Source organism: Meleagris gallopavo, chromosome 8, assembly GCF_905368555.1.
Source record: "Meleagris gallopavo chromosome 8, MGAL_WU_HG_1.1, whole genome shotgun sequence".
Taxonomy (NCBI): domain Eukaryota; kingdom Metazoa; phylum Chordata; class Aves; order Galliformes; family Phasianidae; genus Meleagris; species Meleagris gallopavo.
In genome coordinates, this window is record NC_139411.1 from 12565456 (window position 1) to 12687597 (window position 122142).

Consider the following 122142-nt stretch of genomic DNA (forward strand, 5'->3'; position numbering starts at 1 on the left):
CCTTTCTGCTGTGTAACTCAGTTTACAGGGGTCTTTTGAACAAGAACTTAGACTGTACTTCAGAATTCTGCTGACTATGATCATCTTTGAATACAGCGTTGTCCAAACCACTTTTTGTTCTGATTATGGGGTATAGCTATATACATAAATTACTCTGAAAGTAATGCTAACAACAGTTACAACATGTACAATAACACTGTTCGGAAGAGCAAATTCTCAGCTACAAAAGTTATTTTTCAACTTTGTCACCACGAATTTGTGAACATGAGCTGGTTGAAATGCTATTCATGTCATGTGACGTGACAACTGTGCGTGGCCATCTGGAACACAAGCTTGTCTTTCATGTTGTTGTCACTACTGCACTACCCACCACCTTGCTGTGCTCACATCCGCTGTTTGGTCTCTATGAGCATTCAGCAAGTGTTGATATATGTCCATGGGTGCCATTTTTTCTGCATGGAGGAATTGCATTCTACACCTTTGCTTTATCTACATGTCTGTATCAGGTACTATTGTATCAGACTGCCCCACTGCTGCTATCTGTCACACTGCAGGAAAATGTAATGGGAGATTGTTGGAAACGTTCAACCTCTATTGCCATACCACCAATATCCACCTGTGACATTGTGGGCCTGTGTAATTAGGAGATACTGCTTTTGGAACAGCCCAATATCAAGCATCTGTATTCATCAAATGCTTGAAGATGCTTCTTAATCCAAAGAGTCTGTTTTGTGAGTCTTGTAAGCCTGCAAGATTGGAGTGTTTGCTGTTTCTTTTGGAAGAAATGATGGTATGTGTGATTGACAATAGCATGGGAATAGAGTTGTTTCTCTAGTTGTTGAGGATAGAAGGAAGAAAAGTGGAAGACAAAATGCAAAAAGTAACAAAGGAGTATGGAAATAGAGTGGAAGTTCATGTCTGTTTGTGGAGACACTTGCCAACTAGGTGAAGTGGCACATAGATGTTAGTAATCTCTAGAAGCTGTCCTAGTGAAGCAATGGAAATAACAGAAAAAGAACATGTATTTCTCAGAATTCAGATTTCATCATTTTTACTGGAGATCAGGCTGTGACAACTGATAGTTAAATCATCATTTACTCATTAGGTGATTACTAATAATGAGTAATAACTGAATTATTTTCCTTCAGTTATCAGTACAATCTGGTTATAGTAGTCATTCAATCAACTGTACAAAATTATAGCAGTTGAATTACAGTGACATGCAGTTAAGCGTAAAAACTGCACATTGAATTCTAGTACAGTCCATGCGTGATATACGAATATATAAAAGTGGGGCAGTTAGGAATCTGGTTTTGATAACTCTGGTTAGATCACAAAGTATTCCTGGAAAATTCTTATTTGAGAACATTTAAATAGTATGAAACTCCTGCTGCTAGGCCAAGATATGGAAATGAAATTAGTTAATTTGCTAGTGGTGTAGCCTCTCCCACTAGAAGACAAGCTATGATGTCTGTGAAGATCTTTAGCAGAGCCTGTTGTGATTGGACAAGGGAAATGGTTTCAAACTAAGAGAGATTTAGATTGGATAAAAGGAAGAAGTTTTTATAATAATGGTGGCGAGGCAATAGAACAATTGTCCAGAGAGTCAGTGGATGCCCTAACCTTGGAAACATTTGAAGTCAGGTTGGACAGGGCTCTGAGCAACTTCACTGAGTTGTAGGTGTCCCTGTTCACTGTGGGGGAGTTGGACCAGATGGCCCCTAAGGGTCTCTTCTAACCCAATATGTTCTGTAATTGTATGATTCTATATTTGCAGTGAATGCTTACCACCGCTGAGAAGTGTTGGCGAGTCCTAGTGTACAAGTAAAAGACTGAAGGGTGTACAGCCTCTGTGAGTGGCTTCATTTTTCTGCTGAAAGCTGGCATACACTGCTGGGCCAGGTTCATTTCATCTCCACGTTGCCTGTGTTTTGTCAACTGGAGATACTAGCAACCAGAAATGAAGCTGTTGTGAAAGGAGCAGGTAGCTGAGTTGTTTACTGCAGATTTTTTTTTTTTCCTTCCTGGGAAAGTGGGTATTGTCAGCTAATATTCCCACGCATATGGTATTTTTATCTGCTTACACCCTTTTTTAACTGTTACATTGTGCAAGTTTTAAAAGTAAAATAAAGCAAGTTAATTGCCGAGAAATACAGAATAATGAGACTGCACTGAGGTAAACTTTAATGGTCCCAGAAGGTGCTAGGCATATGTGAAACTTCAAAATTCTTTGATTTGTTATTTGGTGTTGTGCTCACATCTCAGAAAGTACTGCTGGAAACTCTTGCTGGTCTTTGCTGTGGTGGGAATGGCCTTGATCATAGCTCTGCAGTGAGATGGTGAAGGGTACAGAGAGCAGAGAACCTTTTTCATGCTGCTTGCTACTTGACCCCTGCAATTTGCTAGTGCAATGATGTCAAAGTGTTTGCAGTATATACATAAAGGTACCTTGAAAAATCCACAAGTCTTTTTACCATAAGCAAATCTTCCAGGTTTTTAGCTCATACAAATATTTTCCAGTTCCATCAGTGACTTACTTTATACTTCAGTTTAAAGAAGATACTTAATTCTTCTGACTTATGCCACTGCAGTGCATTTTCTAGTTTCCTTTTACATTTATTCGTTTTCTTCCTGTCCTTGTTTCTCCCTTCTGGGCCCTGGTGACTGTCACTGCTGGTGACACAGCTTCCCTGCAGCAGTGCTATGTCAACCATAGTGTGCCACTGGCTGGCTTCAACTCAGCCATGCGAGGTTGCTGTGAACCCTTGCCTGGAGGATAATTAAACCACTCGAGGAAAAAACACTTCCTCAGCACATCTGGATGTGGAAATGTACTGCCATCAAAATTACCATTATGGTCAAATAACTTCTGAGCTGATGACCTTGTTATGTAAGAAAGTGTATTTGTGCTCTGAACAGAAATACAGGGCATCCCTGCTAGATGGGGTTTTCTGTCATCACTGAAAACTCTTCATCTGCTTGATTTTCCACTTTTCTCTCTGGTCTGCGTTCGTTCCTTCCTTTGTACCCAGTGCAGATGTTTCACTTGCTGTGTTTGCATGTGTTCTGTTGAGAATAAGAAGAGATGCTCAGTGCAGGAGCGTAGTGACAGGTAAGTGTAGGATCAGCTGCTCCTGCTGTACGCTTGTGTGATCTTGGGAAATCCATAGGCTCTCTGTACGTAGGTTGCTCTGAAAGGAATGCCTACTATTTATTTCTACGGAAACTACAACAGACAGAAAGAGTACAATGATGCTATATGATAAAGCCAATTCTCAGCTACAAAACACCATTTTTCAACACAGCCACCACCATTAGTGATGCATATTCACCAGCGATGAGCAAAAGCCTGCATGTCACACTTGTAAAAGTCTGCAGTGGTGTTGGTGAGCTACTGTTGCTGTTGCCACTGCTGAAAACCACTACCCACCACCTGTGTGCTCCCATCCACTGTTTGGTCTCCAGAAACGTTCAGCAAGCGTTGATGAATGTCTGTGGGTGCCTTTTTTCCACATGGAGGAATTCAGTTCCACACCTTTGCTTCATCTGCATTTACGTGTCAGACACCATTGTGTCAGACTGCCCCTCTGCTGCAACAAAATGTAACAACGTTGGCAGGAAGATTCAACCTCTATGGCCTGGGAGGTGAGCAAAGGGAAGAAGTTCTGTTAGTACAAATAGCCCATGGTTAAAAGGATAATATTTGGCTTGCCTTGCTGGTGAGGTGTATTTATCCTTTGCAGAATATCCCTAGCAGAGTTGGAGGCTTTTCAATTCAGTTATTCTTTTGTATGGTATTTTCATTACCAAGTTGGAGCTTAATCCGAGTCCCCTGGAAACCAATTAAAGAACTCTCTAGCTCAACAGAACTGGATGAGCTTTGATATATGCTTTATAAATGTATATCCGTCGATCCTCCTCTGGTTAATGCACCTCTCTACATTTCAAACAGTCACACAACATTTTTCTAAACAGTGTTGCTGTGGACGTGATCTGGGAAGGAGCATTTTAATCCAAATCCTTCTTAAAGCTACACGTGCAGCTCAGGACTGTCTCAGATGCTTCAGCTTATTTTAGGACACTGTCTGTATGTTCTTTTCCATTTAGTATTCAGATGTGTGATTTTTTCTTATTTATTTTTTTAATGGAATGATGTAAAAAAGGATATTTTGCTTTTGTTGTTGCATTTTACCAGCTCCCCAGTGACAAATCTGCAATGGCAGATGCTCTGCCTTCCAGTTCAACACTGGACAGTTGATTCCCCTCTGAAAATAGAGGATTGGATATAAATATTGTTCAAGTTAGACACAACTTGGTATTTATAATAATTTAAGTTCTAAACTACTATTATGGCACTTTTCTTTGAAAAATATTCGTGAACCTGAAAAGTTCTATTTTTAATTTTTAAATTTGTCTTGGGTGGAGGAATATAGCTGTGCTGGATATAGGTACCTCACTTTACATTGAATAACCAAACTGCATGAAGCTGGTAGTGGAGCTGCCACTATGCCAAGCAGAGACATGATTCCATTCTGGAAATGGCTGATAGCTTTCCTGTCCCTGCCAAAGTATGGAGGCTGGCTCAGGCTTTATTCCTTTTCCCCTCAAAATGGGAGTGTAACACAGAAGTTACTTTGTTTCATGAGTTACTGTTTTCAGAACTGACTTCTCAGAAGTCCAGCACTTTTGTATTCTGGAACGGTCCTTAGATTTAGCTGTGACCACAGCCTGCTTTGTCTGAGCAAGGATGACTGTAGGAAGTTGTACAATCTCAACTTAATTCTCAACCCCACAAAGAATACCCTGCAATGTTAAAAGTAAAGATTTATTTTCAAATTGCAAGCCTGTAGAATTTCTACAGTGTTTACCTAGATAAATCCTGTGATAATTCAGCTGTTGCACAGAATCTAGAGAATCCTGGAGAACCAAAGTTGGAGACTTTGGAGCTGTCTCCATTTCCACAGGTACCTCTTTAGGCTTGGGCTAGAGACATCTGGAACATCCCTGTGTTTTCAGGAATTACTGGCTTCTAATCATCAGCAAGAACTTTTTCCTTCAAGCCTAGCTTTGACCCCAGCCAACCCACAACTGAAGCACTGCCCCACATTCCCCAGCATCATCCTGCTTCTCAGGCAATGCTTCCGATGTGGCTCTGCAAGCATTCTGCCTATAAGTCCTTCTAAATCTCTGCTTTGTCAATTCTGCCTGCTAGGCACAATGCTTTTTCTTTCTATACCCATCAGACTAATGTCTGACAGGAATTATATCCTATCACAATAACTTCTATTTCTCTCTTGCAGCTCTTTTTTTAATATATTACATTTTCCACTGATAGAATGAAATGTGTATATTTTAGTGGATAATGAGCTGGATAACTGAACCAAAGTCCTTCAAAATCAATAGGAGGATCCCTTTTAGTTCCAGAACCACTTTGAAAATATTCATTGCTCTAATAGCCAAGAAGATTTGACAGAAGAACAACAAATATCTTGAAACAGAGCAGACTTATTGATAGTCCTTGCCATTACAGCTGTCTACATTCAGCTGAATTTTTCTTATGAATTCTCAGATTGTGCGTGACTTGTTTATAGATATTTCCCAGGGATGCTGAGGGCATGCATTTGCTTTTAACTCCCCATTATTGTGAAAAGAAATAAAAATAAATGGCATAAATAGCCAGTATTGATTTCAGCTGAAAGTTGACTTAGTAATGGAACTATCAGCAAATTACGAGCAATGGCCTTCAAAATTGACTGTTTAAGATCTGCTGGCTTCCAGATGAAGTTAATTTAAGCATGTGAAAGTTAGCCCGGACTCCTATAGGAAATCCTGCTGTCTTCAGCTTTGTTCTGGACAGACTGGTATCTGAGAAGTGCATTTTTGTGCATCCTTCCCAAAGCAAGATGAAATTTTTGCCCTGGAGGATTGTCATGTGGATCTGCAGTGTTTCAGGTTTTAAATGGGAAATTTTAGTTGCTGAAGTAAAACACAATTTTGATTTTCTTCTGCTTTTTCACTAGCCTTCAACAGACAGAGTGGTTTGTTTCTATGGAATCTGACTGAGAAAGCTGTCTGATCTTCATTTTAATCTGAGTTACCAGTTCAATCCCTGCCCAGAATGGGAATAGGCCAAAGCAAGCTGCCCCAGGCAGCACAGGATGAAAAGGCTGATAGATTATTAAGGCTACAAAAAAAGCTACGCCATACTTCGGTCTGCTTTCCCTCGTGCTATACTCTGCAGCAGCTCTCTGAGGAAGGGCCAAACCGTTTCCTGTAGCCTGTGGTCACGCATGTTTAGGAAGACAGATAAGCCCCTGTAGGCTGTGAGCCCCGAGCCACTCCCTGGGGCTGGAGCACAGCATCTGTAGGTAGCACAGTGCCCTCAGTGCTGCTGACATGCCCTGCGCTGCTCATGCTACATGTGCACCTCTACATCTTCGCCTTTTTTATGGATCAGTGAGACATTCTGATCCACTGGGCCAGTAGACCTGCACCTTCCTATTCTGAGATCACTAATCTATTGTCTCTAAATTACATCAGTCCAAAACAATACAATTCCATTGAGATCTGCTCAGCTGCTATTGTTCTATATTGTTCCATTCCATAGTACCTAAGACAAAATCTTCATTTACTTTGCTCTGTCTGCTCTAATCTCACCTTGATAACAGCTTGTATTTCTCCTGCTGTGGAATATCTAATCATCTTCCTTCCTAGGTTCCACACAATGTTGTCAGCTTCCATTAACAGACTGTAACTCTCAATATTTTTCTCTAAGCCCTGGGTGCTTGAGTCACATGGCTACGTGAGAAGCTTAGCTTTCATTGCAAAACTATGCCCCTAGCTTACGTGGCTGCCAATGAAGCTTGAAGACCTGAATCCTAAGGGCTCTGAAAAAAAAAGAAAAGAAATAAAACGTTTCCTGAGTAAATAAAAAATAATACAAAAAAAAAAAAAATTCTAGTCCGAAGGAATATCCTCTCCTTTGAGGTATTAGACTTTCTGATAGTTCACACTGAAGCTACTGAGGAGGTGATTCGCCAGTGAAATTATAGCAGCAGGGCTGCTGCTGGGATGCAGGCACCAGTAGCTGGTAGCTTCAGAGAAGGATAAAGTACCTGAGACTGAGTGACAGGTACTTTTTACACTGAAGACTATCATAAAGCCTATTAAAATGAATATAAGAAATCTGTTTGAAAGCCCAGGTGTTTCTAGCGGGTGTCTTATCAAAAAATCCCAAACTAAAATAGCACAATAGTGTCGCTCAGTATGTGGATCACTGACATAGAATATAAATCTCATTGCCTAATGGCTTTGGAAAGCAGAGAAATGGAAGATAGAATGTTCACTGGTACAGTCTCTGCCACTGCAGGTGCAATGCTTTATATGATTGCACTGAAATCCATCTTGAAAACAGGTAGGATTTTCTTTTCCACTGTTTTATCTCTCTTGTCTGTTTCTGTTCTCCTCTATCCCTTTTTCATATAGCTGTCACGATGCTCAGAACCACCTCACTTTCAGTCTACAGTTGTCTGATCTGTGTGGAGGATACACTTTTACACTGAAGGCTGTGCTATGCTGCAGGAGCTTCAATCTCTTTGCAGATTCTAATTCAAATGTATGACACAACATTTCATTTCAGGAAATGTGCTGAGTTTGCATACACAGGCATGATAATGATTGCAGAATAACAAAGGAGTACAGGTAATTACAGGAACAAACTCTTCTTGTCCTAAAGGTTGAATCCTCCTCCTGCTGTTCTTTATTCTGTGTTTAATGTTTCTGAAGGCTTTCTTTATATGCGTGTGTATGTATACATACATACATACATATACAATATACTTCCATTAATTTTGTGAAATTTAATGGGATTCCATATACTGCACAGAGTTTAATGGAATAATAAGAAAAAATGTCCTCAGATGCATGACTGTGAATTGCTGAAACCTAGTGCTTGTGTTGAGGATGATGCTGTCCTCCTGACAGAAAATTCTGCAAGAGAAGGACTTAAAAGTGCTTTGCTATCTTCAGTGTAAATCTACACAGGGAGGCTTCAGAGGGGCAGATTCACCAAGTAGACACCCATTTTAGTTTTTCAAATTCTATGTTTGAGTACTTTGCTTCTTCAGGGCAACTCTAGTGTTCTATTTCTTTCTCAAAAAAGGATAAATAAATAAATTACAATATTAACCCAAATTCTGCTTTTTTATGATATCCTATCCTCTAAATGTTTCTCACACTGCATAGGTAACACAAGAATAAACAAATGCGGGAAGTGTTGCACATGTGGCTGGTATGACTAATTATTGGATCGCCTATTACAAGACAGTGTTTCCACACCTTATATTTTAGCTTAACTTAATGATTTCAAAATAATCATCCTTCTAGTTCTGACTAAAAGTGCTGCTACCCTAACAACATCTCTGAAGGTCACAGCTTTTTTTTCTGATGGCCAAAGCACACATCCCCAGTAGTCTGGCTTTCAAAGGTACAGCTTAGAAAATTTATTGATCTTTTCCTGTGTCAAGTTGTTTGGAATCCTATTTTATATAAACACACAAGATGTCTTCTGGCAGAGCTTTTTATTACAGAGTATATTTTAATTAATATATTTTTTTAAACTTTCATTTTTCTTTTTTTAAACAAGAAAACAAACAACAAAAACAAAAACAAAAAACTGTGCTTGTGTTACCAAATCTTAGAAAATTCTTGAATATTCTCTGCAAATAATAGACTTTGAGTTTCAGTCAAAGATCTTTGGTTAACTTAAATCTAAGTTTGAAAATCTCCTCCACAGTTTATCCCAGAAAACTTGGCAGGGAAACCAGAGAGAGTTTTCCCCTCCTTGTCTTACTTTTCTTCTTGAGGACTTCGGAGGAGGCTTCCTTGAAAATTGATTTTGCTTCTTTATTATCTTGGCAGTAGAGTTGTACACTCCGGGGTATTGTAACAATCCAAATCTTGTTCAATTCACATTGACACAATAATTTTTCATGTTTCATAGTTTGAGCCTTCAAATATGACACATATGACACCTCCCCTGTCAGGACAGGCTGAGAGAGCTGGGTCTATTTAGACTGGAGAAGGCTTCAAGGAGACCTGATAGCGTCCTTTCAGTATCTGAAGGGAGGCTGTAAGAAAGAACAAAGACTCTTTAGCTGCATCTTTTGTGATAGCACAAAGGGAAATGCTTTTAATCTAAAAAAGGGGAGATTTAGAATGGAACTATGGAACAATTTTTTTACAGTAATAAGAATCATAGAATGCCTAGGGCTAGAAGGGACCTCAAAGATAATCTCGTTCCAAGACCCATGTGCTGCATGCAGGGTTGCTGACTGCTAGAAGAATACAAGACCTGTGCCTGTACTGGCCTCACCCATGCGCTGCATTAACCTCCCTGGTGGATTTTTTGCAGAGCTGAAAACAAGCCATGTACACCAACATTAACTAGTATTTCTGGAATGTACTATTGCTTTCCTGACTAAAGTTTACCCAGTTTGTTGGAGAGAAATAGGCATATTTTCAGATAAAATCAAATGGCCTCAGAATAATGCAGTTTGCAGGTATTACAACACCAGCTGTTAGCCAGTGATGCAAAGCTCTGCATATGTTGCCTATAAAAGTCTCACTAAGAAAACCATTGATGCAGATTTAGAAGAAAGGAATCCACAAAAGCATAAGCAACAAGGGATAAAACATGAAAAAAAACTTGCTTCAAACCCATAGCGTACTAGCAAATATTGAGAGATATTCCTTTGAATAATGACCTTCCAGACAGGAAAAAATCCCCAAGTGCTTTCACATTGTATTCCCACTAAGAATTGTGCTGGATTTGGTATCATGGTTATGCACAGAAACTGAGGCTGTTTACACATAAGTGAGACATCACTGAACTGCATAATACAACTTGATACACAGCGTGGAACTTCAATGCTCCTAGTCAGTGAGCTCAGAGCAAACAGAATGAGCTCCCTGACTGCGGACCTATGAACATTATAACAGCACACAGGCATTGGCCCAGGACACCTTCAGGTCACCCCACTGCTACTGGATGTGATGAAGATGATACAATCACTGGTTGCACTCCTGCTGTGCCGTGAGTGCCGATGTTATCTTTGTGTGCTTATCCAGTGAGGGTTTTTCAGATAAAATGTGAATTTCAGATTTAAGTAGCCACAGTCGCTCTGCAGCCTGTACCCTGGTTGTTTGGGATTCAGTTGCTCTTCAGGACAGGAACGCGGGCAGGCTGCTTGCCTTCAGCCACATGTTGTTACTCTTTTTATTTGCCAAACGATTACATTCTGCAGCTGCTGAGAACAAGGCCGTTTGTGTTCCATTGGTAAGTTAACAGTTGTTTGTTGAGCAGCCAAAATCCCATTTAGGAGAAGATGAGACAGCACCCGTTTCTAATATGTACATCTTTTATTTGAATAACTCCTAGTTCATTTCTATAACTCCTAGTGGACAAAAATCCCAGCAGTCTGTCCGTATTGTGGCGTTTCCGTCGGATCAGACGAATTTCGGTGTATCTGTTAGCACACCGTTCCCTCGGGACGATGCCAGCCCGGAGCCCGACAGCCCTGCCCGATGCGAGCCGCGCCGCCTCCAGGCCCCGCTCCCAGAGCCGCGCCTCCGGGAGATGGCGGTGCGCGCCCCGCCGCCGAGGAGCACCGCCCCGCGGGGCCTTTGTCTCGCCACCGCCGCCGCTTAGGGGCCCGGGTTTGGTGCGGGACAAGCGGAGCTGGCGGGATGCTGGCCCCTTAAGTGATCTGATCTCTCCCTCGCCTTGAACACTGTCGACGGCCGGCCAGCCGGCCGCCCCCACCGTAGCTCTCCCGCCGCCGAGGCTCGGGTCTTTCTCGGGGCCGCCCCGCCCGCGCCCCGCCTCCTTGCAGCCCCCCCCGGCGGCCGGCGGGAGCCGCTGAGTGACGGGCGGAGCGCGGCCGGGGCAGAGGCCGTCGTGTTTCGCCGCCGGCGGCGGGAGGCGCGGAGCGGGCGGGTCGGGCCATGCGCCTCCGCGGCACCGTCTGGGCGCAGGCAGCCGCCGTGTGCGACCAATATGGCTGCGCGCTGCCGCGAATGAAAGGAGGCGCCTGGAGCTGAGGCCGTCTCCCCCCACCCCTCCTCGCCCCGCGGCCTGCAGTGAGCGCAGAAGAGAAGTTGGCTGAGCCGCCCCGCGGGGTGGGGGGCGCCGGCTGCCGGCGGAGGAGGCGGCGGTAGGGAGGTGGAGAAGGAGGAGGAGGAGGAGAAGTTGTTTGGCCGCCGGGAAGACGGAAAGGAGAGCGCGGCGCCGGCTGAGGAGGACGAGGAGCAGCCCCGCAGTGGGCTCTCCCTCCCCGAGCGCCCGAGGGGAGAGCGGCGGTCGGCAGCCCGCGGTGGGAGGAGGAGGCGAGGAGGCGCAGGGCGGCCCGGCCCCGGCTCGGAGTCGTGCGGCGGCCGGCGGCGGCGCTTCCCCCCCGACCCGCGCGTCCCCGGGGGCGGCGGCCGACCGGTGGGGCCGGGGGCCGAAGTTTGGCCGTCGGCAACTATGGAGCCGAAGCACAAGGAGCTGCTCGCGCAGTGCCGGCAGAGCCTGGCGCAGGCCATGACCGAGGTGGACAAGGTGGTGGAGCTGCTGGAGGCCGCCGGCGCACTCGGTCCCCGCGACCTGCGCGACCTGGAGGCGGCGGGCGGCGGCAAGGCCGAGCTGCTGATCGCCCTGCTGCTGGCCAAGGAGCGGGACCATTTCCAAGACCTGCGGGTGGCCCTGGAGAAGACGCAGCCCCACCTGCTGTCCATCCTCTACCTGAACGGCGTGGCGGGGGCGCCGGCGGCGGCGGAGGAGACGGCCGGTGAGCGGGGAGGGGGGCGCGGAGCGGCGGCGGCGGAGGGAGGGCGGAGGGGAGCGGCTGCACCCGCCCAACCCCGCCGGGCAGGGAGCGGCCGCGCGGCGCGGGCCCCCCGGGCTGCCTTCCTCGGGGCGGAGCGGGACGAGCGCGGGGGTCCTGGCTCTGCCGCAGCCCGCCGGCTTTTCCGGGGGAAACGGGGCTGCCGCGCTCGCGTTCGGGCTCTCGGTGTTTGTTTTCTGCTTCCTTTCTCTTCTGGGCAGCGCGCTGCCGCTTGTTCCCCGAAGTACGGCGGATGCTATGCTTCCAGCCGCTTTATCCGAGCAGCTTCTCGGTCCCCGCCGGACCCCGGTAGGCTCCGCCGCTGGGACGGGCCGGAGCCGAGCCTTGGCATCCGCCCGGGCCGCCGCTTTGCCGGCCCCGCTACCGCGCTCCTGGGAGAGAGCTCGGGTAGGCGCGTGCTCAGCCCTCGGATAAGTGTTGTAACTCCTTTTCTTCCCATGAATGTGGGCTTGTTTGGGGCCGTGCTGCTGTAGCACTCGGCTGCGGTTAGAACAGAAAAGCAATTGATAGAGCTGCAAATCACAGTGAGAATTACAGTGCAGACCTTCTGAAGTTTGTCTTTGACCCAGAGGTGTTCCTTTCTCCCTCCTCTCCGAGTCAGAATTTACTTCAAAAAGAAAAAAAAGGATTTAGTGGTAATCCTCGAGGCCTTGTAAGTGGAGCTGTGTTTTTAGATAAGAAATACTTCAGTTGGAATAAATGTAGGTGAAGAACATGCAGTTGTGCGATTGGTATGTAAGCATTCTCTTCTTGCCTACATCAAGATGATTGATAAAGAATGTGTTGTTTTTGTTGTTGTGGGGTTTGGGAATTGCTTGGTAAGTATCCATTTACATAGTTTCCTAACTCCTACGGACTATACCTCTTTTTCAGGAAAATCATAGAGCAGCTTAGTTTAGAAGGGACCTTAAAGATCATCTAGCTCCAACTCCCTTGTTGTGAGCAAGGCTGCCAACCGCTAGATCAGGGCTGCCCAGGATCCTATCCAACCCGGCCTTGAATGCCTCCAGAGGTAGAGCACTCAGGACTCTCTGGGCAACTTGTTACAGTGTCTCACCACTCTGAGTAAAAAATTTCTTCCTAACATCTAACCTAATGCTTTTAGTTTAAAGCCTTTGTACTATCGCTACCAGAGCCTTCGAGTACTGGTAGGCCCCAATGAGGTCTCCCCAGAGCATTCTCTTCTCCAGGCTAAACAAACCAAACTCCCTCAAACTTTCTTCATAGGAGAGGTCCTTTGATCATCCTTGTGGACCTACTCTGGACCTACTTCAACACCTCTGCATCCTGCTTGTGCTGGGGACCCCAGGATTGGACATAGCACTCTGGATGGGGACTTACAAGGGCAGAATAGAGGGAGACAGTTCCCTTCCTCTCTCTGCTTGCACCCATCTTTTGTTATAACCCAAGGATACTGTTGGCCTTCTGGGTTGCAAGAGCACGCTGTTGACTTATGTCCAGCTTTTCATCCATCAGGACCCCACATCCTTCTCTGCTGGGCTACTCTTAATGAGTTCTTCTCCCAGTCTGTACTTGTATCTGGGATTGTCTCAACCCAAGTGCAGTATCTTGCACTTGGCCTTGTTAAATCTCAATAGCTTCTCATGTGACCATTTTTTGAGCATGTCCAGGTCCCTCTGGATGACATTCCTTCCTTCCTTTTATATGAACTACACTCAGCTTAGCGTCATCAGCAAGCTTGCTGAGGGTACACTCGATCCCACTGTCTATGTTATTGATAAAGGTGTTGAAGAGCGATGGTCTCAAGATGGACCACAGAGGGGAGACCATGTGTGACCTGCCTTCACTTGCACATAGAGCCATAGACAGCAACCTTCTGGCTAGGACCATCCAACCAATTCTTTATCCACTTAATAGGCCAGCCTTCAAATCTTTCTCTCTTATTCGGAGATAAGGATATGGTGTGGGATCAAGTCAAAGGCCTTGCAGAAGTCCAGGTAGATTATATCAGTTTCCCTTCCTCTCTCCACTGATGCCATAAGTCCACCATAGAAGGCCACTGGAATGTTCTGACGTGATCTGCCCTTGATGAGGGCATGCAGGCTGTCTCTGATCACCACCTTGTCTCACCTGTGCCTTAACATAGCTTTGAGGATCTGCTCCATGATTTTCCCAAACGCAGACCTGAGGCTCATGAGCCTGCAGATCCCTGGATTATCCTTTCTCCCTTTCTTGAATATGGAAATATTTTCCTTTTTCCTGTCTCTGGGGATGACTTCTGACTGCCACAGTTCTTATGGAATAAAAGATTTTCATAGAATTAAGCTCTGAAGAGCTGCTTCTGCCTGGAAAGCAGTGCTTGCATGTGTACTGTTTGCTTTGCCTTTGCTGGAGTGGTACTGCTGATGTTAATACTTTGTGAAACACTAAAATATGTCTGTGAGGTTCTTACATTTTGTTGCATATCCCTGTGTTACGGTGTACAGCTGTTTCTAATGAGTATATGCCAGGACCTCACAGGACAGGGGAAAATGGATGGAACAATAGATTTCAGCACTTCCAGCGTATGTGATCTGACATCAGTGGGTGGTGGGCAGAGTGCTGGCTTTTGGAAATGGGATCTGTGATGTTTCTGTATGATTAGATTAATGTTTGGCCCTATCTTATTGGGAACATATATTAATGGCACTGGGCTACCAGTATTCCTCAGCTTTAAAAGCAAAGTCATAAAACATAAATGGCATGAAAAATGCAACGCATGTTGTGTATAATAATACTTAGTTCTAAAATGAAAGAATTATGGAATATGTCACAACACTGAGTACACAAGAAAAGTGTAGCCTGTTTGGCAAAATGAACTGTATCCTCCTTGTCTGAACCCAATCCTGAGGATCATCTGTGTTCCATTAAAATCGGTGTGGGGAAGGATGTTCCCCTGACGCAGTGGTTTTCGTTGCTACTGGTAAATGAAAGCAAAAAGAGCCAACTTGAAGTGTTAAGTTTTTGTTTGCCTTGTGATGGACATGTCTACAAATGAGTGTGTGGGAGGCTGCTAGTAGTGAGCTGCCCTCACATGTGGAGGTGGGGGACCTGAGCCCTCTGAGGCTATTCTGTATGCTCCAGCTGGATTGCTCTGAGGTCGCATTGTAAGAGGTCACAGAACTACTCGTACCTACTGAATGCCTCCAAAAAATCTCAGCCTTTGCCGACTTTGTTCTGAGCGTGTTATGCAAAAGGTTAATGTGTGAGGGTAGCTGTGATGGAAAGGTTCGTGTTGGAACCTGCGTGCAGGTGTAACCGGACCTATCCTCCGTTCTTCCATAGGAAGTCTGACTGCCTGGCTGCCTTTTGCTGACTGCGTGGGGTTTTCACTCCCTATCACTGTGGGTGTTGAAGGCAGATGAGCCCAGCTGCTTTTTGCTCTTTGGGTATTGCAGCAAGCTGTCTGCATGGAAACAGGGATTCTGTATCTAAAATACTTGCGGGAATCAATCTTCAGCATTGCATATTACCTACAAGGAGGAAAAAAAAGAAACCACCAAAGAAGACCCCCAAGTATCTCCTTTAATCTATCCAACTTTTAAAATTACCGTTAGTATCTGAAAAATGCCAAGTTACAGGGGCAACCAAGGGTCATACTCTTGTATGAACGACATCTCCTGAGTGCTTGTTGTAGGTAAAAATTAGAAGTGATCAATAACTTGTTGCACAATTAATTGGTGATTCCTTCTTCCTGTCTGATGTTGTGAGGGAAGTGGGAAGGCAGTCAGCAGGGTCCTTTTGTTTGAGATTGTAGAGTTCACACACTATGCTGAAAGGGTGGTTCTCCCTCCATTTCAGTGTATGCAACCTCACAAAAATACAGTTTTCCCTGTATTTTTCATTTGCAGAGTAACTTTGTATTCTGTCTCATTTTAAATATAACCTTTTGAATTTCAGTGATAATATGTAAACTGTGCTGGAAATGCAGGCTGTTGTTTACACCAGCAGTTCTTGTGGCTGACTGGACAATGTAGTACTGACACTTTTATAGGTATTTATCTGCACAACAGAAAGGAAGTCAACAGCTGTTCAGATTGCTACAGGGACTGAACTGGAGTCCTAGTACTTGCTGTGAGCCTTCTAGCATGGGTAACTGTGCTTATGCTTCAAGGAGCTTTCTTGATAGAATTTTCCCTAGTTCGATCTCCATTTAGATACGTTTGTTCTTCAGAATAGCTCCTATGTACTTCTGTTAAATGTATCTTTCCAAGCGTGCTTTGTTTCTAATTCAAGAATACTCTACTTACCAGTGTTTGTAAACAAAATGGATGAGAAAGCTGCCTTCTGTCAAAGCAAAAAGAACTGAAGGCACCATTTGCTCTTTTCTCCTTAGTCATGTCTGGAGGTGGCATTCAGTCCTTCCTTGAGTGATACCTTTGGTTATAACCATGCATTCCTGCGTAAATGTTTCTGTGAGAATCCGTCTCTGTCCATGTGTAAGTGAATTGTTCTCCTGATTTAAAATATCCCAGTGCTTTGCACAGGGAATAGTTCTTTCTTTTATGTAGTGTGCCACTTGCTTTTTCTTGTTTATTTTGGTTTAGATGTGGATTATTATTAATTTACATCTATCCCATATGAGAAGTCCTATATTCTGACAGTCAAATATATCCTTCCTGACGTGGAGTTTAATGACTTCCATAAGTTTCTTACATCTTAGATCTCATACTAGACCAGTCTTCTTTGACACTGATGCGAAGAACGTTTTTTAACTTAGAACATGTCCAAGAATATAGTGGCAGATATTTCTTTATGATGAGCCCTATTAAAGGGTCAAAGCAGAAATTTGTTTAGGCTACATGGACTTCAGACTACTAAAAACAATTGTCAGGGCTTTGCACTTTAATTTTTTTTTTTTGTGATATTAAAAAAATTGGAAAAACAGACTGTTTCAATTGCCAAGGTTACAATTTCATCTTGAGATGAGCTTGAGGAGTGGCTGCAAAGTTGCTCACAGCTCCGTCCTTAGCTGGGCACATTGTTGAACCGAAAAAGCTTTGCTGCATGTTTCAAAACTTGTAAATTGATCATCTCTTCTGTATTGACAGTTGATCTCCCACATTTCTGTAATCATCCAGTTGCAGTCATTGTGTGTATCCGTAAGCTTTATAGAAACAGCACATTCATTTTACTCGAAGCATTCAGCACTATTTTAGATACTATGTCAGTCTTTTGAGCTGTTTTATATATCTATTTCAATATAAGAATTTAAGTTTTAAAATTTTAAAATTTAAAATTCCTAGTGGATTGCTTTTTTTATTTTTATTTTTAAGAAAGGTCTTGACAGAGACATGAAGGAAAGAAGGAAGCTGGTTGAAAATTGAATAGTTTCCTTCTATTGTTTTATGAGGCTTATTTTTTTCCTAACTCTGGTCAGGGATTGAATGTTAATTTCTAGTCCAGAAAATAAATGTGTAGGCATTTCACTAGAATAGGAAAAAGTAGGAGTAGGAAAAAGGCCAGGAATTGCTTCTTCAGGTGTTCATTTTTTTTTTTTTTTTAAGTGTGTTACTTCAGACAGAATTAATTTGAAGTCACAGATGACTTTTAAATATTGCAGTATGGCAGCAGTCTTTGAGTGCATGTAAAAAGAAAGGACCAGCTGCCTCTTGTGTCAGCAGTTAGGAGATGGAAGGCTGAGACCCAGCTCTCATACTGGCAGCTCAGAGGCAAGAAGTGCACAAGAAATGGGACTGTGCCCAAGATGCTGGGAGTAGAACAGCTGGTGTTTGGTTCTGGGCTCTCTGCGTTTTGCCCCTTCCTTGATCCCCTAGAATGTTGCCCTGTAACGAGAAGCCAGTGAGTGGCCAAGAGGCTGTGTGGAGGAAGGCTGTGAAGTATGGAGACAGACGGTGTTGTCCTATAGAAGTGAGAAGAGAGAGGCTTGGGAGGGTAGGGGCCAGGGTAGAGGAGCATGATTGTAGAAGTGTTTGAAGAAGACGAAAAGTAATGCTGGAATTGTACATTCTCTGGGGAAAAGGGAAATGAGAATGAAGAGAAATTGTAAAAGTGTAATTTTCTGATTCAAGGACTGAACAGGCAATTTTGCAATTAAGCTCAATTTATATTCTCTTCCAGTACTGCAAATTGAAGAGTGGGACAAGTAGAGCATACAATATGCCTGGTTATGTCAGGCCTGTTATTAGTTCTTATGGTCTCCTCTCAAGCCCTGATACAGGACTTTTTTTAAAAATGGTGCAGATAAAAAGTGAGTGGTGTTCAGCAGTCACTTACATTAGGAGAAGTACAGGTCTCTGACAGTGATAAGCAATAATTAAACTTGCAAAAATACCCAGTGCTTGTTTCACAGTACATGTGTCTTCTGATGACCTCAATTACACAGTATCCCTTCCAAGTGTCAGACTAACAAATGGAAAAAGCTTCCAGCAAATGTTCAGGGGGGTAATTCCCAACGAAAAACAGTGGGTGGAAGTGATCTTTCACTCCCAAAGAAGGAAATGTGTATTTAGTAGTTCACAACTCCCAAGAGTGATGGTTCTCAATTATATTTTTGCTCAGAGGAGAAGAAAGCTAGTCACAGTAAACTCATGTGGCCACTGTTTTCAGCTATGTAAAATGAATAACAATTTTGGGGGTATCGGTGCCTACAGTTATTGAGCTGTTTTGGACATAAAACAAGACTTACTGTCTTACTGTTGCTGTGAGGTTGTTTTTGTTTTTTTTTTTTTCCCCACGTTTTGGATATCTCAGTGTGAGGCAGTCTGTTTTTGTTGTTTTTTTTAATACATGAGCAATCTTGAAATGCTGTATTTATAGTAAAATTGATCTAGGTAGCAAAACATGTCGACACAAATAACTCTGTATGAATAGAGCTGTAATAATAAAGTTGAGGCTTTATTACATTTATATCTAGGCTTCAATGACTTTCTGCATTATAGTGTGTAATCGATTAGTGCTGAAACATTATTTATGACCCTCAAGATGCAGGTCGTTAGATGTCTTTTAGTAAAAAGTATTGATTTAGAACTGAATCATCGTGGAAACATTTCGCTGAGCTTCAACTTGAGGTTATCCAATACTTCTCTTGTAGAAGCTTAATAGAATGGCACTGTCCCATGAAGAGCCTAAAGTTTTTACTACATCCTCAACTTCAGAGCCCTACCATACCACAAGGAACATGTTTGGAGATTCTCAGTGTAATTCTGACATACTACTAATTCTTGTCAGTGGCGGAGCTGGTAGTATGTTGAAGGAGGCCCACAGCACTACAGCACAGAAACCAGTTCAAAATACCTGCTGTCCAGTGTTTGCTGTGAGATGGGTGTGTTTGTATACTTACTGTGGGTTGTGTTGCATCAGCAGTTGTCCTGATGGTAACAGGTGGTACAGCAGTTTCTACTGTTGTAACTAACAAGTAAGATGAAGTTTCAGATCTCCTTCTGTAAGCTGCTGTGCAAATGGAACTCAGTCTGTACAGGACAACGTTTGCAGACTTGAGAAACATGCTGATAGACTGGGTTCCTGGGATCTCTGGGTCTTGCAGAATCTGGCAGAAGCACTCGGCTACTTGGGCCAAATACATAAGGATATTTTTCTTGACGATGAGTGGCTGTTGGGCATTAAAGAAAAACTCACTACAACTCAAAAGCCCTTCTTACCCAGCTGATATCAGAGGAAGCTAAGAGCTGGCAGTCACCTTCTCCATCAGTTTCTGAATTCTTCAGTTTCACAATTCCTGGGCTGAATTGTTCACAGCATAAATTAGCTTGTTCTGGATTGCTGCTGTTTGTATTTTAGAAGAATTTTTTTTTTTTTTTTTTTTTTTTTCAGTCATTGACTGAAAAATTAGTTTAAATTGTATGCATTATGACCTAGTTCGGGAGCTTCCCAGGCATACAGCTGTTCCTGTAGCTGGAGAAACAAGTCCAGAGGGAATGTAAAACCCGTAAGTATTTCATCTGGTGAAGCTGAACAGGAAGAGGGTTAAGGAAGAAGAGACAGGAGATACAGGCTGGTATGACACAGGCTAAGGATTGCTTTTTTGCAGACTTCTTATGTAAAAGACAATTTATGTGTTCAGAAATGTATAGAAAAATATTTTGTTAATAAACATAAACTCTTCTTATGACTGTTCAGTCATCACGACCACTTTCATACCTCATTTCCCCTTTTGCCTTAGCTTTTTATTGCACCTGAATGTAATGCTGACTCATGAATATACTTACTACTAATGTGCTTGCCTTCTAGCATGCAAGTAATTCCTGTCTATATGCATCAAGTTGGACGTGTGCAAGCATTGGCAGGGCTTGGGCCTTGTATGCTAAGTTGTGTGGATTAGATGATGTCTTTGCTCAAGTATCAGTTGTACAGGTGAGCCTCAGTAAATATAGCTGATAGTTGCTTGCTTTTCAGCTTGCTTTTCGGTTTGGGCTGGAAAATTTTTCTTGAGGATTACTCTAAAATGTTGAAATTCTGGATTCACTCTGTGCAAGCAAGCTATGTCCTGTTGATGTCAGTGCAACAAAACATTGGCTTTTGGGGTGTATTCTTTCACTTTAAGGCAGGCTAGCTGGCAGGTGTGTGTGTACAGTTTTTTTTTGTAAAAACTTTAGAACTTACGGAATGAGGGATACAAAACTGATGCAGTAAACATCAAAATTACCAAACAGAGCTGCTAAATTGTTCATGTGTTATCTTAATTAGCATGAAGCTATGTTTATTCCCTTTTTTATTGGTAGCTTTCTCCTGTTGCGTTTCATGAAAAATAAATTTGAGAAGAGATCTGAGGTTCTTAGTTGCGCCATGTGATCTTGCTCTTTTCAAGCACTTAATTTTAGATCTTCCTCGTGATCCTCTTGCTGGAGGCAGTGTTGGTTGTCAATAGATGTCAAAAGAGATGTCAATAGCTCTTCAACCAAAAGTCAGCAGGAAATGGAGGTGGTTTTAGTGACTCCTTTCTTTGAGGATAGTTTACCTGTGTAGTTTAAGTACTCTTTAATGCTTCTTGAATGATCTTGTGAGTGCTTGAAATGATTTTTAAGGTTGTCTTCCTATTTAGATCACGATGATCTGGCTTTCAAGTGGTGTGGGAATAAGCACCTTGATGAGATCAGACCATTTAAAGGTTTTCTTTGAGTTTGTGTGTAACACCACAATGAAAACATTTGGATATTAACTTCATTTCTTAATCTTTAAAATCTCGAGTAATTTTCTGGGTTGATTTTTCTTTTTTGTATTTGGAATGCTTTTATGAGAAAGTGATACTATTTGAGCACTTGCTTAAATTCTACTCAAAGGTGGATCCTTGTTCATTTTTAACAGATTTCTTTTTCAGTTTCTTTAAGGACATTTGGCTTATGTGGGTGCGTTTGAAAAAGAGAGTAAAATGCTTGAGTCTTATGCAAAAACAAACAAGTCTAATTTGTAGGCTTCTGCTTGTAATTCATTAACTGACGTGTCAGTTGCTTCATGAGCTGCTTCATCATATAGTTCTTCAATTATGCTAGGCTCTGAGTGAGCTCTGTAAGTGCAGCCTGAATTTTGGAAATAGTTGTTTTTTTAAAACAGAGCTCTAAATCCACTCAATTACAGAATACTTCTCTTGAGGAGAGAATTCACTGCTTTAAAATGGCTTCACCTTAAAATGTTGTTTGGGAGGTTTTCTTTCTAACAGAAATGAGTATTTAAAAACAAAAACAAACAAAAAAAAAAAAAAAAAAAAAAAAAAACAAAAAACAAAACCACTTCATGCACCCGTGGTGGTGGTCCTTGGGTTGCTCAGCCAGCCTGTTTTGTTCCTTATTTGTTTTGATATGCTGCGGCAGCTTTCCTTTGCTCTGTCCATGCATAGGCAGATTTTGCTTTTTTTTTTTTCTTCTTTGCTGGAGCAATGTCTCGAAGGCTTCTGGTTGCTGCTAGGAGTGGGTACTTTCTCTAAGGTGTGTTGACTACTTCTTTAGGTCAAGGGTCAGATTAGTCAGACTTAATGGGGAAAAATCCACAAGCCTGTTGAGCATCACGAGGCTGGCTTAGGTATAGAGTGCAGAACGTGACCTTTGAGATACTTAGTGAGCTATTTTTCTAAAACACTGGCCTTGAAAAGTGTAGGCCAGCATTTTGGTATATGCTACATGAGCTCACTGTACAAATCTATTCCTCTGTTGTTACTCTGGGTTATGAGCCTCATTTATTCTTCTGGCATTTTATACTACATAGTCTGGAGAAGGCAGTGGGCTGTGTGGCAGCATGTGGCAGAGCAGTGCTTTGACTGAGCAGGATGCTCCTTGGTAACGCTGACAAGCAGTTTCAAATGCTTTCAGAGGTATTTCCTGCCTCTGGTTTTTAGAGTCTGGTAGAATATCAGTAGTATTGGTATTAATATGATAATGAGTCAGGTAAGTCTGACAGCCCTGTTCTGTTAGGCCAAAACCTGTCTGCAGTTTGTATCAGAACTGGGAGAAAACCTTGTGTAAAGTTGAGGCAATTTTTCTGTCTCTGGCTGGGTTGAACTTTGGTTGATACATTGTGCGCATGTGACTTGTATTTCTTAGAGTATTCCATCAGTGCATTATAGGACAGGACCTCAGAAAGAAATTGGCCAAACATAGGAGAGGCAGAAAGATGTAATTATATCCTGTCTGTATTTGCTTATACCAGAACACATAAATTTTGTTTTCAGTGTTTCCCTGTGGCCTTCTTTGTACGGAATCAGAGATGGTTGTGTTGGTATCCTGGCTTATGATGACTTATTTCATAAAACTTGCCTTCTTTTTGATTGTGCATCTGGTAAAATTGTGTCATGTTCAACTGTTCTATTTTGGTTGTACATAGCTACTTAACAAAAGAGAGCTGGAAGGAGGGGTTGGGTGAAATACTTAACACATAGGGATGAAGTTAGTGTTTGTGAGGGAATAAATTTGCTGTGGTTAGGGCTTAATTTTGGGAGATAATTCCCTACTTTTTGCGTTAGTCAAAGAGGGTGACTTTGGATCATATGTGCTTTAAGATTCCTAACCCTGTAGATAAGGTTGTGAGATTGTGGCCTTTAGATTTAATTTTTATTAATATCAAATTTTGAATAATATTAACACTCTGTGTAAAACTACTGTTCTGAGCGTTTGTAAATAAAAGAAAAAAAAATATGTGGCACATTAGGAAGATAGAACAAAACATTTGTGTCTTTTGCTGTTGAACTGCAAGATGTGCCAGTGACCAGGCTTTTCTGGGAAGGATTTTTGAAAGTTTTTAAGAAATGAACTTGTTCTCTGATTTTTTTATTATTTTTTTTCCTGTTACATGGGACAGAAATGATGTAGGGGAATTAGTTTTTCCGTTCCAATGGTTTCTTTCTTAGTAAATGAGTGTATATCTGCAGCCTTCAGGACATAATGCTCTGACTTGTTGAAAAATCTGTTAGTATTGCAGGTCTTAAAAGCTTTTTTCTTTTTTTTAAACTCACTTCAAAGGAAGAGCTTTGTATGTTTGTTTATTTATTTTTTACTAATCTTTGGTTTATATCAGGTTGGATGTATTTGCATGATTCTTTGTGAACAGGAATTGTCCAAGACTAGTTTTCGTTAAGCATGGATTAATCTGCATGATGAAAATAATGAAACGTGTATATAGTTTTTCCAATATTTTTCTGAGATCAACTTTGTCTTTGGCCATTTTATTCTGTTTTCATCAGATGCAGTGCATATCTGCATTTTTATTTTTTTTTTAACTAGAAATAGCACTGCGGGGAAGAGCTGTTAACTCTGTCTTCTTCTAGATAGCTCTGTGTTCATTAAGAGCGTCACTGAAGATGAACCTGATAGTGCTTCAGCTAAGAATGCTCATTTCATGGTAGTACAAAAAACAATTTCTGCCTCAAAAAATAGCTTTCTAGAGAGAGTTTTTCTTTGTTGACTGCCTTCTTTATAATTTTTTTTCTGCTGTTTTTTGGATGGAGGAAAAAGAAGAGTAACCTTGCAGCAGAATAAGCCTTTAGCAGGGCTGCATTCAATTGGTTCATTGGCCACCTGCAGTTCCAGGCTCGGTTACATTGAGCTTTTTGCACAAGGTGTCCTGTTGTGCTGTTTCATACAGACTGTTTTCCCTTTCACCCCATGGTATGTTGAAACAGAACAACCAGCATTATTGATGCAAACTTCTCTGCTTCTCTTCCCATCTTCAGAAGTTGAGGGAAGATGCGCATTCAAAGCAAGATATGAATGATATATTGTTAATGAAGTATGAGGCAACTCGCTGTAAGAAATCCTATATGTTAGGAATGCAGGTAGTTTTGTCAAGAGAAAAGATAGATCATAGGCAATTATATCAGCTTGCTTAAGCCTCTTGCAGAGCCTCTTCTTTAGACTTGGGCTGGGGGATAGGGTTTATCACTGTTCTCCTGAGTGAGAACAGTCACAGGAACTCTGGGCTGAGGAGAGCAGGCAGCAAGGCTTGGTGTCCTAGTGTGTACAAATAGGTGGAGTGGTGCTGGGCTACCCAGAGGAGTGGGGCTGAGGAGTGCATGGAGTTCCTGTGAGAGTGGGAACAGGCCTCCTGAGCAACCTCAGCAATGGCAATAGCAAGCATCTCCTGCTTGCCTTGATGGAATGTCAGTCACATTGCCTTAATTATCCTCACTAGTAGTTAAGTTTGCAGGAAGAATTCCCTGTTGCTAGCAAGAAATGTTTTTTGTAAACATTAGCCCTGCTGAAGTAATCGTTGCCTCTCTAATGTAGCATATCAGTTTTTGGTATATTAGTTTGGACACAAAAGCAAAGGTCAGGATGCTTGTTGAGGTGAGGCTCAGGGCTTGGGCATGGCCAGAAGATATGTATGAATATCCCTCGCTCCGTTCTGTTTTCTTAAATTGTTAGTGTGTGACTCTAAAGTTAACAGTTTAACTATGATGTTTTATCAGATTTGATTTCTGTTCAAATGCCAATCAGAAAGTGCTCATGGTGTTGCAGTTAATGGAAAAAATCAAACTCATTGTCATGTCTCTTGCTATTAGATATTGCTGTTCAATGTTCAGTGTTTGTGCTGTAAGAAAATGGGAAATTATATAAGTATAGTTCCAATTACAGTTGCTATATTGTGTTTAGACACTAGATTACAAATATACTCCTTGAGACTGAGTGTCATTTTACTTTTGTGAGAAAAGTTTATTCTTAGATGAAACTAAAACTGACAAAAATGGCTTTTTTTTTTTTTTTAACAAATGCTTGCTTGAAAAACCAATATCACATTGGAAGACTTCTGTCATTCAGAGGATACTAATATTTGAATATGAAGGTCTGTTGCAGAGCAGATCGTGCCTTACAAAGACACAAACTGTCAAGTTGCACTGTATCTTTTTTAGAATTGTATTTTTCAACACCTAATCTCAGTTCGCAGTTCAGAATTGTGGTAAAATGTGGTTTTACGGTTGAAGAGGCAGTAAAGGGAGGTCAACCCTGGAAGACATAAGCAAGGCTAGAAGATCTGCTCCAGTGATCTATTAGATGGTGCAGCCTGCAGAAAAACGACTCTATTTTCAAAATTGCTGCCTTAAAATATGTGTTGTAAACTAGAGCTAATATTTAAGTGCTGTGACAGTATCACAGCATCTGAATCTTCCTAGTACATTTCCACAGAAATAGTCTCCTCCCCAGTACAAAGAAGAAATAGAGGAAAGCCTGCAGCCTCTCCCACTGGCTTACTGCTGATGGACTTTGTAATTACATGAGTAACTTCATCTGCAGCCTGCTTTGCTAGAGGTTGGATTTAAGATTAATCGTGTGACGGAGGATCCTGGCTTACAGCTATATCTTAATTAGAATTCAGAATCCACTTTACATTAAAAAAAAAAAAATCTTAAAACTCTTTCCTGAAAGAACGCTTATTATAGGGCAAATGAAAATGTTTTGATCTTTCTTTTCTCATAATTTGGGAATATCTTAAATATGTTATAAATATATTCCCATGCCATAGGGTTATTTTTTCTCTTTTCACCTTGTTCTCTGCTTCCATCATCTTGCTCATCTTGCTTCTTTGCCTTTATAATTGGAAGGAAAAAGCAAGTAGAAGTTAGTGACTTGACTGTTCACAGTAACGTTTCAAAGATTACTGAGTGCTATGAAAAAGTACTACTTTTCTTAGTTTTGAAATTTACTGCTGTTGAATATAACTGTGCTATTAATATGAATGTACTAAATGCCTTGGAATTGAGTGCAAAACGGCTTATTGTTGATAACCAACATTTTCTGAAAAGCATCCCATTTTTTTTTTCTTTTTTTTTTTTTTTCCAGAAATAAGTTTTAAGGCTTAACTATGATCGTAAGATTGTTCTTTCAACTTTCAGATTCTGGTGGTGTCCTGGCTGAAATTAGTCAGCTTCTAAAAGCTAGGATTTAGAAGTATTTAGTTGAATGCGTGGGAATTGTTACTTACTACATTTTGAGAACTCTTAGGGAACAGTCTTGTTAAGAATGAGAAGGATGTGATAGAGAAATTCTGTGTGTTCCAACGACTTAGCTAAGAGGAAAACAAGAGGGAAAATAGACATTCTTTTTTATGGTATTTAGTTTAATCTGAACTGCTACAGTGTAACTTCCAAGCTGTTTTGTTTTTTATGCTGGAATAAAATACTAGGGACCCCAGAGGTTTTCTTCAGGAGAAGTAGATTTGAGTAAGATAACCTTAAAAATTAGGAGGAAGTCCTAAAGCCCTTCCTTAAATGCCAACATATTAAAGATTCAGTGTGGTACAACAAGGTGCATAAGTGTATGCTGCTCTTAAGCAAAAGAGCTCTTTCCCTCCCGGGTTTTATAATGATTTTACTGTTTGCCTGAGTTAGTGTTAGGGTCATACTTAATAATCTTGTCAAATCAGGGCCTGACTTTCTCATATGATTTGCAAATAAAATTTGCTTTTGTATAGTGTTGCTTGCATTCCAGTTTTTCTAGCAACATTTGGAAATTAAATGCCCTAACTTCATTACTCTGTCTCAGCCAGGAGAATGCTCTTAATGTTGAAGCAAATGCTGGAAAAAAAGGAAGAATACCAAAAACCTTTTTCAGACCTTTGTGTATTTGTTTGAACCTTTTTATTAAGTGAAACGGGGCATAATAGAACTTCCTAAAGTTTCCTTAAAAATTGGAAAAATGAAGTTTCTTTTTATCCATGACAAAGTATCCATTTTGAAAAATGGGAAATTATGCGTCTTGTATATGGATCGTAAATATTATCAGTTTTGTTTTCCAGTCTACTTTTTAAGCCATTCATCACACCAAGATCTCATATATTTCTTCTCTTGGCAGTAATCTACCTAAAGTCTGTTGTCTTCCACAGAAGGAAAATAAAGCCAAGTAATTCCTTTGTTTAAGATGTGTTGGAGCTGGCCAGAGGTAGTCTCTGAACCTTCCAGTACAGGATTGCCAGCCATAAAACTCTCTTGAATATGTGACACTTCAGAGTTGTTGACTTGAGTTAACCTCCCCTTAACGATTGATCTTTAGCTTTACTGGAAGCATACTAAGAGTCATCAGTGAAGTAAGAAATTGGAGCAGAGTGTTACTACTCGATCATCTAAGAACTAAAACCTCTTCATAGAATCATAGAATGTTCTGAGTTGAAAGGGACCGCAATGATCATCTAGTTTCAACCCCGCTGCTATGTGCAGGATCATCAACACTAGACCCAGAGCCATTCAGCCTGGCCTTGAATGCATCTAGGGATGGGGCATCAATAGCCTCCATGGTCAACCTGTTTTTCCTCTATATTTGATTAAAAGTCTGGTGTGGTATTGGGATGCCTTGATATCTTGGTCATCTTCTTGTTTGTGTCTTTCTTTAGTGCAGTTTTGCATGTTGCCTTAAGTTAAAATGGGAATTTTTGTCTTTTGGAGTGTTATTGTCAAGGAAGTTATCCTTCTAGGCCAGCACTGTGGGGATCCGAGCTAATGAGGAGGTCAGTGCTGTGTGGTGGGATAGATGGTATTGGCACTAATGGTGTCTTGGATGAAGAAGAAAGCTCAGTTAATATTCATCCGAAGGAGGTATGTCTTGAGTTGGTTTTTATAGTGTATGTACAAAACTGAATAGCTTTACTTAATTTGTCATTACTTTTTTCCTCTTCTTCGGAGAAGATTGTGCTGATTAAAGTTTCTAAAGGGAATACTGTGCTTTAATGTAGCAGCTTTTGTGATTTGACAATAGGGTGCTTTTTTGTCTGCTAATTTCTCCACAGCTGCTTATCTTGTTCCTCATCAGCTTCTCAATTAATGTGTTCATTGGGATTTATAAGAGAAAGAATTTATAGAAACTAAAATCAGTATGTGCTTGTTAAAGGTACTTAGCTTATCTGTGGAATAGCACTTGAATATTTTAGTATCATACAAAGAATAGTGTTGTAGTTAGTTTTTTAGGTTTGGGAGCAATCTGAAAGCTAGCTATTGAAAGCAAACAAATGAAGCAATAATGCTGCTTTTGAAAAGGGTTAGTAATTCTGCAGTAGTAAAATCTGTCAGCAAATGACCTCCCAGGACCGTGTAACTCTACACCAACACACACTAATTGTCTGTCGAGGTCGCAACAAGTCCTACTGAGCCACAGCCCAGCACTGTACTGGGCCGACTGGTCAGGCTGCTGCTCCAGCGCTGGCTGACAACAAGTGGCCTTTGTTGAGGCCCTGGTGCCTCAGCAGCAGGTTGCTCAGCCTGCAGGCTGCAGGACCTGTCAGCCAGCCTAATGGTGGCTTGCGTGCTAGTAAATCATGCCAGTGGTAGCGCAAAGTCCAGAGGCTATCAGAGCGTTGCTGGGTTCTGGCTGTGAGGAGTTGTTCTGCTTCATTTTGTGTTTCCTGTCTGTGCTGTAGCACATCTTGCAGTGCCCTACATGTGATGAGATTTTCTGGGTGGGTTAGCAGTGTTGGCTTGGACTCTTTCACAAGTACTTTAGTTACAATTTAGCTCATAACAAGTGAAGCTACTTCTAAAAGCATACCACAAGGGTGAGTTGTGTAGTAGCTTTTTCAACTGCTTTTTCACTTTAGCAATTATGAGACAAAGACTTCTATTATTTATTTAGTGTTAAAACTTACTTTAAATTGTTTTCTTCAGAGCTGTGTAGGTAGATGCTCTGGTTTTGAAGTAAAGCTTTAAAAAGTTTGAGTGTTAATACATTGAAACTGACTTAATTTGGAGACACAATTATCTGCTTTCTCCTCTCTCTACATCCTAAAGTAGTTGCTTTATATGCTATCTAGCATGGCAGTTTTCCTATAAGTATTCTGAAAATGTTTCTGAACTGATTTGCATGGAGTTCTTACGAATTTGTGTCACATTTATTCAGGCATTGCTCCTAGGAGCATTAGATCTGTTTTTTTTATATCTTCTTGCCATTGTAATACAAATGCATTCTGCAGCTTGACTAATGGAATACTGGTAATACATGGTTGTTGAGTGTACACAACTATAATTTCTTCTGTTCCCCCCCCCAGCGTTATCTTACTTTTTTTTTTTAATCACTAAGCTGGATAGATTTTGTTTTCTTTTTCCCTTGAAATGTGTGCATGCTTCCCTTATGCTTTTTTTTCCCCATAGTTTATTCTGATTATTTTTTTTTTTTTTTCAAGCTTGCATTAAGTTAGGTATCAGTTTTATTTAAATTGTTAGTACATACTTGCTGATGTCATTCACCCAGGATCAATGCTGAAGATTATAGCATGCTACGACATAGTAAAAATAATGAAAATAAAGTGTTATGTGCAGAGCACCTGAAACTAGGTGATAATTACTATTATTATTAAGCAACTTGTCTGGCTTTAATCAGAGACTTGTTGGGGAGCTCAGGCATGATGAGGAACACAACAGCAAAGTGATAATAACAAAGCTTTGTTGTGTTGGGAGGACTTGGAAAGCAACGTGTGCTATCCCATCTGTGCGATCAACTTGAAGTCTTAGGACTTGAGCTGGAAGATGAGTTGGAAGAGAGCAGAAGCTGAAATGTTTTACTGTGAAGCTTCTCTAAAAGGTACTGGGAAATTAAGTGGTTGCATCTGTGTAGAGTGGCTGTGTGGGCTCTTTGGTTATTATTTTGCCTTTCTGCTTCATTTAGAAAAGAAATGGAGGCAAGATATGAAGATTTCTGGGTTCATGTTTCTGTTTTCACTCTCTTGCTCCTCTTCTTCTGAGGGATTTGATTATGATGAAATCTGCATCTTGATCAGGGTATTCATCTGCTTCGGCCATTTTTTGTGGTAGTACAGAATGTTGCTGTTTACAAAAAATAATAGAATTACCAAATTTCCTTTATAGAAGGAAAAATGTTTTTATTGGCAAATGAAGTAGTCTGATGTCCATTGCAGACATTATTTTATGTGATTCTTACAAGATCTACTGTGTAAAGAAGTCAAACATTCTGAAACTAAAATCAAACTTTTCTTGTGGTTTAGTTTTGATTGGGTCACAACAACCCACTTCCCTTTTACAGTGCTCAGTAGTATATGAAGTTCTTCAGCTGAAGTCCCAACCACTCTGGCTTCCTGTGGTGGTTTTGAGACTGATTAAAAACCGCACATGAGGGAAGATCATAATTATTTTTTTTTCCTTAAAATATTTTTACCCCCACAATTCATACGATATTATATTGTATGTGATATTGCTCTATGTGCCCTGGAATAATTTCTTTGTGAGCTGTATTACCCTTTTAGCTTTATACAGAGCCTGCAGCAGGTTCCTTCATTGTCAACTTCAGTATGGGTGAGCTGTTCAAAGGCTTCTAGTAGCAGATTGGCAATAGGTAAAATGACTTTCTGAAAAAATATCAATAATATTGGACCACCTACTACTGGTCTACATGTGTCTCTTATTGAAAACATGGTTTAATAGAAAGGAAATATCTTTCTGTGTATGATGTTGAAGTTGTGAATGTCTGCGCGATGTCTGAATTTATACTTCACAACTAACCATCCTCTATTTTTTAACTATATTTGGAGGAAATTGTCTCACTAGCAGCTGAGACTGTAAAATCAAGGCATTACATACCTGGATTTTGACAGCTAGGACTTTCTACAAGTGACCTTTTGTAGAGGGAGCTCTTGCTAGTGACTTCCATCAGACATAGTGTTTTAATTTCTGTAACTCCCCACCCCCCTGCACATGTTTTTGTTTTTCAGGTCTCTCAACAGAGCTTATCTGGAAATTCCATGGGAGAGTTTGTATTGGCAGTGTCGTTTGTAATGAAATTGCGAGTTTGCAATGTAGCACCCTTTTTAGCCTAAACTGGGAACTGAATGGAGATCTTGGAAATTGTTGTGTTTTATATATGCCACAGTCTATATTTTGTATGGAGGTAGGAACTTTTAATGTGTAGCTTTTCTGCGAGAAGTTAATTCATTCTCATGTTAGTTTTGCACATTGTGTGTTGAATGCGTCACAGATGAAAGTATTTCAGGTTTGGCATAGGGAGTAAGAATCTGTTCCCCTTGACGTTGCTGCTTCATAGGTGAACACTGCATATCGTACTGCTTAATTTTCTCCTGGCCTGTTACTGTTACTTAGTGTTGCAAATAGTCTGTTCCCCATTCTTCTTTACCGACTTCTTCCATGCCCACTCCATAGAGTGAGGCAGTGTTTTATAAATGTTTCTGGTCTTTCAAAGCTTTACCACTGGACAAGAGACTCCTAACCACTGTGTTAGGAGTGGTATTACTCTGCTGGCAGGTTCCCAGAAAGCCTTCTGCTTCCCATTTGGGGAAAATGCTCAGTAATCTGAAAATTCTGAAGGCTTATTTTTTCATACTGAATATTTCTGACTGTTTAAAAACATCAATTATCTTTATTTTTGTTGTTTGTGGGAAGGACAATAAATGTATAGTGTACATTCAATGGATATATTGTGTTCTAAAAGACACTTATTTTAAAAATCTCAATCTGAAATTTCAAAATAGTAATAATGCTTTCAGTTTTCAATAGACATATTCATCTTTCTCTTCTAAATGCAGGCTACTGTATTTGGCTTAAAATATTGTAGATCTTGCCACTGAGGTTGGTATTAGGGAAATAACTGTCTTGTCAGTGTAAAGTTCTGAGAAGATAAGTCAAAATGATCATGCTTCTGTATGCCAGCAGTGATGCTTGATTTTTATTTTTCTTTCAAAGAAATGAGTCCAGCCCTGTTACTGTTTTGTACTAATACTTGCTACAGAAAAATGTCATTTTGAACATATGATATCTTTTGGTCTAATTATGACAGAAAATTCATCTTGATAAATGAGATCAAATAAGCAGCTCATTGTATTGTCGTTTAAGTTTTCAGTTTTTCTACTTTGTGAACATACATTATCCAGATATAGAATTACACTTAAACTAAAACAACAATAAAACAACAACAACAATAAAAAACCACACAAGGTGTGCTTTCCTGGAGTATTTACTTAAGTGAGAAACCACCATTGGTTTAATAAAGAAATAGACATTTTAAAGCAGATCAAGTGTTTTCAGGTCATTAACAAGTTGTTTTGTTGCTGTTGAGTGAGACAGTTTTAGTCCTACTTCAGGTTAAGATGTCCCTAACCCCTAGGGACATCTCCTTACTCCTGGACCTCATTAATTTTTTGTCTTTCCTCCCTGACCTTCCCACTCTCCCAACCTTTCTTGACAAGTGGAAGATGAGATATGGTGTCTGGTTTTGGAAATAGAATATTAGTTTATGAGCAGAAGACGAATTATACAGTGATGCATGTTCTGAGAAATTGTCACATATTTGCTTGGAATTCAAACATCATGGTGGGAATTTCCGTCCTATAAAAACTGGGCTGTTTTGCTTTCAGACAATAGCTTTTCTTCTCCAGAAATGCTAGTCATAAGAATACTCCTTTCCCTGTGTGATTAATTTAGTATCTTTTTCTTGTTAAGGCAGACAAAAAAAAAAAAAAAGGAAAAGTGAAGAGATTTACTTGAGTAAGAAGATAAGCAGAAGACTATGATAAAGAGCTTGGACTTCATCTCTTTCTACAGTGGGATATAAGTAGGAGAAACGAGCCACCTCCTCTTACGAGGGATGAGAAATAGAGCTGGAGTAATGCAGAGCTGTTGGATTTCTACTTGTGAGGAAAAGAAAGGAGTACAATCACCACTATGAATTTCCTTATCCTGTTTCTACTAGTTATACTATTTGTTTTTCTTCTGTATCTGATAGGAGAGGAATAGTTAGTAAGATCCGCTGTAGTTCAGAAAACACAAAGCAAATTTTAACGCCTCTCTTTGTGTTCCAGTGAAACTTGGTGGCCTAATTGTTTGATCTGGAGTTTTTCTGTTTGAGTATTAATCTTCAGTATTTCTTTGAAATATTGAGTCTTCAGTCCTCTTCAGCTGCCATGATCACTGACACCTTTTTGTTGAATGTAGCTTTTATTTTTATTTACTAGTAATTCTGTGTAGGTGCTAAACTTGCATAGAGGAGGAGAAATCATTCCAGGTCTGCTTCCGCCAGTATGTTCTTTCTGGTGGATTCTGGACCTCTCTGGGCAGAAGAAAAATATATACCACACAGACAGGTATCCAGGGCTGATTGACTGATCTCTGGAAATATTCTTGTGTACAGTGAGCTGAGGAACCAGGGAGGTTACTTTTAAAAAGTATGTAAATTACAACTAGAAGCCTATCATCTTGAGAAACAGGTCATCCATGCTGTATAATTGTCTCTGCAGAATTTAGTATAATGATGCATATCTACTGTGCTCAAACATGAGAGGATTAATAGCTGTGGCTAATATTTGCACTTCCCAGAATGCTCACAAAGGCTCAGCGTAGACATAGATATCAGGGGAGGTAAGTGCTGTAACCAGGAGAGGTGCATTTCTGTTTAATTAAGAGTATATTTGTCTACTACAGATTTCCAGGATAAGGATGTTGCTCACCTATCTGAAGCACTACAGTAGCTCAGATCCTGAGTTTCATTTTTCAAAGCTTCCCTGCCAGCTCTCCTTTCCATGCTGTAATTGCTTCTGGGCAGCATCACCAAAAAGCATTCGAGTCAGTACTTTTTTTTAATGTAGAAACTTCCAGTGGTTTTTAAAATCAAACAGGTCCAAATCTTCTTGGATGTAACTTGACCTGGCTTTTGATTATAAAGCTTCTCCTTTATGCCTTGGAGAGGATGCTTCTTCTCAGTTGCAGAGATGGAACAATCAGCTCCTGTGTTTCATACATGGAGCTCGGGGCGAGTCATCAGCTTAGCTTTCTTGTCAAGTGGTTGAGTAATACAGGGAGTTTGCATAGGCAGGACAGGTACTTCAGCATCTCTCCCGCAGTTTACGCCCTTCTTTTACATTTTTCTCATTTGAATTACATTTGTAAGTTGAGTCCCATAGTAAATTTGCCCAGGGAATAGAGAAAAACATGCTTTATGAAACTGAAAAATAAATAACTATGACCAGCCTCCAAGCTCACATCTGTCAGGACTCATTACTAAATGCATTCAGAGAATGTTCTGAAAAACAAGAGTGCTCTCAGGTTAAATCTCACTGCTTTATCCCATTATCCTCATAGCAAGGATAGTAGCATGTAGGTTATCTGACTTTGTCCTTGATTGGGGGGGAAAAAAAAAGCCTGGACTCATCTGAAAGTCTATAGAGATTTTAATTTCTCTCTGATTGGAAACAAGTTTTTTTGTTTGTTTTACTATTTTGCCTTCAAAGTTATTTACAGTAGCTTGGATTTCTTTTCCCTCCTTCCCCTCAATTTACTTCTATACTTTTTTTTCCTATACTTTTCTATACTCTTTTTTTTAATTGGCAATATATTGCATATTTCTGGAAGGCTTTCTGAATTTCATTTGAAGTAAACTGAATCAGAATAACCACCACTAAATATGCATCTAATTACTCCTTTCAAATGCAAAGTTACAATATTTGTTTTCCCTGTAGCAGAGGAAGGGAAAACAATGATTTTTCAAAAAGCTACTTACTATCAACCTTTTCAGTGCAGGGATTTAAGTTGTTGCAAAGTTTTCTCTGGTTTTCCACTTATCTTAGTCTTGGAGAGAAAAAAAGATTGTTATATACTTTCATACCTACTAAACACTTGAATGGTTGTGTTGTGAGTTTTGAAATGTGAATCACTTCCTAATGGATCAAAGCTAATATTCACATTTGTATCTGAGAAATCATGCAGTGTACTTGAAATGTCGTTTTGTGGATGGTGCTATATGTGGAGAGAGGAAATAGAGTATTTCTCATGGGAAACTTCGGTTTACAGTACCATTAGTGAAGTATAACTGTTGACCTGAGATCAGATCGTCTGTTTCTTTTCATATTCTACTTCACTTTCTACAATTAAACTTCCAATTTTATTTTCTTTTTCAACCATGTACTCCTAATGTTAAGTCCCCGAGCCAACATAAAAGCAGATGGATGTGAAAATATTGTAATTGAATGTAATCTAGTTATCTGTAATTTAAGCATCTTGAATATCTTTGGTTTTGTAATGGAAAGGAAGACCAAAAATTATTTCTATAACAGGAAATTATGCCATAATATGCAAAAATAAGATGTTTTCATTTTTTTTCCCCTAAAGTGAAAATGCCTTGCAGAAAGGATGTGCTGTATCAGAGATGGCAGTAAATCACAATGGGTTAGAGTTTAATCCTGCACTTCTAAACAGTGATCCGTCTCAGCTAATGTTTATATAGTCATTTCCTAAGCACCTTTTCACATTAGACTGGTTGAATTTGGTCTTCATCATTACCTGTTTGAAACATTTTTATGATTAGCATGTTAATACATCTCTATTTGTTTTCTTCTGGAGGAGAGCAGAGGGGAGAGAAGCCTTTTCTCACTGCATTAGGAAGATGTGTATTTCTGGTTATAATTTAATCAGAACTTATGTTAGTGTTTCATACTGCAAGCACTTTGTACATGAGGAAAACAGTAAATGCAATGCTTTTTTTTTTTTTTTTCTTTTTTAAACCCACTGGCGTTCTTTTCCTGCTGTTTCTGTTCCTCTGTATGCTATGCTTCAATGCTGCTACTGCTGTTCTCATTGCTATGGGAAATAGGAAGCAAAATGAAGCAATTGAGTCTGCTGGCAGCTGCTCTAACACCATCTTCATTAGAAAAATCCCCAGAATTTGCAGGGTCTGTTCAGGGAGGCAGATGTAAAGAAAGCTATCTCACCAGAGATTTAAAGCGGAGCAGAAATGGCATAGCCCATTTCAAGTCTGCCTCTGGAGGCACGATTTTTAATGTCTCTCCTGTTGTTGGTATGGGAACTATACAATGTGTCCATGTTTATATGGTCAAATGAACAGGCAACAAAGTGTTACATACAGTGTTACTCCAGACCACCTAGTGTGCTTATTTAAGACATATCTGTGCTGGCACCAGCAGTCCCAGCACACTGTAAACCTCAGCGTGAATGTGAAAGCTATCCTCATTCAGCCTTCATGCCTGACAAGTAGTGCTGTGCTGATGGGGAGGCAGCATCCTCCTCTGTTCCTCCACTCAGAGAGATGCAGGTGAGACGAGGCTGAGGGCATCACAGCTGTGCTGCAGGGAGGCAGTTGACTTTCCAAGCAGGTTGGCTTCTGGTCCTCTGGCTGGCTAACTTACCCCTCTGATGTGGGAGGCTACTTTCTGTCCTCAGCAGCTCTGACTCGTGCTGTCAGTATGCCATGTTCCACTTCAACAGTGTTGTGATCTCGTTTTCTTTTGTCTTCTTGTGTGTTGCTGTCTAGGGGTTGGACTGAGGCACTGATTGCATTTGCCTTTGGAATTACATTCTGCTGAATGCAGTTCTGTAGCCTGCCTCTTCCAGAGAGGCCTGTTTTACTCCATTAAGCTCAGTGTGCTCCATCTTGTGATGTTGATAATGATACTACTTCCTGCTCAGAGTGTAATTTCATCTTTTTGTACTGTCTGCACACTAAGCTTTTAAAACATTTTCTGGAATTGATGAAGTGGATATACTGGCAGTGGATTTAACTGCCAGCATTGCAGACTTTTTTTTTTTTCCTTATAATTGATCCAGTGGCAAATATTTGCCTCAAAAATCCTCCCATCACTGAGATCTGTCACTGATGTCTCAAGTTCTCAGTTATTCTTTGTATGCACATTGCAGTTGCTTCCTTGGTTACTCAGATCTACTGGCTTAAAAAACCAGTGTTTTCAAGTTATCAACTACTCTCTTGCTGGAGTTGTGACAGTTCTAGTTGCTTTCTCCCTCCAAAAATCTCAGGCTAATATGCCCAGCTAGTATGTTGATATCCTTGTTGCAAATGAAAAGTGCTCTCTAGACTCTACAACTGATTTAGTCTTCAAATAGAATCTGTCACTAAGGAATTACAGAAATTGGTGAGACAGGAACAGTTAGCCCACAGAAGCTGTGGATGCTTCATCCCCAGAAGTGTTTGAGACCAGGTTGGATGGGGCCCTGGGCAACCTGATATGGTGAGTGGCAACCATGCCCATGGCAGGAAGTTGAACAGGATGATCTTCAAGGTCACTTCCAACCTAAGCCATTCTGTGAATCTGAATGAGGGAACTCCTGTCATACTGAAATTGAAGCCAACAGACTTCTAGCCTAGCAGGAAGGGCCTGGGTAGGCTATGCTGTTTCCTGGCTGGGCTGGGCTGAGCCCTGGCAGTGCCAAAGGACAGCATCTCGGCACAACCGCTTTCTCTCCCTGCCACGACTATGGAGTTGGATCAGTAGCTGCTCAAATATCCTGCAGAGAAATGCAAAAAGAGGGAGAGGAATGTGTGCCATAATTGAATTGTGTTTCCAGCATTCTCTGCTTGAAGCTGCAGATAGGAGAGAGAGAGAGCATTTATGTTCTTGGGCACCATGGTACTTGGGGAAAGAAGGCTTTTGTCACATGTCATTAGCCCCATCCAAGGCCAGGTAGGATGGGGCCCTAGGCAGCCTGGTCTAGTATTAGATATGGAGGTTGGTTGGCCTTCACGCGGCATGGGGGTTGGAGCCTGATGATCCTTGAGATCCCTTCCAACCCAAGCCGTTCTATGATTCTATGACATGTCGCCCTTCCTGTCAGGAAGGGCGACAAGTGCGCCTTTTGGCTGTGGCTTATGGTGTCCATGCCAGCTAAGTAGGTACCTGTCTGCTGCCATCCTCACAGCCAGTTATCTCTGGTATGGGCACAGCAGTGCTGGTGGGTCCTCAGCTGAACTAGAAGAAGCTTGAAGCTCACCGTGGGGATTTCTGCAAGAAGTTACTTCTGTAAGTAGTTCATAGATATAAGCTTCTGTAATAATCATCCAGTGTAGTAGAACACTTCAGGACGTACCTAACTGCATTGTTTAAATGGAGGCATAAGTGCAGTTTCTTTTTGTACTTGTTTGTTTTCTGAAAAAAATATAGCCTGTGCTTTAAACCTGTCCTAATCTTTTCCATCCCTTCTTCTGAGGTTATTCGTATCAGCGGTTGGCATATTTGATAGGTTGAAAGAGCTAGGGCTGGTCAACTTGGAGAAGAGAAGGTTCTAGGGATACCTGGTAGCAGCCTTTCAATGTCTAAAGAGGGGCTACAAGAAAGAAGGGGACAGACTCAATAACAGTGTCTGTCCTGATAAGACAAAGGGAAATGGTTTCAAACTAAAAGAAGAGATATTTAGATTGGATGTAAGGAAGCAGGTTTATACTTCTTCCTTGCACCCTTAGTAAGGGTGATGAGGCACTGAAATAGGATGTCCAGAGAAATGGTGGATGCGTTTTTGAAGACTTCCAAGGTCAGGCTGGATGGGGTTCTGAGCAACCTTATCGAGCTGTAGGTATCCCTGCTCATTGCAGGGGAGTTGGATTAGATGACCTTGAAGGGTCCATTGCAACTAATAATTCTATGATATTCCTTTCCATATGGTTGTTTGGTTAAGCTATTATCTTTGTGAAAACTTGTGCATGTCTGGAAAGGCCTTTGTACAGATGCTTAGAATATCTGCTCCAATCTGACCAGTATCAGAGAAATCTCAGTTGCTTTGCTATTCGTTCAGTGTTTGTTTTTGCACCACTTGTCATGTTCCTGCTGCATTTTTGCAGTTCTGATGAGCTTCCTCTAATTGGGCATATTGTCAAGAGGGCTTAGGCCTCAAGTCTGTAGGTAGCAGGGACTTGTACCCTTCTTGTAGTAGAGACTTGAACTCATTTCTTGGATTGCTAAAAAAGCTCAGGTGAGGCATGTGACAGAGTCATCGCCCACAGTACCTGGCAAGCCCCAGTGTTCTGCCCTGGAAATACCTGCTTACAAGACAGTGAGTTGGTGGAAATATTGGATGCAGTAAGTGTCTTATCTTAAAATCAGTGCTTGCTGTCCTTATTGATTTTTGGCCTTTCGAACATTAGTGTCTGCAGTTCTAAGTAACTTTAATTCCTTTTTTCTTTTTTCTTCCATGTAAGTTTATTTATGGCATGATCTCTCTATAAGCATAATTAAGTAGTTACTTCAATTTAATTCCAAAATAAAAATTAAATTTTAAGTGTGCATTTTGTTCTAGCGTTAAATTTTGCTATTCGTGTTACCTGATTTGTACAACTATTTGATGAAAAAGATATATTGCAAAGCCATGTGGATATCTATGCAAACTAAATGAAGTTTGTAATTCTTAATTTTTATCATTGCCAATTTTATAGGCTTACTGTAATAGATTGAGAGCACATTTTTGTAGGGATCTGGGATTTACCACCTTTATCTCACAACCATTTTCTTCCTTCTGACTGTGTAAGTAAATGGATAAGCACTTTGAGCATGTGGAGTTCCCTTTTATCCGAATCTTTTAGGGTCAGTTGTGAAGGGCAGACTGCATCATCTTTTAGAAATCTTAGCCATGTTACTTGTGGAGCTTCTGGAATATAGCTTGATGTAAAATAAATAAATAAAAACCATTGCCTCCCGTGATGGAAATAACTGGGCAAAGTGAGCTTTCTCTGAAAAGGCTGCTGCATAACAAAATAGACAAGCAACACGTCTTTCTTCAAGCCTCAAGATTTGGTTAGCGTACTAAGAAAAATAGGTGTGAATGTATTACTGTCTGGTTTTAAATAAGTTAGCAAGGAGATCTGAAGGTACTCATAAATTCTATTTCTGCTAAAGCTTAATGACAGGAAGGGATGTTCTAAGAGGTGTCTATTCCCAGCCCAAATAATGATGTGTTATGTGACTTGATGCATCTTTCATCTGTCCTTTTTTTCCTCCAGAATAAAAATGAATGTATAATCTCCTTATTTTTTAAGAATTGTTACCAGTTTCTCATCTTGATGATGATGTTAAAATATCCCAGCATTAGGAGAGTTGGGAAGAACAACTGTGCAGTGCGAATTGGAAGGCACTGTGAAGCAGTGACCAGGTGTTTTCCCCATGTCCAGCCTTTCTGTTTGCCAAGTGAAGTTTAAGGGTATATATATAAACTGTTACGCATTTGTTTTCCAGAGCCTCAACTGCTGTGCATGCTTAAAAAAAACTGACTTCGTGGCACTGCACAGTAGGACAAATTGTGCTCACCATCGCTACTACACTCATTTCTTTCCTTTGATTTATTACCTCTTCTTCCTTATCATCTCCCAGTTTTTGCTTTTTCTCTGTTTTTTCATTTGAGCAGCTCTAATTATCATACTCAGCCTCTTTTGTCAGACCACTTGTTGCTGCAGCAGATATAAAGTGCTTCAGGTTCTTGTGGTGTGTAAACACTGTTCAGAAGTTCTTTAAACTGTCTAGTCCAAGGGCAGAGGAGTCCCACACTTTGTTGTTAATGCTGAAGGTGGATATTTGTAACAGTCAGTTGGTCACTGCTGTTGGGCTTTAAAATTACCTTGAATGAGGTGAGCCAAAATATGTACTTCCAAATCTATGAAGTACAGATGTGATACAGTAAATCTTTAATTACTTTGTGTAGGAAGTGTGCTCAGACTATTGTAGCTGAAGAGTTGATTTTTGTTGTTTTTGTCAAGCTTCAGATTGTAGTTGCAGCCTCGAGACTTGTTGCAGCTTGTCTGCACACGTGTGTTTTTTGTTTGTTTTTATTTAAAGGATTTATACTGCCTGTAGGCTTGTTAATGTTTTTGGAAGTGGTATTGCTTGCAGATTTTTTTTGGCAGTGTATTTACAACACTGTATGTCCTTTGACCATAAGAAGCCAGTGAACCTTTCTTCAAAAAATGTAGTTGCTTATCCACAGAAAGCATGGGATCATTCAGATTTTCTCTTAGATTTAACACCAAGTAGCATAAAGATAAGGAAACTGACCTTAATGTAAGGGCTGGCTTTACAATCTGCACGAGCTAGAATATGTACAGTTTGTTTCACCTGCCTACATTGCAATTTTACTAAGACCTTAAATGCAACTTTTTCCTGTCTGTACAGAGGCTACAGAATTGCCATCTGGCAGAGGTTAAAGAATCTGCAGCTAGTTGTTGTTCTTCCCATTTTTGAATATGAACCTGCAAAAATCGGTATCTCTTGTTGAAGAAGGTTACTGTTGGAGGCTGTACATGCAGCTCTATGAATGTGAAATTGTTCTTTTGCCAGGATCTCAATATAAGTTTGCATATTTTTATAGTAGCTAGGTATGTAGCCATTAGTCTTAAAAGAACTGCTGAAAAATCATCACCTATCTGATGCATTATCTAATGGGCATCTAGGACTGTAAGACAGGGGCATAGTCCCTGGCTGTGTGCTGTTGCAGCTCACCTGATGCTGAGTGTTGGAGATGAGTGACTTGTCAAGAAAAAATGCACCAAGTAAAGCAGACTTAAAAACCATCACAGAAGACAGAGGTTAAAGTTGTTGTTCCTCGTTCAGAACCTGAATTGCTACAGGATGTTTTGAATAAGTAATAGCAGTAGTAAATGTAGTTGGATCTTTGGTCTTGCTGCTCTAGCAGATACGTTATTGCTGTTCTAGTAAATAACTGCTTTTAATATTGTTTCAAGGTGCAAAAAATTAAATTAGTCATTCTTAAAATTATGAAGAAATAAATGAAAGAGTGAATAGTTTCAAGGATCATATTATTTTCAGCTGAACTGATATACTCAGATGTCATTTTTGTTTTTGTCTCCAGTTTTATAGAAGTCTAAGTTTTTGTATGCCTTTGCTTACAGTTACCAGCGGGTAATTGATATATAAGCTGATAAAACATTGTGGTAATTTGGCTCTTAAAAATTGCTTTTGTTACAACTTTCTAACTTACTTTTACTGTATGGCAAAGCAGCTTGAATGCTGTCAGCTGAAACACTGTATATTTTTGTGGCAGAACTATGCAAATTAAATTTGTAAAGCTGTTTTATCTTTTTCTCTCTGTCTTTTTGTGCAAAAAGGGTGGTTTGACCCAGTGTTCACAGTGGAGCGCAGGAGAACAAATAAAGCTAATAGACTGTGTGGATAGCAGCAAGTGTGTGCTCATGATAAAATTGTAACATATGAAAGCAAATAATCTCTTCTTCTCATTGCTTCCTTCATTTTACTGTTCTCTCTTTTTTTTTTTTTTTTAATTGAAAATGCCAACTTTGGTTTTCACAGTTCAGGTTGTGGTAGGATGCCCAACTATTGTCCAGTGATTTAGATTTCTTAAAGATACATTTTGAATTCTTTTAGGTATAATTCACTGCATTGCTTGCTGGCCAGCAACAAATTATCCGTGGCAATGAATGTATTAATTACTAGAGAGGATGTTTTTAAGAACGTGTCTTTAGATATACATGCATGGCTTTGATCTCCTATGACGCGTTTTGAAAAGAATGTAGCTATGAAAATAGAAATTTTCCAGATACCAATGTCTAGTATTGTTTTTAACACCTGAAGATCAGATGTTGTACTTAATTATATGACTGATAGCTTGGAACTTGAGCATCTGAACTCAGAGCAGCTTTACTGATGTTTCTGGCCTGAGGCATGTTACTTAACTTTCCTGAATCCAAAGCTGCACAAAAATTGTCATATTATATTACAATCAGACTGATCTGTTACTCTGTCACCAGTGCTGATTTTTACATGTCTGAACTGTTCTGTCCTCAAGAGGAGTTTATTCTTAATCTCTTCTAATTGAAGGGTGGCTTAAGCTCTGAAATATATCTTCTCCAAAACCTTACGTTTTAGTATCTGTGTTCTTAAATATGTTGTTTTAAAATATCTTCTCAACTGTAAAAGGAGAATAAATATTTTAACCTTCACTCTTTATAAAATTCTGTGAGTTATTTGGGAAATCAAAATGGTAAGTTGCTTGATGCTTTGGAAAGCCATTTAATGTTCATGAGATTTTCACGCTATCCTGACAATAAAAGTGTTGTATGCTTCAGGGCATAGTATTAAGGAACTGTAGGCATGGTGAATAAGCAATAAAACTGCTTTTATAAGGAGATGGGTGAAGAGAGCAGGTTTGTGCTGATATGACCTCTGCTACTTCTCTACTGCTTATGTTTTCAGTTGGTCATATCCTTAAAGGCACATGTTTGTCAGACGTCAAAAATGAAGATGACATGAACAGGAGCAGATACCCAATTGAAGGTATTATGCAAGGTCAGGATTAAAGGTCTGAATGTCACACAGCTGGCAAGACATGACTGCACTTTATGTTTTCTGACAAACCTGGCTGTCCAGGCTTCCAAGAAGGGAATAGCCTTAGAGATGGAGTGTGGCAGATCCATGTGGTCTTCAGCTCCTTAGGCAGTTCTGGTTGTTATGATGTGAAAGGCAAAGGGAACGCTGTAATCTGGGTCATTTCCAGTTTTAATCAAAGTTGTTTGCTCCCCCACAGCAAGTAGGAGTCCTGCCAAAGGCAGTTTGGTTTGGTGTGCTGAGGCATGGATCAGAAACTGTTTGTCACGCTGTGCTCACATCCGGTGCTCTGGGCCTCCCTTAGGATGGCCCTCTGCTGCCCGGGAGTTGGATCGGCCACGGCCACAGCACAGGAATGAGCTGGGAGTAGAAGCAGAGTTTAATTAACAATGGAAATTCACAGCAGGGGAGTGTGGAGAGTTGTTTAATGTCATCTGTAAGCTGAGGTGTAGCAGAGGAAACTTGTGTGGGGAAAGTACTCTCCCTAGGCTTGGTCCTGCAGTGCTGTGTCCTACTTAGGAAACGTGCTTAATTTAGAGTCACCAGTACTGTAGATCTGAAATATAGCCCTTCATAAGTGGATGACGCGCCATGGGCTGTGTAGCTAAGACAAGCATGCTCTCTGTCTTGTGTGATGAAGCACTTAATGTCTTGTGAATTACAGCCTGGTTCTTCACACACTGAGGCATGTTTGGTAGACCAGCCTCTTGTTCTTAAGGTGTGTATTTGGAAGAGTGATTATTCTTATTCCTGCATAGTTGTTTAGTTTGTGTAGCAAATTTTGGAAAATAAAACAGCCTTCAGACTTGCCAAGTACTCTCTTTCAGCTGGATCACATTTTAAACTTTGTAAGTATTTGTGAGAAAAATACGCATTCTGGGGGGGAAAAAAGGTGTATTGAAAACACACAGATAACACAGAAAACTTGAGTCCTGTGTATCTTATTTTGGCCACTGCAGTCCCCTTCTGTACAGTGTTCTTTAGAGTCATGAGCAGAGATGGTGTTTTGTCTGTATCTTTCTAGAGGAGGTGTTCAGGTTACGTGATAAAAACAGTGACTTCAGATTTCATTCTATTTCTTTAGAATTCGTTCAATAATTGTATCATTTAGTGCTGGAAAAAATTGTATTTCATCCTTTGTACTGCTTTCTTCTAGAAGGCACAAATACAATCTTGTTTGTGAGGCTGTACTTTGGGATAGTTGGCTTGTCTTTTTTAGACTCCTTCAAGTATAGACAATGTCCGGTGTTACGTGGTATTTCACAGTTCAGTGATTAGGAGGGATGGAGAAACATTCTGTTGTAGTTTGGAACTCATAATTTAATCCTATCAATCTAGTAATCCCATCAGTCTAGACTTGGCACCATTATTGAGGAACTGCCGCAATTAGACAGTTGGTGTCTTCCTAGGATATGCAACTTCTTGCACCATTTATTTTTTTAACGAGGAAAAGGTATGTCACTGTGTAGACCAAGTGCTTAGAAATGGTGAAAAAACAGGTTCCTGTTTCTCTTGCTTTCAGAGGTGACTTGGACAGCTAAGCAAATAATTCTTCATTCTCTTCCTCAATTTGAAAGTTTCTAAGCGGCCTTCCTGCCATCAGACTAATAAGGACAATAGTAACATAAGGGATGTTGACTTGCTTTGATCATTTTAAGTAAAAGGAAATGTGATTCTTAAAATTCTGAAGTGTAAATGGTAGCTGCTTCTCAATCTCTGTTCTGTCAAAGCTCTTTAATATAGATGGAACTGATCTGAAGTTTGATTTCGGATGAACAAAGAAGATGTGCCCCAAAGCAAATCTGCTGTGCAAAGGGAGAGCATGCTTATGCTTTTCTTCCCCTCTGTACAAATGTGGATCTGTGAATGTCAGGTCATCAATCTGTGAATTAAAATAACTCTAGTTGAGTGTAACTTATGACATTACCTGTTAAAATCTAGTAATCAGTTAAGCATCACTTGAAAGCATACATATGAAAAAGAATGTTGACATAGATTAAAACTTAGTAGAAAATAGTATAATATTCTGGAAAAATTGTTGATGACCCAAGTAGTGTGGAAATTTAAGTTTTGGTTTTGTTAATGAAGTACAATCAATATGACAGCTATGAAATGTCATCTTGCTGATTTTTCGTTCAGCTTCTGTGTGTATGTTCGTAAGTCTTTCATTCTGTGGTTGCTGTATAGGTAGTAGTATTTTAATGTCAACTGCTTTCACAAGACTTATAGTATTACTTGAAGATAGTGTAGCTGTAGTTGTTTCTTATATACAAATTTATGGTAGTAATTAATTCAAAGTAATGTTACAAATCTGTCTTAATCTAATGTGATCTGTTTTGAAAATTGAAGATGATGTATGTTGAACATCAGAATATGTCTAAACCATCTGTTAAATTTCTCATACTGATTCTTGAATCTGTGTGGTGAGAAGACGACTGAGGTGTCAGGTGGAAAAGCCTGTGCTTATTTCTATTTTCCTTTGGACTTCTGTACAGCACATTCAGCAGGCCATCTTTAGAGCTTTCCAGCTGGATCAGCTAACCCTCCCTTCCCTCTATTGCTTATAGTTGGGAAACTGTAAAAAATAGATGATTTAGTAAAGATTTAGTAAAGATTGCATGGAAAGACTGAAAGAACTTGAAGCAAGATCCAGATCATACAAGCTTGATGTACCCTAATTAAAAGACTATCCTGTGTATCTATTTGGATACTTAAAGATACCCTGATTCATTCACAAAATAGTAAATTAATTATTTGTACATTGGGATTTACAAAGCTTCTGTGTCTTCCATCATTATGATGATTGTTGCAATTGGGTCTCTTTCAACAATTCTGTGAAAGGGAGAAAAAACTAATTCAGTAGTTCTGTGATGAAAATATTTTATTTTTCCACTTTAAAGAAGAAGCTGCAGCAGTTTAAGATCACCTAAACTTTGTTTCTGTGTGGGATTCGTAAGTTTTTGGAGGAAGTGGGTGATTTTATGTTGCTGAGTGTCACGTCTTGGCATGCAGATTTCATTGAGCTGGAGTCGTGCAGTTTTTTATGTGATGTTGATTTATATTGTCTGTCAAAAAGGTATTCTAATTTGTTCAATATATTGAGCTGTTTTTTCAGTTTTCCATTTATTTCTAATCCTTCCAATTCAGTCTGGCTGGAGATCATGCCCTTATTGATTTTTTTTTTTTTTTTTTTCTCCTTTCACTTTGGTGTTACTGCTTGTGTTGTCAGCCTAATTTTCTTACTTCATCTCGTCTTTCTTTCATCTGATATTGTAACAGGTGTTACTCCTTTTTCTAAGGAAGTGCGGGAGATGAGCAAAAATTAGTATTTCTTTAATCCATTTGAAAAGTATGCCTGGGTGTTTAATCTCATGCTTCTTAGCTTTCATTTTTTAATTTCAAAGAGCTTGGAAGAAACACATAGCAAAATATAGCAAGGAAGATCACAGGAGAAAGGCAGCTCCTGAAAATATTTAATTTATCTTTGAGCTCATGTTCTGGTTGCTGCTGAAAATGAATCAGATTTCAAATCACTTACCCACATAATCTCTTCCTTTCTTCACTGTGGGATGCTGATCTTATTTGTTGAGGGATGGTGGAGCTGATTAATTCATAAGCTTTTGAATCAGGGCCCGTTTTTCTAGTTCTTCTGGCGCATTTCTGAACAAACTGAAATAAAAGGCGTCCCATCTATTTATATAGATATGGAAAAAAGCTGTTGTCAATACTGTCAGTGACAGCAGATAGCTCCTTAAAAAAGTGAGATACTCAAAGTCGAAATGAAAGCAAGCAAAATCTGTTTACTGGTGAAATTATGTTTCAAAGTCTGAGAAGTTAGAGGAAAGAAATAAAGTCAGTAAGACAAATGGACTAGGAGCTGGTACATACGTCCAAGAAGACAAGTAACCAAAGTAGATTCTGACAGTTATTGCAGACGTCATTCAGCCTTCATACTTAAAGAAAAAACTCGGTGTTTTCAGTGCATCAGAAATAACTATTGTATTTTTTCTGTGTTCATTTTTTACCATTTAAGCTGGAACCATTTCCTGCTCAGTGCATAGTGTTGCATTCATTTACAAGTTATCCATTTCCTATAGTTTTTTAAGCTTTGATAACATTTGTTCACTTCAATACCATTCAGTAGGTTTGGCATTTACAGAGTCAAGAAAACAAATGGTTAGCTTGATCTTGTGAGGGGGAAACAAAAAAATAATACTGTCTGTCTTTTTCTAATTTTAGGATCTACTTACAGTGTGCTGTCCATAATGCCTTCTGATTCTGAAAGCAGCAGTTCTCTGAGTAGCATCGGTGAGTAAAGAATTAATTTAAAAACTTGATGAACAAATCTTTTGGCTGCTGGGATAATGTGGTTTTTAAGTTGTCTTTTTCAAGGTAGAAGGATACAAGTTGTAACAGAAAAGAAGTTGAACTGTATTATACAGCCATGCATCTTTACAAGGAATAAGTATACGCTTTTTGTGTAGTGCAAGTTCACAATTTTTGTAGCTACGCATAGTTGTTGCCAATAAGATCTATTACATCAAATTACGTAACTATGCTGCAAATTATTGTAGTAATGTAAAAATGTCAGTGTTAGGTTTCTATGAGTATTGGGTGTCTATATGTACACATATTTACAGATATATATATATATGTATATATTTATATAGGTAATAAAATTGTTGGTCTAAACCATCAGGGATATTAAAGGTCTATGAACTTGGCTAATAATATTTTTAAACTTTTGGAAGTGAGTGCAAGCTTTAACTCTTTTTTTTTTTTTTTTTTTTTGTTCTGAGTGTAATAAACTGCTTCATTTTTCTCTAATTTTAAAGCCTTGGGAAACAAAATATTTGGGGAGGAAAAAAAAAAAAAAACTAAAGGAAAAAATGTGGACAGCAGCCCTTCAGCAAGATGACAGCAGCAAGATGATCTCAGAACAGATGTGATCACTGTTAGTTTTCCTTTTCTTATAGAAATACTTTTATTGTGAAATCCATGTAGAAGTAATTTGCTGTGGATAGGGAATGTAGGCTTTGAGATACTTAAAGTTCCAGTTTTGTGTCAAGCATCTGTAGAGTTCCTTGACAGCATCAGGCAAGTCATTTGTCTGTTTGTGTGTAGGCATCTGTTGCAGGCATCAAGATGAGCTTTAACTCCAATGTGCAGAAACAAGGTTTTAATGTTGAATGTATGGGAATTGTGAAATGTTAGTCTTATTTTTATCCAATTCAGGATTGTATGTTATTACCCTAAAGAAGGGTAGGATTTGTTTTGTTATGAAGAAATAAGAGCTGAAGATAGGAGAAATTTTTGGGTAACCAGACTTGCGAAAAGACTTCCAAAGAAGGAGGTTATTCTAATGTGAAATACAGTAATTTGGTGGAATAATTAATAAATGGTGCTTGAGATATGAGAGGGTGCAGGTGGTTCTTTCTGGTCCCATATTCCTAATTTTAAGAAGAGACACTTAACTTGTTTTTTTTTCAGCTTTTATAACTTTGTGAGTGCACATACTTTGTAACTGATATTTTACAATTTTGGAAGTAAAGGTTAACAACTGGCATCTAATGAGATTAGAAACTAGTTTTTGCAATCACGGAGTGAACTTTTGTTTTAACAGCTACCACTTAGAGGCCATATATGTGACTTTTTTTGTGTGTGTGTGGAATGGTCTCTTATACAAGTGTGGGATTCCTGTTTCTGAACACTTATTTAGGATTTGGTATTTTGCTTCTGAGACATCCTTTATTACCATATATCAGTCATAACTGAACTCTTTTCAAACTCTTTTGTTCACCTGATATTTGAAAATATTAAAAATTATAATAAATTCTGTCCTGTATGTTTTCCTTCAAGAGTTATCCTTAGAAGTGTATTGTGTATGCAGTGATCCAAGTTATTTATAACCTAAAAATAAAATCACCAGTATTTAATAAAATTTGTGTTCCTAGCATTCTCCATAGTTAAGGGTGTTTTTTTGTTTTTTTCCAGATGGTTAAAGTGAATTGGGTGTTTAATATTAACTACATTAACAGCCAGGAGAGTGCCTTGTTTGAAGGTGACGTTTGCTTTACAGTCTGGTTACAGATTTGTTATTCATGAATATCATTATTTTTTTTTTCTTCTCCAAATCATTTCCTCTCTCACACATCTTGTTCTATGAGGTAAAATATTTTAAGTGTGATCTAATATCTGTAGCAAATTCTCTCTACTTAATAGCCAGTATGTCCTAAAAGACGTGTTTGCAAGTCACTTCAAAGCTGCTGTGAGCTTATTTTAATACTGACAGATTTGTTGAGTGACAAGCCATTGTAACGGAAGATGTTTGCATGCCAACTCTCTAAAGGCTTTTTTTGACTTATTTGAATGCAATCCCAACAAAACTTGAGTTTCTTCATTGTTTCACTATTTAGAAGCATCTTCCACCACTGATCTCCACCAAAACCTGGCTCACTGGAATATATTTTCAAGGGCTGTGTAGGGCAGTGGAAATAAGATTTTTTTCTGTGAAATGAATGTGTCAGTGGAAAAAGGTGAATAGCTCATAGTTTGGAGTCATTGTAAGCTTTGGAATATATTGTGCACAACTATCAATGCCAAACGTGCATATAAAGGAATATTTTATTTTCTCCAGTCACATGTATCTTCTTTATAGGACTATATTTTATGTTTCCTGAGTTCAGAACACTTACCGTTAATATTAAATACACTTTTGTTTCTGATGTGCTTTGCTTCTGTTTGTCATACAATGTGGAAACACATTTGAGCTTTCAGAGAAAATGAGAAAGGAGACTAATCAAACCCAGTTAAATAAGCTGATAATACATCTTAGTGTCTTCCAACTAGGAGATATAATAGAAACTTCCATTCACTGTCTTGATACTCCATAGTTCCTAAAGTAACTAGAGAAGAGGATGTCCCTGTGTTCTATCTTCTTTCCAATCTTAATCATCCTAGCCATTGTTTCAGGTAGTTTCTGCTGCTAGCGTTCTTAATTAAATTATCTTTTTCTGAAATAGTTCCATATGTTACGCAATTGAAGTGATTCTATCAACTGTGCTCTAGCAATTCATGATAGAGAATATTCCAAGTATTTAAATTTGATATTGGCCTGACAAACAATTGAACACGTTCATGGAGGTGAAACCTCTGGCTTAGGTAACTTCCTGACGTTACAATCGCTAGGTGGTGGTAGACAGTTTTGGGTAATTTATTTATTTATTATTATTATTATTTTCTTTTAGAAATTGTTTTTAGTGATAGGTGGATTCCTAATAGGAAAGTTTGTTCTTTAAAATTGTTATATCTGCTTTATCACTGATGTCATTGTTGGAGGTAGTATAAATGCCCTCCACAAACTGTCCGACACCTCTGTATTTTATGTATATTTAATAGAGTAAATAGCTGGGAATCTTGATCCCTAGAAAGTATGAACATTTATGATTAATTATAGTAATATGACATAAATGAACTGTTACATTTATACTTGAACATACTTGATCAGCAGATAGTATTTTGTGTGAGTCTGGCAGATGTGATGCTGAAGTACAAAACTATTTTTTGTATGTCAGTCTGTGAGCTTTGTGATCTGTTGTGCCACAGACCTTTCTCCATTGTTTTATGAATGCGGGAGTAAATTGTTGCTGATTTTTTTTTTTTTTCAGTGGGACTTGAAAATGTCATAATAAGGTAAACACATTATTTACTTGCAGTTGCTTAATGTTAACTTAATTCTGTACATCTCAGATGCTTCCTCATTGAAATATTTTTTTTGTTGTGTAATACTATTGATTGTTTATATATTTTTAGGGCTTTTTAGCAGACTAGCTGTGTCTTGAGAGTTTTGGTAATGAAGGACAACAGATGACTGTAGGAAGGGCTTTCAGTGTGTGGTGTAATGCAGCACTGCAGATTCCTCACAGTTGTTTTCTCTTGCTCCAGTTTGTGTGTTGGACTCTTTCCTGTTGCATGCTCTTTGTATGTGGGTTTTCTGCAGCCAGGCAGGAACTTGGACCCTCTGTGGTAGGACAAGCCTACGGTAACACTCATCAGAGAAGCAGCAGTTCCTACAGAAAGATGAGAAAATGACCTCATCCATCCATTGATTCCTGAATGTGGAACTGATTGTGAAAGAGGAAAAATGTCTGTTTGGGAGGGGGAGGGGGCAAAGGCCCTCTATCAGAGGAAAACTTAAGTGTCTGGCTGTTAGCTTCAAGGTGAGAAAGATGAATTATAAAGATACAGCTGTAAATACACGGAGTGACTTTTTTTTTATTTTACCAAGTTATTGTCTTGATCAATGAGACAATTACTACAGTAGCCTTGTTGTTATGACCATGAAATGCATATGTCCTCTAGGAAGGTAGGGGAGTTTTGACAATTGTGAAATAAATCTTGCAAAACGGTTTTGTCTGATCCCCAGTGACTTTCTAGTTGTTTTGGTTTGTTTTTCTTTTTTTAAATAAATGGTTAACTCTTTTTTTTTCCCCTTTCTTTCTACAGTTAGCTAGATGGCAATAATTAGTCCCTTTGCACTCATTTCCCTACAGTAAACTAAGGTACAGAGTGACTTATATAACACCTGATGTTGCTGGGGTTTTTGTGTTTAGAGTGGGAGGAAATAGGATTTTCCTGGCAAGGATGCCATACAGTAGCAATGTGATTACATGATTAGGTATTAGGTGAGATTCTTGAAACTGAGCCAGGTTTCCTTTCATTGACCACAGCAATTGTTTGAATGTTTTATGCACTTTTCACTGTCCAAAAATAGTTAAGCACAGATGTAGATAGGATTTGGCATCAGCTCATGAAATTGCTCTCCTTTCACGTTGTTGGTACGTATTATAACGATTTTTTTCCTCTAAGTCTTCAGTAGTTGTCATAGTTCTGCTAGGAGAAGAGAGCAAGGAATGATGTAACAAGTACAGTGTTACTGATGTGACTTGCAGAATAGTTCAGGACCACTCTGTCCCATGTACTGCTGTGTCACCCACTTTTTTTGCTTAGATTGCTTGCAGGGAATGGGGGATGCAGGAAGAATGAACTTCCTGCCACCTGTGGATGTGCTGTGTGCATATGGTAGAAGAAGCCACTGAGTAGAAGTTAGGGTGGCGGTCCTGGAGCAGGAACTTCGTAGATGAATCTGTCCTATTTTTTTCTTTTGCCTGTGTATAAATAAAAATAGAGAAACAATTCCTTACACTATACAAGTTCTTCCTTCTCTATCTTCCTTGCCACTCAAAACTTCTTTAGATGATTGTGTTTTCTTTGTTCCCTTAAGTTTCCTTCCTTTTCTTGCTGCTGTGTTAATCAAGTTCATGCTGTATTTGTGAAATGGGTACTGGGGATAGGGAGAGTACTTATGGGAGGAAAAAAAATCAGTGTTGATTCACCAAAGAGATATAAGGTTTCACAATTCTTTCACAATTCCTGCATCCCACTGTTGTGCTTCAGCCCCACCTTCTTTCCCCCCAAAGGATGAAAAATCCTTATTAGCTTGTCATACTCTCTCTGTATTTTGGTATTTTGTTTCTTATCTCTTTCTCTTTGCTAGTTACAAAGATATTTGTGTGTAAACAGAAGCATCCTTCATCTGCCCACTCATTGCGCCCAGCGTTCTCTCTCAGTGGAGCTACAATCCTGCATCTCTGACATCAGAATAATTATTTTTGGAGTGCCTGGTGTGCCAAGCACAAACTAAGTGTCACTTAGGAATGAGATGGAGCCCAGCAACAGCGCTGAATGTGACAGGCACTGGCTGATTACCCCGGTTGACCAGTAATGGTTATGGAGGAGAAGAAAGCACAGAATAAAGAAAGATTTTTTTAAAATAATGTTGATTTGTATGGTGCACTCTGTCACTTTAACACTTATAGTTTTTGGAGATAAATATTCACCAAGCACTGAAGTGAACTTGCATAATGTAATTCTGGATACCCAGTGCCTAATGGCCTCCTGAAGCAGGGAGGTGGCCTAAATGTCCTCTCTAGGAAGAGGAGATGTACTGCTGAGTGACAGAGAAGAGCTGGGAGACACTGTCACTTTAGGAAACAGCAGGGGAAAATTTCAGGTTTGTCCCAGAGGATTCAGGAGAGCTCATCTGAAAAAGTAACCCTGTGTGTAGCCCACCTGAAGTGTCTCAACCAATGAACACAAGCATGAGAAATAAGCAGGAGTTGGAAGCCATTTTGCAATTAGAAAACTATGACCTAATTGCTGTCACAGAAACTTGATGGGACAAATCACGTAGCTGGAATACTATGATTGAGGGCTACAAGGTTTTTAGAAGAGATAGGCAGGGCAGGAGGGGTAGGGAAGTTGCCCTTTATGATAAGAAGCAGATGGATTGCAAAGGGCTGCCTTTAAAAAACGGCTGTGATCAAATTGAGGGTTTGTGGATTGAAATTAAGGACCAGACCAATATCTGGTGGTCATCTGATCAAGGGGGCTGTGAAGGCGCTTAGAGATCTGGAGCACGTTGCCTTTGAAGGATGACAGAGGGGTTGGACTTCTTCAGTCAGTCAGGAGAAGAGAAGGCTCCAGGGATACCTCTTTGTGGTCTCCCAGTGCTTAAAGGGAGCTTACAAGCAGCACAGAGATGACTTCTTATGTGATCTGATAGTGATAGAACAAGCGGGAATGTTTTTAAACAAAAAGAGGGGAGATTTAGGTTAGATGTTCAAGGGAAATTTTTTCTTAAGAGTGGGGCAGGTTACCTAGTGAAGCTGTGGATGCTCTGTCCTTGGATGTGTTCGACACCAAGTTGGATGGTGTATGGGAACTGCTGAATCACAGCCTGAACCTCTGATTGATCACCTGAGGTGAGCAACGAGTCAGCCCTGGGAGCCCAGGTGAAGGCAATTCACCTGTGCTGCTGGAAGGGGTGGAGCCTGGTTCCACCTCTCCTAGACCTATTCAAGAGCTGACTAGCAGTGGGGAAAGGTCTCTTTCTGGATATCCCTCCTTTGGAGTTTTACAGTGAGCTCAGGACAAGGGTAAGCACTCTTATTTATTCTCTTTTTGTTATAATAACCTGCTTAGCCAAACTCTATTGTTTATTTCATAATTAAAACATCTGTATATTCATTGATTATGGAGATGGAGACCTGAGCAGCCTTGTCTGGTGAATGGCTACCTTGCTCAGGGGTTGAAACTCAGTGATCTTTAAGGTCTCTTTCTACACAGGATGTTCTGTGATTCTTTGTCCTCCAACCTCAGATGTTGCTTTTCTGTGAGCTGTTTTTTTTTCCTAAGTTCTCATGTTGGAGGCTCCTTGACAACCAAAGGTATACTGAATTCTGCTCTAGTGCTGAACTGATACAAGGAGAATAATTATCTATTGTTGTTGTTGCCTGGGAGCAGATGACTTAAAAGAGATGGACAGAATAGTGGAAATATTAAGGAATGTGTGTCCTGGACTTCTATTTTTTTTTCTCAATGTAGTATAGTTTTAAGTTTTGAATGGAAGTTTAATTTCAGTCTCTATATTTCTTGCTGTATGGCATGCATTCTAGACAGTATCAGCTTCTGGGCTTTATAGCATTGTCTGTAATCTCTGTGAATTTAATGTCAGAGAGAGAAAGAGATGCTAATTACTTCTAGCTGCTTCAGGAGGGATTGTGGAGTACTTTGTATGAATATCAAATTGCTGGCAACTTACAGAAATGCTGTAAGTACCATGAATCTTGAGTTATTTTGTCTGCCTTCACATACCAGTCTGAATAAAGAACCAAGACCAAAGTTGTTGCATTTTTGAAGTATACTTTTAAAATATTTTAAGTATTTTTGCACTTTGCACATCCCAGAAGATATTGTTTTGAACATGAAAATAAGATAGAAGGCTTGAGTTCTGGTACATTGTCTGCAGATGATAGAAGGTCAGCTAAATACCACTCTACTTATGCGTCAGCATCATACTGCCAAATTTGTTTACAATAATAAGTACTAACACAATGTGTTTGTTAATTTCTGTGCCTGTCTGGATTTACTTCATTTCCTATCTTTTATTTATTTTCTATTCTATTATTTACTTTACTTCCTATTTTTTTCTTTAATATTTTTGAATTTTCTTTCCCTTTTCTTCCAAAGTCAATCTCCTTTATCTCATTCTAAAATAAACAGGTAAGTCATCGTTCTGACCCACGTTCTTTGAAAAAGTCCCTATGAATTGGCTTAAAGGCTTTAAAGACTTCAGATATACAGTGCTTTTGCAACCTCCAGTAAAACACTGTTGACCTAAGTAGCGTGATACCGTGACAGGATTATAGTTCCTGGAACTAAACTTTTTTTTTTTTAACCTACCTTTGTACTATTGCAGAGCATCAAAGTTTTCTTTCAGTATGTTTAAAAAACAAAACAAAACAAAAAAACACTTCTTCCTTTACTTGCTGCACAGTATTTTATTTTACTTTATTTTTTCAAGATATATTTAATAGAAACCCGCAGTTACACTCAGAAATCAGGCAGTGGCTCTGAAGATAGTCTGTGTTATGCTTTTTTATGATGCATTTTTAACAGAATGGTGTTGCATAGTCTTCCATTCTTCAAAAATATACCGGAATACTGATAAAGGTTATTCAGAATGGAAGAGACCCTCCATTTTCCCATATATATCCTTTCCTTCTTTCCATAGCTAGATCTCTGAATTGTTGTGTGCGGCTGAAGGGCCACAGAGGAGGAAATTTAACGGGATCGCTACCAGTATGTTACACTGGAATCCTTTTGTGTATCCCAATGACTGGCTTTGATGATCAACTTCTATTCAAAAGTCATATTCCTGTAAAATTTCAACTCAACAGTCAAGTTAAACCTCTTTTTATAGATCTAAATACTATGTAATTTTCTTGTCCTTTGATCTTAGTACATGTTTTGTTTCCTGGAAACAAAAGTTACGAAATACCCACGCTCCTCGGCAAACTTAGAAGAACTTCACACTTCTTTTTTACTCGGTTCAGTTTATGAATCATATAGGTAATCTTTAATCTCTTTGCCTAATTTTCAGTCTGTTTGCTGTTAACCACCTTCTTTTAAGTAGCAAGCACTTTGAATTGCTTTATTGTATTCTCGCTGACTTTTATAGCATCCATTTCCTGGCAGCTATGGGTTTAAGCGTAGTCATGCATTTTTTTTTGTCACTTCAGAGCCACTCAAGACTTACTCAGTGGATGTGATGCCCTGATTTAAAATAAAATTAAAACACACAAACAGAAAACAGTCGTCACAAAGAAATTAAGAAATTAACTTTACCAATAAATAGTCTCGGAGAAGATGGAGTTGTAGATTTGCTTTTTTTTTTTTTTTTTTTACTTGTGGGATTTTTTGGTTGTGGTGGTTTTTTTGTTTTTTGTTTTTTTTTTGTTTTTTGTTTTGTTTTTTTTTGCATTGCCTCCAAAAAATCTGTTTGAATTAGTTCTTGAACTCTTAATGATTCTGCATAAATTGAGCTTGAAAATCCCTGATCTGACCACAAAATTTTATATGCCTCAGTATCAGCTTTGGCAGCAGACTGCTGAGATACCTGAAGATTCAATCTATAATAATCTGAATGGGAATGCAGTGTGTGTGAATCCACACCTCCTGCACTCTGGACAGCATGTCTGGAGTATGACGTCTTTCCCTACTCCCTGCATCCCTTTATCAGTCTGTGCATTCAGGAAACCATTTTGGTGTCAGTAGTTTTTGGGCTATTAAACAGAATGATGAAATGATGCTTAGAGCTTCCTGTGGGAGAAGCTGTGGCAGCGAGCATCGGTGGAGCCTCAGGTTGGTGTGCAGTGACTGCCCGGCTGCAGTCTGCTCTTTTTGGATGTAGTACTTGAGCCCAGGTTATGATTCTGCTGTGCACTTATTAACCTGGCAAAAGTTAGGTTTGATCATTCCCATCAGGAGCTGCTAGCTACTCAAATGCAGAAGTCCCGACTGTATTTACCTGACTATGATACTTTTCAAACTGATATAATTAGTACTTTTTTCCTTTCCTTGCAATTTCTGAGTACTGGGTTGTAAATTTTCATTCATGTTGATCTTTCCAGTAGAACTGCTCAGCTCTTTCTAAAGTCTTAAGTTTATCTAAGTTGAAAGTTTGTTTTGTGCGCCGGCAGGTTTGTTTAGGGTATTATATTCTGTAGTAAAACAAATACTGGAGTGTTGCACATTCTTTTTCTTGCATGTTACACGATCCTCACTGCTTTCATAACCTATTAGGTTTTTTGTCTGTCAGATGACACTCTTCCACAGTTCAGTATTGTACCTTTCAGTTTCCCTTTCTCTATAGACTGCTGCTATTTTTATTAATGTTTTATTTCACCTACAAGGCAGTTCTGTTCCACTGTCATTTCGAGACCACTTCTAAAGATACATCTGAAGAAATGCATCAGATGATAGACTCTGTTATGTAATCCCATTCCAGAGCACATAAATTACTGAAGGAAAGCAAATACTTTAGCACAGATTTTCCTGCAGCTATAAACAGTGTTCCTGAGCTTGGGGAGAAATCCTATTTGCAACACGTCTTTTGTTTTATTTTTTTTTTTTTTTTTTTTAACATATTCTCTCATGACTTACAGGATCTTAAAGAAATGGTACTCAGGACATCCATGTTGATTTCTTTTTTAAATGGAAGCAGTGAGAAGGATCAGCTGTACATACGCTAGTCTGATTGTTTTCAAGCAAGAATTGGCACGTGTTTATAAAATGACTTGAAAAAGGTTGAAATACAATTACAAGCATTCTGTTAGCTGATGACTGCCTTTTAAATTGGTTAGTACTCATACAAGTGTATTTCTCAAAAAGGAAAATGTGTTATGATTTAAGGTATTTCTGTATTATTTCTTAAAAATAATTGCTCATCCATTGGTACTTGTTTTCCCACCTCAACGTTATACTGATTCAGTGTTGTGGTACATCTTAGTTGAACAAGTTTCCCAGCCCCATTTCTCTTAAAATGTTATTTTTAGTCTGAAAAGTGTGCTGCCCTATCCCGAGTATTGGGAGTGACATGCAAATGAAGCTAACTGTGCAGTAGTGTGTCTATGTGGCTGTATTATCTCTTCAAACATTGATTATTAGGGTAACCATCAAAAATTGTATTTGATAATTACTATGTCAGTGGATCTTTGTGACTTCCATGAAGTCGTATGTTTAAACTGCAGAGGGTGTAATTGCTTCAGCTTCTGTTGTAAATGCTTTTCTTTTATAGAATGGAAGTATGAAGTTTGGCAAAATTTTTTATTTTGATTCAGTTAACGTGTACTCAGGACTTCATACATATACTATGTGAACTAAATTTGAATGTAGTTCCCCCACTGTGGGGCTGTTGTTGGAGGCAGTGGAGTGCTGCCTAGCTGGAGGCTGGCAGCATGTGGCTGGGTACTGCTGGATCCTCAGCATCAAAGAGGAGCTGATATGGAAAAGGAGTTCTGGGGCTTACTAAGCAGGTGGATGAGTTGCACTTGTCAAGACTTGCAGTACATCCATTTTAACAAACCCAGATTATCCGAGGAAGCAAGTAAGTTGTTGTAAGGTGGCATCATTTGGATAATGGAAATTAGCCTTTAGGCTTGTAGATTTTAAGACCAGTTTGAGTGATTAAAATGCAGAAAGGAAGTACTGTTGTGTAAATATGCAGTCAGATGGAAAAAGAATATAAAACTGGAAGCACAGGTCACATTCCTTACATTGCATCAGGATGTCAGATGCAGTAAAAAGCTTTTAGCATACAACTATAAAAACCCCTTTCAAGGAATTGGAGAGTATTGAATTTTTCTAATGAAAGAGAAGTTTACTGAGGCTTTTTGGGATGTCCACAAATTTAACATTATACAATTATTAAAAATGTGAAGTTGTAATTGAGCAAAGATCCATTTTTTGGGCTTGGATTAGAAGGAATATTGTTTTTTATATCTCTTAAATCTTCACTGGTATTATATGTTGACAGCATCATCATTGTACTTTACATGCAAAAATACTTTTTTTAATGTAAATATAAAAAGCAACAGGTTAATGAAAAATAACTGTTTCTGGTAATAAGGTTAATGACTTCACATTTGTACAGGAACTTCTTTCCTAAGGCTAGATAGCTTGATTTTATTTGAATAGTCTTGCCTTGTGTGTGGTGTAGCTTGGGGATTGAATTTACCCAAGACTGTGCACTCTGTCAGTTCCTGAATTAGGAACTATATTTGTCTACTTTTTCACTTGTTGATGAAACTACCTTCCTCATTAACATGTCTATACTTTTCCAAATGGACATGCATTTTGATTTTTCCATTTATTATTTCCTGTTTATTCATTACAATGTGAGCCTAGAATAGTGCATGCTGCTTCTGAATAATCTTTCATTAAAAATTATGTTGAATAGTTCTTGTTTTAGGAAATAAAAGAAATACAGTTGTATTTTATTAGTGTGAGATCCCTAGCCTTCATGGAAGAGGTTACTCTTGAATGAAGGAGTAGCAGGAGAAAAACCTAAATGTAGGCTCTGTTGAAAGTTCTTTAGAGCGATGTGAGTCCATGTCTTGTATCTTTCTACAGAATGTGGAATGTTCCTGCAATTTTTAACTATCGAAGCATTTGTATGCATTATTCTAGCTATGCAATAGTTAGAATAAAAGAAAAGTCTGTGCTCAGAAATTCTTGTTACACAATTATATTAACAGCTGAAGGGAATAGGAACAGGGATCCTATTATACTGGATGCTCTGTGTATGTTAGCCCTAGTCCTGAAGTTAGTTTGCTGTGGAAACTTAAGAACAGGAAGTTCTAGTTAAAAACTGGAGGGAATTTTTGCATTTTGTGGATGAATCTGTTTGTATTGATATGAGATACCAAAGAGACAGTGGGGCATTAATGTTTATCTCTGATGAACATGATGGTGATAGTGATGAGATCCTGCATGTACTGTCCAGTTGCAGTAACTGTAACGTGCTCACTTTAACCAGTGTTATTAAAAGTGAAGCCTGGCTCTCCCAATTTGCTGCCAAGTCAAATCTTTGCATGCATGACTGATAAGTTGCAGTGTGTGAAAACAGAATTTTCCTGGGGAAAAAAAAAAAGTCAAGCTAGCTGTAGTATATCTATGAAGTATATCTATAAGATTAAAGGATCAGGAGAGGAGTCCCTCTGCTGTAACAGTTTGTCTACTGTCACTGAGGTAAGTTGATATAAGTGTATTTTTTCTTCTTTATATATATTTTTTTCTTTAAGCATGGAACCTGATACTTCACTGGAAATGACCTTTTATGTAAGACTTTTTTGTCACTGTTGTTTGAGGTCTTTGCAGTTACGGGTCCGAAGATGTCTTGCCTTTTTTCTAGGCAAACCCTATGGGTAATTCTTCCTAGTTTGCCCATCAGTTGTCACCTCTTGGATGATAGTTTGTAGCAAGGGACCTACTCATTACTTGCAACACGAATGAGGCCGGTCTGCTAATGTAAAGTCTGACTGAATTGAGTTTTTCTTGTGTCAACTCACTGATGAAAACTTGAATTATTTGTTTTTGAACAAGAATCTGTTTAAAAAAAAAAAAAAATAGTTGTTTTTTTTTTTTTTTAAATTAGTATTATTTCAGTGAAGTGTTCTTTTGAGGAATTCTCTGACTGTCAGTTCATTGTCTCTTGGTCAGGTACAACTGGTAAAGCATCATCTCCACCACCTGTATCAGACACAAGACAGATGAGTGAGAAGCTGGAGACAATATTATTTCAGCTCCGACAGGTAACTCGGGAGAGGGATGAGCTGCGCAAGCGACTTGCACTTTCATCTCCTGGATCAACTTTTGATGACTGCAGGTAAATAAAAAAAAAAAAAAAAAAAGTGGACATTTCAACTTAGTCTTCATTAACTTTCAAGTATCTTGTTTCTTGCTTGTAAAGTAGTAATAATATTGCAGTGTGTTTATGTTGCTTTTGAGGTACATACAATGTGGTGACGTATATGTAGAGTGACCACATAGAGGTTTCAGAGCTGCATGTGGAATGCACGTTCCTGCTTTTTACAGCAATTTTGGTGTGGGATTGAGGGGAATAGGACTTGAATCAATCTTGAGAGAAGAAAACAAGCTAGTTGCTAGTTACGGGAGGAGGTGGAAGACAGTGGCTGAAGTGTTTGCTGCTTTGAAGTGGTGATTAATTGAAATTTTGTCCATAGGAGAGGTCTCAAGATTCAAGCCAGTGAACTGAAGATGAGAGAATCTGTGTGCTTTATTATTTACTCCTTAGCTGACTGTTCCAGCCTTCTCATCCTGAGGTTGTTGGAAAGACTACTTCAGGGATGGGGGAGCTTTGTGTTCTATCTTGAGGGTCTGTAAGTGTTGCGGTGATGAGAGAAAAAGGTTGTCAAATATCAACATCTTTGACAGAGCTTTGGTTTATTTCTTACTCGAACAGAGATTCTTCTTATGTGAAGCCACTAGAGCTTAGGCATTGAGGATTTTACAGCTTAAAGTTGTTCTTTATAATCCCGGATACTATTAATGAAGTTCTGATGAGCTGTGCTCTAGCTTGCCCTAGTTTTCTCTTTAATTGTCAAATCAATCTTTTGCTAATGCTAAGATTTGTATGTTGCAGGAAATATAAAAGTTTACAGCTTAAAGAAAACTCATAAAAATAAACATTATTTTTGGACAGTGTTTGGATGGTTTATATAAAATGGAGGATGCTGCCTTCCAAAAAATTAAATATTTGATGGCCGGAAAATGAACAAAGGTTACTAGCTGACTTTTTTTTTCCCTTTAGTAAAATAAAAAATCATTACTCTCATATAGATATGCTACTTTGCTTTATGAAAACTTGATGGTATTTTGTACTTTCTTCATACAAAAAACATCGTTAGCTTTCTAGTAGTCAAAGCACCAACACTGCCACTCTGAGTTGTGAAATGTGAAAGACCACCATTTAGGTGGTGATTTTTGCAGCCCTAAAAGACATTGTACTATCACAGTGGTTCTCTCAAACACAGGTGCTACAGAGGCAAATCTCAGCAAATCATGGTGGCATGCTTAGAAATAGCTGTGGCTGGCAAAATGTTTGTAGGCTGGGTTGTGCTGGCTGAGAAGGAAGGTAGTTGCAAAATTGAGAGCTGTTTTTCAAATCTAGTTATGTCCTAGAGTAATGGAAGAGGAACCACAGAATTGGATTGTGATGAGCTAAATCAGAGTAGCATGTGTTACTCTGTTGGACAGGAGTAGGATTGCTCATGCTGTGCTTGAGTCACATGTGAATGACTGTATGCATACATGTGTTTTAGTACTAAAGCAGAGCTTTGACCAAATTACTTATTGTGGTCAAGTGCACTCTGTATATGTAGTTCTCTTGATAGTAATGCCTCCTATGTAGATTCATGGAAACTACAATGGATACGGAGCACAATAAAGCAAATTATCAGCTACAAAACACTCTTTTTCAACACTATTAGCTATGCATTTTCACCAGCAATGAACAAAAGCCTGCATGCTGCACTCATAAAAATCTGCACCATTGGAAGTGACCCACTGTCACTGCTGTTGAAATGTGCCACTGATGGCCTCACTGTGCTCACATCCAATGTTTGGTCTCCAGAAACATTCAGCAAGTGTCAATGAATGTCAAAGGATGCTTTTTATTCTGCATGGAGGAATTCAATGACACACCTTTGCTTCATTCACACTTCCACATCAAGTGCTATTCTGTCAGACTGTCCATCTGTTGCCATCTGTCACAAATGTAGTGGAATATTGATGGGAAGGTTCAGCCTTTACTGCCATACCATCAACATCCACCTCTGACATTGTGGTCCAACATAATAAAATATGAGGCATGACTTTCAGAGCAACACTTCTATTCTGTCTGGCAATTGACCAACACAGATAATGTCTAGAAAGTGTATCCAGTGTATTTGATGCATTTATGTTAGAAAATAATTCATAAATCATAAAGTTTAAAACCTGGATTTAGCAGGATTATGCTTCCTTGCTTTTTCACCACTGTATTTTCTACTTTCAAAATGAAGTTTCTTGCAGCTGTCTGTGCGTCTTCTCCTGGGTCCTGTACCTCTAACAAACAATTGAAGGAAAAAAAAAAAAGAGAAAAATTAATTGATGTCTAATTTGTTCAATCTCATATCACATTTAATCCACTGTTGCACAGATTGCCCTGTCTCCTTTTCTTGCCACCATACTCTCTCCAAAATGGCTGTAAGCTCTGCTTTAGAAGTAACCAGAACTCTTTTAGCTTCATACAAGAACAGCAGCTTGGATTCTGGAACTGAAATTCATCTGGCAGCTGAACTGAAGTAAAAATGGTTCTGCATGGCTGCAGTGCTGAGAGTCATAAGAAAACACATAGCAGTCACATCTGACTCACAGGTGCTTAGCATATGTCTGCAAGGTGTGAAGGTACTTTTTAGAAACTTGGTTGTATTTGAGCTGCTCAGTAATAAGGTCTTGAAATTCCTCTTTTGCCCCTTTCTCCAGGAAGAAGGGGGGAAAAAAGAACCTGTCAATTCTTTCTTTTACTGACATACTTCAGTAACAATTAAAATACAAATTCATATAAAGAAACTCAATTTTCAAGACAAGTCTTCAGGAATGTCTTTTTTCTATTATATTGTTTTTTAATTCACTATCTGTTTCTGGGTATAGAAAGAAATACTTCATTCATACAGTCTTACAAGTATATTACCATAACTACTGTAGTGTTAGTTTCCCTTTTAAAATATAATTCTAATTAGCAGTAGTAGAACTCTATTTGAGATGTTTGCACCATTGACAGAATCACTGAAAATCCAAGTATTGATTTAAATTAGACTTCAGAGTGAGGTTTTTGAAAGTTGACACTATCTGTCCAACAGTCATTAAAAATGACAACATTAAGTGAAACACATTTAATTCTTAGGTTTAAGTTAAGCAGCTTTAAGCTTACTGAGACCCGTTAACATAAACTCATATTAAGTTAATCAAATCCACTTCCCTGCAAAATATTTCATTGGAAGAAGTTTCTCCAAGAAATAACTGTTGAGTCTCTCTCAAAGCTATGGTTAGAGCTTGTTTGGCATCTCTAGCATGAATTACATGTATATTTCATGTATTGTTGAACTCTAAAAATATCGCGCAGGTAAATATAAATGTCAGCCTACACTGAGAAACAAACAACACTGCTGCCAGTAGCTTCCTGCACTCTAGCTCATCTACAGGAAACAAAAAGTCTGCACTGTCAAGGCGGTATATTCTACGCTGCTCTTCCAAGGGCCTACATTTTAGCAAGAAAAAGATGCGTGTGCACTAAGGGAACCGTATTGCTGACCAGAAGTCAGGAAAAAAAACAAACTGAAAACAAAGCAGTCCATTCAAATCCATGTAGTTACTGATACTTGTGTAAGTAAGATCACAACAGCTTAATGTTGAACTGCATCACAAAATCCAGACAAGTGTCAGTTACTGCTTTGAAAACATTGGTTGAAAGGCTAAGTGAACTGGGTCTGTTTAGCCTTGAGAAAAGAAGACTGAGAGAGGATCTGATCCAAATCTATAAATATCTAAGGTGTGGGGGGCAGAGTGGCAAGGCTAGACTCTTCTCAGCAGTGTGTGGAGACAGGACAAGGGGAAATGGCCAGAGACTGCAGCATAGGAAGTTCTGCACAAATGTGTGCAAGAACAACTTTATGGTGAGGGTGATGGAGCACTGGAGCGGGCTGCTCAGGGAGGTTGTGGAGTCTCCTCCTCTGGAGATGTTCAAGACCCACCTGGACACCTACTTGTGCGACCTGGTGTAGGGAACCTGCTTTGGCAGGGGGGTTGGACTCGATCTCTGGAGGTTCCGTCCAACCCCTTCGATTCTATGATTCTGTGGTTCAAATAGTATACGAATTTTAAAATGCAGCAAAGGCCTCAGCTGTGTGGTAATATTTATTTAACTTCAAAAATACTTTTTCCTTTCTAGGCCTAGTCCAAAACCTAATCATGACTATGAAAGACTGAAGATTCAGTGCATGAAGGCCATGTCAGACCTACAATCCTTGCAGAATCAACATACTAAGACATTAAAAAGGTGTGAAGAAGCAGCAAAAGAGGCTGATTTTTATCAGTAAGTATTAGTAAAGCTGTAAGAAGCAATTTACCAACTAGAATTAAATTGTACCATATTAAATTATGGTAAATAAATGATTTCTTGCTCTGTTATTCCACTCTAATTGCAAGATTAATGTTTGCGTACATCTGATAAAAATAATTCAGGACTATTTGAAATGATAAAAATATGGACTATCTGTTTTATTTTGGAGGTAGAAATCCCTGATAGCTTGGGGAGATGTAGACAAAGAAAGCCTGGTTGTTGACTTGCAATTACAATCCAATAGTCAGGTTTGAGAGCAGAAGGTAATTGGAGAGAAAATGTAGTTTGCTATTTTTATGTTCTTCTCTGATTTTTCTGGTTCTTGTAATTCTCAAATTTGAAGAATTGAGTTAGTTTGATCTGCTTTCTAGGTAGCGAGCTCTTACTTGAAACTAGTTAGAACACTGTGGGCAAATTTATCTCCCCATGTGTGTTTTTCTGTGCCACAACAGCACATTGCACAGTCGACTGCTGAGTGACCAGTCACAGCTAAAGGAGGACATGGATACCCTGAAGAGGAAAAACACGCAGTTGGTGAGAGAACATAATCATCTCCAGCAGTCGTGTGAGGAAATGAAAAGGCTTCACGATGAGGATCAGAAAGAGATAACAGACCTACGCAGCCAGCAGCAGCAGGTAAGTTACAGCTTGTAATGTGTGTGCTAGAAGAATACATTAATTTTTTTTCTTTGACAAATAAGTCTAGAAAAATAAACATGTAGCATTGCTACATTTTATGTCTCGTGAGTCTAAAAAAAAAAGCCATACCTGTTACTAGGGATGAATGTGAATTTGAATTAAATTTTTTCTATACCTAGCTGGAGAAAGAACAGGGGATATAGAATATTAAGTAGCATGAAGAGATTTTGATGCAGAGAAGAAAAGAGTTTGCATGATGAAGATCATATGTAATGTGATATTTTTAAGTTGATAGGGGAGGCATCAAAGACCTAGTTTGAAGTTGCAAAGTGATTGAAAAAGGGCTATGGTATTGGATTAATGTATGGGACACGACTAGTTTTAAACTTGGATGCTGTGCTTTTTTTTTGTTCAGTTTTTTTTTTGCTATGTGTCACACAAAAAAAAAGAGTGACATTTTTCTTTACTGACAAATTTTAAGGGAAGTAGCGAAGATTGGTTATTTAGATTCTCAGATGCTATTGCGTTAGGACAAAGCTATAGGTCAATTAATGTCCTTGAGAGCAGCCCTGTGTAGAAGGGTCTAGGAGTCTTGATAGAAGAAAAACTTAACATGAACCAGCAGTGTGCTCTTGCGGCTTGGAAGGCAAATGTTATCCTGGGCTCCATCAGAAGAGGGGTGGCCAGCAGGGACAAAGAGGTGATTGTTCCTCTCTACTCTGCTCTTGTGAGGCCCCATCTGGAGTACTGTGTCCAGGTCTGGAGCCCCCAGTACAAGAAAGACAGAGAGCTGTTGGAGCAGGTCCAGAGGAGAGCCACAAAAATGATCAGCAGGCTGGAGCACATCACCTATGAAGACAGGCTGAGGGAGCTGGGCTTGTTCAGCTTGGAGAAGATAAGGCTGCAATGGGACCTAATTGCAGCCTTTCAGTGCCTAAAGGGAGCCTACAAACAGGAGGGGAGTCAACTCTTTGAAAGAATAGATAACAGCAGAGCAAGGGGAAATGGTTTTAAGTTGAGGGAGGGGAGATTTAAGTTGGATGTCAGGGGGAAGTTTTTTACTATGAGAGTGGTGAGGTGCTGGAACAGGCTGCCCAGAGAGGTTGTGGATGCCCTGTCCCTAAAGGTGTTCAAGGCCAGATTGATGGGGCCCTGGGCAGCCTGGTCTAGTATTAAACGTGGAGGTTGGTGGCCCTGCCTGTGGCAGGGGAGTTAGAGATTCATTATCCTTGAGGTCCCTTCCAACCCTGGCCATGCTATGATTCTGTAATGTTTATGAACTTGAAACAAAAAACTCTCAACAGCAAAGTTGCTTGTGTATTCTGAAGAAGGAAAGCTAAGGGGAGTAGTCATTAGTGACTGATGCTGTCAGGTCCATGGTTCTCAACCAGAATAGTTAAAATAGTTACACTAACATTTGGAACAGCTAAATAGAATATCCTATTTGAGTGTGTGTAAATTCTGATTCACAGGACAAACTTACAAGTCAAACATTAGAAGTAAAACCTTTGTAAACAAAAATAATCATTTGCTAGGGTAGGAGGTGCAAAGGTCAAAACAAGCTTTCTGTGCTGAGTAGTGCCTTAGGAGATATTTGAGGGCTAATGCAAAGAGGAATGACGATCTGCATTTCCTTGTGGCCCAATCCTCTCAGGTTTTCATCTTTAGAGTTCTGTTGTGGTTTGGTGAATTGATCAGAATGTGGATTATGTTCTGTGCAGCAAGAATAGTTTGCTGTGTTAACCTGGGCAAATGGAGTAATTGTTCTGTGCATCAGCTTGTCAGGCTGTAAAGCAGAGGTGTGAAACCTCCAAGAGAAGGTTGTTGTGTTTTCAGATTGTCTAAATCTGAAACTGTCTGTCAGCACAAAGGGAGGTTGAAGCATCATTTTAAACATTTATTTAAAGAAATTCAGTCTCATGTCAACAACATCATGATTAAAACTTTAAAGTATGTGTGTTACTCTCAATGAGAAAGCTGTGTAGCTCCATTTCTCAGCATGTCAAAGTGAATCATGTTGTCTTGAAGGGGTGCCAAGATCCTTATCTTGTCGGTGTCATTTCTCATCTGTATTAGTCTAATTCTATTTTTGTTGTTAACTCTGACGTCTTGTTTCATCTTCAGGCTGTATCAAAACAGCATCTCATTGGCCTTGGAGAGCACAAACTTTTGATTGAATTACTCCTAGTTTGTCATTGATTTGCTGTTTAGGAGCTGCTCAGCTTATGTTCCTGCTGCTCACACTGTTTCTTGTAGTTGTCTTCCTTGGTCCAGCTGGGACTATTTACTTTTTCTCACACTGGGATTTTGAATAGGAGACCTTCTTATTGCTCTGTTTCCTGCTTATAGCATTTCTTTCTGCCTCTGTGAAATCTCTTTTAGCAAGTTTGTGCTTACTTCCATCAAACTTCTGGTATAGCTGTCCTTCTTGAATTGTTTAGTGTGTTTTTGACAAAAAGACAATGCATGTATGCTTTAGGCAGTGAGAAGAGGCTTGTTTCTGTTTGGATTCTCAAGAACTTCATTCTCAAACTTTTTTTGGGAACTAATCATCAGGAAAGGAGTACTCACGAGTACAATGTAAATTAACATATACTTACACTTTACATATGCTTACATTTTATTATACAGAATAATAGTGTGTTCTTGAATAAGAAGCAATATTGGCATATTTATCTTCTCTAAATGGTTCACTGACTCATGCTAGCTAACAATGCCTCCAGCTCTGTGTGGCTTGTGCTACTGAAACTGACGAGAGCATGTCTGTGTGTGTGGAATTCCCTAAAGCTCAGTTCTGTTCCTGGATTGCTTTGTGAACACTTAGTTAAAGGAGACCAGCATCAGGCTAATGAATGTTACCTCTTCTCTTGTCTGTGCACAGAAGTGTTTTTCTGACAGTAAAAACAGGTCTGTGCTACCTGTGGGCAGTGAGCAGGGCACACCAAGTGGGCAGGCTGCACAGTGGCAACTGTTTCTGCTCTGCAGATGTCCCAGCTACTGTATCCTTGCTCTGAATGTAAGAAAAAAATGAAGAGCCAAAGGTACCTGGAAGTGACAGTGATCTGGTATCTATGTACATGGCAGGGAAAATCATTTCCAACTTTGTATTGAAATTATGCTAACACAGCTCTGGAGCAGATGGCTAAAAAACCAAGTCTGGTAGTTGAAATGTGTTTGATTTAGTGTGGAGTGGTTGTTATGTGTTTGTTTTGAACTTTTGATAGAACTCATATTTTCAGACATTAAAGGACATAGATTTATGGGCTAATGTTAGGATTATGTAAACTCCTGACACCTCTATTTATCAAGCCACCCTATTTCTTCCTACTACTCCATCAAATCTAGATTTCAATTTAAATTACAGAAAGAGGAGAAAACCAGTATGGCATGTAAAAAATAAAAATAAAAAAAAAATCCTCATTTTGTGCACATTTTTTGCCCTTTGATATTAAAAGGACTAGATTTTCTGAAGTTCAAGAGTTTGTTGTTGTTGCAAGTCATTTATAATAAACGTTGCCATTTACAGCACAATTCTTTGTTCAATGGAAATTAATTTAAAACTAATTTTCTGGTCAGAATTTGCATGTTAAAGTGGATTTTGTGTCCCTATTAATATTGTTTGAATAGCTTTTCAAGCATGAATGTTTGTAGGCAGTTTTCAGATTAAGTATTGTATAAATACTAGAATAAATGCCTATATGTGTCTAATTTAGATTTCATTCTCTTCGAGTTTTAAATGAGTTGTTCCCTGAGCATAGAGGTAGTCTGTCATGAGTGCCACCTCTTGGTCATTTCCTAAATTGCAACCGTTATCTTGGTCGTCAAATAGCAATTAACCTCGTTCTGAAACTTTAAAAAAAAAAAAAAAAGTTTAAAAACAATGTGGGTTTACTATTCGCTGATAGCAATTACAATTAGAGAGTTTCACTAACTTGTGATAAAGCAGATTTTTTTTTCAGTTAACATTAAGCAGATGATGTAGTGATGGTTAGAGTAGCAGTAACGCTAAAGTGGGGGCTCTATTCTTTCTTAATCACTGAAAAGAACAGTTATTAAAATTGCAGAGTGTATTTTTGTTTTATCATTATTGATAAAAGTATTGGGCTGATTAAAAATAAGGTTTATTTCTGATACTGTCGGTTTTTAGGAGTCTCAAGATTATTTTAATACAGAGATTTCATCAGTACATTGGCGAAGTGTTGCTTAAATAAAGACTTCTTTTGCTGTGGAGACAGTAATTTTAAAATTACTAAAATTTTACTCTTACGAAGTAAGAGTAGATGATCTTCATATGCCTAATGAGATGTGAAAAAGCATGCATTTCTCTCTACATGCAAGACTTAAAGTTTCTCTTTTTTTTTTTTAGGTTATGAAGCAAAATGGGTCATCAGAGATATTAAATAAGCTCTACGATACAGCAATGGACAAGCTAGAGGGTGTGAAGAAGGATTATGATGCCTTAAGAAAGCGTTACAATGAGAAGATAGCAAGTCACAATACAGATCTCAGTCGCCTAGAGCAGGCTGAGGAGGAGAACAGACGTCTTCAGAAACAGATTGACATGCTAATGAAGCAAAGGGACACAGCAATACATTTTCAACAGCAATATTCGTCCTCTCTCAGAAGGTATAGTTTTTTTTTCATATCTTTTTTTCATATTTGGATATGCTGTGGAGGCAGTAACAATCTTAACATTGCATCTTATTTTCACTGCGGAAGAAATTCTAGTATTTTCTCTTGGTGATATGTGTAAGCTTGTATAAAAGAATTTCTAGAACAGCATAGAAGATATGAAGGGGATGTTATTTGGAAAAAAGTATATTTAATTTCCAAAAGATGCTTAGCTAGTGAAGATATTCTCAAGTTAACTGTTTGTGACATAAGACTTTCAGACCACGGGGGACTCTTGAGACAGAGCTTAAGCCTTGCAGCAGAATTCACTGGAGGCATCTGTGTGTCTCAGCCCAGTGGGAAGATGTTGTGATTGAGAGCAGCACAGATGCCGAAGCAGAAGGACACAAACAGTATCACACCATACTTAACTTCTCTCTGCTCCAGCTTGATATTAGGCCTGTGGTCTTGGCTAACAGTCATTAAGAATCTAAAGAACATCTGTAGATGTGGAGAATGTTTTCACTGCCAATCTGCCACAGGCCAAATCCAAGAAAGTGTTGTTTACCACTTTTGTAGACAGATTGTATTTAAAAATATTGAATTGAGCATAGATGCTATACATGTGCATAGCATGTATGCAATTCTAATCTTTCTAATAAGTTAGAAGATATAGTAAGATAAAAGAAGTCGTTGTGTAACTTAGACTGGCATGGATTCTGGAAAGTGAGAAAAAGTCTTACATATGTACTGCAGGAAACACCAGAACCATGGTGGAGCTCAACCTATTTGTATTATGACTGTGGCTTAGGTGTTTTTTCTTCAGAAAAAAAGTTAGTTTGATGTTGAGCAAAGGTCAGTTTTAGGAATTTCAGGCTTGATATCCTTATTCCTATGAACCAATGATTCAATTGAGTTAATAAGGTTGGACTTAAAGAATTTATACCTTTTAGTTATCTTTGGATCTGGACTTCTTTTTACTGGTTGCTAGTTACAGAAATTCAGGCTTTACTGTCTTATTCTTTATATCATTTTTGCATAATCAAAACTGCATTTGTTTGGCTGAGCAAAAATTTTTAATATGTGTTTCAGGTGTATGTACTTTTCAGAAAATCAGACTCAATAAGCTTTCATTTTAAAGATGAGTGGATCATAAATTGCAGTACTACCATTTTCTTTTATTAATGCCAACTGTAAATCAATTTTGTTTAATGAGAGCAGAAAGAGCAAGACTTAAATGGTGTCCCAAATCTCATTTTGAGTGAGTCTTTGGCCTTAAAGAATATCATGACAGTTTCAGCCTTTTATTTTTCTTGCATCTGTGAAATTGTCTCAATAATGGCATAGAAAGCTCTATCTGGTGAATTTAGCTGATGAATGATGATGCAGGTAAAACTGCAGGTGGAACTGTCTGTCTAATTCCAATGTGCCAAACCTCACTTTTGATGTCCCTCTTCATTTTGAATGAGAGCTGTGGTACTCAGATCTGCCCACAGTTTGCAATTGTGTTTAAGACAAAACAGAGCACCTTGGTTGCTACTTAGAAAGGTATGCTTACTGCTGCAAAATCCCAGTACTTATATCCCATTCAAGTTACGAAGTCCAGTTGCAGTTGGATTTTTCCCTATGGAAGGCATCTATGAGAATTTGATCCAGCTGCCCGTATTTCCTCCTAAGGAGGCTTTGCAAGGTCAGCTAGGACAACAATATTTCAGCTAGAACTTTTTTTTCAAGTTTTCTCAGTTTTTATATATAAATATATAAACGGAATTACATAAATATATATAAATATAATAGAATTATTAAAATTATTAGAATAGCATTGTGAGGCAGAGACTTTCCTTCATCCCTCTGATCTCTTTCATAAAGGACATGCCAGCATGCTTGTTGTGTTGTTTTTTTTTTTCTTTCTTATTGATATCATTTTCTTTGTTTGAAAAATGTTGCATTAAGTCTTTTCCCTTCCCCTCTCCCCTGTATTCTCTGTGTAGTTCTTGATTTGACCCCAAATATTTTTCAAATATTATAGAATCATAAAATCATAGAGTGGCTTGGGTTGGAGGGGACCTCAAGAATCATCAAGTTCCAAACACTCCTGCTACAGGCAGGTCCACCAAGCTCCAAATTTGATACTAGACTAGGCTGCCCAGGGCCTCGTCCAGCCTGGCCTTGAACACCCCCAGGGACAGGGCATCCACGACCTCTCTGGGCAGCTTGTTCCAGCAATAATGTGGGTTCTCAATGGCAATGAGGTTGTTTGGAATAATTTCTATTTTAGATTTGTGCTATGTCCTTGTTGTATCTATTGTAGTATTGTATATTCTTCTTTATCTTCATGTTCGCTGTTCTGAAAAGAAAATAGAAATATAGTTTGTAATACTAGAACTCCTGTCCTGGTGATCTCTTTAAACAGAAGAATTTCCCAAAAGGAGCAGGGCAATGGTTTTGAAATTACTGGCAGGTGCCTCAGTAATATGGTGTCAATCTTGTGAATCCACTGAGACTTTTGAGGAAATACATGAAATTGAGTTCACAGCTTTCTCTTGGGAAAGGTCAGGCAACGTGCAGGAATAGGCACAAAATGACACTTGAATAGAAGAGGTGTGTGTATGATGGAGAACGAAGTATTCCAAAGGTTTGCAGGCACTTCAAATTTAGATGACCCTGAAAGTTCCTTCAGATTGGATACAGTGTTTCCACCAATGGCTTTTACTGGGAGTTTTCTGTTAAAAGACATACAAGAAAACCCAAATCTCTTGTTATGGTAGAATGTTGCTCTTGAGAAAAGTTCAGTTTTTAAGCCTATTTGTGAACTGATATGTGGAATTACTTTTCCACTTTTAGAAATGTTTTGTCAGTATAAACACAAAAGCTACTATATATACTATAGAGAAATTAAACTTCATAATTGATAAAGTACATAAGCTTTCAATTGTCACTAGATGAATGTGGGTGAAAATTATTAAGGATGTTTGAGTTACTGTTCTAGGTTTTTACAGTAACTTATTTTTTTGTCGTCTTCTAATCTGTCCTGTACCAACCAAACTTACGACATTTTTGGGCATCTGGAAGTTGTTCTGTATTTTTTTTCCCCGGTTCCTACGTTTGTTTCACTTGTTGCCTTGTACCTAGGAATGCATGTTGGGGAAGGAATTCCCTTTGAAGATGATCAGTAGTCAATGCAATAAATCCACGTTAAGCTTGTGCTATCAAAAAATGGTGATGTTTTGCATTTCTTTTTAAAAAAATATTGTAAATCTGTTTTAATAATAAAACTAATTCTAACTTCTAAAAATTTTTGTTTCAGTTCCTCATACAGGTTCTCCCTTTCACACTGATATTCCTAAAGCAATAATTAGTCTAAATTATATTTTGCAGCATTGTATGTTGTCTAGGATGTCCACTGAATTTGTGTTTTACCTATGGATACATTTGATTATCTGACAAAATCCTTAATATATGAAAAAGGGAAAGTGAGTTATAAGTATCTTACTGACATTTCTACTTGTTCCTAGATTTGAGTCAGTACAGCAGGAACTAAGCAACGCCACAGCCCAAAACAAAGAGTTGCAGAGAGAGATGGAGCGATTACAGTCAGAGGTGACAAGGTTCAAAACAATGCAGCTGAAAGCAGCAAAGGATTCAGAAAAATACAAGGAAGAAAGGGATTCAGTTTTCAATGAATACCGCCTCATAATGAGTGAGAGAGATCAAGTAATCAAAGAGGTAGATAAGCTTCAAACAGAGCTGGAGCTTGCAGAGTCCAAACTGAAGAACACTTCTTCTGAGAAACGAGTGGCTAGTGAAGAGATGGAAGCTTTAAGACAGGTACTAAGCTACTGTTTTGATGGGGAAGGGAAATAAGTATACATTACTGATGCTATAGTTAGAAACGTATAACCAATTGATGGAAAATAGAACTGCGTTGCAAAGAGGAATTTCATACTGATGTTCCCCTCCAACTGTTCTCTTATAGCAGCCCATTTTACTGTCAATTTACTAAGCTCCATGTTTGAGTAGACTGTCAATTGAATTTTTTTCTTTACTTGGCTTAACTTTCTTCTGCTCATTATAAAGCTCTCCTGTATTAAGTTCACCTTACAGACCTTTGCAAGTAACAATGTCTATTAAAAATAAATAAATAAATATAGTTCTCAACATTCATTGTTTTAAACTCCAGAGGAACCACTGGATACCCTTTACTCTGACTTAAGATGTTATGTGATAAAAAGTCTCAATATTTATGCAAAGCCTTCACTGATAGACATATTTTTACTCATTTTCACACCTGCTGTGCTTTCAGTTAAAGGATTAAAGGATTTTTTGAAGATAGTAGTTCTCATTTGAACTGATGTATACCTTAAAGTATGCAAAACCTGGACTTCTTTCAGCAATATGTTCTTGAAATGTTTATAACACGAATATATTATAACAATGCTGCTAAAATTTCTGAAACACAGCTTGCTACTCTGTTTCATTTTGGCTGCCATGTAAGCACTTGACTGTTCTTATTAGAAATATTTAATTTAGCATCAAATAGATACGAGTGGATATATTCCATTGCCTGTAGATCTCATTTTACCTTTATTTTCTTCCATAACGTTACAGGGGAACAAAGTGCTCTTTATAAAATTGAAGGCATGGAGCTTTTATCTTAAATGACACTCTTCTTAAGGGACTTAATGTGGATGCATGGCATCAGAGTTTTTAAAAATAACTAATTTCTGGGTTTAAGAATTCAAAATTACCTTGCTACACATTTTAACTTGTACAGTGAGTGAGGTTTTAAATCATGTTTTGTTCTACTTTAATCAAAGCTAGTAAACTAATAGAAAATTTTGATATTAATTGCAGTGGAATCAGAGTAGATAGTAAGGGATAGAATCATAGACTCCTTAGAGTTGGAAAGGACCTCTGAGGGCCATCTAGTCCAACTCCCCTATGATGAACAAGGGTGCTGCAGCTAGATCAGACTGCCCAAAGCCTTATCCAAGCTCACCTTGGAAGTCTCCAAGCATGTATGTCTGTTCCCTCATACTAAGATGGCTATCTTGATTGGCTGGTTGAAAAAGAATGGAAAGAGCTTAGGACTGGTGAATGAGATGCTGAGAGATTGCAGACATGCATTTTTCTTCACTCCCCAGAACAGGCCCATCAGAAAGCAGAAATAACTCTGCTAAATTGTATAAAATGCCGCAATTATGAGGTTTTTTTTCATTCTTGTTTTTCCTTTCCTGTAGCTGTGACTCTTGTGCTTGTGATCAGCTATGTTCCTGTGTTGGAACATTGTAGTGGCTTGCTGCAATTGCATTTGATGGATAAGGGATTTTCTAGCTCTGACAAGACAGGTGTTGAAAAGGTTGAAAAAAGTTATCGATCAAGTAATCACTTCAAGTAGTATCCCACAACATGTTCCTGTGTAGGTGGGATTTTCCTATATGTAACTGGTTGATGCTTGCCAAATTGTGCCTTTTGTGCAGTGTACACCTTCTGCTGTCTAGCAGCTTTACATGCCATTACCTCACACTCAGTAAATGGTTGCAGTAGAACAGTTAGGCTTTAAATGTAGCTCCTTTTATGAAGCTTGTGTATATTAGTTTATCTTTTGTCCAGAAAAAAATGTAAAAGCTGCTGAAATGGAGGAGTTATTTTTGACTGTTTCATTGTGAGGAGTTACTGATTGAGTCAGTCAGTTTCCTAATTAAATGTCTAAATTCAAAACTATTGGCAGTCAGCCTTCCCTTCTGTTTAATAGAGCTGTTGTGTTTTGTCCTGTATAAGGTTGTTGTATCAATTTCGAATGCAAAAACTTGCTTCAAACATAAGGCTTATTTATCATTTTAGAACTTTATTAAAATCAAAGCACTGTAATGTTTCGTAACAGTATCTGCTCTTACCAGTGCTAAATGGCAGATGATTTATGCTGACATGTTGTAGTTCTGTGCAGTTGTCACAGGAAAAGACAGAAGTGAAATTTTACTACTGACCACTAGAGGCAACAGCTACTCTTCTTCACATAGTTTATACCAAGCATACTGGAATAAACTATGGCAGTATGTTCTGGGCTTTTTTCCCCAATCATTTTAGAGTACCTTAGATTCTTCTTCAATTAAGGGTCTTCTGTCTTGATACTGCGGTGACTTTTCCCTCTGCTGCATGCTAGAAAAGACTTAATATTTTTGTGTGAGTTTAACATATGTACTTGGTTGCACAATAGTTAAACTGTGCAAAATGTTGCTTCCATTACTGAAATTTGTTTGCACTACCATATGGGTTTGGAATTTCTCTCTTCATTTATTGAGCAACTGAAGCTTTTACTGATGTCATGTCAAAAACAAACAGAGCAACAAAAAAACTCAAAACCCAAACTTGAGTTCTGTGTTGAGATTCAGTGATATTTTCAAAATTCACAAGCTGAACCATTAATTCTACAACTTACCTGCTGCTTTAGCACAAAATTACCTATTTTAAAACAATTACAGAACTGTTATAACAACTTGAATAGCCTTAATTAGATGTTGTAACATAAAACCAATTATGTAATAATTGTCTTCTATGCTTTAAATACTCAATTTTATTCTATGCAAATCACAGGGTAAAGTAGAGAATGCGGCATGATCCTTTCTTGCCTTTCTGTCTTTAGGTATTGGACCCTTTTCTGCCTTCGCTTTTCAGATGCCAACAATCTTTGATAAATTTTTTAAAATGAAAATATAAATGCTTTCCAGCTCAAAAGAGTGTCTTTATGTAGAAGGGCTGCTTTGTAGCTCTTGCTGAATGTTGCTGGAGAGTTGGATCACCTAAAAATCTGAAATTCAACTGTTTCAATCCCTCACTCTTTATAGAAACATTAAAATACCTGTTTTTTGTTTCTAGTCCTCAACAGTTGAATATGTACATGAAGTACATGTACTCAAGTCATTCATGAGACACATATCACTTAATGTATATCTTCTTCGTTCTGTCAAATCAATTTGCTAGACATGCTGGTGCTGTGAAACCTGTAATACCACGCTTAATATTCTTTGCTAATACTTCTTGTATGTAATGTGAGTGCAGTCTTATTCTGCTCCCTTTTTCAAAATGTTTGTTGCAGACCCTCTAGGATTTTAAGGTATCAGTGTATATGCAGTTGAGAAGATGAACTAATTCCTTCTGTGCTTAACCTGCTGCAAACAATGGATCTTGTTTTAGGAGCTGAACTCAGCTTTAGTGGAAAGAGATCGAGCAATTTGTGAGAGGAATGAGTTGCTGGAAAAATACTGTCATGAAGTGAAGGACAAAGCTGAGGCCCAGAAGGAGCTTGATCAAGCTTGCAAGGATATAGAGACAGTGAAGGAAGAAAGAGATGTTGCCAGGAAAGAGAGAACAGAAGCTATAATCCAAAGGGACCATCTATTAAGGGAATATTATCAAGCCCGTCAGGTATTACAGTTGTTTACTGATGACTTTTCCTTCTTAGCTATTAAGGATCAGTTACTTTTATGAGACTTGAACAAGATCTGGACATACTGGGTGTTTTTTCCCTTTGCCTGGAGTCACTGTAGAACATATTTGTATAAGTGCATGTATCTTCTTTAAGAAATAGTGATGGAACTTTGTATTTGCAAAAAAATATACAGTCACACTTCATGTTAAGCTTCAGGGTTTTGTTTTTTTTTGTTGTTTGGTTTGGTTTAGTTTTTTAAATTAGAAAGTACATAAAGTCAATAAAATATTGTAACACAGCTGGTTTCTTAGCAGCTTATTACATGCTGGTAGGCTTGATGCCCTCTATACTGTGTGGTGTTCGTGCCTGTGACCAGTTCAGAATGTTAGCTGGTTTTAGTACGTAATAAACGAAGTTAAATGAAATATGATTGTAAATGTTTTATTCTGTACACATTCTTATTATGAAGACTATATATGTCTCTCTGTAGATAAAAAGAGGGAGAGCATAGCACCAGGGCAGTTAACAGACGTTAGTGCAGGAAATCTGTATTATGACTATTCATAATAGTGTATCAAATTCCTAAATATTCTTGAAGGATCTTGTGTATTAAGCAGAGCAGGATAGAAGCATGGAATGTTGCCTCTGAAATATAATATGTTCATTGATGTTATTTTGAAGTGAAATTCTTATTTGTGGAAATTGTTGTCCCAGTAAATAGTGAATACATACCTAAAAGTTGTGCCTAAAATCCTTACCTGTGTTTCTTAATTCCTAGATACAAGATTCTGCTACCTTAGACATAGAAAGAGCAAACAAAGAAATTGAAATGCTTCGGAAACAATACGAGGCTATGTCACAAGAACTAAAGGAAGCTGTCCAGGAAGCAGAAGTAGCCAAGTGCAGGAGAGACTGGGCTTTCCAAGAGCGAGATAAGATTGTTGCAGAAAGGGAAAGTATACGGTAAATAAATGTTAGCTGGTACATGACAGATCTTTTGTAATACCTTCTGTGCAGCTAATGAAATTCTAGGACTTACTGGATTTTGCTTGCACTTCTTTGAACTTGTTGGAACTTCTGCGTTAACTATCAATGGATTTGTTTGTTTGAAGTTGAGAGCATGTTACCAGACATTTTGTTTTGTCTGTTCTTTTATCACCATAACATGTCTCTAAGTAAATGTCAGAGAGCCTATAAGCACTGCTGCGTACGAATGACAAATGAAGGCTTGTTTTAGTCCTGATGTACTTTGATATGCCTATAGTCCTTCAAATAATGATTTACCTTTGTGGATATCTGACAAAGGGTACCTACCTTGTTATTAGGCACATGTAAGGAATTAAGGGAAAATATTTTCACTGGAATTTTTTTCTGTTCTAAAGAAGATCAGTAAAAATAAATATTGTAAAAGGTGAAGAAAGTTTCAGTTATCCTGACAAGCTTTTCCATAAAGTCTAGAGTATGTAATTTTTTCTGCTTTGTATTTTTTTTTTTCTGAGATCTTGTGAAACTACTTTTTTGCTTTTGAAGGACTCTGTGTGACAATTTACGGAGGGAGAGAGACCGGGCTGTGAGTGACTTGGCTGAAGCTCTTCGCAATCTGGATGACATGAGGAAGCAGAAAAATGATGCTGTGCGTGAACTGAAGGAACTGAAGTATGTTGTAGGATATATTAAACTCTGTGGAATCTTTATGATAAAAACTTTGGTTCGTTAACTGCATCTGTGAGTGAGCAATATGTCACTAGAATTGTTTTTAGTTATGTGGAAATACGAGGTTCTAAATCCTCTCGTTTTAACAGTTTCATCATATTAATGGGAGATTTTTAAGCCTTTTACTGTGGAGATGCACTTAAACTCTTTCACTGAAGTTGGATTAATTGCAGTTTAGTTCCTCTCAACTGTAATCTCATTAGTTTATGAATGCAAAAAAAACCAACCCAAAACATTATATGTCATCTCAATGATTTGTTGAAAAGATTTTGCTTTTGGTATTAAGCGTACTTCTAAGCGTACTGTTGCAGTTCATCTGAGGGTAAATTAGATGCAGTTTGGAAGAGTCATGTAGGAATTCTAGTTGTACATGACAGCCATACAAAAGCAGTGCAAACAACAAAAAAGTAAGAGTGAGTTAGCATGATATATAGAAAATGAAAATATTCAGCAGTCGCCAAAGGATATTGGAAAAATAGAAGCAGAAGGCAGCTTTCTGGCACAGCTTGGATTTTTTTACTTAGAAAACATCTTGCAATTATAATGTTATGCATCAGTTTTTTTAAAAGGCTTCTCTGTGTATATAAGTATTTTATTTCCTTAGAGAGAAGATGGAGAATCAGTTGGAAAAGGAGGCCAGATTCCGTCAACTGATGGCCCATAGTTCCCATGACTCAGCCATAGACACAGATTCTCTGGAGTGGGAAACAGAAGTAGTGGAATTTGAAAAAGACAGAGTGAGTCAAAGATGCTAACTGCATTATTTTGTATATTGATCTATTTTGAAGTCTATTATAACATCTTGATGCTATATGCATTATTTTTTGCTATATGACAAAAAATAATGTGGGCTTTTTTTTTAATTCTCTTTATTGATAGGAACCAGGCACATTTCAAGTAACATCTACATTTTTTTAAGGGTATTATTTAACATTCCAAATAGCAATTTATCACTTGGATGCAGTGAATCTTATTTAACCTTTTTTTTTTTTTTTTTTTTTTTTGTCCAGTGAGCTATTCATTTACCAAAGCAAACATTAAATTAACATTTCCCAGCTCAGTTCAGTGATTGATTTGTCAAATATAGTTACAGCTCACGTTTTTTCTGAATATATTTCTGAGATAAAATGCACTTTATAACTGCTTCTTCCTCAAGTGATGCCTCTTCTTAGGAAACATGTCCTTGTTCTCTCACGACGCATCCAGCATCATGCTTTAAAACAGGTTGTGCATGTCTGAACTTGCTTTCTTACATGCTTTTCTGTAAAGTTTCTCTAAAATATTATCTCAGCTTTAATTTGAGATAGAATGAACGGTCTAATTCCTGATGAAACTGCGAGCTTATATATTGAAGTAAAAAATACAATAATTTACCTGTAAAAGATACTGTATAAATATAAGGACATAGGCCAAGCTTAAAAAAATGCTTCTTGTGAACAGGCAAAGCCACAGTGTAATTATCAGTACAATTGAGTCCCTTGTTAATAATATTTATTAGGATGATATGGACTTGAAAGCCCTTGGTTTTGATGTGGCAGAAGGTGTGAATGAACCGTACCTCCCTGGAGACTGTGGGATCTTTGTTACCAAAGTAGACAAAGGAAGTATTGTGGATGGTCGATTAAGGTACGGTTTTACTTTGGAAGGTATGTCTTTTGTTAATCATAAACAAAATATTGAGCATACTGCAAAGTCTTCAGTTTTGACTATTTCTTTTTTTATAATTGACCATGTCTACCTTATTAATATTGATAAGGAAATTGCACTGACAAGACCAATACCTAAAATATTTAGATAATTGAGCATTTTAAGATATCTATTCCATTGCATCCCTTTTTCTGAATGTTATGTATGTGCTACATCCAGCAAAGCATGCTTGTAACAGTGGCCTCTCCCTATTTGTATTTATCTGCCAGAGTAAATGATTGGTTACTGAAGATAAATGATGTGGATCTTACTAATAAGGATAAAAAGCAAGTTATAAAAGCTGTCTTAAATGGAGGAGGTGTTATTAACATGGTGGTTCGAAGAAGGAAGTCATTGGGTGGACGAGTGATAACACCACTTCACATCAATGTTTCTGGGCATAAAGGTAATAGATATAAAGGCTGGATGTAAATGGTACCCATTTGTCCATCCAACAGTGTCTTGAAATTGAAGTACATGTTCTGTATTTAAAACTCATTTCAGCTATTACTACCTACTAGATAGGGATATTCATGAATTGTTGTCATCAAACTAAAAATGATCGTATTTGTGATAGGTTTTTTCCATAAATATAATGAGTTTTATTTTCATACTTCCGTTTAGCTAAATCCACCAGTTAGTCCTAGTCTGTATAATTACAGTAAGTTCTGCTATACCCCAAATCTCTATTTTCATGTTTTTGCCTTTCTTTGAAAGGGTTGTTAGAAATTGAGATCTCATTTGCTCTGGTAGTTATATTTCTTAATCCTGCATCCAGGTCAGATTTGTAGTTATTTGAACAACTTATTTGAATTGCAGGAGTAAATTAATGTTTATTTTGTGAATTTCAGATAGTGGAGTAAGTCTAGAAAATGGAATATTTGTTGCTGCTGTTGTGCCTGGAAGCCCAGCTGCCAAAGAGGGTTCCCTTACTGTGGGAGACAGAATAATTGCTGTAAGTCTGAATACATTCTTCTGATTTGTATTTATTTATTTATGATTTATGAGCTCCTGTGAAACAAAATGTCATTACTACGGAAGTACAAATGCATAAAGTCTAATGTAATCAAACAAGTGTTACTAAATAGTATCACTACTAGGAATAAAAATATATGGGAGACTAAGCTTCTAGTGGAGAACAGGTAAATGCATGATATGGTCAACTTGACTTCAGTTATGTGCATGACACACAAAACCATGTTTTCCCTCTCTCAGAGGTGGTACCTTTAGATGTTCTCCATCTGCTTTCATTTTATGGATCTCAGTTGTGTTTTGTTTTGTTTCTTTGTTTTTGTTTTGTTTTATATGTAGATCAATGGCATTGCACTAGATAATAAGTCGCTTAATGAATGTGAAGCTTTGTTACGAAACTGCAGAGATTCCCTTACTCTGTCATTGTTGAAGGTGAGTAGGGAAAGCTAACCTTGCAGAATTTTCTTGAACAGATTTGTTACTTCTTAAGGAAAGAGTGTATTAAAAATGGATATATCACCATTGGAAAGTCTTTGCTAATAACAAGATCATCTGGATGTATTTCACTGATGGTACACTAAATAGTTATTTCCAAAGTAAGGATATTATGCCTTCTGGTAGCAAATAAAATTTGTTTATTGCTCTTATATTTTTTCCCCCATTTGTTTGCTGGTCACACAAAATGACTGTCAGCACAGTTGTTTCTTTCTTACTGCTTTCTGCTTCAGAGCTGCAGCACTTTTGTTCATGAAAGATAAATTGCTTCCTGACTACAGTTTACTCTTTGCCAGGGGGGAGTTGCACAGAAAACTGAACTCTATCATCAGGGATAAGTACTAGTTCTTTTTCAGACTTAGTGTTATAAAAATACTGTTTTGGTTAGAATTCCATTACACTGGACCTGTCAAAAAGGTTCAGTCAGTGATAATTGCAGCTTGTGAGAGCTTGAGTTTTTAAGAAACTGAAAAAGATGAAATGTTTGTGAAGCAATGGGCAATGAAAGATGATTACTAGTGTCATTGAACAGATATAGAAGTAGAATTGAGATCCTTTTGCTGTTTGCTCAGTGCTTCTGCCACCGTGTAGAGTTGCCCTTTTGAAATTGTTTCAGAAAAAATCTGGTTTCGTTTTATCCATGCTTTACTTTGAATCTGCAGAACTTTTATTAAATTTTTCCCAAATGCATATGCGGATCTCCATTCAGGTTGGAGTAAATAAAGGAGACTAGAAAATAGTTTGTGCTAAGCAGAAATTAAATAGAAATCAGACTTAGTTAAAGTTGTTATGTGGTGGATTGTTGTCGTCTTTTTTTGTTTGTTCTTTTTTAGGTTTTTCCTCAGAGTTCGTCTTGGAGTGGTCAAAATATATTTGAAAATCTGAAGGATTCAGAAAAAATATCAAACTGCAGGGTTCATGCATCAGAGATACAAGCCCAAAACAAAAGAAATCTGAAACTCAACAGCTCAACACAGACTGACATTTTCAATCCAGACATCATGGATGTCAAGAAGGACCAGAATGATCAGGGCAGTCGTTCATTTTGTGATCACAAACCCTTCACTAACAAAACTTTACGAGTAGATTCTCATAGGAACACAGTGCACAGTTGCCACAGTAATTCAGAACACAGTCTCAGCTCCTTCAACCCAGAGACATATGGGGACCGAGGCTATGAAGTTGTTGACTTGGACAACAGGAGGCTGCCTTATGAACCTACAGAAAATGACTGTATGGTGGTTGAGACTGCATTTGACAAAGGACATGGTGCTAAGCATAGTGGTGGTACCTGGCCGAAAGTCGTGGTTAATATCTCAGCAACAGAAACAGAAAAGTTTTCTGTGTACAAAAAGCCAAAACAAAGGAAATCTATCTTTGACCCTGATACTTTCAAAAGGCCGCCAACTCCTCCTAAACCAGAGTACCTTTCTCCAAATCAGGTGACAGGCCATTCACCTCAGCCATCAAAAGCTGAAGTGGCTTCAACTCCTCCCACTCCTCCTAAGAGAAGTGACTCCATCAAATTTAAACATAAACAGCAGGCAAGCTCTGCTTCAGAGTCAACAGTAACAACTGGATCACCACCTACCAGCCCAGCCACTGCCCAAGCTCCAGTTTCCTTGGCACTTAAACAAGACTCTGCTACTCTCAAGGGGCGCAGCAGGAATGCTGGAAATTATTATCGTGAGGAGGGAGTTGACTGTACTCATCTCTCCTCAAGGAAATCCTGTGAAGATGACATCGGCTTTCAAAGAGTTGAAGAGCCAGAGATAAAAAGGCCAAGGCCAAAATCTGCTCCTGCTCTGAGACATAAAATGACCCCTATGCCCATTCCTAATCCTGCGCTTCAGGTAATATTTTGCTATGAAAATCTGTTTGTTTTTTTTTTTTTCTTCGATATGAATATTTTCAGAAGTGTTTTTGTGTAGTCAGTTACATATCCTAAAAGGAGAAACAAAGTCCGTTCACGAAATCCAAGTCCCTTGAGGAGCTACTCTTTCAATTGTTGCAAGTATCACAAAATATAAGACCACCAAACAGAATGATTGGGTTCTGTTTTGTAACTCCATTTTGATTTTCACTATTTTCTGTGGAGGATCAGGGCTCTTTCCTGTAAGTAAGAGCTTTATTACAGCTTCTTTTCAGAAATCTCTTTGGCTCAATCTATAGATTAGGGGAAAAATGTTTACCATCCATAGTGACGTTTTTTATTTTGTCCATCTACACAAGTGTTAATGTAATCTGAAATTGGCAGGGCATTAGACTCATTGCACTATAAAGATGGACTGTTTAAAAGAATATAATTTAACAACATTGTTCGAAGTAGATCTGTCATTTGTTTAAATAAATTTGACTGTGGAGATTTTGGCTAACATCCTACCAGGGAAGGGGGAGAAAAAATTCTGCGTGATCTAGGATGACTAGCCTATTTAACTGACCACATAAAATGTAGAATAGTCAATAATGTAGTTTTGGGTCCACCATCTCAGGTTTGTTCAGTTTGGAAAAAAAAAGTGGTATGTGTATTTGCCACCTGAAGTCTCAAGTTTTAAAGAGTTATTTTTCCTTGCATCTAATCAACATCAAAATTACTTAGAATGTCATTTTCTTTACCTTTCCTGCTCTGTACCTTGCTATGCCAAAATAATCGTATAGGTATTAGTCTATGGAGAAAAATAAAATTATATTATAGACTTAAAAATTTGTGTTTTTTTTTTTTTTTGTTTTTTTTTTTAAGGTTACTTGAGATATTTGCACATTTCCATCTCTAGGGTTAAATTAAGTCTGAGTTCTATGCTTATTGTTTTTTCCAGCTCCCCTAGTTTCTCTCCAGTATGTAAGAAAATACTTAGGGCTTTAAAATTATTGACTATAGAACAGTGGTGGTATTGTGCCTCTGAGTTGACACCATTCACTCTGAAAATGACTTTGATGGAATGGTCTTCGTGTACTAAAACTACGTTAGATCTGGGTGTGATCTTGCTCAACATTTTCATCAGTGACCTGGGTGAAAGGATAGAATGCACCCTCAGCAAGTTTGCTGATGGTACAAAGCTAGGGAGAGTGACTGACACACCAGTGTCTGTTCACTACGTATAGGACAGAAACTACAATGGCTCCACAACCTGTATCATTATGTTGGAGATGTTGCTTCATATATATCTCAAAATGCAGGCTTAGAGGAAAACATTTTGTGGCTTATTAGCCAGCTTTCATTTGGCAACACTTGCAATAGTGGCTAAAGTAACATGAGAGTACATGTGCTAAAGAATGCAATCTAAGCTTGAAATGTTCTGTGAAAGTAGTATTTTGAAGGAGAAATGTAACTCAGGTGTATACTGATGGAAAATGTATCAGATAAATTTCAAACTTTGGCCTAAGAAGCTTACAAAATAGTAACAACAGGCTGGAGGAAGAAGGGGTAGAACTGAATAATATCAGTGGAAGATGAAGTAAAGATGTAACAAGGACTGTCATATTAAGTGGTGGCAAGCATATTCTGGAATACGTACTGAAAAGTTTGAAGTTGATTACTGCCTATGGAATATGAGGGTTTTTTTCCTTCTGTATCTCCAACTGCCTTTAATCCAATTTTCTGGTTTCGTAGGTGCAGAAATATACACCAACTAGTGAGGAACACCTGTCTCCAGAGCTACAGGAATGGGCACTATATTCACCAAAACGTTCTGCTAGGCATAGTGATGGCTTTGTGTCTTCCACCTTGTACACTGGAGGCATGTCATCAGGTGAGTGATGCTGATGTGGATGGCAAGTGCCTCTTTTTGCTCAAGTCAGAGATGTCTAGCATGGACTTCTTTCCTGAGATCCTGAATACTAACTAAAATTTCATCCTGTTAATTACTGTATTCCAGAAGTAAGCTCAGTTACACTCTTATATTCTAAATATCTACCCTAGAATTAGGTAAGAACTCATATTTACTTTCTTGGAATGCTGCAAGGAATCTGTCTGTATCAGTCAAGATAAGGCAAGAGAAATATGAAATACAAAACCTGTTTTCCTGTTCTTTTGTATTCTGAACATGATATTTTCAGTTTCTGGAGTGTAAAGAAGTCTAATCTATTTGAGAACCATCAAAGAAACTGAACGGCTCCCATGTGAAGGATTTGTTTCATCTGATTCTGTGTTGCACAGGAATTTTGAATGTGTTAGTGGTGAACAGCTTGTAGCCTGTGCACAGGGAGACAGATAAGATTTCCAGAGCTTTTGAAAGTGAACAGTAAGTGGATGCAGCCCACGTGTTACCTACAGTCAATTCTGAATTTACTTCAAAGCAAAAAGACGATATTCAGAAAGTGTCGCATATTAATTTCTATCTATTGGGAATAATGTTTTTGGAGTATATGAGATAGAATGCCCCAGTTGATTGTGATCTTAGTGTATCTAAATTAAAGATTAAAAATTAGTGTATTTGAGATTCGAAGCTGTTGAAGAGGAATCTCAGAAGCAGCTCACACAAAAATCAATATGATCAGGTAAAATGGAAAACAGAGAGCATGTTGTCTCAGTTGTTGCTATTGAAGTTCATAATAGCTGCTTTAAAGTTGGTGCAGACTAAACAGAGTGCTTTGAAGAGCTAATGAGGTTATTGTACACCAGTTATTTTAAACCGGCCAGGATGCATTTTGGTTAGACCTGGTTAGACCTGTTGCCAGATGGATTGTTCAGTCTTCAGTGTTTAGTTAGCTTCAGCAGTTACATACGACACTTGATTTTCAGTCCAAGAAAACATCGATTTTTATGAATTTACCCTCAATTTTTTGTGCAGTCCCTACATTGCTGCTAAGATTCAAAATTATGGAAAACTTATTGAAGTTTATGTCAGAGGTAATGAGTTGTGTATATAGAATAACGAGCAGTTTTAGACCCAGTCATCCCATCCAGTTTTCAGAATGTAAATGCATGCTCAATTGTATCTCAGCTCAAAGAAACTTTTGTTCTGTGTTTTGTTACTCTTTTTCCTATCACTTTCCTTCTCCCGTGTAATATAACCTAATCAAGTCAACTCTACATTAGATGATATGTCTTGAAATGTAAGTTTTTGTTGTAGCATATTATGCTATAATACTCATTTAAGAGGAAATTGATTAAATAGAGTACTGAAGGATGAGTGACTTCAATGAACAGCTTGAGTAATACATTTTCTGAATAAGTAGATATGTAATCCAAAACCATCAGACATGTCTTAGAATCCCACTTCTGACAACAGAAGAACAAGCATGATCAAATGGTTTTAACTGCAGATAGTTCAAGTACGGAATAAAAACTTCTGTTTCTAGCAGATAACTATACAGAGAGAAAAATGAGATTCTTGTTGCTGTATAAAGAATTTTAACAGTTGAAAACAAAGTGTTTTAGGCACAAGTATATTTGAAAATGATGTGAAATTATGTGAATGATTTTTTTTCTGTAGTCCCAAGGCATTTAATTACTGATGGTAGAAAATTATAATCCAGATTCAAAATATTCATATTGTACTTAAAAAACATGGAATTATTATTTGTCTATATGGTAATAAATTATATTTATAGATAAACATAAATATAAACAATAATACATAATTATGCAACTACTTAAATATACTTGTTACCTGTAATTTATATGCTAGTAATGTTGGTAAGAGTATTTCTATCATCTTAAACAGGGACTGTACCAAGAAGCTTAGCACCGTGCCCTGCAGTAACTGCAGTCATGCGAAATCCCATCTATACTGCGTGGAGCCACAGAGTACACACCAACAATTGCCCATCCGTTGCCAGCCAAATATGCCATCAGCATTTGCATCCCAGGTGTTTTGAACTTTCTATCACCTTAAGTTTTTGTTCGTGTTAGGATGAAATTGCTTCAGGTAGTGGTTTGTTCAGTGTGGAGTGAAACACTGTTAGACCCAGACTTCTCAATAGCATGATTTGCCAATTGCTTTCATGTCTTTCAGAAACTGATCGTTTGTCTTACCCTCCTCTTCTGCTGACTAAAGCTGAAAAAGAAATTATTTTTTTAATCAATTACTTTGTAATATTGGTTTGTTTTTTTTTAAATAAAAATCTTTCTGAACAAAGTAATTGAAGTCTTTCCATCTTTTTTTAAAGCACTTTAGGCTCTCTTTTCTCTGAGTTGTCTTAATTAGTAAAATGATGGGGCAATTAGGAAGTGAGAACTAGGGGAGAATTCATTTTGCTCAGGATAAGGATAATCAGAATTGTCTGTTGGCCAATTTATTGCTTGCTGAGACACTTTGCCCAGTTCTGACTGTTGCCCTGTTTTTTTGCTTTGATGTAGTTCCCAGCATCAAGGTCGCTTGAGCTTGGACCTGAGTCATAAGCACTCCAATGAATACTCTGAAAATCCACGTACAAGAGCATCTCATGGCTCAAATTCACTGCCATCCAGTGCAAGACTTGGTAACTTGCTTTTCTGATTTATTTCATGTGAGACTCTTGTATACAGGAGAATAATAATAAATGGAAAATTCCCTATTTTCATGATTTATAGAATTGCCAAAGCTTTCAAAGCCTAAAAGGCTTCCTGTGTTTCTTTGCTTCATTTTTCTAGTTTTATGTCCAATGGTGTTCCCTGGAAGTAGGCTTGTTTAATTTGCTCTTAATAGTCTCTTTTAAAGTATTATTTGAGTGATGCAAAATTCTCCTTTCAACACCTCTTACTATTTGGAAGTATCCTCATGAAGATGGAATGTCCAGCCAAGTTATTTTTGAGGTTCACTGAGGTGGAGATGAGAAAAGGAAAGAGTATACAGAACAAAAAAGTAATGACCTGCTGTAAATCATCTTGTTGGAAATACGTTGCAATTGTGTTTTCTTGATTGACATTTAAGACATTGACGTGTGTCTTAATAGAACCAAAGAAAACGTGTGCTTTGTTTAAGCATTTTAACATTGTAAAATTTTTTTCACTTAAAATTATGTACTACCTTTTTTGTGCATGCGTGTGTTCCTGAGTTCCATCAGTTATTACAATTGTGTTTGAATAGAGCATGGCAGCTTTGTAGCCACAACAGCAACAAAAAGTCACAGCAGTTAGGAAACAGTGCCAGGGAATAATGTCTTCATCAAGCAGAATATAATAAAAATGCTTTAAATGCATTTTGTCAAGGCCCGTGGGTTCTTAGTAACCTCAAGTATTTGACTTTTGCTTAGACTTCAGTTAAATTGCAATGGTATCAAAAACATTTTAAATATTTTTCAATGAAGAATGAGCTGTACATATGCACTGTATGACTGCACTGTGCTGTTTGTACTCACCATGAAACAATCAGAAGTATGTTAGATATGGTGTATATGAGAATAATCATTAATGCTTCTGCAGAAATTCAGAGCCCGTTTTTCTGCTTATTGAAAAATTAGAGTGCAAACATATTTTTTTCATGTTATTCCTTTGAAATTTGGCAACTTATAATTTTGTTGTTCTAAAAATAGGTTCTTCGAGTAACTTGCAATACAGAACAGAAAGGATTAAGATCCCTTTAACGCCAAGATATCCAAGGTCCGTCATGGGCTCTGACAGAGGTAATTTTATTTGTAGTGTTTTCAGTATTTCCAGTTCAAAGCCTTGTCAGTTACTGAATGAAGTTGCTCAAAAATCTGAATACAATAATTTTATGAATGTTACAGTATCTGTATTTTGCTACAATGTAACTAAAAAAAATTTCTAACGAAAAGCAGTTTCTCTCTGTTAGTTGATTCTAGGACATGACATGCTAGAAAAAATGAAACTAAAAAGTAACTATTGAGCTGTGTTTTATGGTTGCAGTTTTCTTGTGGAATGATGTCTTAAATGTTTTGACAGTGAAATTACATTATTTTTTTAAATTATTTAAATGTGTTATTTTGCATACTATTGTATTACTGATTGTATGTTAAAAATTCTATTACAGTAAATGGCAACTGTTAGTTGGTCTTTTTAGTTTCATAATTAGCAATTTGAGATTTATTTTTTTTATAGCCTTTTCAGAGGAAGCAAACTACTTTCTGTACCAGCTTCCTATGGTGAGAATGGCAATACGTATATGCATGTTTATAGAGAACTTATTTATTACATAGACACTACGGGCAATGAGTTTGCAAAATCTAAATTTAGTTACCTAAGCTAGAAGGCTGGCTTCCCTTAGTTCTACCAGATTGCTAGCAAATGGTTTGGTCAGGTATGTATTGTATCATTCCCTATGCCTCTGTAGATCTCTGAGTTATGACAAATGCAATACACTAAAACCTAACTTGATTTTATGTTTTTGTTTTGATTTGGTTTTGTAGGCTCTTTGTCACAGTCTGAGTGTAGCAGTCCCAGCTTGATAACTCCTCCACAGTCACCTCTTAACTTGGAAACATCTTCCTTTGCCAGCAGCCAATCTCAAAACTCCCTTTCTACTTTACCTAGAATTTCCATTAGCCCAGTATCTGCTGGAGAACGTAGAAAAGATAGGTAAGGTCCTCACATTATTTGCTTTTTATAGGAATGTGTCCAATGAGATCTTGTACATTTATTGGCCTAGAAGGAATGTGAACAGCTGATAGAAATGATGAATGTGAAGGCACAGAGATGCATTTGAGTTCCTGTTACGTAATGTTTTTCTTTTCTTTACAAAGTACATAGAGATCTTTGTATAAATTTCTTCTTTAAAACCTATGTCTTCAGTTCAGAAATATAAGGAATTTCATAAAGATTTCCTTTTTTTCGTGTTAGATTAATGGCCCTGCCAAATATAGTCTAAATTGGGATACATTCACTTGAGCTACCTCAGATGCTTATTTATGATAGGCTTGTTCTGTACTCTAGAAAACTGAATAAAATACCTAGTAATATTTGATAGTTAAATATCACTGCCTTAGTATTGTACAGTATGTGCTCTAACCGCTGTGCCTTGATTCAGTTCAGCCAGATAAATAAAATTGAGATGGTTACTGCAAGAATATATTCATACATACATAATCTATTGTGATCCCCTTGGCTGTACCTGGACCACTACAAGCTGTAGCATCAAGTCTTTGCATAGCTGCTTGCACAGTTTGAACCTGATATTGTTTTCTTAAAATTGTGAAATTTGTGTGTTAATGACTTTTCATCTCATTATGAATACATTCAAGATTTGTTGTTTATGGTATCAGTCTTGGACATCACTGTCTGGCTAGATTGAATATATTAAACATTTTGTATGAACTCAAAGTATTGGACAATAAGACACAAACCTGATTCAGGCTTTTCTTTACACTGAGACAACATAATGTCCTCCGGGCAGTATAAGAGATCTATGATGTGCTGAAATAGATTACATTTAGGTGGACTCTAGGACTGTCTTGTATTGCCCAACTTGTATAAAAGTACTGACTATAAGACTGTGAATGAAGGAATAAGGATATTCTGTATTCTAAGTTTGCTGGTAGCAATAAAAAGTTATTCATAAAATGTTATGTAGAATATTTTTTGTGTAGTTAAAAGAATCTGTAACTAAGTTACTGTAGTGACACTATATATTGTATACGGTTCTTCTACTTGTCAATTGCAAAGTCCAAGTCACAATTTATTATCTTTTTCGCATGACTAATGATTATGTATAGCGTTCAGTGGAAAAAGCTAGTTTTTTGATATCCTTATAATGCTCTGTCAGTACAGAATGTACATTCTAATCTCTGGGAATTAACATTTTTTATTAATATTGATTTGAAGGTCAAAATACAGTCAGGCTCCAACCCTCTTATTCTTGGTGTACAATGTATATGCAGTAGTCTGGAATACTCCCTCTCTTGAAAAAGAATATTATTTTGTTCAGGAAAAAAACCACACACCCCAGAAATACAAAGACTGTTATTAAAATAGGTATTTCTGAATTAAATGTATCCTAAACAAATGTGTGGTGATGCCTAGATGGCATCTTTAAATGGTTGTTTTTTTCTGTCACCTATCCTCCCCACAGAATACAAGCAATTTGCTTGGCCTTTCCCCATATCATATAATACAGATTAAAAAAAAGTTTCTGTTCTGTTGATTGATTTATTTTTTTTAGGAAAATCAATTTAAATGAAATTTAAAGAAATGTGATCAATTTCAACTTATTTCTAAGCAGCATTTAGTGATTCTGACAGGCAGTCTGAATACTGTAGAAGAGTGTGCTTTGTTTAATTTTAAAAATGCTGCATACCAAGTAAGATACATTTTTGATGCTACAATTCTGTTTTACTTTATTCTTGTTTCCCTACTATATGCATTACTAGTTGCCTTTCATTTTGTATTTACTAAAATCTTAAGATACAATTCTGTGCAATTTGTGTGGGTTTGATTCTTATTCATTCCAATCCAAATGGAGAATGCACGTGGTAGACGGTAGCATAAGGATATGACAGATAACAGAAATATAGTTCTAGTATTCAATCAGCTATTAGACCTTGACAAATTTTATTTTGGCCCATTAGTATGTAATCACATTGTGATATTAAGTAAAAGGCTTCACATTACATCATGATTTACATATTCATAATGAGTTTTAAAAGTAGTTTATTAAGTGCCAGTTTTCTGGGAGTTAGCATGATTCAGGTAAGATAAGCTATATGTATTTAAAAAATGAAAAAGGGCAGAGAGGCAGCTTTGGTTCTGGTTTGCTGATAGTAAGAATTTTTTTGTATATAATACTGATAACATCAGTGATTTTAGGCCTGTGTATTTGATAACACATAGAATAACTCAAAACTGTTATATCTTCAGTGCATTGATAGGCAAGCTCCAGGGGGTAGATATTACCTCTAATAGTGATGTTGATTTGATAAGATTATGTCTCAAATTGACAGTTTTACTTTTGTACTGTAATAAGCTGACAAGTTATGTCCTTGCTGCAGAAGACTACCAGATGCTTGCCTTCAAAGACTGAAACATTAAGCATAGTTTATGAATTTGTGTCCTCTCCCCTCCCCTCACAAGTGCCCCAAATCCTGCTCTTTCCAAAGGCATCATTTATTTGCTGCGTGTGTTAGTAGCAGTTAACTTCCTTTAACTCATCTGATATCTGAACAGCAGGATTTAAGTAATTGAAACAGTCTGCACAACTTAGGGAATGTCTAATTTATATAATCAAGTGTTAGGAAAGAAGACCCTCCTATTAATGCTTATCAAAACTAGTATAATGCTATTAAAATTGTGTACTAGAAAGGCTGCCAAGACCTGCAGTCACTGTTAGTGGGATCTAAATCCACCACTGTTCCAAGTAGTTCCATTCTGAATACCCAGGATGCCTTTTGCTGTGTAGACTCTGTTGAGTTCATCGTAACATGAACCAGCACTTTTTGGGATGCTCCTGTTTGTTTATTCACACCATGGAGGGACTAGCTCTGTTTGTATGGGTGGATACATCTCCAAGTATGGGGGAGGAAAGGGGAACGTTTCAGGATTTTCTTTCATAAGATCCATTCTCTTGTTAATACTTACTGGTGTTGTATTACTGTGTGTCTTGTTCTAAGTGTTCTTTTCTTCTCAAATCTTCTCCATCTTTCAGATATCTGTTCCGTAATAGGTCTTTTCTGAGAATCCCTGTGGCTCCTAGGCCTAGGTTCTCATCACTAAGGAGTTTGAGGTTGGCCTGATATAAGGTTGTCCTTCGCAAGCAGTATTGCGCACTTGTGCTATTTTACGTTTGGATAATTGCCCTGAGGAGAATTTGCATGGTAATTGTAATGATACCATGCAAACTGCTGTCTTAATGGCTTGAGTTTGCAACTGCTTAATTTTCTTTACTAGTTTGTTTCCCTGCATAGAAATATGAAATCTGATATTGTGCATTGTTTTTCTTTGCTTTGTCTCATCATTTAAGATATTTATTTTCATGGCCAGTAAAGACTGCCAGCATTTATAATAGTCACATACCTTTCTGGAATATGGTTTGTAAATTACATAGTATATACTATAGCTAAACTATTTTTATATAGTATGGATCTGGAAGTTTATTTCCTACCAACTTCCCAACCATACTATTTGTAATTCATATTTACCATAATGCTTTATAGCAGTTGTGTAATGGATATACATTTAATTCTGCCACTGTACATTGCATGGTGTTAAAGGAATGTGTTTACAGCAGTTGACAGTATTTTTTTTTAAGTAACTGTTTAAATCTATTTTTTTATTGCAACTTAGACAGCCTTAAAGTGTGTCATATAAATCTGACTTCATTATGGTTTAAGTGCGATTTTGTTCGAATCAGTTTTAACCTTCTCTTCTAAAAGGCCTTACATGGAAGAACCACGTCATGTTAAAGTGCAGAAGGGTTCTGAGCCACTAGGAATTTCCATTGTGTGTGGAGAAAATGGTGGAATATTTGTCTCTAAAGTAACAGGTGGGAGCATTGCGCATCAAGCTGGACTTGAATATGGTGATCAGTTACTAGAGGTAATTGCTTACTATTCTTATGACTTTTAATCTGTTCGTACGAGTCCAGAAACAACTACCTTCCTCAAAAGAACACCTTGTGAAAGCTTGTGTATTGTGAGAAGTGGCAGAGTTATTCTGTGTTGTGGTAGTCCAGTACGTGTGATTGTTAGTGGCTGTTTGTCAGACATTAGTATAAAATGTCTTGATAGTAGATTTGCTTTGCATTTTTTATAGTTATATGTCAATTTTAAACTACATAGTTTAGGTACTTAAACAACATAGTCCCAAAGTCATGCTCTCCAGGATAAGATGAGTAAATACACAGTTAGCTTGTACCACTATTTTGTCCTACTGTTGTTTGGTTATATCCATACCTGGTTTAAAAAATAATCAGTTAGATCAGCTGCATTAAGATTCTGACCTGAAGCACTAAATAAATATATGGAAGATGATTTTATAATGTGCAGAGTTGCTTTGTAAATGCATTTGTGCATGTGTTTGTTAAAGCACAGTGTATATGACTAAAAATGGGCCTGAATTGATTATGGATATAAATTTAAGTCTTAATTTTTTTTTTTCTGATCAATAATCTGAACCAATTTGCTTGTAATCAGTTATAGCAACTCATAACACAGTACAGAATATTTATGTCTTTCAGTAGTAAAAGGATTTTAAATTCATGTTTGGGATACCAAATAATAAAGTTAGTGAATCCTTCCAAGGAGTTCAGACACTTAAGAATCATTGCAGGACATCTATCATCCTATTTACTCCTGTTGAAATAAGTCAACATTTAAATATTGAATTGACTAGGAGACTGAAAGAATGATTTTGCAAGTTTCCATTTGAAAATTTGACATCTTCTTGTTTGTTTCTTCCGTAGTTTAATGGAATAAATTTGAGAAATGCTACAGAGCAACAGGCTCGATTAATCATTGGACAACAGTGTGACACCATTACTATTTTGGCTCAGTATAACCCACACATGTATCAGCTTGGCAATCATTCACGATCAAGGTAAGAGTAGCAAGACTTCAAAATAACACTTACTTGTTCTTTTTTATTTCAGTATAATTAATTTAAACAAAATTAAAAATGACTTCCTAGGATTAGGGGGTTGTAGTATTTCAAACCATTTTTTTTTTTAATAGTTGAGAAGTTTGGAAAGTTTCCCAAAATTAGACAAAGTGTATGATTTAGTTAAATTATCTATCCCATTTTGATACATGATCATCTCAAGATTGAGCTTTATTTTTCTCTTAGACTTATGGATAATGTAGATTATTTGACATATTAAAAAGTTTGTTTGCATCAAAAATATTTGACATTGGTGAAACACTAGCTGCTAGCCTTTCATTCTTTTTTCCTATTAGTTCTCGCCTAGAACCTGTGAGTAATCATTCCACCCCTCAAGGCAGTGGAGCTGCAACTCCTGACAATCATTCCATAATCGATACTGTGAGTGAACAGGATGAAGGAACAATGACACCCCCATCCAAACAAACCACACCGACCACAAGTCCCCGAAATTCCTTTAGGTACAGAAAAATTTTTGCCTTAGTGAAGAAAATAAATGTTGTCAGAATTAGATGTAAAAAGTAGTTTTGTACATGTTGTGGCCCGGTTGAAATAAGTTAGCAGACAAACTAACTGGGCTCGAGGTAAAACTGCATGATGATACAGTCTGTATTTGAAAGATCTGCAAGGAGTGGAGGAACTGTAAGGTGAGACTGGTTTAGTTAAAAGGATCCATAAGTAACATGAAGTTTGTCTTATATGACTATATCCATAGGTAGCCTATTTTAAATAATAATTCTGTAGATATGCATAGGTTGCTTTGAGAGTAATGCCTCCTGTTTATTTTTGTGGAAGCTATGAGAAATGCAGAGAACACAATAACATCGTTCAGTACAGCAAATTGTCAGCTACGAAGCACTCTTTTTGAACACAGTCACCAACATTAGCTCTGCATTTTCACCAGTGATGAACAAGAGACTGCATGCCGAGCTTGTAAAAATCTGCCTGGCGGTCTGGAACATTGACTTGTCTTTCATGTCACTGTCACCATTGCTGAAACACATGACCCACACCTTACTGTGCTCATATCCACTGTTTCATCTCCATAAATGTTCACCACGCATCAGAGAATGTCAGTAGGTGAATTTTTTTTTCTGCACGGAGAAATTCAACTCCACACTTCTGCTTCATTTGCATTTCCATGTCAGATGCCATTTTGTCAGACTGCCCCTCTGCTGCCATCTGTTGCACAGCAGCAGAATGTAACAGAATATTATGAGAAGGTTCAACCACTACTGCCATACCACCAACATCTGCCTCTGTTATTGTGGAGCAACGTAACAAAATAGGAGGCATTACTGTCAGAGCAGCCCTCATATATTGTTCATGGTGGCTAGTTGACTGTACACTCTTCATGCAAGTTTTTAAATTGAACTATATGTGTTATTTCTTCCTATCAAAAGGAGCCCTGTGGACACGAACAAAAGGACCCCTGAACCAAGAACTGTTGTTGTTAAAAAATCCCAAGTGGATCTTGGGATCCAGATATGTGGTGGAAATCTGTATGGAATATTTGTATCAGATGTAGATGATGATAGCCCAGCTAAAGGACCTGATGGACTAGTTTTGGGTGATATGATACTTGAGGTAAGTTAAGAAAACTTTACTGCATGCAGACAAAATGTCTAGGATGGTAAAGGGAGGGAGTTGTGCAAAGAATCTTGCTGTCTGGCAATGGGAAATGTTTTGTGAGCCTGACATGAAAGCTGTGAAAATGATGCCTAACCTTTATTCTGACTGCAACTTATGAAGATTTGATTATACAGACCTGGAGACTACCACCAAGAATGTAGGTTGCATGTGTTTGACAGACTAATGTATTCTACTTGGAATTATAAACAGCTGTTCTTATCTAAATGGAAAATCTTGAATACAATTCTGTACGGACAATAAAAACAGGAATATGGAACATACTGTGAAACAGAAGATTATTGAATTTAACACAATGAAATTCTAAACAGACTTTGGGGGAAATCATGAAATGTCTTTCTCTCTACTATCTTTATTTGACACAAGACTATTTCTCTACTTGACAGGACTGTTAAGATGCTGTGTATTTTTCTTTTAATAAACTTTTCAGATACAGCTGAACATTAATACTCTCTGACTGTTGAGATTCTCCCATTGTGTCTCTAGTATCCAGATGTAGATCTTGCTTAGAAATTGCTTCTGATTGACCTCAGGCAACCTTTTTCCCTTAAAAAAAAAAATTATTTCCTGTTTGAATTTTGCAGTTCTCAGCTTACGCTTCCATATTACTTAAAAGAAGCGTAAACTGTCTCTCCTGGTTATGCCAACTACATTCAGTTTGTGTTTTGCCTTTTATCACAACTCCTGATAGACATTTTAAGATACTAACTGCTATAATTAAGTGGCAAGATTTGCTTGTATGTAGAGTGTTCCATTATGAAAAACACTCATTTTAAATGTTTTTCAAGCTCACCTAATTCTGTTGTCTATTAAGATTTGTATCACGCTTAATGGTTTTGTGTTTTTGTAGTATGGATCCATTGATATGCGAACTAAAACAGCTGAGGAAGCTTACCTCGAAATGTTGAAACCTGGAGAAAATATCAAAATAAAGACTCAGTACAGAATTGAAGAATTTAATAGGATAAAAGAGCTTCCTGGAGATGGATTCTTTATCAGGTATTTGAGCATGACTGGTAATGACAAAGTAAAGCAGTTACGATAACTACTGACTATCACGAAAGAGATTATACATCTCTTTTGCCGCATTTTAGAAATTCGAAGTTACTAATTTATCCCAGCTAGTCTCTTGACAGTGAATACACAATTTTTAACATAGTAAGTCTGCATGTTTCATTCTAAACTTCTGTGCTCTAATCTGTTCCATTTTCTTTGAAGAAACTTGTTCTATGTTTGAGTTGATGGAGATCAGTTGAAGAACATATTTATGTCTTTCTTTCCAGAGCACTTTATGACCGTGTGGCAGAGGTGGAACAGGACTTAAGCTTTAAGAAGGATGACATTTTGTATGTTGATGATACTTTACCACAAGGAAACTTTGGTTGCTGGATGGCTTGGCAACTAGATGAGAATGCTCAGAAACTGGAAAGAGGACAGATTCCTAGTAAATATATGTGAGTGATAACCATACAAGTTACTTACCTCAGTCTTTAAAATTGTCTGACTAATGATAGCTGATGTAAAACTTGTTTGCTTCTATTAGTTCTAGGGGATATTGATTTTCAGAAATCATTTTATGGGAGACATATTTAAATACATTTCTCTACCAACTCAGTTATAATGTCATGGAAAACACTCATAGCCCAAGGTTGTGATAGATAATTCAAGAGCAAAAAGTGAGAGTAACCACAGCAAAAATATGCTCTAGCCCAGTGGCGCAGCACTTGTTCTTCTAAATTACCAGTATTCTTATTTTTCTACCAAAAAATGCAAAATGTTGGTAGAACAGTTCAGGGACATGGAGGAATTAACATTTTTAAATTGTTACCAAAATCACATGAATTATTGCCCAGTTATATATTTTGTTTGTTAGTCCCTCTGGTTTCCTTTATATTTTCTTCTAAGTCTCTTCTCCGTGTTGTAACTCTTCTACTGCAGGATGGATCAGGAGTTCTATAGGAGACACAGCATGTCTGAGACTAAGGATGAAAACAGCTCTTCCAAGACATTGTCAGCAGCAGCACGAAGGTCATTTTTCAGGAGAAAGCATAAACACAAACGAAGTGGTTCCAAAGATGGAAAGGATTTGCTGGCTCTTGATACAATCAGCACAGACTCAATCCCGTTCTTGGATGGCAAGTATCTTTGTTATACTCAAGAGGGAATCTTTTTGTTTTCAAGTGTCTGCAGCAATACATTTAACAAATAACTTACCTTTCTGGATGGCATTCATATAAATGATAAATGTACACTTCTTGTAGGAGCAAAAAAAAAAAAAAAAAAATCTGTAAGCCAGATTGTCAAACTTTTTTTAAAAAAGGGTTGTTTTTGTAGTTTATTCCTAATAATTGATACTAATGTTTCATTTGCAAAGAGAGATGGTTTTTGGTGCATTGTTTCAATCATTCTTTCCAAACGATTTCTGTCCGCATCACTTAATCTAGGCAGAAGTCCTGGGTACACTCAAAAATCTTCAGTTTATTTATTGCTATACAAAAGTTGTGTTGATTACAGCATTCCCTTCAAAGAACCTAACAAATTAAATGACTAATGAATATTGTTCACAATGTTAACACAAAGTAGGAATTATTCCTTTTAAAAAATAGAGAGGAGGAGTGAAGGAAGGAAGGGTGAGGCTCAGTTTTTTGGTTTATTTTTAAAGTCTTTTTTTTAAGCTGTCAGGTTGGGAAAATTGCAGTAATTGATAGCATTTTTGTATTTCTCAAGGCCCTTCTCTGCTGAAAAGCGGATGTGAAGTTGTCTTCACAATTACAGTTACCACATTATCTGAAGAATGTCAGAAGAATAATATCTACTTTTATAATTAAGTCTTTTGTGTTTGTAGATTCTGCAAGTCTGGCGTATCAGCGTGTACAGAAAGTGGACTGTACTTCTCCTAGACCTGTGCTTATTCTAGGACCATTACTTGATGCTGTGAAAGACATGTTGGTCAAAGAATCCCCAGGAAAATTTTGCAGATGTCCTCTTGGTAAGTATGGGAATATAACTAATGTCTTCTGTATTAGATGGTAATATCTGTATGTGAATTAAATGGTAGCACAAAGGCAGAAAAAAGGAAGAATCTTAATTTACAGGCTGCTCTTGTTAGTCTTGTTCTGTGCATAAAAAATAGGAATGAGTGGTGATTCTCTTCTGATTCCATGTAACAGAGGTTATGAAAGCTTCCCAACAAGCCATTGAGAGAGGTGTGAAGGATTGCCTATTTATAGATTACAAACGGAGGAGTGGACATTTTGATGTGACAACTGTTGCTTCAATAAAAGAGATAACAGAAAAGGTGAGTCATTATTAATGCTGTAGTTCTTGGTAAAATTTGCATTATATAGTCATACTAAGGAGCAGGGAAAGTGGAAATTTTGTCTTGGCATTGTCCAGCAAATTGTTCCCCAGGCCAGTGAATAAAATAAAATAATGTGATTATTGTAACTACTTAAGTATAGTTTCATGTTAGCCCATCTTTGTAGAAATCACAGAATCACAGAATGACCCGGGTTGGAAGGGACCTCAAGGATCATGAATCTCCAACCCCCCTGCCACAGGCAGGGCCACCAACCTCCACATTTAATACTAGACCAGGCTGCCCAGGGCCCCATCAATCTGGCCTTGAACACCTCTAGGGACAGGGCATCCACAACCTCTCTGGGCAGCCTGTTCCAGCACCTCACCACTCTCATAGTAAAGAACTTCCCCCTGACATCCAACTTAAATCTCCCCTCCCTCAACTTAAAACCATTTCCCCTTGCTCTGCTGTTATCTATTCTTTCAAAGAGTTGACTCCCCTCCTGTTTGTAGGCTCCCTTTAGGCACTGAAAGGCTGCAATTAGGTCACATTGCAGCCTTATCTTCTCGAGGCTGAACAAGCCCAGCTCCGTCAGCCTATCTTCATAGGTGATGTGCTCCAACCTGCTGATCATTTTTGTGGCTCTCCTCTGGTCCTGCTCCAACAGCTCTCTGTCTTTCTTGTACTGGGGGCTCCAGACCTGGACACAGTACTCCAGATGGGGCCTCACAAGAGCAGAGTAGAGAGGAACAATCACATCCCTGTCCCTGCTGGCCACCCCTCTTCTGATGGAGCCCAGGATACCATTTGTTTTACGAGCTGCAAGAGCACACTGCTGGTCATGTTAAGTTTTTCATCCATCAGGATTCACAGGTCCTTCTCTGCAGGGCTACTCTCAAGGACTGCTCCTTCCAGTCTGTATAAATGCCTTGGATTCCTCCAGCCCAAGTGCAAAACCTTGCACTTTGCTGTGTTGAACCTCATTAGGTTCACCCAGGCCTGCCATTCAAGTCTGTTGAGGTCCCTCTGAATGGCATCCTTCCTTCCATTGTGTCAACCGCACCACTCAGCTTGGTGTCATCAGCAAACTTGCTGAGGGTGCACTTGATTCTGTCTGGGAATGTGCATGTTCTTTTGCAGTGTTATTATATAAAGTTAGAAATAATAAATTTTTAGAGTTTTGCCTCCCTATTAAATTGACAGTTTAGTTGTTTGTTTTGTTCTTTTAAACAGTTCAACTTAATGCAGTCATATATATAATGTGAACATAATGATCCTGGCAACAGGTTAATTAATAGATGTTAATAAAAATCTATTCATATTCTGTCAAACCATACAGTCAACAGTTTACTTCAACTCCTGTTTGTTTACGATTTCTGAAAGAGCAAATGAATATGTATTTAAATTTGGGAAAAAAAACTGCATTATATTTATCTCAACCTGAGTTTTCATTTCGTTAGTACTTCAAATACTTTGATTTCTGTTGGTGTATGTTTTTTGTAAATGGAACTTCTTGCAACTTTTTTTATGGGTACAAATTACTCAGTAGCTGCTAAATGTTAAACATGTTGTGAAACTGTTAGGTTGCTGTGATTTAAGTAGAGGAAGAAATGGGGGATTTGTAGGTGTGCTTGTGCTCTTTAACTGAATGAATGTTTTTCATTTACATTTAATCTTAGGATTGTCATTGTCTGCTTGACATCGCTCCTCATGCCATCGAACGGCTCCACAGTGTTCATATCTACCCTATTGTAATTTTTATTCGCTACAAAAATGCTAAACAAATCAAGTAAGTCTGTGAGGGATGTAGTTCTGTGATGTTTATTTTAACTTAAAGTAATTTTGAGTCTTTGTTATTTCTTTCATACTAGTTATCTTAAATTATATCAAATGCAGAAATTAATCCTCACAAAAGCCACCTGTGAAGCACATGATCTTGATTTTATTTTGATTGCATTACAATTAAGTGAATCGTTCAAAGAAATCAAACAACTTATAACAAACTCTGTGTACTCAAGGAGGTATTCAGGTCCTCAGTCACACTACTGCACTAAGCCATAAGATAGATATGGTTATGATTCATGATAATATTGGGGATTAAATGAAGAGCTTCATCCTTCTCAGTGGGGCCAGGTGTGAGGATGCACTGAGTTTCCTCTCCTACAATTTGGACAATTGACCCTTAACCTTGACTTTACCACCTTCGTCTCCAGTAAAAACAGCAATGGAAGTCACCCTTTTTCACAGAGTGAGTGTACTGTGATCTTGTCAGGCAGTGCTCCTTAAGTAATTTGGAATTTCTTTCTTAAATATAGCCAGGAACAGAATCTGGGAGTTAAAAACCCCAGTCTTTCCCCTGATATTTTAGGAAGCATTTGTACCTTTTGACAGAAGTGAAAAAAGTGACGTAATCTCCCTACATAAGTATTAAGAAGCAGTTTTGTTTTACTTCTACTGTCTTCATGTTGAAAGTTGAAGACTAATATTCTTGATCTTTAGGTAAATATGAGGACTGTTTAATAAAGAAGATAAGTATCACTGTTTTCAAATGTGAGCAAGACGTAAAGTTTTGTGGTGTATTTCATTAGGATTGTGGGATGATATGGAATGATAAATGAAGCTGTCATATCATGATACCTTGAGCCTGTTTGAAAATGGAGTATTGAGCTTTGAAGCTTTTTTTTTTTCTTTCTTTTTTTCTTTTTTAAGTGGCAGGAAGCAAAGCTTTCTAACAGCTTTCAAGTAAGGTGAACTGGCACTTGCCTCTGCCTGTTCTGGACAGCAAAGGTCTTTTTGAAAAGCCTTTTTTGTTTAACACAACTTCTATCAGCTTTCTGCGTATTTTTTTTTTTCTCTCCATCTCCAGATTGCGTAATTTCACAATCCCTCACAGCACTGAAGCTAACTAAGTTGTAATTATTTTTATTTATAAAATAAATTTTTCTTTATTTCTTATTTTTATAAGGAACAATGGTTATTTTGGATCAGGACATTCTATATGACTTTACTAGTTGATTATAAACTTTGCCTCCTTTTAAACAGAATCCCCTACTGGGAAATCAAAACCTTATTCAAAGAAGAGTACTACAAGCTTTGATCTAAATGAAGGTTTTTTGCCAATTATCCATATGTTTTTTTCTTATTTTATTCACAACAGGTTTATATAACACTGACCAATGTGTCTTATGTAAGGTGACAGAGAAATAGACACAAATGAGGAGAATATTCACTTACTTTCCATTAGCACAGTGTTTTAGTCTGTATTTTAGGCCCTTTAAATGAGCAGTACTGTGGTTCTAATTCTGTGTATGGAGCACTAGTGTTCTTTCTCCTTCAGCTTGTACCCAATTTCAGAGATGTAAGGAAGACTCTTGCTCTTTTACAGCAAATAAAAATCTGTAGAACAGAAATGATTCTCACGCCTATGTCAATACTGCTGAACCACAGTAGATGGCAGTCTGTTCACAGCATTATGGTTGCAAATTAATTGGTTTCTCACATTCACCAAACTAAAGGAAATTATATATTTCAAGTTAAATTAAAAAAAATAATAATAATCTTTTTCTTTCTATCTCTTTGTTCCTTTCTTCTTTTTTTGCAGAGAGCAAAAAGACCCAATATTCTTGAGGGACAAAGTTACACAAAAACATTCCAAAGAACAGTTTGAGACAGCTCAAAAAATAGAACAAGAATATAGCAAGTACTTTACAGGTTGGTATCTAATCAGCGTTTCACTAGAAATACTGTGGCAATTTATTCACTTTACACTGTAATTTGAAATATGTTATTTGATTCAAGGGGTTAGTTGGTTGGTTGTTGTTATTTTTTCATCCTACTTTCGTATTTGGCAACCTCATGCTCTGGTGTTTCATTTTAAAGGAAGAGAAAATCCCTAGATACAAGTGCTGTCCTTTGCTTTTTCATGTTTTGGTTTTAGGAGATTATGAATTTTGTATTTGAAGGAGAATCTGAGCATATTTTATTACAAGCCCAGACTACCAAAACTGCAGCAAAGATAATTTGATAATGTTGTTAGCTTTATTACATATAAGGAATAATTTGTTCTGTAGTTGTGTTAAAAGAAAAACAAACTAATGAACAAAAAGTGCACTGTAATTTGAAATAATTGAACTTCAAAGGCCTTTTTAAACACTTCTAGATTGTAACTCAAATCTTGGATTGAAGCTAATATTTCTCCAGGGAAATGCTGCTATGTTCATAAATTGCCTATGCTTGTTTCAGACTATTTTCTTATGGTTCTCTGTACATTCAAAAGAGTAATGGTGAAATCCTATCCATTTTAACATGAATGGCAACACAACTTAAAATGAAAAAAAAATAAAACAACAGCCCCAAACCAAACAGAACCCAACCTCAGGCCCTCAAAACAATGGGATTGTATTCGAAATATACCTGCCAAGCGCAGGGGACTGGAAGGTGGAAGGATACATTTAGTATAGAGCTATCATGATGTACCCTAAGACAAATATTAATCTTAATGATATCATATATTATCTTCTGCTAATTGTTACGGCATTCATTGTGTTATAATCTCACTCTGATAGTGAAAGTGGACTCACTTAAACAAGGTGCTTCATGTACCTTCTCATGTACTTAAACAAGGTGCTTCGTGTACCTTCTCACGTGGCTTATGGGAAGGGCCTCCCTCTGTTAGTACCAAGTATAGCAGTCTCCAGCTGTCATCAGCTATTCCAGATGATGCTAGTCAGATAGGATTGCTGTTCAAACTGCACTGATGTGTAAGCTTGTTGAAATCATAATTTGGTACATAAGATAAGTTAAGCATATTAGGTCCAGTAGCTTCCTTATGAAGCTATATGGGATACTCTGCAGCCTAAACTCTGTGACTACTTTAAGTGCTGCCCTGGTTTTTTTTTTGGCTAATGAATCATTTGAGCTGGCTTTGTTTCCTGTATCAAATTATAAGCACAATTTGTAATCTAGGTTGTTCCTAAATGCCATTAATCACCTTTCACAGGCTTTGTTTCTTTGCTGCATTCTGTATCCAAATTTATATGACATCAATACCTGCAGTGTATACTGCAGTTACTTATTTTTTTTTACACAAATTAAATTTTGTCTTCTCAAAACTGGAAATTACACCTCAAGCTCTGTAGACTTCTGTATGCTTTCAGCATTAGTGTTAGGCCAGATGTTTTACTGATGTATTTTTCAAGTCATGAAGTTTTTCACTTTTTAAGTCTTAAGGGTTCCACATTTTTCCCTTCTGTGTTAGTGTTGGCATTTTACTTCTTATAATTGGTATCTTTAGCAAGGGCAGAATGCAGAGTGTTCTTTGTTTACCTCTTGAATCAGTCTTCAGGGAATTGCTTGCTATTGGTCTTGTGTTCTTTGAGTATAATTGTTAGTAAGAGTTGAGGTAGCAATCACAGCTGTTTTATTTTGCTCTGCATTCTGTAAGCTGCCTCATAATTTGTTTTTAATATTTGCAAATAGTGCCTAGTTGCTACAGCTATAGTCTCTATGTATATTACCACATAAATTCAAAACTTGTAGCACCACATGCTGAACAGAGAAAGGTTATTATATAGTATGTTCTGACCGTTTTTAGACTTAAACTGCCACCTGATGCCTCTGAAAATAGTATATGGAAGACTAACAAAGCAGTTGTCTTAGTTGATTATAGCCATCAATTCTACTGCTTCCCTGGGCTATTTCAACAGCTAGCAGAAGGGACTGTGTACTGACATTTGACTCCCTGCTCTGTTTATTCTTCTCCCTGTTATAATACTCATGCATCTGGAAAATATTGAATTGAGTAAATTAATTCTGATCTGTTGATAAACACCATGAAAATGCCCAAGTCTCCTCTTTGTACTTAGTCATAACTAATTTTTTTTTTTTTTGGGTGGGGGGAAATCTTTTTCTCCAGGTATTGTCCAGGGAGGAGCCCTTTCAAGCATTTGCACTCAGATTATGACAACTGTCGATCAAGAACAAAACAAAGTCCTGTGGATCCCAGCTGGCCCACTGTAGATTTATTTTTGCTGTGAAACTGCTTTGCAGGTGTAAATAACCAACTAACTTTCTATTCAATGGACTCTGCCTGTTTCTGTCTTTATAAAGATGTAAGTAAGTGATTTCTGTTTCACGAAGGGGAACGATAACACTGAGCACAAGAAGAACCAACAAGGCATTTGGGAAGGGTAGATCACTTCACCGAGCTTGTCTCTTCCGCTGTACATGTGACAGGTTGGCATGTGGGTTACAACCTGTGTGGACTTGTCCATAAATAATGAATTTAGCAATGCTGCAAAACCCTGTAGAACAACAAGTTTACAAAAACCTTTTCAAAAGTATTTGGTTGTTGCTGTTTACTTGAATGTCTTTTTTTTGTTGTTTTTGTTTTGTTTTATAACTCTGTGTCCTTTCACAAAATGAGGTAACTCTCCAAAACAGAGTGAAATTCTGAATATGAGTGAATGGTTTATGCACATGACTCTTACCTGCAGTTTTTACCATTTCTAAGCACATTGACTTGACAACCAGATAATACCGGATTTTATCGGTACGTCTTAGGAGTAAGTTCAGAAGGAAGTACACTCTTTTACAGGGCAGACCACTGTTTGTATTATGTCAACACTTGTCTGTCAAAGACATTGTTTCTTGTCATATGCATGAATCTGATATTTAAGTGTCATAATATAACTGAACAATCCAAACTTATTGTGTGTTGAGAAATAACAATTTTTGGTTGTTGGGCCTGGATAAATGCAGGTGGGCAAGAGTCATAAGCTAGGCCTAGCATGCTGTGTTCTGTCACTTTCAGATACTGTAAATATGGAAAGCTTACGTCGGTGCAATTTTGCAGGGTAATTCTGAAGCTTTGTATTTCAGTGTGTAGCATTCACATAGATTGTTTTTTATTTAAGAGCAGCCACAGGTTTAGGGCTTTGATTGAAAGCCTTTAGAAAGGTACTGAATTGTTAATGTTTTCACTGTAAAAAGTAAGTGATTGTTTAGTTTTGATTGCAATACTTACTTACTGTACCAAACTTCATTGTATCAGTTTCCTTTTTTTTTTTTTTTTTTTTGCACTTCTGACTCTGTGTTCCTAACACAGGTTTTTTTACCTGTCTCTTCTGTCTCTTGTGCCATGTTTTTTGGGTACTGTATTTTAATTGTTTTTAAAATATAATTTGAGTAGAACTGCTTTTCAGTCGTTGTTCCTAACATTTCATTGTTGTAGGGGTTTCTAGTTTTACACTACAACCTACAGTTTTGTTTGTTTGCAGCTTGTTTAAATAAAAAAAGGGATTCTTCTTGCACAGGTCTTCAAAGAAAGATTTGATCCTACATTTAAATTCTATTTTGCAGATGCTATTTTATAGTTCAAAGTACTATATATAGTTACATACTATATAGAGAGTATTTTTGAACTGTAATACATACTATATATATATATACAGTATTATTTTATTTACTATTCTACTACATTGTTGTAATACTGTGTATATATATAAATGAAATAGAGGATGGTATGCATGTATTTGTCATGGTGAGGGACAGCAGTTATTTTTCAGTTATTTCATTTTTGTTTCTTTGTTTTTTAAAGTTTGAGGTCAGAGTAGACTTCGGTGGTACAACTGAAACAGACAGGTACTGTTCTGACATGATTTTTCTGTACTAAAAATGTCACTTTGTATCAAAAAAAGTTAAAGAAACTGATTACTAAATAAAGGTCAATTTCTATAACTTGACTTAGTTGAGTCTCAAAATACATTTTATTTTTTGCCTAAAGTTGTATATAAGTTTAAGTGTCCATCTTGAAAGAAACAAATTTTGGTTTAGTGTTTTTTTGCCCAGCCTTGTGTATGCGAAAGACTTTTAAAAACTGCTGGAGGCAAGAAAGGAGATTTTATGTTAGCGTATTTTTAACTTTCTCTGGCCAAGTGGTATGTAAGGATTTCAAACAGATATTTCGTTTCCTATTTGTTTCCTGCAAATGCAGGACTTAATGGGAGAATAAATATATCACTGTTACTTTCAAGATTTGTATCCCTGAGAATTCCTACCTTAAGTTCAGGTAAAATCTGAAAGGTGAAGCATTTATTAATATTTAAAAAGTATGTAGAATTTCATGTGTCAGTCTTTATGCTTCGGAGACACCAACCTGTTCTGTTAATAATTATCTTGAAGTTCAGGAAAAGTTATTATTGTACATTTTTCTGCTTCATCAGTTGCTTTATTCTCAAATGCTAAATGATCAGCTTGAGCAGGAAACAGACTGCAAGATGGTCAGCAACCTAAATACCTCTAACTGGCCTTCAGTTGTGAGACAGGACATGTTCCTTATCTGCATTTCTTCAGGAAACAAACAAAAAAACAAAAACACTCCCTCCAAAAAAAGCTGCGAGCAAAACCACCATGGCACCACCTTCAAACAGAGGACAAAAATTAAATGAGGATAGGCAGATTTTGGCAGGTCAGTCAGTAAAGCCATGCCATGCATGCCTACTGATCACAAGGAAGTAGAGTTGAAGGCTTGGTTAAACATGAGTAAGGTTCCTTTATCTCTCATTGAGTTTTGTCACACTATTTGATTTTTTAATACTATATGATGGACCTAGATTTGAACATTGTTTTCAAAATAAGAACTTTATCCAGGTGTTTAAATAAGAATATAGCTCTGTGACTGTTTTGACAACGCTTTAAAGGCAATGTAGTTAGAGAACAAAATCTGCAGTATGTCCCCTTTTGCTTGTAACTTTTTACTTTATTTCCTATAGCTAAACTGTGGCATAAAATGGCTGAATACAATCCATCTCACCTGTATTGTGTGTTGTTAATATATCGACAAGTATTTTTCTGCTTGCTTACAAGCCTCTGCATTGCAAACCGTGATCAGAATAGTAGGGCAAGGGTTTGCTAGACACAGACTTAGTCTGGCAGCTGCCAACCCTTCTACATCAGACGTGGGTCCTTTTTCAGTCTCTGATACATTTGTTTCCTGATCCTTTTCAGCAGATGCCAGTCATTGTGCTCAACAGTCTTGACCAGCTTTCCTAGACGCATCTCAGAGGGATGTATTCATGGCTGAAGTACAGTCTTCTGATCTTTTCCAGAATTATATTTAAGGCTGCATGTGATCTCTTAAGATTTCACTTCCATTTCACAATAGACAGTTTATTTTGAAACAAGCTGACAGTGGAAAAAATGTGCACTGGTTTGGAAACGAAAGAGATTGCTGTGAAATATAGAAATATTCAGCAGGGCAGACTTTGGTGTTGTTGAATGCCTAGTGAAGGTCCCAGGCCTGCAGCAGGAACTCAGCAGTACAGAAATGGTGCTTGGTCTCTTCTTGAAAATTTTGTTACTTGTCAACATAAAGTTTGGGGTTTATTTAATCATTTGATCGCTTTTAAAGAGGGGTATTTTTGTTTACTTTTTTTTCTGCTGGCCTCTGGTCTCTGCCGTTTTACTTAAAAAATGCCTCTGTGTTTTTCCCTAAAAAAAAAAAAAATACATTTCTGATGAACATTTGATAGCAAATGTTTAACTTTTCAAGTTACATTCTTTTCCTTTTAGTATTCAAAGAGGTGCTTTTAGTAGCACAACCTGAATCCACAACCAGGTGAATAGGGGTTTCTGTCGCATCAGTGTAAACGTGCTACCTTAACCTAGGATTGTTCTGCACTGTTTTAACAAACAGTGCCTTACAAGATTTCAGAAGAGTAGTTGTTAATTTGTTATATAACAAATAATTTCAGATTAGCTTAACAACTTGAAATTTAAATACTATCTTAATTTTTTTGTTTTTGTTTTGTTTTTAGATACAATGTGCATAAAAACCATGTTGCAAATTAAAAAACCCAAATCCTAGTCTAAATACTGGAAGTTATTTTGAAGCCCTTTCAGTACTGAAAATGTTTTATAGTTTATATCCATTGCATATGGTAATTTTGTTTAATAACAGCAAGAAAGATACATTTAAGGTTCTTTGATTTTAGTGGATCTCATTCAGTTATGAGTTTGATTGATTTTACTCAATATCACGCGTTTCTTAAAGAAGCAATAAGTCTTTTGTTGTTTTTTTTTCCTATGTGTAAAGTGTGAAATTATTTAATGTGAACATTTTTTTTTAAATGAAAGATTTCCCCCCAAAAATGTAGAAGTGAAAGAGGCAGACCTCTGCCCATCATTTTAAAAATCGAATCACCAATATCTTTACACTTTGTAGCCTGGTCATTTCATGTTACTATGAATTATCTGTCATTGCTATGTTTTATTACCAGAACATTATGTTCTGTGTTTGTTGACTAGGTTATTTTCTGTGCCCAGCATCTTGAAATAACATCAGTTGCTGTGAACATTCTCGGAGATACTGTGTCTTGATTTATGACTGTCTCCTTCACTCATTCACTGTATAGAGGGAATCTCTAAGGACTAGGATACTACTGCCAGTAAGCAAATAAAAAACAATGCCAAAACACAAAAAAGCTCCACTTCCTAAATGTCAGCATTGGCCTTTCATAATATTTTGTCTCCTTCCTGGCTTCCAAAAGATCTCTTTAAAGTTCTGAAAACAATTACAATGAACCCTTAACTTAATCTACGTACATACTGCATTTCTAACAAAAAAAAGAAACCATGAATTCTATAAGATTGAAACCAAGTCATTCAGTGCTGAACACTTTAAAATATCTCTGGTAATACTACACTCCAAAATGCAATGGCTTTTTTCTTTTGAAGTCTTTTCAGTGCAAATGTGAGTGACATGTCTTATATAATCTTCCCCTTGCTCTTCCTCTTAAGGCACGGGACAGTCAGCTTTCTTGAAACAGTGACTTCGCTCTGCAGAGGAAGTAGCCCTTTTCCCAGAACTTCTGCTTCTGGTTTTTCTGCTGATTAATTTTATCTCATTAAAAATGCTGATCAAACCAGATTTGTCTGCAAGTGGTAAAATTATTTTATTCAAATCATCTCATTGGTTAACTCAGTTTAAGATGGTATTTATAGTCAACCTGTGATAAACCTCGGTGTTTCAGTTTGAAGTTTACCTGATAGGTAGTACCAGCAAGAACAGTCTGAAAATCTCTTGTTTCAATTCTAATAAGGGCAAAGCCTCTAAGTATGATTTTAATCATGTAGTTCTGTGATGACAGTTACTTCCAACATTTTGAGAGGATGGTTTCAGTGGAATTGGTGGTGTTACAGGCTCACATGTGAGAGAAAAACTTGTGTTTTACTTTGAAGATATGATTTGAAAGTGCTGTCAATTGCTTACATTGTTTTATTACCAGGTAGATTTGTGATGCAAAAATAAGTAGTGCAATTTTGAAAAACCCAAATACATGGAGCAGAATTCCAGAATGGTGATGCATGCTGCAAGTCATCAACAACCCTTAAGGTTGGTCCCATAGTCACAAATGCGTATTGCTTGTATCTGAGGTTGGCTGAACTGTGTGTCCCTGCGCAGTTTCTGGCTACAAATGTGAAGTGAATACCCCAGTTTTTATTCCCTGTCTTATGCTGCAGTAAAAAATGTGTTTTTAATAGCTGCAGTTATGGTGTGATCTTTTGAGACCTGCTGTGACTGATTCACTTTTCAATTATTTAGAATTCATTTTTCAGGGTGCGACGATGTAGTTCGGGCCAGAGTGAGTACTTTACAGCTAGAGAATAACTCAAATGAAGCTGTAAGATCTGTTGCGTGTCTTCTTCCATCTGTCCCCACCTTACATAGTAGAATTTCTCTTAGAGCCACAAAATTTGGACTCCAGGAGATGGTTGAATTCAGAAGCATGGACTACACTGGCTTCAATCCACAGTTGTACTCCTCCATTTGATACTTCCTAATGCTTTAGTTTTTGCATGAGCTAACCTTAGCAAGATGTTTCAAGTCCTGGCCTCAGTGTGCTTGGATGACTTATAGGACATGGCAGCAGTTCTGTGCCTTTCAGGGCTTCAGGCTGTCTAAGCCCTTGTTGAGTCCTCTTGATGCTTCAGAAAAGTGTGCAAATATTTTTCATTTTAGGGGAAACCTTGGCACTTTGACAAGTTTTCCTCTTCCCAGGAGAGTGCTAAGTAGAGCAGAATGCTGTTAAAATGAGATTTCTGACTAGTAATTACAGCTGTATTTATCCTTTCTGTTATTTCTTCACTGCTGCTTGCATATGTAGACAGATAACTTTGGCAAGTGCTCCTTGAAATTTTTCTCGGAATAGGAATGAACTTCTGGTTTATTGGTGAACACTGGTATGGGTAAATCAAAAACCAGACCCTTTTTCTATGATTGGATGCATATTCACTTTCCCTTTGCTTTAGTCGCACTGCTGCTGGTATGTAAGTGTGTTTCCATGCAGCACAGCCTTTCTATTTGCACCATTTCCTTGTTTCATTCTTCACTTTTTGCAATGTTCCCCTACTTGCTTATTTAAACTAGAAAGATTTTTTTTCCACTGCCGATGTAACCTAATCTCTCTCTTCCTTACCCTGTTATCTAATGCTGAAGTATTTGAGGATATTATATAAAGTCAGCTTGTTTCATAAAGCATGCTCTGCGGTTGTGTATTAATTACTGATTTGGTTCTAGGCACTTATTATGCTCACTGTTCATGATCTTCATGAACAGCAGCGGCTGATTCACTTCAGTATGCAGCAGTCTACAATTTTGGATAATGCTTTAGCAAGGCTTCCAAGTCTGAAAGTGATGCCTTACCATGTTTCCAACAGTGTCAGCACTACATTTGTAAGAGAAACGACTTGGTAAGCAACAGAAGACAACTTGAGAAAGTCCACGCACCTGCCTTAGGATTTTGTCACCTCTGGTGGCTCACAGAGGCTGCAAGTTTTGAATTAATTTGTACTTCCCTTTACAGTGTTCTTGTTCTATTGAAACACAGTGCTGGTAAAGTGTGCAGAAGTATAGTTGAAATGACTTGCTACAAATCAGAAATTCACAAATGTTGTTTGACTGTTGTTATTCTGATTTTAACCTTTTTTTGGTACAACTTAAGTTGCTACTGAAGTTACTGAAGAGATCAGTTTATAAGAAGAGATCTGAAATGTTAGAATTCACTAGAATTCACATCTTGTTACTTTCCCACCCTGCTCTTGCACTAAAGTCCAATTTTTATTGTGATCCCTCTGCATGATAATACTTTTGAAGATTTAGTCAGTACTACACAAAATGATGGAAAGAAAGTATGGCAAAGCATTGTTGGATGTTAGAAGTTGGGGACTCTTTAAGATCCTTTTTAGTTTATCTGCAGTGAGATCCACTCTGAAACAGAAATTCCCTTGTGAGCAATTAAACCATAGTCTGAAAGGCATTTTCTTTCTTCCTCTCAGTAGTTTGATAGTGAGACTTCCAAACTCCCTTAGTTTTAGTAATTTGGTGTCCAAACTAAATGCATCAGTGGCACCTTAATACTTATTTGTCCTTGTGTTCTAGTTTAATTTCTCAGCCTCAGAGTGATGCTGAGCACTTTCAGCTTTTGTTTATTAAGCTAAGCAAGTTTACATTGAAGTCTCTTATAGGTTCTTCATTCCTGCTGGCTCTTCTCTTCACCTTTTATAGATTGAATGGAATAACAGGTTTACTACCACATGAACAAATGGAAATACTGCTTTCCAGGCATTAAAGTTAACACTGGTAAAGGAACAGAGCTGCTTTCTGGCACAAAGCAATGAAATTTATTGGAGCAAGGGAAGCTTTGTTTACAGAAAGTTTCTAGCTCTGCCACAGTCTTACCTCGAGCTTTGAAACAGACTGTTACTCCACTGTTGAATTCTTAAAGGAGGTCTTTAATCCAGAGACAACTTTTCAAGGGTATTAGATGCAAACCAAATCTGTTTAGAGGATTTATCTCATTTTTCTGTTGCCTTCTGCTACTTATCAGATGTGTTTGTTTAAACTGGGGATTGTTCTGACATAACCCATTGAATTGGTCTGCTTGATGCTTTAAAATTTTAGTTCTGTAGTCATGGTTCTGTGTCCTCCATCTCAGGAAAAGTAAAAGTTGGGTCAGCTAGCTTGTCCCCTGTGGGATTTCCATTAGAATATATATATGAAGAATGTTCTTTCTGTTTGTTTGCTTTGTTTTGTTTAACTCTGCAAATATAGCAGATGACAAGAATACTTTCTGGAAATCAGTGGTACTTCAGAAAGGTAAGTCGTTGACTTATAGTTTTGTGGTCAAAGTGAAACAGAAAACTGCCAGACTGTTTAGGATGAGGCTGATGGATTATGTACACATACAGTGTTCTGGTTCTCAGTATAGCCTTGTTAAGTTTTGCTATAACTTCCTTAAAAAGCTGTTTTGAGTCTGAAAGTTCTAATTGGAAAATGTAAATGAAATTTTTGAAGATGCTCAAAATGGAATACTTGATTTGTTAGGTACTCAACTTCAGCAATGGGATGACTTGTTCTATTTCATCTATCTCACAGTATGTACTCTTTGCAGGAAAATATTCTTTTCTCACAGAAAAATTAAAAATTCTCTTTTTCAGCTTTCTTGATCTTTTCCCCCAAAAATTCTTTTTTTTTTTTCCCCCAACATAATGTGATTGGGCTGGTGCTTTGGGAGCATCTGGACTTGCAACATCTGGAAGAACCTTGCAGCTTTTCCACTCTTGGCAGGGATAGAAGCCAGATACTTAATACAAAAGGTGTCTCAAGCCAGCTATTCAAAAATTGAGCTATACCATGTAATTACTCATCATTAAAAGTTTTGTTTGGGGATATTTAATCTGTGTAGTAGACAGAATGTATTCATTATGAAAAAATAAATCTGGTGTGTATGAGAATAAGTCTTGCTTTCCTCAGTGTGTTAATATAGCCAGCACCAAAAATACAGGAACTGAAAAAAGACTTCTAAAAGTATTTCTTCAACAGAAACAATAATACATGGTTTCACATGGGAGGTGACTTGCATTTTATCAAATCTTATTTTCAAATTTGAGAAGCTCTCCCTTTATACAGACTGACACATCAAGCAGCACATCTGACATTCTATTTATTTTTATAGTTACGCTTCATTTTACAGTCATTTGTATTTTTCTCCTAAGATGAGGGGTAGACGTTTAAACTGTCATCTGCAAGGTCACAAGCCTGACAACATTCTTCACTTGTTTTTTTGCTGTTGAGTTATTTTTGTTATTGTTTTTTTTTTGCAAACCATGAAGAATTTCAATAATCAAAACCCAAACCAGACAGTCACCTTTAGATTTAATAAAATAAAAAATATGCCTTTTGTGAAAATTCCTTGCTTAAGACTGAATGTGTTAGCAAGATTAGTGGTGAGAATTTGCAACCTTAGTGATGGGCGTACGTCAATAGCTTTCACACACGGCATAAAAAACAAAGCACTGGAATCTTAAAATAGTGTATGCAGCAGTCTGTAATACACAATCATGGTTACAGTGATGAGGGTTGTGAAGAGATTGTAAAACATTGCACGTTTTTTATTTGTCAATGCAGTATTTCTTGTGTGTAAATTCTTAACACCTAATATGGGCTACTTTGTAACAATCACTCCAAATGAACAAAGGCATACTAAGCCTTGTATGGCCATAGACCTTTAGTTGAGACAGGACAATAATAATCTAGTCTTGAAAGTATGCAAAAAGCACGAGAGAGAATCAAGCTGACTGGCTCGGTGTCAAGTCATACTTATAAAAGGTATGACTTAAAATGGAAAGCCTTTGTGATGGTTTGTGCTGAGTAGCTCGATGCGCTCAGCCTGCACAGAGTTATTTTCCAGCTATTCAAAATACACAGGCAAGAAAACCAGCTTTAAGCACAGTGTGCTGCAGATGGTTCTTTTGTTTAGTTGTTAAATAAATATTTTCCGATGGGCATTTAACTGTAATTTATGGGCAACAGATGGTTTTTCTTATTTAGTAATTGTTTTCCAGAATATAACTGTGCTAGAATTTGTGAGGGTTCATTGGTTCTTTTCTCATAGGTAAAGCTCTTTCTTGAAACCGCTTTTTTTTTTTTTTTTAAATAATAATAATAATTAAAAAAAACACAAAACACTACAGTGACTTCCTAAAAACTCCAATGGTTGTTACTCCCTTATATTCTATGGAATTTTTTTTGTTCATTTCCTTAGAGGCAAGGAGTGTTAAACATGGAAGGAAATACTCTGAAGTGTTCAGAAAATTAAAGCACATTATTAAGTTCTCTGAAACCGCCTTTGCTTTTGGCTCTGTGAAGTGTGATGGAATCAGACAGAAGTCCTCTTGAATCCACTTGTGTTTAAAATGAAGCATTCAGAATTTCCTGATAAAGCATAGTTTTATTATTCTTGTCTTGCTTTATATCCCCGTTCTTTTCCCCCTACAGTAAGGTACTTTACCCCTCGCTGTAGGCACGGAACAGGAACCGAGGCTTCTCATGTTATGAACACTCCTGCCAGAAGCATATTGTTAAGTTCTATTTAAAGCATATTAAGTATTTTGAGCAATCAGCAATACCAGGAAGCTTTAACCTTAATAACATATATGCTTGTTTGACAAGTCCTTCACAGCAGAAATCACTGTTGTATAAGCCTTCACAGATTCAATGCACGTTTTGTTATGGAAACATACATGCAGCCTGAGTAGCATTTTCCTTTTAGGACTTATTTAAAGCTTTCTGCAATCCTCTAAGATACACTAAATACAAATAGATAGAGAAAACTCTCTAAGATGCAGATATTTGAGAAATATCAGTGCCCTATTATGTTGACTTTGAGCTTTAAATTTGAAAGGTCTGGAATTCAGTGATAACAGTATTTTTTTCCCCTAAGAGATGCTCATTTTTGGATACCAGTTTCCAAAATTATCAACTTGTTCCTTTTACTTGGGAAAAAAAAAACAACACAGATTTACACCTTTTGTTTAGGTACCGATGTAAGCAGTGCAGTCATTAACTTGTCAGCTAACTGCTCTGCCATGTGTTGCTGTCTTGTATGCGACATACGCAGATTATCCTAGTGCCTAACTAGAAGTTGCTACATGGCTTTCCTTCTGCGCCCTATGCATTGAGCCATGACCTTTCGCTTCTAAATTTCTTTATTCAAGTTACAGACACCTCTGAGTACAGGTTTTGATGTGAACTGTGCCCCGTTTCCAGTGCTAGCCCCTACCATCAAAGGGCACGAGGAACACAGCCCTGCTCTGGCACAGGGCGAAGCATGGCTGTGGTCCAGCACTGCCTGCTGTGTGTTTTCCCTGGATGTTTCGAGTTGCTGTTTTTTCAGGGACTGAGACGCTGGCTGGGTTTCTTGCTTACCACTCCTTGCCCTGCCGGAGGCTTTGGATTTCCCTTTGCTAACCTTCCCTCCTCACATTTGCTTTGAGTCCACAAACATACGGTAAAACTTTGATAACCTGAATTTTACAGCTGGATAAAACCTAGGAATATGGAAAGACAGAACAGGGCAGGAGGGTCAGTGAGTGGTTAGCTGCTACTATCCAGAGGAAAATAGCAAAAACAAACCTCTGAGTAGGGATGTGGTCTGCAAGAGGTCCCACCAGGTTTGCTGTCCGGATCTGGCCACGTGCTGGTTTTTCATTGTATTTGGCTTTCGTGTTCTGTCCCAGAAGAGGAGTCCTTTTTATGCATCTCAACGTATTTGTTCTCTTTTACAAGTAGGATCTTGAGATGCAAAGAAATGGAAACAATTGTTTAAGAAATTGGACAATTTATGAAGGAATAGTGTGGTACTCTAATGATGGCATACAGCAGTGAGGTACATTACATCAGTGTAGGTACGTATCTTAACAGAACTGCACTACAGAATACTATGTAAGGAGTGCACATTTCATTGTACTCAGTGAGACAAATAATTAGTCCAGGAAATAACGGTTCAGTATCTCACAATCAGCATTTCTCTAGTTTTCTTCTTGCATCATTCTGTTCCTGTTTCTTCTGAACTTCCAGAAAGAATTTTGAACTCTAGTGACACTGAAGGCAGCTCAAAGGCAAAACTTGTTGCTACTTGTTATCATTGTTCAGACTGCTGAAAGATCAGTTTGGCCCTTTTTTTGAAGTAAAGCTGAGTTTACAACAGTTCACATAATGGATATTACTGTGGACTCCAGCCAGAGTTGGAGGAAGGGTCAGTCAGTATCAACCTGATGAAGGGCAGCAATGGACATAAATCCCTTCTAACAGTTGCTCAGTTTCTTGTTTTGGCTGCTTGCATTTCCTTCTGTAAGCTTGTAGAACAAAGAGGAATTTAAAGGATAAGGGTCTGGACGACATTAGCATTTAGTTTAATGGAGTTTGTTCTAATCTAACACTGTTTCATACCAGAGGATTCGTCATTGTTATGCAGCTTCTTGAGTAGCCCTAGTTTTTTCAGGAGAGCTGAAATATAATGAAATTACAGCCTTGATTTCCCTCAAGTACTAAGCAGCAATATGCCACCCTTTTCATTAATGACAAAAGGCAGTCCTGAGCACCTCTGAAAAGCTGGCACTAGGGAAATTTTGTGCAGTAAAAAAATACAGCTTGATTTATTTATTTTATTCCCAGCTGTCATGAGTACTCTGCTTTCTGAAAGATCATGGCTGCTAAAGACAGACTTCCACCAAGACTGATCCTTTTACATGTTGTTTGGGCATGAGCTTCTGGAAGACAAAACACAAAATACTAATGGAGTTCTCTATTTTTCGTTTGTTTTGTTTATTAAGTCTTGCATGTGACTGCCTACAAAACATTTGTCTTTTGGCAGTCTGATAAGCCAATCTGAAGTGGCCACTTTGTTTCCGTCACAGATATTCCCAGCTTTCTCACAATAATTTTAGATGGTTTTCTCCCTTGCATTCTATCCATCCCTCTAGTCTGTCTGCAGCACCCTGTAGGATAAAGAAGAGCAAACCCACTGCACAGCATGAAGGGTAGCATCAGCTGCCAGCTAAGTACACTTTGCTTGCACTGCCTTCTGAAACATCATCTGCACTCTGATAGCACTCTAACGTGAACAAACTGCAGGCCCTTTTCTAAAGTGGAAAAAGGAAGATTTACTTGGAAAAAGGTTGACATTACAGTACCCTCTTCACTGCTTGAAAATGAGGTGTCCACATGGAACTTCATGTACAATCCTTTGCCTCTAGGAAAGAGGTGCTGGCTGGCCAGCTGCTGGTGTGTCATAGCCTTAAACACTGTCCTGACCTGTGGAGCTCGTCAACACCAAGGATGTGAGAATGCCTACAGTTACTGACATTCCCTGCAAAGTCATTGCTCTCCTAATATGTGGGCATCAATTACAGCTAAAGAGAAACATGTTGATTCCAAGGTCAAGATGAGAGCGTGTAATCTGGAGTTTCCATCACAACTGATTATGCTTATGCTTTGGCTATTATAAGTTACGTGGTTGCATTTCTTATATGGATGCTTGCTTCTAAGTAGAGAAAATGTGTGTGCTTGAAAAACATTGCTGAAATAGAGTCCAATTTTTATCTTTAACTCAGTTTCTTAATACTTTAATTTTTCACATATATTTTAGCTTTTTTATGCAAATGTCATCTGCACATTTGTTGAGTGAATTGAGGAATCATCCTCTCTTGCATTTGTGCTTAACTGATGTCTTTAGGGGCAGGCCTTGTCTGCAGCACAACATAAAATGAGTTATTGTCTTATCTTACTTTTTTGTTGTTGTATTTTCTTTTTTGGTGCATCTTCTTTCTCTTTTCTCATTCAGTGCCTATCTATATGTGGAGGGACTTCAGATGGTTGATCTAGTCATGTGAATTTAATATTGATTGCTCAAACAAAGTGGACAGTGCGGATACACTCATTCAAGAGCTGAGGCATTTTGAAGTGAGTTACATTGCAGAAACAAAAGCTCCTTGAATTCTGATGACCACATTTACACGATTTGAGATATGCAATTACTTCCACTGAAAATAAATTCAGCTTGTTTTTCCCGAGTGACTCTTTGCAAACAGTCTGTGTCTCAGAAAGGAATGAGTCCATGCATTTTAGCCTTCACCCCAGTACTAATCTATCTTCTACTAGAAAGGTATTCACAATTCCCCTAGAAAAAATGCTCTCAATCTGTACCTGTAACCTTGCTGCTTTTTGTTTCAATGATATCATTTGTACTCTCTGCTTGTCTTCCTTATTGCGCTGCTATTTATGTTTTCATTATTTACTAGGATTTGCGTGCACTGGTAGATGGAGTACTGTTTCTTGACGCAAGTCTTTTATGATGTTTATTGATGAGACATTTGTGAGAACAGTCTCTTTGTATCCTGTTCAGTTATCATTTGTGTTTTGTGTTAATGCACTGCTTTTTGGAAAGCATTGTGTAAGATGTATAAAATGAGACTCCCGTCTGAGAGTAGTTCACAGGACATCTCCTTTTGGCATAGTGACTGTCTTACTATTTGAACCAAGTGAGGTTCAGCAAATGTAGGGAGATACATATGATCAAGTAAATCTGAAGCTTCACTATTGCTTAAGATAAATATTGTATGGTATGTCAGGTATCTGCTTCTAAAGAAATTCTTACGTATAGCTGTGCTTGTATAGCATACTTATATAATGGGAGATTCTCCTGTCAGCCAGATGTTTTTTTAATAGTTTTTGAAGTTCTTGATATGTATCATGACTGTTGGAACAGCAGTTCCATACCTTGGCCAGCAGGAAAGAGACTACAGTTTCCTCTCAATATAACTGATACATTTCCAATCAAAGCAAAGGCTGCATTCAGTTCATGGTGATGCTGAAATATG

The 122142-nt window shown here is 37.9% G+C and overlaps 1 protein-coding gene across 2 annotated transcripts; it reads left to right on the plus strand.

Moving 5' to 3' along the window:
• Nucleotides 1-10825: 10825 nt before the first annotated feature.
• On the plus strand, nucleotides 10826-109166 carry DLG5 (discs large MAGUK scaffold protein 5). Of its 2 annotated transcripts, XM_085229046.1 has the most exons (34): nucleotides 10826-11828; nucleotides 47619-47687; nucleotides 61002-61167; nucleotides 65293-65436; nucleotides 65916-66099; nucleotides 70469-70728; nucleotides 74229-74541; nucleotides 77908-78138; nucleotides 78921-79105; nucleotides 79673-79798; nucleotides 80460-80592; nucleotides 81354-81481; nucleotides 81772-81947; nucleotides 82393-82496; nucleotides 82853-82945; nucleotides 83842-84861; nucleotides 86619-86757; nucleotides 88675-88819; nucleotides 89310-89431; nucleotides 90464-90553; nucleotides 91298-91466; nucleotides 94525-94602; nucleotides 95252-95414; nucleotides 96280-96413; nucleotides 96770-96934; nucleotides 97877-98060; nucleotides 98974-99122; nucleotides 99407-99577; nucleotides 100062-100258; nucleotides 100969-101112; nucleotides 101294-101421; nucleotides 103104-103213; nucleotides 105026-105135; nucleotides 107339-109166. In XM_085229046.1, the coding sequence occupies exons 1-34, from the start codon at nucleotides 11525-11527 to the stop codon at nucleotides 107440-107442; spliced, it is 6138 nt and encodes a 2045-aa protein (XP_085085172.1). In that variant the 5' UTR covers nucleotides 10826-11524; the 3' UTR covers nucleotides 107443-109166. The 2 variants fall into 2 exon arrangements, with proteins under 2 accessions (XP_085085172.1, XP_085085171.1); XM_085229045.1 differs by lacking the exon at nucleotides 94525-94602 and having other exon boundaries at nucleotides 10831-11828.
• Nucleotides 109167-122142: the final 12976 nt, after the last annotated feature.

Excerpts from the sequence above, each read along its gene's own strand:
- DLG5 (XM_085229046.1), top strand. The coding sequence starts at position 11,525 with ATGGAGCCGAAGCACAAGGAGCTGCTCGCGCAGTGCCGGCAGAGCCTG. Across the intron at positions 47,688-61,001 it reads CAGTTCTCTGAGTAGCATCG|GTACAACTGGTAAAGCATCA; the intron begins GTGAGTAAAGAA and ends TCTCTTGGTCAG. Across the intron at positions 96,935-97,876 it reads AGTCCCCGAAATTCCTTTAG|GAGCCCTGTGGACACGAACA; the intron begins GTACAGAAAAAT and ends TCCTATCAAAAG.